This window comes from Myxocyprinus asiaticus, chromosome 32 (assembly GCF_019703515.2).
Source record: "Myxocyprinus asiaticus isolate MX2 ecotype Aquarium Trade chromosome 32, UBuf_Myxa_2, whole genome shotgun sequence".
NCBI lineage: Eukaryota > Metazoa > Chordata > Actinopteri > Cypriniformes > Catostomidae > Myxocyprinus > Myxocyprinus asiaticus.
This window is the reverse complement of record NC_059375.1, coordinates 7,348,895-7,491,595: the sequence shown is the minus strand read 5'-3', so window position 1 is coordinate 7,491,595 and position 142,701 is coordinate 7,348,895. Positions and strand designations below refer to the sequence as shown.

At 39.4% G+C, this 142,701-nt stretch overlaps 1 protein-coding gene and 1 pseudogene across 1 annotated transcript; both read left to right on the top strand.

The window, feature by feature from the left end:
- The first annotated feature begins 30,393 nt into the window (after nt 1-30,393).
- LOC127422906 (gamma-tubulin complex component 2-like) lies at nt 30,394-66,461 on the top strand. Its single transcript, XM_051666744.1, has 18 exons — nt 30,394-30,511; nt 30,846-31,012; nt 31,090-31,218; nt 33,130-33,306; nt 33,431-33,590; nt 44,706-44,913; nt 47,435-47,634; nt 47,939-48,128; nt 49,670-49,815; nt 54,130-54,310; nt 54,537-54,717; nt 56,642-56,814; nt 59,106-59,234; nt 59,318-59,438; nt 60,132-60,275; nt 64,830-64,958; nt 65,118-65,281; nt 66,213-66,461. The coding sequence occupies exons 2-18, from the start codon at nt 30,863-30,865 to the stop codon at nt 66,286-66,288; spliced, it is 2,658 nt and encodes an 885-aa protein (XP_051522704.1). The 5' UTR covers nt 30,394-30,511; nt 30,846-30,862; the 3' UTR covers nt 66,289-66,461.
- Nucleotides 66,462-66,610: 149 nt separating this feature from the next.
- Nucleotides 66,611-140,961, top strand: LOC127422862 (myoferlin-like; annotated as a pseudogene).
- Nucleotides 140,962-142,701: the final 1,740 nt, after the last annotated feature.

Below are 142,701 nucleotides of genomic sequence, written 5' to 3'. Positions count from 1 at the left end.
CCAAGCCAATGATACCATTAGTTCCTGTCATTTATGTGATTAAAATGTTTTACATTTATACATTTATAATGTTAAAGTTTATATAAGCTTTATATATTGTTACATAACCATTACTCAGATTAATGATATAAGACACACGTGTTGAGTTCAATAATAATTGTCAATAATCATACACAACCTTTGCCAACCAGACCCAGTATGGGTTGGTTGGCACAAATGTATAACATAACTTTAATCATTAATTAAAAACAAAGTCAATAAATATTTGGTGACATTGAACATGTTTATTTTTTACCTAAGAATTTAAGCTTTCATTTGCACATAGTTTGGGTTTCTTAATTTGTTTCATCAGAGTTCTTCAACAAAGAATGAAAAGTGTGCCAACCAACCCCGTCTCCATTACATCATTTTCATGCTCTATTGATGGAGCTTCTGTGTTTTTGAAAGAAACTACTAAGCTACCCTCACATTCTTAATTAACTAGACTATAAAAAGCTTTTTTATGGGGGCCTGGGTAGCTCAACAAGTAAAGACACTGACAGCTACACCTGGAGTCACAAGTTCGAATTCCAGGGCATTCTGAGTGACTCCAGCCAGGTCTCCTAAGCAACCAATTGGCCTGGTTGCTAGGGAGGGTAGAGTCACATGGGGTATCCTCCTCGTGGTCACAATAATATGGTTCGCCTTTGGTGGGGTGCGTGGTGAGTTGTGCATGGATGCCACGGAGAATAGCGTGAAGCCTCCACATGCCCTATGTCTCCACAGTAACACGCTCAACAAGCCACATGATAAGATGTGCGGATTGACGGTAACAGACGCGGAGGCAACTGAGATTTGTCCTCCGCCACCCAGATTGAGGCAAGTCACTACGCCACCACGAGGACTTAGAGCGAATTGGGAATTGGGCATTCCAAATTGGGGAGAAAAAGGGGAGAAAATAATAAATAAAATAAAAAAAAAACGCTTTTTTATGACCCAGCATTATAATGTAAATGCTGTTCATATTCTTGTTGTCACAAGATCCTCTGAGGGTGTGTGTGTGTGGATCCGCCCAAGGAGAGGATTGTTACCAATTGGCCAACCCCAGATTCCCACAAGCCCCTGCAGAGGTTCCTGGGGTTCGCCAATTTCTACCACTTATTTATTATAGTCTGATGCCCATCCCTTTCACGATTCTGACCTCCACCCAATTCAAATTTACCTGGTCAGACCAGGCCCAGAGTGCGTTTAAAGCACTCAAATTCCATTTCTCCTCTGCACCCATACTTATTATTCCTGACCCCACCCTTCAATTCGTGGTGGAGGTTGACGCGTCAGATGTGAGTTTGGTCCTGTCCCCATGCTCACCCAAGGACGGCAAGTTACACCCATGCGTGTATTTTTCGCATCGCCTTACATCTGCTGAACAGAATTATGACGTTGGTGATCGTGAGTTGCTTGCCATCAGGCTTGCATTGGAGGAATGGAGCCACTGGCTGGAAGGGACTGAGGTACTGTTTTTGGTTTGGACTGATCACAAAAACTTAGAATACATCAAGACAGCCAAGAGACTCAATTCCAGACAGGCCTGATGGGCTGTTTTCTTCGGTAGATTCAATTTTACCATCTCCTACCAACCAGGGTCTAAAAACGTCAAACCTGACATGCTCTCTCATCTGTTTGAAAGTCCCCATTACCCAGGACCAGGTTGTCGCTGCTGTGCCTTTGGAGTTCGAGCCAAGGGAACAGAGAGAGCAGCGGGGAGTGACAGCCCTGGAGGAAGTACAAGCGAGTCTACTCTTTATGCCCCGATCAGTCCGACCCACCGTCCTCCAGTGGGGCCACTCATCCAATGTGGTTTGTCAGCCAGGAGTGAGACACATGTTGGCAGTGGTTCAGCAAAGGTTCTGGTGGCCTGCTATGGGGCAGGACGTGCAACAATTTGTCTTGGCTTGTTCTGTCTGTGCTCATGGCAAGATGTCTAACGGTCCTCTGGCTAAGCTTCTCAGACTTCTGCCTATGCCTTCGAGACCCTGGTCACACATCGCTTTTGATTTTCTCATGGGCTTCCCCTGTTCCTTGTCAATTCTGTTATTATGATGGTGGTGGACAGGTTCTTGAAGGCAGCCCATTTTATCCCGCTCCCAAAGCTCCTTTCAGCCCGTGAAATGGCGGCTGCTGTTGTAGACCATGTCTTCCGGATTCATGGTATTCCGCTGGATGTGGTCTCCGACAGGGGCTGCAATTTATTTCCAAATTCTGGAGGGAGTTTTGCAGGCAGCTGGGGGCTACGGTTAGTCTGTCATCTGGTTTCCATCCCCATACCACTGGTCAGACAGAGAGAGCTAACCAAAGTCTAGAGGGGATGCTTCGTTGCGTGGCTACTCAGAATCCCTCCTCCTGGAGCGAGTGACTTATGTGGGTGGAGTATGTGTACAACTTCCAACCAGCGTCATCTATGGGTCACTCCCCATTCCAGTGCTGTTTTGGGTATCAACCACCATTGTTTCCTGATCGTGAACCCAATGTGGTAGTCCCCTCAGCCCAAGCATTTATTTCTTGTTGTCATCTGACCTGGAGACAGGCTAAACAGGCTTTGCTCAGGGCTGGGAAGTGCATTAAAGCTTGGGCAGATCAGCATCAGACTGGGTCACCCAGGTATGTGGTTGGTCAGAAAGTCTGGTTCTCTGAATATTCTGGATCGCTCTCTTATAGACAATTTCAATCTACATCTAAGGTCAGTTAATTCTGGAGCATCTAATGATGCTCCTTTGGGGGGAAACTATCCACATGAGGCTAAATGTTTGTTAAATGATTATGAATGGTTCATAAATGGTTCATGTTAAAAGTATTACAGTGGTTAATATAAACAGGGGACACTGGGTTCTTGTCACATGGGGAAGTCACAAAGGTGTCTCAGTAACAATAAGGTTTTGAGTCAAAGGTCCAATGTGTGTTTTCTCTAGCAGTACTTTTGTATGTTAGATTCAAAAACCTAGTGCAATACTGTCATAAATTATAATTATTCTGTTGAATTTGTTCTGTCCTCCATATTTTTGCTACAGCTGTTAACTAAACAAGTGAAAACAATAAAAACATCCCATGGGCACTCCCAGACCTACACAAAGCCCCCATCTCACTGCGAGGATGCCAGATTCCTCTTTGTTTTGGACACTTTCCCCCATAATATGTGTATTATGATTTCAAATAAATGCCTTTCAGAGGCCTGGCACCACACCCACTGTGTCTGTCTCTTGCTCACCCCAGCACAGTGGTGGAGAATGTGGGCACAGATGTGAGCGAAGACAGCGCAGTTAGGGAGGGCGGGGGAGGGGTTTCTGGGGTGTGACATAACAACAGCCAATCCTTCTCATCATCGTCACCCTGCCTCTGAGGGCAGTCCTTCAGCCAGGCATACAGCGTAATGAGGCAGGAGAGAGGAGAGATGCAATTTGATAAGTCTTGTTTGGGCAGTGCATCTGATGTGAATGTAGCCTCATCACTGTTGTCATTAAAACATAGAGCATGCCTCTCCTTGGGGAGCCGTGTCTCCATGTGTGCACACCAGAGCATGTGTGCGATGCAGAGTGAGATAATTTCACCTGAGTGTAGAGCGCTTTTTTGAAGATTCCACTCCACTCCCTCAGGCTGCTCAGTGCCGCTCGCTCAACCCAGAATGTGCTTCGTGAAAGACCATCAGTGAAATAAGAAATAGGTCTGAGGTTATGGAGTTCAAACATTGTTGCAAATCTTACACATAAATACAAAGTAAAAATCAAAGCTAAGAACGAGGAAGGAGAAGAAATCTAAAGGGAGTGGAGAGACTGTGAGAGTCAGCAAAGATTCCCTTTGGAATCTTAAGCATCACATTGCCAGAAAGCACGAGGATGTTTTATGCGTACACAGTAGCGCAGCAAAAGGTGAGCTAGTAGGCTACACTACCATTCGATAATAAATTAAGAGATAAGTAGTAAGATATCTTATTGTTTTGCAATCATGACAGTGCCGATGCCAGCTAGATGCAAGCCCGGTTCTGCGCAGCATTCTGCTTTCATGCCTCCATTGTATAATTGAGCATTTGATTGGTAAAGATTTCCGCTCTCGCACAGAGAATTTCATAGCGGAATTATCTCACTTAATCGACTGCCCGTTGCTTTCGATTTCTGCTCTGGGATAAAGTGGCACATAACTGCTGGTCAGTTTCCCAAAGCCAAATCCACACCTTAATGATTAGTGAAACGTAAAAAAAAAACAAAAAAAACACTGACACTAGATTAGTGGTTGCGGATAACATCTTCCGACATTGCTTGCTGCATTCATGGAAAAAAAAAAGCATAAATGATTATACCCTACATTAGAAAAAAAAACTTTTCTTAAATTAACAGTGTCATTTGTGGATTAAATATTTTTTGTTATATAATATACACACTGAAAAAATAAAATAAAAATTCACTGCTCTTTTCTGGATAACTTCTGGATGAGAAATTGCTCATTTTAATTTACGGACCCAAAGTCTGATAGCGTTAAATCAGTATGCATCAAACCTACAGTATAATCATTCTATGGAGACAACTGAAAAACAATTATGAATTTCACTTTTACCTGTAATATTTACCTGTAATAATGAAAACATGTACCAGTCCATATTTTCATTGTTGCCATAAACGACTCGAAAAAACGTTAAAGTTGAAAAGATTGCGTTTTTCTGGGTTTGTTGTGCCAATCAGATCCACTTTAACTGAAAAGCGTGAATTTGCGCATATGCGAGTTTCCGTGCCACCGCACATATGCTTCACATATAGAGGCATGTTTGATGACTTGTTTAAAGTAAATAAAGGTAATTAGAACTGAAAAAAAAAAAAAAAAAAAATTATGGCATTATTTTAAGATGTTCAATGGCATATGTGCTAACAAAAATATTTGACTGATTACAAATTATAAGGAATCTAACAGTCAAGTGAAGTCATTATTATTTGTATAGACCTTTTCACAATACACATAGTTTCAAAGCAGCTTTACAGAAAATCATGCTTTAACAGAAAATGAAACTGTAATATCTATAAAGTCTTAGAGTCATCATTGTGTAATTGTAAATTGTGTATAAAAAAATAAATAATTAAACAGTTAAATAATAATTGTATTTAGAACCCGAGTGAGCAAGCCGAAGGCAACCGAGGCAAGGAACACAAAACTCCATAAGATGTTGGTTAATGGAGAAAAATCACCTTGGGAGAAACCAGGCTCACTGTGGGGGCCAGTTCCCCTCTGGCTAAACAGCATTAATATAAAGCCAATATTAGTTATTTGTGTGCAGTGCAAGTCATGGTTTAAAATTTGTAATGACTAATGTCTTTGAAGTCCATCTTGGATTAACTGCAGAAGTTCACATAGATACATTGTCCTTTGTTAGTTGGCTGATGAAGGCTTTTGTTGGCAATTAATTAATAGTCTATGTATTCCATTTGAAGAGTATAGTCCATTAATAAACAAAGGTGATGCTGGCAGAGATCAATGAGGTGCATTTTGGTGAGGTTCGGTGGGGTCCATTCTATGTCCAAGGTTCAAGCAGTGGCATATGAATTATCTGATGTCTTACAGTTGGAGTTGGCATCAGTTCATCCTCTGAAGTCCATCGTAAAAGACTGAAGTGATGTCTGGCTAGCACTGGCTATAGTTTGTCGTCATCACTCAGCAACATGTAGCAGTGGAGTCTGACACCAAGCAGGAACGGAGCTGGATCTGGCCGGCTCTGGTGGGATTTGAATCCCGAAGATGAGACAGGGAAATGTATAGAATAATATTAGCGTAGATGCCATTCAATTTATTGCAGAGTTATAGATTATGAGAAATGTTTCTGAGAAATGTTTCTGGTTCCGGCAGACCTAACTAAAGCATCCTAATTGTGAGTTGATGGATAAATTAGGTGTATGCCTGGCTAAATAGATTAGTCTTTAGTCTAGACTTAAACTGAGTTAGTGTGTCTGCATCCCGAACAGTGTTAGGGAGACTATTCCATAGTTTTGGAGCCAAATAGGAAAAGGATCTACCTCCTTTTGTGGATTTTGATATTCTAGGAACTATTAACAGGCCAGAATTTTGTGATAGTAATGAACGTGATGGAATATAGTGTGGTAGAAGGCCACTTAAGCACTGTGGAGCTAGACCATTCAAAGCTTTGTATGTAGTTAACAGAATTTTAAAATTAATAACAATGATAAAATTTGGCTAATATGATCATATTTCTTAGTTCTAGTCAGCACTCTGGCAGCTGCATTTTGAATCAATTGAAGTTTATTTATTGAACTTGCAGTAATATCCTCACAGTAATGCATTAACAATAATCTAGTCTTGTGGTCATGAATGCATAAATTAGTTTTTCGGCATCAGCAACAGAGAGCATGTGTCGTAACTTAGCAATATTTCTGAGGTGGAAGAATGCTGTTCTACAAACTTTGGAAATGTGATTTTCAAAGGACAGACTGGTATCAAATATAACACCTAAGTTATTCGCTGTAGAAGACGACTTAACAGTACATCCATCGAGAGTCAAATTATATTTTAGTGGCTTATTTTTAGAGGTTTTTAGTCCAATAATTAGTACCTCTATTTTGTCGGAATTGAGTAGAGGGAAATTTCTGGCCATCCAATCTTTTTTTTTCAATTAACATTTTTTATTGATTCGTAGATATATATAACAAAGAAAAACACAGCATATATACATTGAATCAACATTTAACATTTAACCCCCACTATTACCCCTCCCTCTTCCCAATCACTAACCCCACCCTGACCCCCAACGAACACCCCTGTGGTCACATATAAGAATACACACACAAAAACAAAAACAAAAAGAAAATATAATAATCATACATAATTAAAACTAAACTTCTCTATCCACAGCCCCTCCCTGAGAGTCCCCCAAAAATGCTAAATAATTGCCCCATTTCCTATCAAACAAATCCCAAAACCCCAGCCTTCTACTTGACACTTCCTCGAAAGCTGCCACAACTCCGCACACCACTCCGGAAATTAAGGCGCTCCATCCGACTTCCATCCCCTTAAAATAACCTGCCTACCAATCATTACACTGGTCAGAACCTAATTTTTCATGTGTTTATCCCCCATATTGATGACCGCCCCATCGCCCAAAATACAGAGTCTGGGACAAAATGAAATTTGAGTGCCCAATACGTCACATATAAAACTCTGAATCTTTAACCAAAATTCTTGGATCTTAACACACCACCAAAAAACATGGGTTGTGTCTCCATCTTCTGATTGGCATCGCCAGCAGGTGGGTGTGTCTTTAAGACCAAGCCTATACAATCTAGAGGGGTCCAATAGAATCTATGTAAAATCTTGAATTGCATAAGGCACACCCTTGCATCTCTAGATGCAGACTTGACGTTTTTTAGAATCCTAGCCCACACTCCCTCCTCCAATACCAAGTTTAAATCTTTCTCCCATAATCTCTTGATATAATTTAAAGCTTCATCCCCCAGACTCTGAATTAGCAGGGAGTAATACACTGATGCCTCATGACCTTTTCCAAAAGCAGTAATCACCTCTTCCATTGTATCTGCCACTTTAGGGGGCTGTGTGCTACTGTGGCGCAGCTGTAAATACCTATAGAACTGAGATCTGGGAATCCCAAAATATTGAAACAAATTTTCAAAGGATCTCAACACTCCACTCTCATATAGGTCACAGAGTGTAGTAACCCCCCTCGTCAGCAACACGTAGCAGTGGAGTCTGACACCAAGCAGGAACGGAGCTGGATCTGGCAGGCTCTGGTGAGATATGAATCCCGAGGATGAGACAGGGAAATGTATAGAATAATATTAGCGTAGATGCCATTCAATTTATTGCAGAGTTATAGATTATGAGAAATGTTTCTGAAAAATGTTTCTGGTTCCGGCAGACCTAACTAAAGCATCCTAATTGTGAGTTGATGGATAAATTAGGTGTATGTCTGGCTAAATAGATTAGTCTTTAGTCTAGACTTAAACTAGATCTCAACACTCCACTCTCATATAGGTCACAGAGTGTAGTAACCCCCCTCACAATCCACTCTGACCATGCTCAAGGCAACATTTAAATAAATGTCTGAATTAAACACTCTGGACACTTTTGTCCATACCGAGTTCAAATGCGAGATAACAGTGTGTAACTTAACTTCTCTGATTAGTTTGATAGAAAGGCTTTGCAATGGCGAAATGGGGCAAGAACTTCCTGTTCAATACAAAACCAGGGAAGGGCTCTCTCAGGTGGAAGTGACCAATGAGCCAAATGTCTGAGACTGAATGCATAATAATAAAACAAAATCTTGGGTAGGCCTAGCCCACCTTTGTCAATCGGCCTATGTAATTTATTAAAACGTAAATCTAGGATGCTTACCATTCCAAATGAAGGACTTCGCTATGCTATCAAATTGCTTGAAATAAGAGAGGGGGGACATCTATAGGGAGAGACTGTAGCAGGTAGTTAAATTTTGTAATACAATTCATTTTAATAACATTAACCTTCCCAATCATAGATAAATGTAAAGAAGCCCACCTGCCCACATCGCTCTAAAACCTTTTTATTAAGGGGTAAAATTTAACTCTAACTAAATCAGACAAATTTGCTGGGAATAAAATGCCCAAATACTTAATGCCCTGTTTGGGCCACTGGAAGGCGCCCGGCTGAAAAGCCGTTACTGGGCAGTATGCTGTCAGAGCCAAAGCTTCAAATTTAGACCAATTTACTCTGTATCCTGAGAATTTAGAAAAGGAATTAATAAATCTGTGGAGGCAAGGCATAGATCTAATGGGGTCGGAGAAGAAGAATAAAATATCATCAACGTAAAGCAAAAGCTTATGTGCCATAACTCCCGCCACCACCCCTGGAAAATTAATCCATTTGTTTGTACCACCGCTACCGGGTGTCCATAAAGTAACTTAATCCATCCAATAAAAGTATTCCCGAATGTGTATATTTCCAAAATCTTAAAAAGATAATCCCATTCTACCATATCAAATGCCTTTTCGGCATCAAGTGAGATGGCAGTGACCGGAGACTGTTCATTCGCCACAGACCACATGATATTGATGAAATGCCTAATGTTATCAGAAGAGCTGCGGCCCTGAATAAACCCCACCTGATCTATATGTATAAGAGATGTCATTACTTTACTTAATCGGTTAGCCAGAATTTTTGACAATATTTTTACGTCTAGCTGGATCATGGAAATTGGACGGTAACTCTTACACTCACTTGGATCTTTGTCCTTTTTAAGAATCAGACTGATCTGGGCTTGCGTCATGGTTGGAGGAAGCTTTCCGTTCTTTAATGATTCCGTATAAACCTCTAACAAAAGTGGAGCCAGTTCTGTAGCATAGGATCTAAAAAACTCAGAGGAAAAGCCGTCAGGCCCCAGAGCCTTGCCTGTAGGCAAGGCCTTAATTACCTCATCAAGCTCCTCCAAGGTTATCTCAGAATCAAGAGAATTTTTTTGCTCAGTCGTCAGTTTAGGGAGATCTAATGGTTCCACAAAGTTCCTAATATCTTCATTAGTGGATGAAGACCTGGAACTATAGAGATCAAAATAGAATTCTTTAAAAGCATTATTAATATCAATGGCCGAGGTAAATATTTCACCACCAGCAAATTTCACAGAGGGAATGGTAGAGAAAGACTCTCTCTGCTTTATATATCTAGCCAAAAGTTTTCTGAGCCCTAAGAACTGCCTTAAGTGCCTCCCAAGCCATGCCCACAGAGGATACTGAGGACCAGTTGGTCTCCATATAAACATTGATTTCAGTCTTTAACATTTGTTGGAAATCAGGATTTTGCAAAAGGGACACATTAAGGCATATTTATGGAAACACCTCTAAACTCACCAGATCGTGATCTGAGACTAAGATATTTCCAATTGAGCAATCAACAACAGATGAAATGAGGGACTTGGATACCAAAAAAAATCTATTCTAGAATAAATCTTATGGACTGATGAAAAAAATGTATAGTCCCTACCGGATGGGTTCAAAAGTCTCCAAATATCTGTAAGACCAAGATTTGTACACATCCTGTGAAGCATCAATGTTGCTCTAGGGGGCTTACACACTTTTGCTTCACTATGATCAAGGACTGAGTCCATCAAAAGATTAAAGTCTCCTCCCGATATTATGTCATGAGGGGAGCCAGCAGCTTGTAACATCCCTTCAAGATCTATAAAAAAGCCCTGATCATCAACGTTAGGTGCTTAAATATTAACCAAAATAAGACTTTGCCCCTGAATTTCTGCTAAAACATTAATGACTCTTCCTAATTTATCTTTAATCTGTTTGAGACATTTGAATTGTAGATGCTTATTTATCAGTGTAATGACTCCCCTGCTCTTACTTGAGCCAGCACTAAAGAAAAATTGCCCACCCCATATCTTCCCACATTTTTCAGCTTCCTGCGGGGAAAGATGCATTTCTTGAAGAAACAGTACATCATATTTCTTACACTTAAAAAGAAAAATAACCTTCCTTCTTTTTATGGGGTGCCCCAACCCATTCACATTCCATGTGAAGAGAGACAATCCACTCATATTAACATCTGACATTTTGACATAATAGAAAAAAAGATTGTGTGTCAAAAACAAAATTATAAAGACCACATTCCAACATTAGTGCAACAATCAAACCCCAAACTTCCCCCCGAACCAAACAAACAGAAAAAATAAAAATGTGCGCATGAACCCCACACATGACAGCGCCAACTGCTGTCCATCCCTCTAAACTCAAACAGTCCATGTACGCCTACAAGAGCCCCTGCAACCACTTTGCTGTCGGCAGTGTTGGGGAGTAACGGAATACATGTAATGGGATTACGTATTTATATACAAAATAAGTAACTGTATTTCACTACAGTTACAATTTAAAACACTGGTAATTAGAATACAGTTATATTCAAAAAGTATTTTGATTACTGAAGAGATTACTTTGCATTTTATTGTCATTTGTTTCATTTAATATTTAGTCCTTTCAGATGGAAAAAATGTATGCATATAAATGATGCGATCCAAAGTGCATTTGAACAGCGGTGAAACACTTTTTTATGATGTATTACATTCATACGAGCAGACAGAGAAGTACGTTTGAAGTAAGTTGGAGCAGAAGAAATAGAAATAAATCTTGTGTAAATTGTCAGCTTTACACTAAGCTAAAATACTATTTCTAGCCATTTTACATGCACGTTACCAGGCACGATCATATTTTTTTTATCAAGAAAATTCACGTTGGATCATATTTTCTTTTTTTCTAGTAAGACCTTTGATATTAGGGCAAAAATCATATTCTTGATAATAATCTTTGTATTGTTTTCCTGTAAAAATATCTAAAAATCCTTAAAACAAGATCAATTTGATTGATCTTGTTTTAGAAACAACACTGCATAAGATATTTAGGTTTTTCAGAGAATGTATTTTAAACATGTGTATTTTGTCTTACTGTACTGGCAGAGTTTTTATAGTCAAAACAATTTAAAAAATTGCAGTGCTGAAGAAGTAATCCAAAGTATTCAGAATATGTTACTGACCTTGAGTAATCTAACAGAATACATTACAAATTACATTTTACAGCATGTATTCTGTAATCTGTAGTGGAATACATTTCAAAAGTAACCCTCCCAACCCTGGCTGTCAGATTGCTCAAGTTTGGTGTTTCTATACAAATTTTGTGAGACAGAATTACACCACAAAAGATAATCTCTAAAACAAACTCCAGCCAATAGGAGGAATAAGCACAAAGAACGTGTAGATTCATCCACATGACTGTCCCGAAGGTGTGTTTCTCCACAAAACAAACTCCAGCCGCTAGGCGGAACCAGCACAAAAAAAAAAAAAAAGTCAAACAAATGTTCAGTAAGTAGGCCCATTCGGCTGCTACATGAGTGCAACAAATGACCAAATCACTCCAATGACTTGCAAGAAGTACTCCTCAAAACAAACTCCAGCTAATAGGAGGCATAAGCACCAAGAACATGCAGATTCATCTACAAACTGTCCCAAAGTAGTGTTACTTAACAAAACAAACTCCAGCACAAAAAGAAACAAAAAAGGTGCTCAGTTTCCTCGGACAGTCAAGTGAATGTCCAGTGAGTAAGTCCACTCGGCTGCAATGTGAGTACCACAAAATAACTTACTCCATTGACTTTATGAAGGACATTGCTTGCTGAGGACTGTGAATGTTTTACAGCCATCATTAGCATCTGTTCTCAATTTGGCAGGGAACATCAGTGCAAAAGCGACCTTCCATTGATGAAAGAGTTTCTTGCATTTCTTGAATCGATCACGTTTCTCTCTTGTCAAATTCACAAAGTCTGGGAACAAGAAAATACTGTGGTTCTTCCAAGAAAGCCTTCCTTAATTCCTCACCTCGCGTAACACGAGATCTTTATCGGATGATCTCAGAAATTTGGCCAGAATTGATTGGGGCCTGTCTCCCTCAGCGGATCGCCGAGTCGGAACCCTGTGAGCTTGCTTGATTTCCAGCTTATGGCCTGTTATGTCGAGCAGACTCGGAAAGAGCCCGTCCAGGAATTTCACCATATCCTGTCCTTCTTCGGCCTGAGGAATTCCAACAATATGGACGTTATTCTGCTGGCTACGGTTCTCCAAGTCCTCCAACTTCTCAGAGACATGCTTCAAATCCACCTTGCTTGCTAGCAGATTAGCAGATAATTCCCTCTCCGATGACTCCAGATAATCGATCAGTTTCTCCACATCCCCCACTCTTGTAACCACCTCAGTGAATTTCATCTCCATGGCAGTGATCGATCGACGTATTACAGCAAGATCCTCCAAGTCAGCAATGACCTTCATCAGCCTTGCCAAAATTCCCTCATTTCTCTGACCAAATTGACTCCCTGGCTCGAGGCCTCTGGAGGGGTGTCAGCTTGAGCAAGTAAGTGTCTTTTAATGTCTCCAGAGCCCGAGGATATTGAATTCTTTGATATATTGTCCAGTGTATCGGATCTCACCGGTTTATGACATTAATAGTGTTAAATCTAGCAAAGTGCGCAGAGCTCGCCGTTCACACATCCGAACCTCGCATGGCATCATGTGACTCCACATTTTATGTTTATTATGATTTCAAATAAATGCCTCTCCGATGCCTGACACCACACCCACTGTGTCTGTCTCTTGCTCACCCCACCACACAAGGGACCGCATAGAAATTCTATTAGTTCTGACTAACAAACCATCAGCTGATAACTATTAACAAAATCACAGTGTTTTTTTTTTTGTTTTTGTTTTTGTAGTGTATTTTAGACCATATTCAATTCTGAATTAATGGTTTGTATTGGTTTCTATTGCAAATATGTATTATTGGAAATATCATGCCACAAATAGAGCCAACACATTACCAGCAGAAACCAGGGGCACCGGAACCAGGGGGTTCATTAGCCCACACCACAATTGAACTTCGGCTGACATTAAAATACGTGCTTCTTGCGGCTTGCATTAAAAGTATATTCCTGGTAAGGAAGTATATATTCCTGAGAAGAGGCTCAAGGCGGCAGCAATCCCCTCATGTTACTGTCCTCGCTAGATATTGGGACGAGAGGGGATCGGAGTCAGCTTCCCCAGAAGCAAGCCGAGAGCGAAGTGCTTTGAGTCTCAAGCACTCTTCGTGAACACAATTGAGCTTAACGTGCGTTGTGTGCCTGGCAGGTATAATCGTCATCGATATACTGTAGCACCCTCCTCACCATAATCTCTGTCAAACATGATTGTATCATGAGTGCCAGCATGCAGAACATCATGGCCATACTGGACAGGCAAAATCACTTTAGATGGAGAAGAGGAGAGATGCTGAGCCAATGACAAATCATCCTCAAATCTTGGTGCTCTATGTCCCGTCCTCAAGCGCCTCCCTGGTGGGGTTAATATGAAGTCAACAAATATGTCACAAGTTTTTTATACCGCTATAAAAATGTGTTATGATAAACATATTCTTGTTAACAATTTCTCTCTTACTGTAGTGTAAGTATGGTGAGATAACACTATTGTTAATGTCTGTTATATAAAATAAACATGTTGAAAAGACTGTTTGAGCACATCAACATTCGAACTGTGTAAGGAGACTGTTTTGACTAATATTGATGTAGATAAATAAGTAGTCATTTACTGTGATTTTGACAATGTTGGAAGCTGGTCTGGTATAATTTGGGTATACAACACAATCTGCATATTGACTATGGAATGTTGTTGTGATGATTTCACAACCAGTCAGTTTCCAGCCCCTCTACTTCATAACTGGTACCGGCGCCGATGGCAGAGGCTCACAGAGGCAATTAGAGTTTCCATTAAAACCAAAACAATTCCCATTATAACCATTAAAACCATTAGAATTTTTGTGAGAATTTCAGGTTTCTATTGTTTTTGTTCAGTAGGAATATATAATAAAGGTTTTAACCGAATGGTTGAACAAGGTTCTCATGAGGACAAGTGTATTTTTTATAAACAAGGTTTGGGAGGAGAAAGGTGATTTAATCCAACCAATCACATCGCCTGAGTGAGCGTATATAAACAGCCGCTTACCTCTACATGGCATCAAGTCTTCCGGCATTACGCCCCACCCATACTTGAAGATGACTCAGGAATTCGACCTGTTCCCCTCCGACGACGAATTCTCCATCTCTCCGGACCCACAACAGCTCATCGAACCTAGGATAATTTCTACTTCCCCCAATGCCATTCCTCAACCTCCAGCAGTGAATTGAGGCCACCAAACCTCACGCTCGGAGACCTCTTCTCCCAGGTGCCACCGCAGGATTATCACTTCTCCCCCTCCCTCAAGAACTTCACATTCCTCCTCATTGCATGCCTTTTCCATGCCAGATCGCCATTCCATCCCCAGCATAGCTAAATGGACAGTTAATGGATTATGACTCGCTCTAGCCACCGCAGATATCATGTACCCTAGGTGCACAAACAAAGCCCAGCTCTTCGAGCTGCTCGTCGCCTCTAAATGCGGTCATTCAGCCATTTCTCCTACCCCATCTCCACCCGCTATATGCCCAAAATTGGCAGCCTCTAACCCCAAGTCTGCGGGAATCCTTCCTCAGCCATTCAGCTCCAGTGGCAACATACATCAGGTAAACACGGAAGTTTGGCGCTTGTGCAGAGCTTCCAGTCACGCAGCACATGTCACTATCCCCTCCTCTGCCGAATTGCCTCCACCCCCCTCTCTCCCTCTTCAAGCTTCCACTGCAAATCTCCACCCAAAAATGGATTTTTCTACAATCCCATCTCCCTTCATGCAGCAAGCCAATCATCAGTCCTCTGAATTTCCCACTGCAATACAGGCTATCGCCCGCATCCCTCAACATCAGCCCTTCCAAACACCTCCACCTTTTCCACACAAACCATTCATCCCGCCTCCAGCTTCCCTTCTACTCCTTTCTATCCATGGGCCACTGGAGCGGATTCCCGCATGAGGCTGCCTCCGCCGGTCAATCTTGCTTCAGACCCATTCCCTTCTTTACTTTATCCCCCTTCTATTCATCATTCTAACCCCATCCACAACAGAACAATTCCTTGCACAAGGCTGCCTCAGCAAGTGAGTCTAGTCCCAAATCCTTTTCCGGATTTTCCTGACTACCCAGATGGCTTGCCTTCATTTACACTGCAGACAGCAATACCTCTCACTATTCTTCCAAACGCTGCAGTTTCAGAACCCCTGCCAGTCTCCAACCATCTAGCACATTGGAACCAATGTCAGTACTGGGGATCGCTAGATTTAGACTTACATTAGACTCTCATGCACTATCTGTAGGTCAGCCGAACACCAAACCACATCTTGCCCTTCAATTACATCCCCTCAACCCGCCACCATGGATTAAACCCACTAACTACATTCCCCAACCCAGCAGCATCCTGTCAAATTCTTCCATCAAAGACTACCACTGCAGATCAGTAAGATATTCAGCAGGTAAACAAATATGCAATAATTTCAACGACTTCAGATGCCACAAATCACTATGCCGCTTCCTGCACATCTACAGCTTCTACAGAGGAGCTCACGCTTGCTTCATTTGCCCTGTCAAAAAATAATCAATAAACAAAAAACTCATCAGTACTCATCATAGTCATCATTCCTGCATTAGTCAAAGAACTGGCTAATTATATGAGTCGTTCACAAAATTTTTATTGTCTGGTTTAAAGCACGGCTTCAAACCCAGGCTGGAGAGCATGCCAACCTCAAACCTCATCAACCACAATTTGCAATCAGCCCTCACTGAACAACAAGTAGCAGACGACCTCAGTAAAGAAATTAAATCTGGCTTCATGATAGACCCCTTTGAAAACCCCCTGTGGCAGCAGGGGCGTGGTTGAGCGCCCGTCCGGTGAGAGAGCGAGCGGTAAGGGCGCTTACACCTGAGCTAAATTATGTCTAACACCTGTCTCTAATTCCAGTGAGCTTGGGAAGAGCGGCATATAAACAGCCACACCACTGCCAAAAAGAGAGAGAGAGTCTGACACGAGAGAGCCTACAGTGATCGTGGAGGCTGATTTGTTTATGTTTATGAAGCTAATGTGTTTACCTACGTGAAGCTAATGAGCTAAGTGCCTACGTGCCTCTGAGACTGAGTTTGTGAAGCTGTAAAGCATTGAAGTGGCCGATTAAAAGTCTTACCTGAGTCTGGAAAAACCCACTTTCCTGTGTCCTGCTTGTGGAGTCTTTAAACCCCCCATTCAAGAATTTCCATATCAACCCCATTGGAGTAGTTACTAGAAAAGTTTCAGGGAAAAAGCGTCTCGATCTCTCAGCCCCCCACAAAGGACCTCATCCGAGCATCAACAGTCTCATCTCTATTAAAGAATACTCCCTCTGCTATCACGATGTCGATCAAGCAATTCGATTGATCAAAAAATTAGGTAGGGAGGCATGGCTTGCTAAAGTCGACATAACACCGGCATTAAAATTTTTACTTTGCTGTCCGCCTCACTTTCAGTTGCAAAAGCAGCCCCAAGATTTTCGATATGCTATCTGAAGTGATCTGCTGGATTCTGTCTAATAACTACTCTGTGCCTTACCTCATCCACCTGCTCAATGACTTCCTCACCATCTCGCCTCATGACTCCCCCCCAGCTCTCCATCTCACCAGAATTACAAAGGTGCTCTCCGAACTAGGAATTCCCATAGCACATGAAAAAAATGCTGGTCCATCTACTTCCATCAAATTTTTAGGCATCCAACTCGATACAGCAAATTTCTTGCATCTCTCCCCAAAGAAAAGATCGATAGGATAGATTCAATTATCTCAAACATCCTGCTAAACCCAAGCTGCACAAAACACGATCTCCTCTCCCTCCTCGGCCATCTAAACTTTGCTATGCGTATCGTTCCCCAAGGCTGCCACATCTTTCATCTCACACCTCCTCTCTCTAGCCTCTTCAGTCCCCACACAAAATGACACTGTGGTCCTGGACCAAGCATGCCAGGCTGACTTACTACTATTGTCAACCGTCCTCAGTCACTGGAATGGCATTTCCTTCTTTTACGATGATTTCATTTCCTCCCCCGACAATATACAATTGTACACCGACGCAGTGCCATCCGTCAGATTCGGAGGCTACTACCAAGGCCAGTGGTTTGCATCCACCTGGCCCCCCAACATGACAAAAAAAAACCCTCGGGGGGTCACATGACACCATGCAAGAAGCAGACGTGTGAGCGAAGAGCTCTGCGCACTTTGCCAAATTTTTATTCGGATTTATGTTATAATTATGTTATAATCTGGTGAAATTTGATACACCCAGTTACACATTTGCTCTTTGAGGCAAAACATGGCAAAGAAGTCAAAATCCTCAGGCTCTGGAGACATTAAAAAACACTTATGTGTTCAGGATGAAAGCCCCGACAGGCCTATAGACCGGGGACTCGATTTGGATGGTGCGGTGGGAGAGGAGATCCAGCGTCAGTTGTCCAACATGTCGGTGATGTTGACGAAGGTTCTTGCTGACTTGGAGGATCTCGCTGTAATACGTCGATCATTTACGGCGATGGAAATAAAATTCTCTGATTTAGTTACAAGGGTGACTGATGTTGAGAGACGAATTGATTTTCTGGAATCTTCGGAGAGGGAATTAACCGCTAAACCGCCCGCGACCAAAGTTGATTTGGAACATCTCCTTGAAAAGCTTGAAGATCTTGAGAATAGAAGCCGCAGGAATAACGTTTGAATTGTTGGAATTCCTGAGCATGAAGAGGTCAGAGATATGGTGAAATTCCTAGACGAGCTTTTCCCGAGTCTGCTCAACATAACAGGCCACAAGCTGGAAATTGAGCGAGCTCACAGAGTCCCAGCTCACAGATTTGCTGAGGGAGATAGGCCCTGATCGATTCTGGCCACATTTCTGAGATCATCCGATAAAGATCTTGTGTTGCACCAGGCGAGGAGCAAAGGGAAGCTTTCTTGGAAGAACCATAATATTTTCTTGTTCCCGGACTTTGCGAGTTCGAAAAGAGAGAAACGCGATCGGTTAAAGGAATGTAAGAAACTCTTACATCAGCGAAAGATCACTTTTGCTCTAATGTTTCCGGCCAGCCTGAGAATAGAAACGAAGGACGGTCGCAAAGTATTTACATGTCCCAATCAGGCAATGTCTTTTATAGAATCAGTGGGTGAGTAAACCGTTGGGTGTTTCTCATGTGAGTGAGTCGACTTGCTGTACTTACTCTGGCTTTTGAGGAAGCTGGGCGTCATTTTGGTTTCTTTTTGCTTTTTGCGTTGGCTCCACCGAGCGGCTGGAATTTGTTTTGTGAATAACACTTTTCCTTAAAGAAACTTTTGCATTGATGGAAGATTACATTTGCATTGAAATTCCCAGCCAGTTTGAGAGTGGACAATACGGATGACCGCAAAATATCTACATGCTCACACAAAGGATGTCTTTTATAAAGTTGATGGATTGTGTAAGTCATGGTATATACTTTTATGTGGCCTCAGAGTGAATTGACTTGACCATCCGGGGAACCGGGATGCCGGTTTTGTTTCTTTTGTATTGATTCTGCCTAGCGGCTGGAGCTTATTCTGTTTAATAACACTGCTTTGGAACAGCTGTGGATTAATCTGTTCGTTCTTCATGCTTATTCCTCCTGCTGGCTGGAGTTTGTTTTGTTGAGTATTTTTACGGGATGATTACGTCATCCACTGAACTCTTAACAGCTGGCTCACGGAACATTCGTTTGTCTGTCCGAGGAATCTGAACGGTTTTATATCAGCTGGAATTTGGTTTGTGGAAGATCACACCTTTGAGACAGTTCTGTGAATGAATCTACATGTTCTTTGTGTTCATTCTTCCTATTGGCTGGGGTTTATTTTAGTAAGTATTTATTTTTGGTAAGTATTTTCTGTTATGTAATTAAATTGAGCAATCCGATGGCAAAGTTGTCGTGGGGGCTCATGGGCGTTCATGGACCTTTTGAGTTTAAAGGTATTGACGGCGTTTGCCGTTGTCATGTGCGGGGTTAATGCGCACGTTTTTCTTTTTTCTGTTTGTTTTGTTCGGGGGAAGTTCTGGGCTTGATTGTTTCACTAATGGGGAATGTGGTCTGTATAATTTTGTTTTTGACACACAATTTATTTTTTCTACTATATCAAAATGTCAAATGTTAATATGAGTGTGGCTTTTTTTGTGCACCTAGGGTACGTGATATCTGCGGTGGCTAGAGCGAGTCGTAATCCATTAATGGTCCATTTAGCTATGCTGGGGATGGAATGGCGATCTGGCATGAAAAAGGCATGCAATGAGGAGGAATGTGAATGGGTTGGGGGCACCCCATAAAAAGGAAGTTTTTTACTTTTTTAAACGTTTTTTTTCAAGAAACACATCTCTCCCTGCAGGAAGCTGAAAAATTTGGGAAGATATGGGGTGGACATGTTTTTTTTAGTGCTGGCTCAAGTAAGAGTAAGGGTGTCATTATATTGGTAAATAAACATTTACAATTCAAATGTCTAAAACAGATTAAGATAAATTAGGAAGAGTCATTATAGTGTTTGCTGAAATTCAGGGGCAAAGGTTGATTTTGGCTAATATTTACGCACCTAACGCTGATGATCAGGGCTTTTTTATAGATCTTGAAGGGATGTTGCAAACTGCTGGCACCTCTCATGATATAATATTGGGAGGAGACTTTAATCTTTTGATGGACATAGTCCTTGATCACAATGAAGCAAAAGTGTGTAAACCCCCTAGAGCAACATTGACGCTTCACAGGATGTGTACAAATCTTGGTCTTACGGATATTTGGAGACTTTTGAACCCATCTGGTAGGGACTATAAATTTTTTTCATCAGTCCATAAGATTTATTCTAGAAGAGATTTTTTTATATATATCCAAATCCCTCATTTCATCTGTTGTTGATTGCTCAATTGGAAATATCTTAGTCTCAGATCATGCCCTGGTGAGTTTAGAGGTGTTGCCATATACAGAGAAAATAAATCATATAGTTGGCGCCTTAATGTGTCCCTTTTGCAAAATCCTGATTTCCAACAAATGTTAAAGACTGAAATCAATGTTTATATGGAGATCAACTGGTCCTCAGTATCCTCTGTGGGCGTGGCTTGGGAGGCACTTAAGGCGGTTCTTAGGGGTCGGATCATACAGTATGCCTCATTCACCAAAAAATCCAAAGAACAAGAATTTGTGGTGTTGGAAGAAAATATTAAAAGTGCAGAGGCAGAGCTGAAGTGCTGTATGTCATCTGATGGCCTCATAAAATTGACCTGATTGAAATATAGATAAAATACTATTTTGTCACGGAAAGTGGAGTTTTGGTTATTCAGGGCAAGACAGTCATACTTTGAGTTGGGGGACAAAGCAGGAAAACTTCTGGCTAGATATATAAAGCAGAGAGAGTCTTTTTCTACCATTCCCTCATTGAAATCTGCTGGTGGTGAAATATTTACCTCAGCCATTGATATTAATAATGATTTTAAAGAATTCTACTTTGATCTCTATAGTTCCACGTCTTCGTCTACTGATGAAGATATTAGGAACTTTGTGGAACAAGTAGATCTCCCTAAATTGACGACTGAGCAAAAAAATTCTCTTGATTCTGAGATAACCTTGGAGGAGTTTGATGAGGTAATTAAGGCCTTGCTTACAGGCAAGTCTCAGGGGCCTGATGGCTTTTCCTCTGAGTTTTTCAAATCTTATGCTACAGAACTGGCTCCACTTTTGTTAGAAGTTTATATGGAATCATTAAAGAACAGAAAGCTTCCTCAAACCATGACGCAAGCCCGGATCAGTCTGATTCTTAAAAAGGACAAAGATTCAAGCGAGTGTAAAAGTTACCGCCCAATTTCCCTGATCCAGTTAGATGTAAAAATGTTGTCCAAAATTCTGGCTAATCGATTAAGTAAAGTTATGACATCACTTATACATATAGATCAGGTGGGGTTTATTCGAGGCCGTAGCTCTTATGATAATATTAGGCATCTCATCAATATCATGTGGTTAGTAGCGAATGATCAATCTTCGGTCGCTGCCATCTCACTTGACACCAAAAAGGCGTTTGATATGGTAGAATGGGATTATCTTTTTACGAATTTGGAAATGTATGAGTTCTAGAGTACATTTATTGGTTGGATTAAGTTATTTTATAGACACCCTGTAGCAGCGGTGCAAACAAATGGGTTAATTTCAGATTATTTTACTCTGGATAGGGACACCCGGCAGGGTTGCCCTCTTTCCCCATTATTGTTCTGTCTTGCCCTGGAACCATTAGCAGCCACGATAAGAAAGGAGGATGATTTACCAGGGGTGGTGGCGGGAGGTATGGCCCATAAATTCTTGCTTTACGCAGATGATATTTTATTATTTGTCTCTGACCCCAGTAGATCTATGCCTTGCCTCCACAGAATTATTAATTCCTTTTCTAAGTTTTCAGGATATAGAGTCAATTGGTCTAAATCCTAAGCTTTGGCTCTGACAGCGTACTGCCCAGAAATGGCTTTCCAGTCAGGTGCTTTGCAGTGGCCCAAACAGGGCATTAAGTATTTGGGTATTTTATTTCCAGTAAATTTGTGTGATTTAGTTAGTTAATTTTGACCCCTTAATAAAATGGTTTTCGAGCGATGTGGGCAGGTGGGCTTCATTACATTTATCTATGATTGGGAAGGTTAATGTTATTAAAATGAATTGTATTCCAAAATTAAATTACTTACTGCAGTCTCTCCCCGTTGATGTCCCCCTCTCTTATTTCAAGCAATTTGATAGCATAGCAAAGTCTTTCATTTGGAAAGGTAAGCATCCCAAATTACATTTCAATAAGTTACATAGGCCGATTGACAAAGGTGGGCTAGGCCTACCCCAAGATTTTATTTTATTATTATGCATTCGGTCTCAGACATTTGGCTCAGGAAGTTATAGAACAGGAAGTTCTTGCCCCTATTTCGCCACTGCAGAGCCTTTCTATCACATTAATCGGAGAAGCTAAGTTACATCCCGTTATCTCGCACTTGAACTCGGTATGCACAAGGGTGTCCTGACTGTTTAATTCTGACATTTTTTTAAATGTTGCCTCGAGCATATGGCTGAACCCCAAACTATGCATCAACAAGTCCCCTTTTTGCTGGTCAGAGTGAATTGGGAGGTGGGTTACTACACTTGGTGACCTATATGAGAATGGAGTGTTGAGATCCTTTCAAAATTTGGTTCAGCTTTTTGGGATTCCTAGATCTCAGTTCTATAAGTATTTACAGCTGCACCACCTGCTCTGTACTGTTTTTGGGAGTGGTTTACACCCTCCTAAAGCGGCAGATACTCTGGAAGTGGTGATTACTGCTTTTGGAAAAGGTCATGAGGCATCAGTGTATTACTCCCTACTAATTCAGAGTCTGGGATACGGAACTTCAACTTCTCTTAAGAGATTATGGGAGAAAGATCTAAATTTGGTATTGGAGGAGGGAGAGTGGGCTGGGATTCTAAAAAATGTCAAATCTGCATCCAGAGACACAAGGGTTCGCCTCATGCAATTTAAGATTTTACATAGAGTCTATTGGACCCCCTCTAGATTGCATTAGCTTGGTCTTAAAGACACACCCACCTGCTGGTGAAGCCAATCAGAAGATGGAGACACAACCCATGTCATTTGGGGATGTGTTAAGATGCAAGAATTTTGGATGAGGATTCAGTTTTATGTGCGAGGTTTTGGCCTCTCAAATTTTATTTTGCCCCAGACTCTGTATCTTGGGAGATGGGGCAGTCATTAATTTGGAGAATAAGCACATGAAAGACTGGGACCTCACTAGTGTTATGATTGCCAGACAGATCACTTTGAGGAGTTGGAAGTCGGCTGGAGTGCCCCCGTTTCAGGAGTGGTGTTCAGAGATGGCCAGAGTGGCAGCTCTTGAGGAGGGGGTGTCCAGAAGACTGGGGAGTCTGGACATGTTTGTGAATAAGTGGGGCAGATATCTGTCTTTTTTGGAGGGCTCTCGGGGAGGGACAGTGGAGAGAGAGATGTAGGGGTTTTATGTGTGTGATTGTTTTATTTATTTATTTATTTTTAATTAATTAATTAATTAATTAATTAATTAATTAATTTTTGTTGTGTGACCACTGGGGTGTTGTTGGGGGTCGGGGGGGGGGGGGGGGTATGGGGTGATAGTGGGGGTTGTATATTGATTCTGTATATGTGTGTTCTGCTATTTATATTTAATGTCTGAATCAATAAAAATATTAATCGCAAAAAAAACAACAAAACAAAACAAAACAAAAAAAACACTTGAAACCACATAATAAGATTTATCCTCCATATCTTAATCTCCATATCATTATGTTGGCTTGACAAAACCAACATAATGATATTCTATTTAAGCCTATTATTCTTCTGAGGACCTATGTTTCTGACTCCTCTCTTAGGGCTTTCAAGCTACACAGACTTGACACAGACATTCAACCTGTTGTGGGTTGTCTGTCTGTCTGTCTATCTGTCATACCCTAACAACCTACAACAATCTAGAAACCAACCACTTAGAACATGTTAGCAATTGTTAACTAGCAAGACCTGGCAAACTGCCAAACTATTTAAAGTAAACAAGGCTTATATAATATAATTTATCCAAAAGTGTCTGCTAAGTGACAAAATGCAAATAATTTTTAAACTTCAAGCCAATATTCAAAATGTCTTGACAAATTTCCTTTTTTGGACAGTGTTTGCACTACTGTATAGTACAAAGCCATATGTTAGAATGGCTTTGTGATCCAAGGGGGGGTGTTACTTAGAGTGGGCGTATCCTGTAGTCTGTGTTCCATGTCGTATTGTGGGACGCAGACAGTTTGGAATGGCATACTACCATAATTCTCTTACTATTTCCGCCATAGACAGAAACTGTAGAAGTGGTAGGAATAGTATGGGTAGTATGTCTTTCCAAACTCACCCATACACTTGGGCATATGGGCACGTGTGAGCTCTATTTTCCCGAGTATAATGTCCACGGAGGGGCGCCCAGGCGAGTTGTGAAGTAAGTTAATACACCACACACACACATTTTTGATGCATGGAACTACAATCCCAAAAATATAGATTTTGTTTAAACCTTAAAATATATTGTAAAATGTAGTTGGATTGGGCAAGAATATATACTATACAGTATATAACATATGGGATAGGATCAGCTTTGCATTAAACCAGCACAGTCCAGTAATCAACAAATGGGGCATGTAATATAAAATGGCATACGCTGTTTTTACCACAATGTCCTATTTTATAAGCATTTTTCCTTCCATCTCAAAATATTGACCTTGAGTGATCAGGTTTCTTCTCTGCAGATGGCCTCATTCCCCAACATCAGACTCATGACCTCTGTTCTTATGTGCATCCACTGATGGTTTCAACATTATTTGTGGCTTTTGAATGTCATCATCTCTATATTTCTTTCACACAATATTCTTCAAAGCTTTCATTTGAGAATGCCACAACAGATTTGTATCAGACTGGTGAGCTGGCACTTTTTTCCAACAAAGTTATACATTTGCTGATGAGTCATTAGCTTTGCAAGCTGTGCTCTGCACTGGGCTATTACAAATGCTGAATTACAAGAGTCACTGTCATGAGTAATCATCCGATCTAAAGCATTGATATTCTGGCATAACATATTTGAAGGAAATATAGACCAGAAATGGAAAATTTTCCAAAAAAAATCGAACTACGGATCTTTGATGTGTATCTGTTTTTATTTATAGAATTGAGAGAATTAAACAAGCCAACTAAAAGATAACTGTGCCATCTCGACTCGGGTGTGCTAATGATCAGCTATAGGGTTCTATTCACAGCTCTAATTGTCCAGATATGAGACTGGCTCTAGAATCAATACTGTGATTGATAGAGCTGTCACCTTTCAGGCACAGGTGCTTGTGGTACAACTGGATGTTCAAACTGAACAATGGTGTAGAGCCGAGGAGGGCGGGGCTGGGCTGGAATGAGACACACCCGGTCCCCAATCAGCCTGATGGGGCGCGCGAGGGATAAAGGCGGCCGGGGACTACAGTTCGAGAGAGAGAATTACAGACAGCTGTACTGTGTGTTTTTGGTTGTGTGTTTTGTTTAAATTGTTTATTAAATTATTAGTTAAGTTGTCAAGCCGGTTCTCGCCTCCTCCTTTCCACTGAACCCCCTTACAAATGGTAATAGGAGTTTTAGAGTTTCATTTCATGGTTATACTTCTCCTTTCTTCAATTAATTGCAGTACAGGACTGTATTATTATTCTTCAAACATTCTGGTAATAAAACCTAACGTAAGGTTACGTATGTAACCCCGGTTCTCTGATAACAGTGAGGTATCTCACTATGGGAAAACACCTTGTGCGTGAAATCATGCAAGCAATTTATAACATCATGTCTGTCCAATGACAAACAAGTCACAGCAGTGACCAGGAAGCCTCGCCTTCACCTGCCTTTACATCATTCTCAGCATATCTCTTCCCTGTGCTGCTGCAAGGAGGGAAGTTCGTTGAAATACCGAACAAATGTTTGAACGAGAACGTAAGGTTACGTATGTAACACCGGTTCTCTGATAACAGGAGTGAGGTACTCTCTCACTATGCAATGTGGACAACTCCTAGATTGCAGATATGCTGTCCAAAGCAGACTGGCTCAGAATATTCTATGAAAACATCTCCAAACTATATTGCCACCAGGAAATAGTTATGGAATGAGATACTTTGAAACTCTAGTAAGACTGAACCTGTATGTGTGTGCATATACATCAGTATCAGACCTATTCACATTAAGGAACATAATGTGGCCATACCTCTTGTGGATTGAGCACTCAATCACTCCGGAGGCTGCATACCGGTGCTATTGTAACTTAATATAATAGCCTCCACCACCCAATTAGACAAATGCTGGCGTGACATAGGTTTACCCTTATGAGAGTCAGCCAAGGATATAAAGAGCTGTTTACTCTTTCTCAGTATCCTCGTCCTTTCTACATACAAACGGAGGGTGCAAATTGGGCACAAATAATGAAACCTTTCTTCCTCTGACAAAAAAAATGGCGGCAGGTGAAAAGTCAGCAAGTCCACTGATTGGCCATTAAACGGTGAATCGCTCACCTTCAGTACAAATGCGGGTTTTATCTTGGGGATCACCCTTGAAAACGCTTGAACGAAACGCATACATGATTGATGAAACAACAAAGCATGTATTTCACTCACACGCTTTGCAGTAGAGAGAGCTAACAATAAAGCAGTTTTTTAGTGAAAGATGCTTCGTACTAATACTCTCTATTGGTTCAAATGGGGACTGAGAGAGTGCGTTCAGAACCACGGAAATATCCCACAGTAGAATCAGTTGTTTTGAGACCTGATGTAACCTCCGCACACCCTTCAGGAGCTTACACTCCAGTGGGTGCTGACCCATTGTTCCGGAGTCAAACCCAACTTGGCATGCCGATATCGCTGCATGATATACCTTAACAGTAGAGAATGCTCTACCATTATCCAAAAGGTCTTGCAAAAAGCACGTCCGCTACAGAACATAAAAAAGGGAATGATATATCTCTGTGCACACCACTGTTCAAACACACCCCACTTTAAATCAAATAGCGATCATGTTGAGGCCTCTCTCGCGCTCTGAACTGTTTCAGTCACCCTAGGAGGCAACCCAGTTGCTGGTAGTAAAGGAGCTGAATAGGTGCATCTTCGCTCACCAGAGAGAAGAACAGAGGACAATGTGCTTTCACGTGATGCGAAGAGATCTACGGCAGCCTGTCCGAATCTCTCCCACAGTTGATTTACTCTTTGTGGGTGGAGTTTATGATCCCTGTACAGGGTATTCCCTCTGGACAACAAACCCCCACTGTTCATTACACCATGGACGTGAGTTGCTCGTAAGAAAGTGCGCACTACTCCACATGATCAGCTTCTGTGCCAGGCTGTGCAGCTGCTGTAAGTGTGTGCCCCCTTGTCTGTTTATGTATGCCACTGTTGTCATGTTGTCTGATCTGACTAGGACATGGTGGCCTTAAAGGAACTGTACAAAGTGCTTCAATGCTAGAAACACTGTCAGTAGCTCCAGAAAGTTTATGTGCATGTCGTGACATGGGCCAAACACCATTCCCTATTCTGGGAACATCTGCGAAACAATCTGATGCATTCCTCCGAATGGAGTGCCAGATACAGATCGGAGTTCAGTTTGAGACCCAGATCATTTATTTGAGATGTGAGTAATAACCATGAAAATATTCTACTCTGGTTTTGTTAAACAAGCGCCATTTAAGCACAAGGAACAACTTGCTTGGTATATTCTTTAAAATCCAGCATTTTGAAAGTGACGTCTCCTCAGCTCCCAAGGGATTATGGGATTGTAAAGTGTCCGCTTTCAGAATCTCGTTGGAAATAGTAGGTCACCTGGGTATTTCTCACTTACTCTTTTATGAATGTGGATTCGGACAAACTATATAGTAGGGAAGTATGGATATTTGGAAGCAGCGACAAACTATGCATTTTTTCCCATGGTCCATGACAAAATTAAGAAATCACTGTCTGATTCATATACAAGATTAATTCAAAACAGCAAATCATTCATGAATGACCCATTACTAACTTACACGGAGTGTAGGGGCATGGATGTAGCATCATTCAAATGCAATATTTTCAGTTAATGATGCCATGTAGAAATGCTATTCAGAGTCAGTCATTTAATCCATGAGTGAAAGTATCCAATAACAAGGTGGCTACTGAGATTAAGTGAGCAGTATTTGGCTAGTCATGTGATCTTAAAATGGCAGCCCCCATGAGGCGACCTTCTCCAGCTTTAATCCACCTTTTTTTGCAACGCGGAAGCAGAAGCTGCATTTCCAGCAAGTCTGACAAGTCTTGACCTTAATGTAAATAACTAGAAGGATAATAATACCAGTATTTTGTGATATGGGCTTATAAACTATCACACAACCACAGGATGTACAGCAAAATAATATCCTAATGTCGGATAATTTTCTAACATCAGTATTTATAGTAAAAGAGTAAGTAAATCATTCACTTGTTACTATTTGTTGTATTGAAGTGACGATAATATAATCTCCTTCTTATTTTTCCGAGAGCATGATGATGCAGTGTTTCTTTGGACATTCCAGAACTGGAGGACAATTAAGGCATCAATACTCTTCAGAATTTGACCTATTTAGTTCACATTGTTTGTTATGTATTTTAAGAAAAGAGGTAATAAACTGTAAGAAAACTGTATTTGTCCAGCTTAGGCATGAAATATAAATTTGAAACCTTTTGAGAAAACTGTTGAGGGTGCAACCCTGTTACTCAAAAAATGGTAAAAGGGTTGCACTCTCACGCTAATATTAACAATTTCTCAAGGAAAGATGCAAATTTGGGAATGAAATGTCAATGTTAAGATCATTACAGTCATATTTATGAAATAAACAAAGAAAACTTTTAAATAAGTACTGTTTTATACTGATAATGTTAGTAACAGGATTGTTGTTGTTTAGATCGACGAAGGCAACCAATGCTGAAAAGATGCAATATTGAAAATGGAAGAATTAAATTACTTCTTCTTGCCATGCTGTTAGCAAATTTCTTGAGGATGTAATTCCCTGTTTGCCATGTGACCTATTGTTTTTCCATTTCCTTGATCAGGCTAGATTGGTATCGATAACAGGGTTTAGCACAAGATGTTATATGCAATATTTCTAATATTTAAAATATATTATTACAATAAAATGTTTTTACACCATTAAAATACACTTATATCAACCACATCAAAAAAAAAAAAAAAAATGTAACTTATGTTTGACATGCAATTTGGTCTTTAACAAGATGGGACATGGAAAAAAACTTTTTTTTTAATTACTTTTTTAATTTATATTAGTACTTTGTTTTGAGATGGCTGCATTGTAGATAGCAAGTAAATTTTTTTTTTTTTTCAGTATTCTGAGCATTCTGAGCATATATTCTTTGAAAATGTATGGCTGGGACAGAAAATGTCCTCCAGTTCTGGATTGTCTCCATGTAAACCTACATTCATATGTACCTGCATAGCCTCTGATGATGTCTTTATTTATTTATTTCCAAAGGCGATATTTCATAAGCCATGCTGAAATATGTGTACTATACACAGCTAAGAAAGAGAGAATGCTCTCTGACAAGAACTGCCTTTGCAACTGCATGTGATAAAACTATGGCAAAATGCGATAAAAAGTAAAACTATATGTGCTCCAAACTAATGTGTTTATGAAAACATTAATAAAATAATAATACAATCACATGTGATGGCAGCCTGCAATATAAAGCTATATAAATTTGTATTTTTGAATAGCTGAAATGGCTTGAGGTGGCTCATACTGGAAGAGGTCCACATTCAATGTTGATAATAGTGTCGCCCTGGTTTCGCTGAACAATAAGGTGGATAAGGTGAATTATATGACTGGAGTCTTCATCTCATGTGAGTGCTCGTGGTTTTAAAAATTACTATTCATTTCTTTAGGAGTAAAAACTTTTAAATGAGGAAATAATTAGTGCAAAGATGCAGCTGGGGCTGTGAGGAAAATGACCCTTGTACAATAAAATAAAGAATGTAAAATTAGACTTTGAGGCACACAGGGTTATGCAACATTATACAAAAAGTATTTATTCTCTTTAAAATTGCAGATTTTTTGTATTAAAATATCAAATGGTTTATTATAAATGCCATAATGTGTGCTAGGGACTGAAAGGGCCCCAACTGTGCTCAGTGCTGTCAAAATATTACACACAATTGCCAAATAAAGGAATAATTTTAAAAACGACATTTCAACCAATTAAAAGACTTGTTTTTTAAAATGTATTTATCATATATATATATATATATATATAGCTTCAGTTGTTCATATTTAGTTCTATTTTGCAGAAGATGACCACGGACAAAAGGAAATGACTTTTATTTTGAAAACTAACTGTTTTGGCGGACATATACAAATACGTTTCCACAATTTCTAACTTCCTATGACTGTATCGTTGTTGTTATTTACCCTAGTGCTCTATCAACAAACGTGGTACGTGTTATTCAGACTGTATCATACTTTTACCTGATTAACTGTCAAATGTTATTTTTTATAGGTAGACAAAACGGTTTGTTGTAAGCGAGCTACAGAGTCGTTCAGCTCTCTGGCGTTGATGTCAATGGGCCGCTGATCGGATGTAAATAAATAATAATAAGTCTTATTTTTATTTACGTTTATTTATTGTCATCTGCGCATATAACATGTTTATCCTTAGATGTTAAACTGTAAACAAATTCCGTTATCTATATCTAGTGCCGTTTGTGTAAGTGATTCATTCATTTATTTAACTTGCTTGACTCATTAGTGAATTTTTGTTATATTTGAGCTGGTGGATTTGGAGTCATGAGTGAATTCAGGATTCATCATGATGTTAATGAGCTGCTCGGCCTCTTGAATGTTCGAGGAGAAGATGGTGCCGAGGTTTACATCGATTTACTGCAGAAGAACAGGACACCATATGTCACCACTACAGTATCTGCACACAGTGCAAAGGTAAGCATGAATAATGGGTTTGTTTCTTACATTAAACATGTTATGAATGCAGTAGATTAAGTTACATTGTCTTACAGGTTAAAATCGCAGAGCACTCCAAAACACCTGAAGACTTCTTGAGGAAATATGATGAATTGAAGTCAAAGAATGCACGTAACCTAGATCCATTAGTGTATCTCCTCTCCAAACTCACAGAGGATAAAGAGGTATGTTTACTGAAGACTCATTGTTTATTTGTAAACAATAAATATGCATGGATGCATCTCATGAAACCTGTCAAAAACATGTCCAGGATTTCACCCTACAAACCAAAAGAAGAGAATGAGAACTTATATTTTGCATAATGAAAATGGAACCTATTTCAGGACTAGATGATTTTTTTTTTGCATTGTTACATTATTTTCATGAGCATTAAGCACATTTCCCCATTATCATTACTGAAATGAAAAAAACAAATCACATTCTCTTTACTGTAATGTGAAAACTACTATTTTTAATGGAAAGTAATTTTATTATACACCTACTTGATTCTGATCAATCGCTGCATTCAGTGGTCAAATATTTCCGTAATAATGGGCCTCATTCATGAAACAAGAGCAGAATGATTGTTTGTGTAAATCTTTCATAAAGCCGTTCTGACGTAAATGTTCGGATTCGTGAAAGCTTTCTTATTTTCAAAATTTTAATTGGTACAAACAAAATTTGCTCCCGACCATGTGTAAATCGTGTGTTCTTTCAGACAAACTGCTATGACATTTTGACAGAAGTGAAATCAAATAATGAAAAAAATTACCTAAGAATTAAATAAGTAAAATGTATCTTTAAAAAAAAAAAAAACTTAGTAAATTCGGTTTAATAAACTTATTAAAAATGTTTCTTTGATATTCTGGCATTTGTTTTTTTAAAGTTGGTTCCCAAATCTGCTTCATAAATGTTATATAATTTTTTTCCAGCAGAACTGCTTGGCATAAGGCAAAAAAGTTTGTGGAAAGACTTAGTTTTTGTTTGATTTTCACAAAATGAATGCCGTTAACATAACTGGTTGGACAGTTTCTACATTTGGTATGAACTCTATAATTAAGTTTTCATAATTCATTGATAAATCAATAAATCGCATTTAGATATTAACGTATGGTCAGTGTTAATGCTGTTAACCTATAAATAAACACATCGTGGGTGGTGTGTACACAGTACAACGAAAAAATAGGAAAAAAAGCCTTGCACACACTCATAGCTTGCAAATCTTAATTTTGATTTACCCAACTAGTTTCACCAATGATGCTGGCGATGTGATCGACTGAACCAGCTAGACTAATGTTAATGGTGGTGGACATTCTCTTGCCTGCATGAACTGAACATTTTTTACCCTAAAGCTTCATGTAAACCATTTTTATTGTCCTCTTGGACTGTTTGATTCACAAAAGAACCTCCAGCAGCCAAAACATGTGATGACAGTAAGTTCCACATTTTCTTTGTGTCCATGCACTTTATTTTAAAACCCTTTCATTACTGTACCGCATATCCCTATTCTCATTTACTAGCAAGTCTGGTGCCTTCCTTATATGGCCATTATAATTGCGAATGAACGTGCACATGCCCCCTATTTACGAATGTTTAGAATTCACTTACATAAACACGTTTTACTAACAAATCTGGGGGGTACAAAGCATTCATTTTACACTCAAATTACTCTGAATTTACTCATATTTACGAAAGTTTCATGAATGAGGCCCTATGATTGCTAAACTGTGTTTATCCATAGCAATGAGCCACTTCATGTTATGGTCCTGATCACCCTGTTGGTTTATTTTGTGATATAGACAGGCTGACTGTTTGTTATCCTTAATATACATTATGGTAGTATTTTTTTGTAGATCATGCTGATTTAAATAAGAAATTTTTTTTTTTATATTGCAATATTAATTTAATGAGGATCACAATCGAGAATAGTGAGAATTATTATGAAAATAATGCAAAAACTCTTAATGACCCTAATATAGGCTTCATTCTCTTTATGTAAAATAAAATTACTAATTTCTTTTTTTGGGGGTTTGGGGTGAAATGTGACAGACATGTTTTCTTGAGATTCAGCTAATTCACTGACTTCTGCTCTCCAGACTTTGAAGTTCTTGCAGCAAAATGCCAAGGAGAGATCAGAGATTTCTGCCAATGCCTCATCAAGCACCACCATGTCTTACAGTATTCCTGCAACCAGCAGCAAGATGTCCATGCATGAACTGGAGGAGTTACGTAAAAAGCTGGGCAATGTCACAGCCAGCTCCAATGTGCCTCAGGTACCTGTTCAGTGAGCAGCATGAAGAACAACAAAGATGATTTGTTTAAGGAGAGATGATTTATCACTACATTTGGCCTTTTCATTGCATCTGAATTTTCATGATGGGTTTGTTTCCCTCACAGTCTTCTGAGGTCATCCGTAAAATGCTGAGAGACAGACATAACAAGAAGAACCCCACTCAACCAAACCCTGTGTTTCCAAACTGGGTGTACGACCGTCCTGCACTGATTGGAGATTTCATCACTAGTCCCACCCCTGTTGGAGATCCCGTCGTGGCTATTGGTATGGGACAGAACCTTCAATATTGTTATTTTACAATGAAATTTAATGTGATAGTTTAAAGGCAACATAATATGGCTTTTGCAACCCTTTTTTCTTCCATAATGTTAATGTAATTTCTGCTACACTAATTCCACTGAATGGAATTGCAAAAATAAACAAAGCTTTCAAAGCGACTTTCTAAATACACCCCTCATCTGCAGTTGTTCAAACAGTCAGATAGTCCTGCCCCCAACTCAAGCCATTAGTTTAGTAACATTGTTGGGGTGGGTCTAGGTGGGTCACTCAAAACAAACAGAGTAAAGGCCGTGCTATATACTTTCAGAGAAGTTCTTTTTCGTTCTTTTTTCAGGGGTAAAAAGAAGCTCAAAACAGCCAAGCAGTGGTATACTGCTCAGGCATGTACAGTGGCAAATGAATGTGAACATTCAGACACCTGCCACACAAATTGAATTTATTATTTAGTTAAAATCATCACCAATCATTGTTCTCCTGTACACGTTCACGAGAGTGCTCGCGAGATGGGGTGTTCAACCGAGAACTCGCTTTGTTTTGCTTCAGCCGGATCACCACAGTGATATTAACAACACAGAACACAACACAGCTGCACACAAACCAGAGAACCAATCTTACAAAACATGCCTGAAAAGTTTGAAGTCAAAGAGGAGATGCATTATGAATCGAACTGAGAGACATGATAACATACAGTTGTGTTCAAAAGTTTGCATACCCTGGCAGAAATTGTGAAATTTTGGCATTGATTTTGAAAATATGACTGATCATGCCAAAAAACTGTCTTTTATTTAAAGATAGTGATGATATGAAGCCATTTATTATCACATAGTTGTTTGGCTCCTTTTTAAATCATAATGATAACAGAAATCACCCAAATGGCCCTGATCAAAAGTTTACATACTTGAATGTTTGGCCTTGTTACAGACACACAAGGTGACACACACACAGGTTTAAATGGCAATTAAAGATTAATTTCCCACACCTGTGGCTTTTAAAATTGCAATTAGTGTCTGTGTATAAATAGTCAATGAGTTTGTTAGCTCTCACGTGGATGCACTGAGCAGGCTAGATACTGAGCCATGGGGAGCAGAAAAGAACTGTCAAGAGACCTGCGTAACAAGGTAATGTAACTTTATAAAGATGGAAAAGGATATAAAAAGATATCCAAAGCCTTGAAAATGCCAGTCAGAACTGTTCAATCACTTATTAAGAAGTGAAAAATTCGGGGATCTCTTGATACCAAGCCAGAAGAATTGTTCGGGATACAAAGAAAAACCCACAGGTAACCTCAGGAGAATTACAGGCTGCTCTGGAAAAAGACGGTGTGGTTGTTTCAAGGAGCACAATATGATGATACTTGAACAAAAATGAGCTGCATGGTCGAGTTGCCAGAAAGAAGCATTTACTGCACCAATGCCACAAAAAAGCCTGGTTACAATATGCCCGACAACACCATGACACGTCTCGCAGCTTCTGGCACACTGTAATTTGGAGTGATGAGACCAAAATAGAGCTTTATGGTCACAACCATAAGCACTATGTTTGGAGAGGGGTCAACAAGGCCTATAATGAAAAGAATACCATCCCCACTGTGAAGCGTGGTGGCGACTCACTGATGTTTTGGGGGTGTGTGAGCTCTAAAGGCACATGGAATCTTTGAAAATTGATGGCAAGATGAATGCAGCATGTTATCAGAAAATACTGGTAGACAATTTGCATTCTTCTGCACGAAAGCTGTGCATGGGACACTCTTGGACTTTCCAGCATGACAATGACCCTAAGCACAAGGCCAAGTTGACCCTCCAGTGGTTACAGCAGAAAAAGGTTAAGGTTCTGGAGTGGCCATCACAGTCACTCTGGGGAGATCTCAGACGTGCGGTTCATGCAAGACGACCAAAGACTTTGCATGACCTGGAGGCATTTTGCGAAGACGAAAGGGCAGCTATACCACCTGCAAGAATTTGCAAACGTACACTTTAGACATAACTGACTGTGTTTACAGGAATACCTTGCCAAAAACGGTTGATTAGACCATTCAGGTGTGAATCCGCTAGCGCAAATGCTCTCAGAGTTCACACACACATAAAGCATGCTACAGAATTGAGGAAATAAAAAGTAAAAAACATTTTTAAATTTTTTTTTTTACACATTTTCCTGATATGTTTATTTATAAGAGACAGTTTGAAAAATGAATGAGATTGATTTTACAATATACCCTTTAGGGACCTAACATAGCAGAATTGACGTGTGTTTACAGCAAAAAAGAAAAATACACAATAGTGTATTTGACACTCTGCTGACACTCTCTTAACCTTATCACAACAACTGTTTTCGTGGGGAAAAAATGCATATTGAATATCACTGCTTGCTAAAGTCACACTAAATTCACCCAAAAAAATAAATATGCATTTTTTTTTAAATTCTTTTTTTAGATAAAATTTTTTATTGATTCATATATTAACAAATAAAAACAAAAACATTTACAAACAGAATCAATACTTAACCCCCTCTATTACTACCCCCAACCCCACCCACAAGAACACCCCAGTGGTCCCACATGATTATAGAAACACAAAAACAAATATTAAAAAATAAAGGAAATAAATAAAATGTAATAATCACACACATAACATCTATACCTCTCTCTCCACTGTCCCTCCCCGAGAGCCCTCCAAAAATGCCAGATATTTGCCCCACTTTCCCACAAACAAGTCCAAATTACCCAATCCTCTAGATACCCCTTCTTCAAAAGCTGCCACTCTCCCCACTTCCGCACACCACTCCGGAAATGATGGTGCTCCGTCCGACTTCCAACCCCTTAAAATAACTTGTCTGCCAATCATAACACTTGTCAGAACACAATTTTTTATAAATTTGTCCACCAAATATATGACCGCCCCATCGCCCAAAATACAAAGTCTGGGGCAAAGTAAAACTTGAGTGCCCAAAACGTCACACAAATAACTCTGAACCCTCAACCAAAAATCTTGAATCTTAACACACCCCAAAAGACTTGAGTTGTGTCTCCAACTTCTGATTGGCATCGCCAGTAGGTGGTTGTGTCTTTAAGACCAAGCCTATATAATCTAGAGGGGGTCCAATAAAATCTGTCAAATTTTAAATTGCATAAGGCGAACCCTTGCATCTCTAGATGCAGACTTGACATTTTTTAGAATCCTAGTCCACACTCCTTCCTCCAATACCAATTTCAAATCTTTCTCCCATAATCTCTTGATAGAAGTTAAAGCTCCATCCCCCAGTCTCTGAATTAGCAGGGAGTAATACACTGATGCCTCATGACCTTTTCCAAAAGCAGCAATCACCTCTTCCAAAGCACCTGCTGCCTTTGGGGGTGTGGTACTCCCAAAAACAGAACAGAGCATGTGGTGCAGCTGTAAATACCTATAAAACTGAGATCTGGGAATTCGAAAATGATGACCCAAATTCTCAAAAGATCTCAACACTCCACTCTCATACAGAACACCAAGTGTAGTAACCCCACTCACAATCCACTCTGACCAACAGAAAGGGGACTTGTTGATGCATAATTTGGGGTTCAGCCGTATGCTTGAGGCAACATTTAAATTAATGTCCGAATTAAATACTCTGGCCACTCTTGTCCAAATCACGTGCAAATGTGAAATAACGGGGTGTGACTTAACTTCTCCAGTTAGTTTGATAGAAAGGCTTTGCAATGGCAAAATAGGGGCAAGGACTTCCTGTTCAATAGAAAACCAGGGAGAGGCTCTTTCAGGTGGAAGCAACCAATGAGCCAAATGCCTGAGACCGAACGCATAATAATAAAACAAAATCTTGGGTAGGCCTAGCCCACCTTTGTCAATAGGCCTATATAATTAGTTGAAATGTAGTCTGGGACGTTTACCATTCCAAATAAAGGACTTTGCTATGCTATCAAATTGCTTGAAATAAGAGAGGGGGACATATATAGGGAGTGACTGTAGCAGGTAGTTGAATTTTGGAATACAGTTAATTTTAATAACATTAAACTTCCCAATCATCGATAAATGTAATGAAGCCCACCTGTCCACATCGCTCGAAAACCTTTTTATTAAAGGGTCAAAATTAACTAACTAAATCAGACAAATTTGCTGGGAATAAAATACCCAAATACTTAATGTCCTGTTTGGGCCACTGGAAGGCACGCGGCTGGAAGACCGTTACTGGACAGTACGCTGTCAGAGCCAAAGCTTCGGATTTAGACCAATTGACTTTGTATCCTGAGGAATTAATAATTCTGTGGAGGCAAGACATAGATCTAGTAGGGTCAGAGACAAATAATAAAATATCATCTGTGTAAAGCAGAAGCTTATGGGCCACACCTCCCGCCATCACCCCTGGAAAATCCTCCTCCTTTCTTATCGCAGCTGCTAATGGTTCCAGGGCAAGACAGAACAATAATGGGGAAAGAGGGCAACCCTGCCGAGTGCCCCTATTCAGAGTAAAATAATCTGAAATTAATCCATTTGTTTGTACCGCTGCTACAGGGTGTCTATAAAGTAACTTAATCCAACCAATAAATGTACTCCCGAACCCATACATTTCCAAAATCATAAAAAGATAATCCCATTTTACCATATCAAAGCCTTTTTGGCGTCAAGTGAGATGGCAGCTACCAGAAACTGATAATTCGCTTCTGACCACATGATATTGATGAAACGCCTAATGTTATCAGAAGAGCTACGGCCCTGAATAAACCCCACCTGATCTATATGTATAAGAGATGTCATAACTTTACCTAATCAGTTAGCCAAAATTTTGGACAACATCTAACTGGATCAGGGAAATTGGACGGTAACTTTTACACTCGCTTGAATCTTTTTCCTTTTTAAGTATCAGAATGATCCGGGCTTGTGTCATGGTTGGGGGAAGCTTTCCATTCTTTAATGATTCTGTATAAACTTCTAACAAAAGTGGAGCCAATTCTGTAGCATAAGATCTAAAAAATTCAGCAGTAAAACCATCTGGCCCCGGAGCTTTGCATGTAGGTAAGGCCTTCATTACCTCGTCAAGCTCCTCCAAGGTTATCTCAGAATCAAGACAATTTTTCTCAGTTGTCAATTTAGGGAGTTCTAATGGTTCCACAAATTTCTAATATCTTCATCAGTAGACGAAGACGTGGAACTATAAAGATCAGGATAGAACTCTTTAAAGGCATTAATATCAATGGCCGAGGTAAAAATTAATGGTAGAAAAAGACTCTCTCTGCTTTATATACAGTTGTGCTCAAAATAGGGATGTGCGCTACGACTAATTTGACTGTCGTTAAACGGAAGTTTTGTAACCGACTAGTCGACTAGTCTAAAGAGAAACCAACCTTCAGAAAACAGTAAAAAAAAAAAAGTGTGTTTATGCGACCCATTTAAAATACTTAATCTATTCCAAATCCGATGCTAAATTCCACTGAAAAGGGGCATTCATCTACGACATCCTCGCCTTGAATTATGATCATTGTACATTAAATATAGAACATGACACGCATTCACTGAATCAACATTAGCGAATATTTAACAGACATATTTATTGAAAACAATTGAATGAATACTGCAGGATCAATGGAACAACCATTAAAAGTCTGTTCTAAACGGAAATCACCAAGTAAAAGTTACTTAACATATTAAAACAGTCAGGACATTGTTGAAAATAATTAACAGGTAAGCCAAATCTATGAGAGAGAAAAAAATGCTCTGAAAAGTTGCGCGTATTTCACGAGGTGCAGTCGTGCATTAACCATTGATCTAATATGACAGCTGTTCGGTAAAGAACGTTAACCAATAACAGTTACGATGTAAAAAATAAATACAAATAGCTATAGGATAGAAAAAAATAGGCCTGTGATGTAGCCTACAATAAACCTAATGTATTCTAAACATGACTTGTGCACAGAATAAAATATAGTTTAACCCATTCAGCAGTCGGCACCTTGTTGAAAATAGCCTTCTTAATCAGCAGATTAAAAAAATGGCATACCTAGCCTAAAACAGTTATTTTCTAGGCTACTTACTCAAAAGCATAATTTTTTGGATGAGCAAAATTAACCCGTCGACATGGTAAGACAGGACTAGACTCACCTGAGGCGCCTGTCCTGCGCTTGAAAAAGCCCGCTCAGTGGAAAAATAACATACAAGCATGCACAGATTTAAAGAAGACTCCCGCACCACCGAAGTGATTTCATTACTACTTTGCTGAGTTTGCTTGTCTAGTGAGAGGACATTTTCCTGTGCACGCCACGAGTGAGAGAGGGAAGAAGCACGCGCAGCCTAAGGTATAATTAAACTCTGTATCTGCTCCAGATATCCTCTTTTTAAATAATATTTGTATTATTAATTCTATTTAAAATATGTAATATTAATATGCAGCCTCTGTAAAAATATAAAGCCAAATGTAAATGTGTAAAAATTATGTAGGGCTTTACTGGTTGTTTAGCATCAGAAACTTTAGTCGACTAGTCTCTCACATCCCTTGCTCAAAAGTTTGCATACCCTTGAAGAATTGGTAATATATGTACCATTTTTAAAGAAAACATGAGTGAGCAGGCAAAACACATTTCTTTTATTTCTTTTGGGATTCATATTCAACTGTAGGTTATAACAGAATGGCACAATCATAAAACAAAACATGGAAACAAAGAAAAAAATGAAATGACCCCTGTTCAAAAGTCTGCATACCCTTAGTTCTTAATACTCCGTATTGCCCCATTTAGCATCAATTACAGCGTGCAGTCTTTTGTAATAGTTGTCTATGAGGCCCCAAATTCTTGCAGGTGGTATAGCTGCCCATTCATCTTGGCGAATTGCCTCCAAGTCATGCAAAGTCTTAGGTCGTCTTGCATGAACCGCACGTTTGAGATCTCCCCAGAGTGGCTCGATGATATTAAGGTCAGGAGACTGTGATGGCCATTCCAGAACCTTCACCTTTTTCTGCTGTAACCACTGGAGGGTCAACTTGGCCTTGTGCTTAGGGTCATTGTCGTGCTGGAATGTCCAAGAGCGTCCCATGCACAGCTTTCGTGCAGAAGAATGCAAATTGTCTGCCAATATTTTCTGATAACATGCTGCATTCATCTTGCCATCAGTTGTCACAAGATTCCCCGTGCCTTTAGACCTGTTGACCCCTCTCCATACAAAGCTCTATTTTGGTCTCGTCACTCCAAATTACAGTGTGCCAGAAGCTGTGAGGTGTGTCAAGGTGTTGTCGGGCATATTGTAACCGGGCTTTTTTGTGGCATTGGTGCAGTAAAGGCTTCTTTCTTGCAACTCGACCATGCAGCTCGTTTTGTTCAAGTATCGTCGTATTGTGCTCCTTGAAACAACCACATCATCTTTTTCCAGAGCAGTCTGTATTTCTCCTGAGGTTACCTGTGGGTTTTTCTTTGTATCCCGAACAATTCTTCTGGCAGTAGTGGCTGAAATCTTTCTTGGTCTGCCGGACCTTGGCTTGGTATCAAGAGATCCCTGAATTTTCCACTTATTAATAAGTGATAGAACAGTAGTGACTGGAATTTTCAAGGCTTTGAATATCTTTTTATATCCTTTTCCATCTTCATAAAGTTCCATTACCTTGTTACGCAGGTCTTTTGACAGTTCTTTTCTGCTCCCCATGTCTCGGTATCTAGCCTGCTCAGTGCATCCACATGAGAGCTAACAAACTCATTGACTATATATACACAGGCACTAATTGCAATTTAAAAAGCCACAGGTGTGGGAAATTAACCTTTAATTGCCATTTAAACCTGTGTGTGTCACCTTGTGTCTGTAACAAGGCCAAACATTCAAGGGTATGTAAAATTTTGATCAGGGCTATTTGGGTGATTTCTGTTATCATTATGATTTAAAAAGGAGCCAAACAACTATGTGATGATAAATGGCTTCATATGATCACTGTCCTTAAATAAAAGACAGTTTTTTGCATGATCAGTGATATTTCTGCCAGGGTATGCAAACTTTTGAGCACAACTGTATCTAGCCAAAAGCTTCCCTGCTTTGTCTCCCGACTCAAAATATGACTGTCTTGCCCTGAATAACCAAAACTCCATTTTCCGTAACAAAATAGTATTATATCTGCATTTCAATTGGGTCAATTCTCTGAGGCCATCAGATGACATTCTTCGCTTCAGCTCTGCACTTTTAATATTCCCTTCCAACTCCACGAGCTCTCGTGCTTTGGATTTTTTGGTAAATGAGGCATACTGTATGATCCGACCCCTAAGAACCACCTTAAGTGCTTCCCAAGCCACGCCCACAGAAGACACTGAGGACCAATTGGTCTCCATATAAACATTGATTTCAGTCTTTAACATTTGTTGGAAATCAGTATTTTGCAAAAGGGATACATTAAAGTGCCAACTATATGATTTCTTTTTCTCCGTATGTGGCAACATCTCTAAACTCACCAGGGCGTGATCTGAGACTAAGATGTTTCCAATTGAGCAATCCACAACAGATGAAATGAGGGACTTAGATATATATATAAAAAAACATCTCTTCTAGAATAAATCTTATGGACTGATGAAAAAAATGTATAGTCCCTACCAGATGGGTTCAAAAGTCTCCAAATATCTGTAAGACCAAGATTTTTACACATCCTGTGAAGTGTCAGTGTTGCTCTAGGGGGCTTGCACACTTTTGCTTCACTGTGATCAAGGACTGAGTCCATCAAAAGATTAAAGTCTCCTCCCAATATTATATCATGAGGGGTGCCGGCGGCTTGCAACATCCCTTCAAGATCAATAAAAAAGCCCTGATCTTCAACGTTAGGCATGTAAATATTAGCCAAAACCAACCTTTGCCCCTGAATTTCTGTTCAAACAATAATGATTCTCCTTAATTTATCTTTAATCTGTTTGAGAGATTTGAATTGTAGATGTTTATTTATCAATATAATGACTCCCCTGCTCTTACTTGAGCCAGCACTAAAGGAAACATGTCCACCCCATATCTTCCCATATTTTTCAGCTTCCTGCGAGGAAAGATGTATTTCTTGAAGAAACACTATATCACATTTCTTACACTTAAGAAAATAAATAACCTTCCTTCTTTTTATGGGGTGCCCCAAACCATTCACATTCCACGTGGAGAAAGATAACCCACTCATATTAACATTTGACATTTTGATATAATAGAAAAAATAGATTGTGTGTCAAAAACAAGATTATACAGACCACGTTCCAACATTAATGAAACAATCAAACCCATGTAAGCCTTGAGAGCCCCCTGCGACAACTTTGCTATCGGATTGCTCAAGTCCGGTGCTTCTGCACACATTGTATGAGGCAAAATTACATAACAGAAAATACTTTGGACAAACAAACCCCAGCCAATAGGCAGAATAAACACAAAGAACATGTAGATTCATTCACAGAACTGTCTTGAAGGTGTGTTCCTCCACAAAACAAATTCCAGCTGATATAAAGCCGCTCAGTTTCCTCGGACAGACAAACAAGTGTTCAGTGAGCCGGCTGTTTATGAGTGCAGCAGATGATGTAATCATTCCAATGTCCCGCAGAAATACTCCACAAAACAATCTCCAGCCAACAGGAGGCATAAGCACAAAGAACGAACGGATTCATCCACAAGTGTCCCGAAGCAGTGTTATTCCACAAAACAAACTCCAGCCGCTAGGTGGAACCAGCACAAAAAAAAAAAAAAAAAAAAACAGGCAAACCCGGTTCCTCGGATGGTCCAGAGTATATTGAGCGAGTCAAATTCCCTCTGAGGCCGCATAAAAAAATACACCGTGATTCAGTCAACTTTATGAAAGACATCTTTTTTGTTGGCATGTAGATATTTTGCGGCCATCCTTAGTATCCATTCTCAATCTGGCCGGGAACTTCAGTGTAAAAGTGATCTTCCGTCCATGCAAAAGTTTCTTGAAGGAGTGTTATTCCACAAAACAAACTCCAGCCGCTAGGCGGAACCAACACAAACGGAAACAAAAATGGTGCACAGCTTCCTCAGACAGCCAAAGTACAGTGAGTTAATCCACTCTGGAGCTACACGAGAACCACCAAATGGCTTTCACCCATTGTTTCTATGAAGGACAGTGCTTGCTTGGGACACATAAATACTTTGCGGCCATCAGTAGTATCTATTCTCAGTTTGGCCAGAAACATCAGTGCAAAAGCGATTTTCCGTTGATGTAAGAGTTTCTTACATTCCTTGAATCGATCGCGTTTCTCTTGTCGAATTCGCAAAGTCCGGGAACAAGAAAATATTGTGATTCTTCCAAGAAAGCTTTCCTTTGCTCCTCGCCTCGTGCAACACAAGATCTTTATCGGATGATCTCAGAAATTTGGCCAGAATTGATCGGGGTCTGTCCCCCTCAGTAGATCTGCGAGCCAAGACTCTGTGAGCTCGCTCGATTTCCAACTTATGGCCTGTTATGTCGAGCAGACTCGGGAAGAGCTCATCTAGGAATTTCTCCATATCTCTGCCTTCTTCATGCTCAAGAATTCCAACAATCCGTACATTATTTAGTTGGCTCATATTTTCCAAATCTTCCAGTTTTTCCAAAATGTTTTCCACGTCTATTTTGGTTGCGAGCGACCAGATTCCCTTTCTGATGACTTCAGATAATCGATCCGTTTCTCAACATCTGCCACTTTTGTATCCAATTCAGAGAATTTTCTTTCCATCGCCGTAATCGATCGACGTATTACAGCGAGATCTTCCAAGTCAGCAACAGCCTTCATCAGCGTCACGGACATGTTGGACAGTTGACGCTGGATTTCTCCCACTGCACCGTTCAAATTGAGTTCCTGGTCCGCAGACCCGTCAGAGATTTCAGCTTGAGCACGAAAGTGTCTTTTAATGTCTCCAGAGCCCGATGATTTTGACTTCTTTGCCATGTTTACCTCAAAGAACAAATATGTAGCTGGGTGTATCGAATCTCACCGGATTATAACATGAAAATAATTTATAAACTAGCAAAGTGCACAGAGCTCGCCGTTTACACGTCTGCTCCTCGCATGGCGTCCATAAAAAGTAAATCTTTAAGATTCTAGTCATTTGTGTGGTTTCTCTCTCTACTCTCTTTCCCTTTTGACCTGTTATCGAGATAGACGTAATGAGTACCCCTGAATTACAGGTACGATGCCACTGGCTGCACAGGAGCAAGCTCTGGTTGAAGACCTGCTGTATGTGCTGATTGGTGTGGATGGGAGAGACATCACTGCTCAGCCTGTGCTGGGTAGACAGAGCCGCTCCTTCATAGTAGATCCTTCCCTGGACATGTCCATCAAAGAGCTCGTCAACCGGATATTACCTGTCGCGTCTTGTTACTCCACTATCACACGGTTAGTAAATTATATGACCATTCTTGATTGTAATAGGGCTGTCAACAGGGCTGAGATACTAAATTAGATTTTTTACCTTAAATATGATCAAAATTCAAATTAAATTAGTCAGCAGATTTTTAAATTGACGCTGTTTCCTTGGTCCACAAGAGTAGGACTATGTATTTCTATGTATTCATCTATGTAATGAATACATAGAAACCATACAGCACCGTGTTATATTATTGCAAAGAACATTTATTGCTTTTAAGAACAGCAATACCTTCAGGCATTTGGAAATTGCTCCCAAGGATACATTTATTTTCTGAAGTCTTGGCTGATTTCTTTTGATTTTTCCATGATGTCAAGCAAAGAGGGACTGAGTTTGAAGGTAGGCCTTAAAATACATCCACAGGTACACCTGTTTTGATTTTGGATTTTGGTTTTGATTGGTCGGTTTGTCACAGAAAGAAAAAACTTCACAGGAAGTGGCGAAGTCACGCAGTCAGTGACGGACAGACATGATTGTTTACACGGCTGGTCCATGCGGTAATTAATTATTCACGTTCAAACAGACAAACACCGGTATCACCGCTGGTTGGACGCTAGGTACTATGGGGTAATTTTCGTTAAGCAGGGTTAGGGTTAAGCCTACACAATAAAGCAAGACACCTTTATTTTTTTATTTATTTTAACAAAAAATTCAAATGAAACTGGAAAACAATTAAGTGCAATTAAAATGTGTGGTGTTCAACTTTTTGAAAGAGGGCTTTACAACTGTTGTGAAGGGCAGCATCTCTCTGGCAAAGAACCTTCTTCATCTGTGCATTCTCTACCAGTCGTGTATTTCATTGTCCGGGAAAATACATCATGTGTGTGAATACATTTGTTTTGTTCCCTCCTTCACAATATATATCGTGTGTGTGTGTGTGTGTGTGTGTGTGTATGTATATATATATATATATATATATATATTTATCCAATTACATCGGCAACCACCGGGCTGAGGGATCAGTGAATATTCTTGCTTTAGTAATTTTGCATTGAAAATTAAATACATTTATTTAAAAAAGGAAAACTTAAATCAAATACATTTCTAATTTCAAATTGCACTCCAAACGAAACGAAAAAGCAATTAAAATAATATATATAAGTAACCACGTTTCCACTTACTGTCAGGCAAGTATCCGTCTAAACATGCAGGCAAAAAATGACTTACACAAATGAATACATAATAATTATAAATGTAAAAGTAATAATTATTATAATGATTATAATCACTAAAATATAAATCATGGTTTGAGGTGAATGTGTTTTGTATAGGCTGCAGAGTTGTGGTCACAATGAACTGCTCTGTGGAAATAAAGCGAACTGAATTCAAAGCACCTCCTGAGCTGAGATGTCTGAGGTAATTTACAGCACTCATAGACGATACTGTTCTTGCAAAAAAAAAAAAACAGAAAATGTTGCGTGTTCCACGAGACTGCACGCCTCCATACAAACAGCGTGTCATACATGTGCATAGATGGCTTTTCTGTCATCTGTTCTTAATAATATAATAAGTGTGTTTCTTCAAGCGTGTGTCTGTGTGTCTATGGGCAAATTATTTGTAATATTAATTTGATAATATTAATAGCCTAATAATAATAATAATTTAATACATTAATGGGAAAACTGCACGCCTCCATACAAACAGCGTGTCATACATGTGCATAGATGGCTTTTCTGTCATCTGTTCTTAATAATATAATAAGTGTGTTTCTTCAAGCGTGTGTCTGTGTGTCTACGGGCAAATTATTTGTAATATTAATTTGATAATATTAATAGCCTAATAATAATAATAATTTAATACATTAATGGGAAAACGAGTCAAATGTCGACTTGACATCGTCAAAGGCTATTGGCGATCACTCTGACCATTGTCGATCCCCGAGCTCATCTTCTGTCAGCACAACCCTAATGTGCATTTCTCTCTATAAATCAGAAAAATTTTCAGATAGTCTCCTTGCTGGTTTTTCCGACACATTCAGAATCATTACCGCTTTTGCTGCAGCTCGGTTCGTGCGTGCGCTTGTAAAATTTATATTTTAAAGGCTCATTATTATGGTTTAGTATTTCTCTGTAATGTAGAACATTGTTAGCAATGTTACTTATAATATTCTTTCTTAGCCCTGGAACTCAAACCATGTTCTGATGCCCCCCCCCCCCCCCCCCCAAAAAAATATATTTAAGTAACTAAATTAATATCATAAACGTACGACAACTAGTCGACTAATGGCTTAAACTAACGACTACTAGTAGACTAGGAAAATCTTTGGTTGGGGGCAGCCCTAGTATCTAGCAATCCCAAATGACTTTAAAGATCATGGAAAAGTCATGGAATTTCATTGGGTAAAAAGGGTATGTTCTGAAATCATTCTCTGAAAAGTAATGATGTAATCAGATTTAACATGGCTTGGTCACACACTTTGTCAGAAGCTCATTTTAAACATCATGTAAAATACTTGTAGTGCATCATTTAAGCTGTGTATTCTGTGTGTAGCTTCACTGAAGAGAAGTCATCGTTTGAGTATGGTCAAGTAAATCACGCCCTGACTGCAGCCATGAGGACTCTGATGAAGGAATATCTCATCCTGGTAACACAGCTGGAGCATCTTCACAGACAGGGCACGCTCTCCCTGCAGAAGCTCTGGTTCTACATACAGCCCACCATGCGCACCATGGAAATCTTGGCCTCCATCGGTAAACATGTCTACATGCAATTACTGCTGAAAAAGCAGCAATGAGCATTTTGAAAGGAGTTACGAGTTATTTATTTTTTTGTTTACTTTTTAATGAGCTTGTTCTTGCTCTTATAACAAGAGGCATTATATATATTTTTCATGTTATTGACTGCTGGTCTTTCTCTTTTATATATATTTGTTTATTGCAACAGCCTTCTAGTCAATAAAGCAGCAACACACAGCTTGTCTTGTTGAGATTTATGTGATGATATACCCTGTAGCCTGCTAATGAGCTTTCTCCCTGCTCTCTCTCTTTCATTTAGCCACCTCTGTTGATAAAGGTGAGTGTATGGGTGGGTCAACATTGAGTCTGCTTCATGATCGTACGTTCAATTACACCGGAGACAGCCAGGCTCAAGAGCTCTGCCTCTATCTAACCAAAGCAGCAAGCGTCCCGTACTTTGAAATACTTGAGAAGTGGATCTATAGGGGCATCATTAAAGATCCCTACAGGTAAGATCTGACCGCTGACCAACAGGGTTGTGTGCCATTCAGAACTAAATTGAGAATGCTTTTTATTCCAGTTCAATACTGGAATTTGAATTGAGTTGCAAACAGGATGCAGAATTGTAATTTGAATTTATGGAAGTAAATTTGAAAAGGAATGAAATGGTAATTATATTTTTACTTTTTCAGTAAGAATTACCCATAAACATGTTATTTTACACACAACATATGGGATATTTCCAGAAACATTAGATGGTGTTATTAATAGTCAATGCTTGAAATGCCACTGAAATGAAATTCATTTATATAAATTTCATTATATTTAAGAAATTCACATTCATTTTTTTGACCATAGTGGTAGAACACTTAAACTTTGTACACTGTATAATCACCAGATTCATATTTAGTTGTCAGTATTTATTTTTATAACAGTTGAGAAAATATATTCCATATATCAAGGAATATAAAGGCATAATTTGTAAATAAATAAATAATAAAAAAATGCTTTTACTCAAAAGAGTGTTGATGTTGTGTTGTTTTGTTTTGTTTTTTAAAATTGCAATTCAGTAAACTGCTTTTCCTGTCATTCCAATTCAAAATCCAATTCAATTAATTTTCCAACTCATAAATTGAAAGTGAGCCAATTCTTATATTCTCAATTTTGGCCAACCCTGCTGACCAATTTTGCTGATCATATGTCACAAAAGCTCTGTTTTCATCCACATATTTTTATGTGCATTTTGGGTTATCGCATAAAAACTGCTGGATGGATACACCAAGATGCAAATAAAAAAATCTCCAAAATGCAGATAAAAAACATATATGCTCGCTTGAGGTGGATACATTTTTTATTGGATAAGAAGAAATTCACACAAACTATGATGGAAATACATTTACCTAATAAACTCCTGTTGAATTTATAAGGAAGACAAGATGTGCATAAAAAAACCTCATGTGAATGAATAAATCCTTCATAACTGGACAAACCAGTGGACCAATCATCGCATCTGAAATATTGCTCTGGTCATCCTGAAATAACAATGTCTAGAAAATCCAAAAGAGTTTGCAGAGCAAATAAGTTGAATACAAACTTGTATTGTAAACAAAGAGCAGGTTTATTGACAGTTTGAAAAGTATTATTATTGATCCACATGGCAAAGACATAAGGAAGGAGGAACACACACATAGTGCTCCCAGAACTGTGTGACGTGCTGTCGCTCCCATACATGAGACAAGTTCTTTACAGGATTTTGTCTGTGTGCTCTAATGCAAGTATTTTATTAATAAAAGAGTCACAGTAGCTACAGTTTCTTTCGTCAAAGAAATGACGATTTGGTTCTTTTGAACACATGGGATGGAAACGCGGCTTTATTCGTACATTGTTTTTGCAATATTATATTTTTATACGCATAAATTAAATTCACAATGTGCATAGAAACAAGATGTGCTCATAATCAAATCTGAATAATTTTTAGTCCACAATTATTATGATACAAGTTTAATTAGAAGTAACCTTCTTGATCACATACAGTGTGTTTTTTTTATAGTGAATTCATGGTTGAGGAACATGAGCTGCAAAAAGAGAAGATTCAGGAGGATTATAATGATAAATACTGGGATCAGAGATACACTATCATCCAGCACAGGATTCCTGCCTTTCTTCAGAAGATGGCAGATAAGATATTAAACACAGGTGAGGCATTTACATATGTGACACATTATCTCTGTGTGTCTCTCTCTCTCTCTCTCTCTCTCTCTCTCTCTGTATGTATGTATGTATGTGTGTGTGTGTGTGTATGTATATATATATATATATATATATACACTGGTGGCCAAAAGTTTACAGATTTAATATACAGATTTTGCTCTTATGGAAAGAAATTGGTACTTTTATTCACCAAAGTGGCATTCAACTTATCACAATGTATAGTCAGGACTTTAATAACATGAAAAATTACTATTACAATTTGAAAAACAAATTCAGAACTTTTTAAACTACTTCAAAGAGTTCTCATAAAAAATCCTCCATGTGCAGCAATGACAGATTTGCAGATCTTTGGCATTCTAGCTGACAGTTTGTCCAGATACTCAGGTGACATTTCACCCACGCTTCCTGTAGCACTTGTCTAGTCTTGTCGGGCACTTCTCACGCACCTTACAGTCTAGCTGATCCCACAAAAGCTCAATGGGGTTAAGATCCATAACATTCTTTTCCAATTATCTGTTGTCCAATGTCTGTGTTTCTTTGCCCACTCTAACCTTTTCTTTTTGTTTTTCTGTTTCAAAAGTGTCTTTTTCTTTGCAGTACTTCCCATAAGGCCTGCACCCCTGAGTCTTCTCTTTACTGTTGTGCATGAAACTGGTGTTGAGCGGGTAGAATTCAATGAAGCTGTCAGCTGAGGACATGTGAGGCGTCTATTTCTCAAACTAGAGACTCTGATGTACTTATCCTCTTGTTTAGTTGTACATCTTGGCCTTCCACATCTCTTTCTGTCCTTGTTAGAGCCAGTTGTCCTTTGCCTTTGAAGACTTTAGTGTACACCTTTGTATGAAATCTTCAGTTTTTTGGCAATTTCAAGCATTATATAGCCTTCATTCCTCAAAACAATGATTGACTGACCAGTTTCTAGAAAAAGCTGTCTTTTTTTTTGTTGTTGCCATTTTTACCTAATATTGACCTTAAGACATGCCAGTCTATTGCATACTGTGGCAACTCAAAAACAAACACAAAGACAATGTTAAGCTTCATTTAACAAACCAAATAGCTTTCAGCATTGTTTGATATAATGGCAAGTGATTTTCTAGAACCAAATTAGCAATTTAGCATGATTATTCAAGGATAAGGTGTTGGAATGATGCCTGCTGGAAATGGGGCCTGTCTAGATTTGATCAAAAATGACTTTTTTCAAATAGTGATGGTGCTGTTTCTTACATAGTAATGTCCTGACTATACTTTGTGATCAATTGAATGCCACTTTGGTGAAATAAAGTACCAGTTTCCTTCTGAAACAGCAAAATCTGTACATTATTCCAAACTTTTGGCCGCCTTTGTGTGTGTGTATGTGTGTGTGTGTGTGTGTATATATATATATATATATATATATATACTGTATATATTAGGCATGTAACGATACTCAGATTTCACTATACGATGCATAGCCTTACGATATGAAACAATATGATACGAGCACCTACAAATGTTTCGCTCAGACTTATTCAAGGATGTCTTGTAAATCATAAATGCCACAAAAGTGTCTGACATTGGCAACAAAAAGCAGAAGTTCAAGTAACTTAAACAACAGCACTGCATTTATTTAGTTTGATTATTAAGAAAAACTAATATGAACTCAAAATGTTCATGTTTTTCTTGAGAAAAATAGTTTGTCTACACTCTAGTCATTTATATTTGAATAGCACTTTTCACAATACACATCGTTTCAAAGCAGCTTTATAGAAAATCATGCCTTGTCTGAAAGCCCCCTGTGAACAAGCTGAAGTGACTGTAACAAGGAAAAAACTCGTTTCAATGTTATTTGGTGGTGAAAAAAACTTAAGAACCTTAACTCTGGTTTTACGATATATGTACATAATCCCATATTATTTAGTGGTTTAAGCAAAAATCGATCAGAACACGCATTTGTTTTGCCCTCTTCTGCCGTTATTACCAGCTTATAACGTGCACAAGTGTTGTTCTCAAAGTTGTTTACATTTAGAAGTCAGAAGCAGATAATTATAAGTCTCATGTAATCACGGGTTTCTTACATTGTCGGTTTTTTGAATGAGCTGTTTTTGATAGTTATGACTCATAATTTATGAGCGTCTTACTGTGCATGTCACGCTCAGTGTCGGCTGGGAGAGGCGGCTGTTAAACTTACTGCTGCTGTTTCTTCCTCACAAATCCACCAATTTGCACAGTGATGTCAGCATAAATAAAACATCATATTTGATGTACTGTAGCACCAGGACATAACACCGTTGTTTGGCAGATTCGACAAGCTGTACCGCTACAGTATAATCTGCTTGGCGTTTGCCATCGATCTTCGATGTGTTGCTCTGTTTTCCTGTGCTCGCTCAATGCCGCCACTCCTGGGAGGAGACTGTTTCGCAGCTCTCAGTATTGTGCTGATTGGTTTTAATTATGATCTACTATTTCAGCTTATTATGTTGCGGAGCAAAGCATCACTATTGTAATCTCACATACTTATTATTCTTCTTCTTATTCCATACAAAATTTCAGCACCTAACTTGTCCCACATCGTTTGTAGTAGACCCATGAATTAGGTGTCAAATCAACCGGCCTGTTGATGACAGCTGTGCTATGACTTTACTAAGGGACTGGGGGTACGGTGCACCCCTGGGGGGCAAAAAACGTCCCAAAAAGGGTCTCGCCCATGAAAACATTTTTTTTCCCTATTATGGCAGTCAATGCAAGAAAGTTGTCAAATCATATCTCCCAATCAGAATGAGATAGAGACATGGGAGCAGGCTCATTTCAATCAGGCTACCAATCAGTCTTTAAGGATCATCTTGGAAATGGTGTAGCCATGCCCTAGCAACATTTTACGGGACCCTAGCAACCACCCCCCATTAACTTCCATTCAAAATGTCTCAGAAGGATATCTTCAGAACAGAATGTCCTGAACACTTGGGGATTGGCTCTTATGAGTCAGGTTTGTAAGCGGCCAATAAGAATCTCTCTGTTCACTGGCTAGCCACGCTCTGGCAACCATTTAGAGCACCTTAGCAACCAACACTATTGCTTTCACTTAGAGTGTGATATCTTCGGATCAGAATGTCCTAGAGACATGAGAGTTGGCTTGTTTTAATTGGGTGAGCAATCAGTCTACAACTATCATCATGGGAACTACTTAGCCACGCCCTAACAACCATTTAGTGCACCCTTGCAACCAAACCCCTTTGATTTCCATTCAGAAAGGCTGAGTGTGATATCTGCTGATCAGAATGTCCTAGAGACATGACAGTTGGCTTGTTTTAATTGGGTGAGCAATCAGTCTACAACTATCATCATAGGAACTACTTAGCCATGCCCTAGCAACCATTTAGTGCACCCTAGCAACCAAACACCTTTGACTTTCATTCAAAATCACTAAGATGGGTATCTCAGGATCAGAATGCCGTAGAGACTTCTGGGTTGACTTATTTCACTCAGGATAGCAAAAAGCCATGTTAAGTATCACCTTGGTAACTGCCTAGCAACCACATGGGCTTACCCTAGCAACCAAGTAACAAAACACATATCTCTGCACCAGAATATCGTAGACACTTCCGGGTTGACTTATTTCACTCAGGATGGCAAGGAGCCATGTTTAGTATCACCTCAGTAACTGCCTATCAACCAGATGGGGTTACCCTAGCAACCAAGTAACAAATCAAATATCTCTGCACCAGAAAATCATAGAGACTTCCGGGTTGACTTATTTCACTCAGGATGGGAAGTAGCCTTGATAAGTATCACCCTGGTAACTGCCTAGCAACCAGATGGGGTTACCTTAGCAACCAAGTAACAAAACACATATCTCTGCACCAGAGCATCATAGAGACTTCTGCTTTCATTCTCATGGTAGCAAGGAGCCTTTTCAGTATCACCTGGTAACTGCCTAGCAACCAAATGGGGTTACCCTAGCAACAAATTTGCCATTCAGAAAACAAGCAAAGGGTAGGGTTGCATAGGACTTCTTGCAGCTGGCTGTCTATCTGTATGATGTTCCTTCTGTCTTTCTGACTGTAAGACCTTCAAACTTCCAACTCTTCAAACTATTTTAAACTTTCAGACAAGGCTTTGTCAAGCCAACATAAATTTGTCTTCAAACTTTTACTGTCTAGTTACACTATAATGTGTTTATGTATCGTACGATACATATGGTATTGTATAGTGAGTGTTGTATCATATGATACGATGCAATATTTTTCTACACCCCTAATATATATATTTATATATTAGCTTAAAAGTTTTTTTCTAAATTAATTTGGTTCTTTCTCATCTCAGGGAAATATCTGAATGTAGTGCGAGAGTGCGGCCGTGATGTCACCTGTCCAGAAGCCAAAGAAGTTCTTTACACTCTTAAAGAGAGAGCGTATGTGGAGCAGATTGAGAAAGCATATTATTACGCCAGTAAAGTTTTGCTCGACTTCCTGATGGAGGAGAAGGAGCTTGTTTCACGCCTGAGGTAAACCTTCAATTTCTGAAATACTTTCTAATATGACTATGTGATTGCTTTTTTACATCATCTTATAAATTTGATGTGATGTAGGGCTATTATAATTTGACTTTTAAATCTTCTGTTCAACAAAAATATCTACATAAACCTTCAACTTCTGAAATATGTTCAGAGTATGTGATTGCTTTTAAAATCAAAATATATTTTTGATGTAAACCTACATTTTGTGGTGCAGGTCGATCAAGCATTACTTCTTAATGGATAAAGGAGACTTCTTTGTGCATTTTATGGATCTGACGGAGGAGGAGTTGAAGAAGCCAGTTGATGACATCATCCCTCCACGGTTGGAGGCCCTGCTGGAGCTGGCTCTGAGGATGAGCACTGCCAACACAGATCCCTTCAAAGATGATTTAAAGGTGATATGCTTAACTGTTTTCCAACCAGTTAGTTCTTAGTAACCTCAAAATTGGTATTTGATGTACACTTACCAGTCAAGAGTTTGGACACACTTGACTGAATTTGTTTCTCATGATCTTTAAAACCTGTTGACCTTATGCTTAAATGCCTTAGATAAAAATAAACTGTGCCTACCAGAGTTTCCGCTAAGAAATTTTGGTGCCAGCCAATGTGTCTGGGAATGATAAATTTTGCCGGACAATTTGGAAAAAATCTGGTCATCTTATTTTTTTTGTTTATTCTGCGCTGTAACGCAATGGACTATGCATAATAATGCGATTATAATAATGACACAATCGAGTCAAATGAACGATAAACGTTTGTTCATTATAGCTGCTTTTCCATAAAAAATAAAAAAAACGTCAGTTTAGATGACACTTAATATTTTTAAAAAAAATTCAACAGGGTGCTGTTGTAATGTGATTCTAAAGTGAGAAGCTTCTTACGGAAACACAAAATGGGAATAACGCAGGTTGCTTTTGCCAGTGTGCGGCATACAATGTGCTGTAGTCACGGATTAGGACTCCGCAAGCTTCGGCAAAAGTTTAAACCTCCATGGCAGCGAAGCGCTGTTATCATTGGCATGATTGGCTCTTTTACAGGTAAAAGAGTCAATTGCCTTTTAGATACAGACATCGCCTGCCAATCATCTTGAGAACGAGCATGTGCATTAGTCAAGTCATTTTTATTTGTATAGCGCTTTTCACAACACACATCGTTTCAAAGCAGCTTTATAGGAAATCATGTATCAACAAAAAATGAAACTGTAATATCTGTAAAGTCTTAGAATGATCATTGTGTAGTTTGATTAAATATGATTGTAAATTGTGTATAGAAATTAAATAATAATTGTATTTAGAAACCCTGTGAGCAAGCTGAAGGCGACTATGGCAAGGAACACAAAACTCCATAAGATGTTGGTTAATGGAGAAAAATAACCTTGGGAGAAAAAAGGCTCACTGTGGGAGCCAGTTCCCCAATATTAGTTATTTATGTGCAATGCAAGACATGGTTTTAAATGTGTAAATTAAGTAAGCATTAAGGTCCATTGTTTTGTTTTTTGTTTTGTTTTTTTTTAAAAAGAAAATATTTTTTTTTTAACTAAGATTCATGACTAATGTCTTTGAAGTCCATTCTAGATTAACTACAGAAGTTCACATTGATGCATTGTCCTTTGAGTTAGCTGTACAAGCTGGAAAAATTGAATTTTTTTTTGTGTAGTCTGAGGTAAAGAAGCACAATTTATGATACCAGTGTTGGCAGTTTTACTGCTGATTTGAAATATATACTTTGATTGTAATCTTGACCAACTGTTTTGGAGATTTCGGTCTTTCCCCATTCAAGTAGATAGGAGCTGCACTGTCATGACTGGAAATAGCTTCCCAGGAGCATTCCAAAGATGGCCGACAGTGGACTGACTTGCTAGAAAGACTTTGGCTGCGCTTTGACGACAAAAAACAAAAAAATAATTAAAGACTCCAACAAAATATGATAATGCAGTTATAAAAACTGCTGCCTTGGAATTAAGATCGCGCTGATTTTGTTTCTCTATTTTCATCTATCTAATGTTTACTTCACAGCAGCCATTTGCGCATCGTTGGTTGCTTGGTAACAGACATGAGAGTTGATTGTTGAACTCGATGGAGTGGTTTAGGATTTCCTAACTTAGAGATAAGATAAGATTTTCTAAGATAAGATAAGAATCCTAAATCAAGTTAAGATGATGCATTTTGGAAATGTTATTCTGTAATAGCTTTTGTCCTAAATGAAATTGCCACGGTTACCAAACAGATAAGATAGAATTCCAAAGTTAGGATCTTTCTGTAATATGCCCCCTAGGGGCTATCATGGGAAATGCTAACCTTCTTTTTTTTTCTCATCCAGATTGACCTGATGCCCCATGATGTCATCACCCAGCTGTTGCGTGTTCTCGCCATAGATACCAAGCAAGAGAAAGCCATAATTAATGCAGAGCCCACAGAGGTGTCACTCAGTGGCTTAGAGGCTTTCTCCTTTGACTACATCGTCAAGTGGCCCCTTTCACTTATAATTAACCGGTATTCAGCTTTTCTATATGGCAGGATTCTTTTCAATTCAAAAAATTAATTTAGGCGGTAATCATGGCCCTATACAGTGTGTATAGAAAGTCATCATACCTTGTCAAAATCCTTATCATTTGTCACATTACACCCTGGAAATGTAAATAAATACAATCGAACCTTTTCCCGCTGTATTTACACATTATAACCTTCAACATCAAAATGAAAATAACATGTAAAAAAATTCTGAACAATTAGTAAAAATTAATTAGTAAAATACTAATTAGATAAGTGATCAGCCCCCTAAGAGTTTGTCTGTTCAGTGAGGATTCCATTACTAAGTAGTGCATGGTAATGAATTCAAGAATTCATCATGGTTGGAAAGGTGCTTTCAAAAGGGCTCCAAGATAAAATTGTGGAAATGCACAGGTTAGGAGAAAGGTACAAAAAGATTTCAAAGGCTTTAACTATCCCTCTGAGTACCGTTCAGAGCATTATTAAGAAGTGGAAAGTGTATGGCACCACCAAAACCTTGCCTGGATTGTACCATCCCTCCAAACTGGATGACCATGCCAAGAGGATAATAGCCATATTTCCACTATCAGGCCAATGCATGACAAGGCCAGTTGCATTCCCACTGTCATTTCCGGGGCTTTCTCAGGGACAATGAACAATGGCATTTGGCCCAGCGATTACCGCTGTTAGTGGAGAGACCACTCGGAACACCATGGCACAGTCACAGTCGGTGAGTTGTCAACGCTAACTTATCTTGCTGTTTACATAAACTCGATATTCTAGATAACTAGATAACACGATACCTCAGCTTGAGCTTTTCTCTTGCTTCTGAAATGGGCGGGGTGTGTGACGTTGGCACCCCAACGGCGTATTAAGGGCAGGTTTTTGGGAAACGCTATTGTTATTGGCCCGATGGTGGGAACGCAGTTCAATTTTGGTCTTGTTGCTCAAGGTCCGAGGCTATTGGCCCCTGCTGGCCAGTTGATAGGCCCGATAGTGGAAAGTGGCTATTGATCAGGGAAGCTATCAAGAGGCCAAAGTCAACTCTGAAGGATTTACAAGCCCTTATGGCTGAGATTGATTGGTCTGTGCATGTGACAACAATCTCCAAAGTTTTACATAAAGCTGGCCTATATGGCAGGGTGGAAAGAAAGAAGCCTCTTCTGAAACACTGACACACTAAGTCTTTTTGGAGGATTCTGATGCCATGGGGCAAAAGGTTTTATGGTCAGATGAGAAAAAAATTGAACTTTTTGAACTGAACTCCAAGTGTTATGTTTGGAGAAAACCAAACACAGGACACCACCCAGAACATACCATACCTACTGTGAAGCATAGTGGTGGAAAATGGATGCTGCCATGTACACCCAAATTCTTGAGGAAAATCTGTGGCCCTCTGCTCGACACCTGAAGATGGGCAGGTGGTTCGCCTTTCAGCACGGCATTGGCCCTAAATAAACCGGCAAAAAAACAATGCAGTTGCTTAAAGGGATAGTTCATCCAAAAATGAAAATTTTCTCATCATTTACCCATCCTCATCCCATCCCAGATGTATATAACATTCTTTCTTCAGCAGAACACATTTGAAGAAAAATAGAAAAAAAATACCTTATCTCAGAAGGTCCTTAAAATACAAGTGGATGGTGATACGACCTTTGGAGCTCCAAAAAGAACAGACAGTCAGCATAAATGTCATCCATACTCCACTGGTTAAATTAATGTCTTCTTAAGTGAAACAAACGCTTTTGGTGCGAAAAAGATCAATATTTAAGTACTTTTTAACTATAAATCATTGCTTCCGGTCAGCAGCAGTACGCGTGTGTGACATAATTGCGTTGGCACGTTCACGCGAGAACAGACACACGTGCGACACACCCGGAAGAGGGGCGCTGTTTACAACTGAGTAGGTGGATCTCTGTGCAGAAGCTTCTTTGGTTTTGGTTTAGATCTGTATTTGTATCTGTATGTTTTGATTTCAGGCTGTAAGACAAAAAAAAAAAGTGACAGTTCCAAAGGGGTATGATGATTTTCTATAGGCACTGTACTTAAAGGAATGGATCACCCAAAATTGAAAATTCTGTCATTATTTAGTCACACTTATGTTGTTCCACACTTATGTTGTGAACACAAAATGTGCATTTTTTAAGTGTATCCTGGCCGATCTTTTCAATGAAAGTGAACGGAAGAAAGAAAATTATATGGGTTTGGAACAATATGAAGGTGAGTAAATAATGACAGTTTTTTTTTTTTTTTTTTTGAGTGAACGTCCTTTAACATGATTTTCTGTCCTATAGGAAAGCCCTTACAAGATACCAGATGCTGTTTAGGCACATGTTTTACTGCAAGCATGTGGAGAGGCTGCTGTGTAATGTGTGGATCAGCAATAAAGCAGCTAAACAATATTCACTACACTCTGCTAAATGGTGAGATTTGAAGATTTATTCATTTAACAATGATTGAACATCTTCAAGTGGGCATCTTACCGAGTAGCTCTTGTTTATTGCAGGTTTGCTGCAGCGTTCGCATTAAGACAGCGAATGCTGAACTTCGTTCAGAACATCCAGTACTACATGATGTTTGAGGTTATGGAGCCCACATGGCACATCATGGAGAACAACCTCAAGTCTGTGAGTCAAATGTGCTTGTGAGCTGCCTTGCTTTCTACTGCCTACATACAGTAGGCAGCTGCCTTCAAGGCAGCATTGTAACTGAAAAGGAACCTCATAAGTAACTGATTTGGAACACTCTATATAGGCAGCAACTCCACAAATAGTGCTCCTCATGGGAGATGGGCATGGGAGACTTGACTCACAATTGATTTCAATAGAGCTTAAAACTATTAGCACACAAACATTGGATAAAATAGTCTTTTTTTTTTTTTTTTTTTTATTAGATTGAACAAATGTTTTTTTTTAATGAGTTACAAATAAGTTTATAATCAATATTTTTTTTTTACTAAGCTTGTCGCAAAACTCATTGCTACCTTAGAATTTGGCCAAACAAGTTACCTTAGAAAGCAGCATAATTATGCTGCATGACTTTTGAAGTAGCCTTCACATCGGGAGTGACGCCTTAAAATTCTGCCTGCGTAGGCTGCCCACAATATTTTGGAACAGAAAGATTATTTATTGGATTTAATGCTATTAGGGTTGGGGGTCAGTTTCACCTTGTTTATTTAATTGCGGGTTATTGAGCTGTTATGGATACAATATTTTCATGTATATCCATTGATTAACTGTATCTGCCAGCTGAATGTAATGAATGAGTATGAATGGAGTTTAAATTAGACCATTCATGTTTATTTTACTTATCTGTTTTAGGCGTCCAACATTGATGATGTGCTGTGTCATCACACCAGTTTTCTGGATAACTGTCTGAAGGACTGTATGCTCACCAACCCTGAGCTGCTCAGGATCTTCTCCAAACTCATGTCTGTCTGTGTCATGTTCACCAACTGCATGCAGGTAAAAATATAGACGTAATGGAGAAAATTGTAGTGTAGTGAAGAGTTGAAGTCCTGTTGTCAAATGCATAATGACTGTACATTTTTTTAAATATAATTTTAAATATTTCAGATTTATTTCATTTTCATTTTAGTTTTATTTTATAGTTTAACTGTTGCCTTTGGTTGTCACTTTAGAGCGCAGCAGCGACTGCCCACTTTTTCAGAAACCTTGGAAGTATTTTCTCATTCTTTTTACCATAGGGATTTTTTTTAATTATTCAATAAAGAGTTCTAAGCCATGAACCAGACCAACCAGCTCAGAGGTGAATCACAACATGACAAACTTTTTGAAGCAAACAATGTTTGAAAATCTGAAAAAAGACAAAGATACATATCTGTATTTTATGAGGCTATAAACTACTCATCCCATGAAGCATTTCAGATAATGTAATGAAGTCATAAATGATGGTACAATATAAACTATTCAGGTATGTTTTAGGATTATTGTTAAATATTCATATATATATATATATATATATATACCGATCAGCCACAACATTAAAACCACCTGCCTAATCTTGTGTAGGTCCCCCTCGTGCCGCCAAAACAGCACCAACCCGCATCTCAGAATAGCATTCCAAGATGGTATTCTTCTCACCACAATTGTACAGAGCTGTTATTTGAGTTACCGGAGACTTTGTCATTCTCTGTTAACCTCTCTCATCAACAAGGCGTTTCCTTCCACAGAACTGCCGCTCACTGGATGTTTTTGTTTTTGGCACCATTTGGAGTAAATTCTATAGACTGTTGTGGGGAAAAAAATATGATCTCAGTGATTTGGACCATGGCATGATTGTTGGTGCCAGATGGGCTGGTTTGAGTATTTCTGTAACTGCTGATCTCCTGGGATTTTCACACACAACAATCTCTAGAATTTACTCTGAAAACAAAAAACATCCAGTGAGTGGCAGTTCTGTGGATGGAAACGCCTTGTTGATGAGAGAGGGCAACAGAGAATGGCCAGACTGGTTCGAACTGACAAAGTCTACGGTAATTCAGATAACCGCTCTGTGCAGTTGTGGTGAGAAGAATATCATCTCAGAATGCTACCTTCACAATATTCAGCAGGTGGTTTTAATGTTGTGGCTGATCGTTGTATATACTGTGTGTATGTGTGTGTGTGTGTGTGTGTATTAATATATATATATATATATATATATTCAGTTGTGCTCAAAAGTTTGCATATCCTTGGAGAATTGGTAATATATGTACCATTTTTAAAGAAAACATGAGTGAGCATGCAAAACATTTCTTTTATTTCTTATGGGATTCATATTCAACTGTAGATTATAACAGAATGGCAGTAAAGGCCTCTTTCTGGCAACTCGACCATGCAGCTCATTTTTGTTCAAGTATCGTCATATTGTGCTCCTTGAAACAACCACACTGTCTTTTTCCAGAGCAGCCTGTATTTCTCCTGAGGTTACCTGTGGGTTTTTCTTTGTATCCTGAACAATTCTTCTGGCAGTTGTGGCTGAAATCTTTCTTGGTCTACCTGACCTTGGCTTGGTATCAAGAGATCCCTGAATTTTCCACTTCTTAATAAGTGATTGAACAGTACTGACTGGCATTTTCAAGGCTTTGGATATCTTTTTATATCCGTTCCCATCTTTATAAATTTCCATTACCTTGTTACGCAGGTCTTTTGACAGTTCTTTTCTGCTCCCCATGGCTCAGTATCTAGCCTTCTCAGTGCATCCACGTGAGAGCCAACAAACTCATTGACTATTAATACACAGACACTAATTGCAATTTAAAAAGCCACAGGTGTGGGAAATTAACCTTTAATTGCCATTTAAACCTGTGTGTGTTACCTTGTGTGTCTGTAACAAGGCCAAACATTCAAGGGTATGTACATTTTGATCAGGGCCATTTGGGTGATTTCTGTTATCATTATGATTTAAAAAGGAGCCAAACAACTATGTGATAATAAATGGCTTCATATGATCACTATCCTTAAATAAAAGACAGTTTTTTTTTGTTGCATGATCAGTCATATTTTCAAAATCAATGCCAAAATTTCACAATTTCTGCCAGGGTATGCAAACTTTTGAACACAACTGTTTATATACATACATATACAGTTGAAGTCAGAAGTTTACATAAACCTTAGCAAAATACATTTAAACTCAGTTTTTCACAATTCCTGACATTTAATTGTAGAAAACATTCCCTGTCTTCGGTCAGTTTGAATCACTACTGTATTTTAAGAATGTGAAATATCAGAATAATAGTAGAGAGAATGATTTCAGCTTTTATTTAGTTCATCACATTCCCAGAGGGTCAGAGTTTACATACAATTTGCATTGCTTTTATATTGTTTAACTTGGGTCAAACATTTTGGGTAGCCTTCCACAAGCTTCTCACAATAAGTTGCTGGCATTTTGGCCAAATTGGCCCGGTTGCTAGGGAGGATAGAGTCACATGGGGTAACCTCCTTGTGGTTGCTGTAATGTGTGGTTCTTGCTCTCGGTGCGGCGTGTGGTGAGTTGTGCATGGATGCCGCGGAGAATAGCTTGAAGCCTCCACACGCTACGTCTACGTGGTAACGCACTCAACATGCCACGTGATAAGATGCGCGGATTGACGGTCTCAGATGCGGAGGCAACTGAGATTCATCCTCCTCCACCCGGATTGAGGCAAGTCATTACGCCACCACAAGGACTTAGAGCGCATTGGGAATTGGGCATTCTAAATTGGGGAGAAAAGGGGAGAAAAAAATAAATATAAATAAATAAAGAGTTTTAATGACTTCAATATATATATATATATATATATATATATATATATATATATATATATATAGTGTATTGACTATATATGCATACACTATATATATATATATATATATATATATATATATATATATATATATATATATATATATATATATATATGTATCATTTGATACTGTATTGCCATTTGCAATGCTTTATGTCAGGGATGTGCACAAGTAATCGAGTAATCGTTCTACACCAGCTAGTCTACTATTAAAAAAACTACTCAAATAGAATTTGATTTTTAGTTTGCCTACAGTGAGTATTGCTGAATTATTCTGTACTTTCCCTCTAAATCGCTTACCAAATCTCAGTTACAATCAAGGTTACTGTGGGGGGCTGTGGATGTGTGTTGTCGAAGTATTGCAAGAGAGCTGGAGATATCATGGCGTCTGTGCTTTTAATCAAAGCCAAGTATGTCAGTATTTGTAATATTTTGATTCTTATTGAATCCTAATCTACTCTGTTGGTATTTGGTTCTTGTTGAAGTCAAGTCATGCAACCCAGTGGGCGAGGATCTGCTTTTATGGTGGAAAGAAAATGTGAAGCGGTTTGAGAAACTCTGAAACTTATCAGACCAGTATATGCATTAATTATCTGAACACTAAAAGAGTGCATTTTATAAAAAGCCAAATTTCACCATTTATTTTTCTGAATAATAACATGAAATTATAAAAATCTCATAGCCCTAATTTAGTCTCAGTTTCTATGTAAGCTCTGTGTGAGTTTTCTTACTATTATTTATTTAAAAATTATTAATGCATATTGTTCATTACATTTTTTTCCCAAAAGAGAAGCATAGTTTGTTGAAGTTATCTTACTTTGAAACCATTCTTGATAACGTTTGAAAATAAAACAAAATGAAATAAATTTCACTTACTTGTCATAATTGTTATTTTTAACTTACATTTTTACAATTAAACAATTACTAATTAGTTGTATTTTTTTGGTGGGGCCTGGGTAGCTCAGTGGTAAAGACGCTGGCTACCACCCCTGGAGTTTGCTAGTTCAAATCCCAGGGTGTGCTGAGTGACTCCAGCCAGGTCTCCTAAGCAACCAAATTGGCCCGGTTGCTAGGGAGGGTAGAGTCACATGGGGTAACCTCCTCGTGATCGCTATAATATGGTTCGTTCTCGGTGGGGCGCGTGGTGAGTTGAGCGTGGTTGCTATGTCTCTGTGGCAACGAGCTCAACAAGCCACGTGATAAGATGCGCGGGTTGACAGTCTTAGACGCGGAGGCAACTGGGATTCATCCTCCGCCACCTGGACTGAGGCAAATCACTATGCGACCACGAGGACTTAAAAAAAGCACATTGGTAATTGGACATTCCAAATTGGGAGAAAAAGGGGAGAAAATCCCTGGTTTATGGGAGTAGGCAATTGCTGCTGAGCTCTCTTGCTGCAGTTTTCATTTCAGTGATAGCAGTGACTTTTCTGATTGGTTGGTCTCTCTCCAGGATTATGGGTAGTGTAGTTCTTCACATAGAATTCGGCTATTAAACAGTTTTTTAATTGAAGTTGAAATTGCACTGACCATCTTGGAGCTCATCGTACCATATGTCTGTCTAGAAAGATTTGTATGTTATTGTTTAAACTAAAGGAGAAAATGAATGGGATTTTTACTTCCAGAACCCTATTGTTGCGCAATATGAAATAAATTTGCTTTGACTTTCATAATGATGGGTTCCTTTTAGGACAGGGTGCATGATGGAGTGTTTATGTTAATTGTTTTGCAGCGGTTCACTCAGAGCATGAGGATAGACAGTGAGATGAAACGTCTAACTCTCGAGCACGGCACCATGAAGGGTTCTCTAGCCCCGAGCGAACGAACTGAAGATGTAGAGAAAAAAAGACTGGCCTCTAAAGTGAGTGACTCTCAGTGAACCAGTTATTCAATAATACTGGAAACAAGGAGGCAGTAATCATACTCTTGGATAAATCTGGCATTACTGATGCCATAATGGTAATACACCTCTAATATATTATTATACTTTATCAAGACTATCTATATTTCCATTTCTCAGTTTCTGGCTGAGCACATAGATGCCCTGCAGTCTGACTCAGGGTTTGAGGGGACCATCAGTAAGTTTGACAGTAACTTTAGCACCTTATTGCTGGATCTTTTGGATAAGGTCAGCATTTATAGCACCAACGACTGCGAACACAGCATGATCAACATCATCTACAGGTGGGTGGAGCCTTTCAGCAAAACTCTGAACACATTCACATGTGGACATGCTATAAAAATCCTCCCTCAATGCATGTAATAGTGCTAAAAAAAAAAAAAAAAAAGAAAAAAAATCCTATTTAATTCACTTTTTCACCTTAGTAGTGACAATAGAAACTATTTTTGTCCAGATATATTAACAGGGCTCCCATGGTTTAAAAGTCATTAAACAAAAAAAATACAACAAAAATGAATACAAAGATTAATTCTTTTTAGAACTTGGAATATCTCGGACATCCTTATTTGTCATTGACCCAATACCATTTTAACATGACCTTATGCTGCCTTCACGTGCTATTGGAATTATCTTAAATACGAGTTTCCCACATGAACGACCCATCAAGTCATAATTACTATTGAGAAACTCTGTGATAATTTTGATGCCCGAGTTTCCGAGATGGGAGGAGTCCTAAACTTTCAACATGGTGGAGGAGAATGCGCTTTCTGTAGTGAATGACAGGTTTTATTCATTTTTCTAAATACAGCTAATTGTTAGCGCTTACCATTTTGGTCATATTCATTTATGTATATCCGCAACTATTTGATGCATGTTGTACATTTTTACACCATAAAAATAGCTTGTATTTGACCAAAATTCCATTATCATCAGCAAGCTAAGTAATGTTTTTTATGGTGTCACAATAAAAGTTCATCAAATTTTCATTCATATATACTTCTTTTTCTGACAACAAAGCACTTGAACATAACATACTCGTCATTACCACTTCAGAAGTGAGAAGTAGGATAATTCCGATAGCACATGAAGGCAGCATTAGTAGTGACAAAAGAAAAGTGTATCATGTACACAATTTTTTTCCTTTCTCAATCCTTATTGTAATTCAGTCTCTTCGACAGAAAAATGGTACTATGATAATACAACTTCTTTTTATAGGCTGGACTTTAATGGGTTCTACACAGAGAGACTGGAGCGAATGGCCATTGAGAGGAGCCAGAAGTCTGCTGCATAGCATTATCAAGCATAAAGAATATCAAGGACATCAGCAATAAAGAAATGGTGTTTTTGAAGTGTACAGTGTGGTTGCCTTTTCCTATGATATACTGTTATGTGCTGCTGTAACATAAAGCCTATAAGGATTTATCGCTTCGTAACTAAATAAAACCTTGTCTTGTTTGAACAGTTTCTCCTACCCATTGATATTTATTTAATGGTCTTGTTAAACTGTAATTCGAATAAAATATAAAAGGGAAAATTTAGTTTTGTCTCTTGTTCTCTATTTCCCTTTCTCTGCTTCTTACTCTAAACACAATTGTGTTACTTTCATAAACTTTTTTTCAGTAAGGAGAGATGGAGCCTTAATGTGATAATAGTTGAGTAGATGAAGCTTTTATCCAGTGACTTACAGGACACTTATTACATGGATGTGGCAGCGGGGGCGTGGTCAAGTGTCCGTCCGGAGAGAGAGAAAGCGGTAAGGGCACTTGCACCTGAGCTAAATTATGTCTGACACCTGTCTCTAATTACAGTGAGCACGGGGAGAGCGGCATAAAAGAGCCACACTGCCAGCAGACCGGAGAGATAGTCTGGGTCGTGAAGGTTTTCGTAAAGCTAAAGAGTGTTGTGATGCTAAAAATTATTGTGGAGCTAAAGAGTATTGTGAAGTTAAAGAGTATTGTGAAGTTAGAGAATACTGTGAAAGTGTGAAGCTGACATGTTGTGGCAACCCTGTAAAAACCCCAAGTTACGTTATTAAAAATCCCTCCTACCTGAGGTGAAGAAACCTGGTTCCCCGTGTCCTCCTTGAGTAAATCTTCTACACTGGTGCCGAAACCCGGGAACTTGGTTGAAGATGGATGGAAGTCACCCCGTAGAGTCCTCCCAGTTGGTGGAGATCCTCCAATCCCTCGCTGGCCTACATCAGAACCACCAGCAAACCCTGCTTGAGCAATGGTAAGACAAAGATTGCCGGTTTTTGGAACTCCTACGGGCTCAAGCAGAGGACTGGCATGCGATCCAGAGCCTCCTCAGCCAGGAGGCCGCCCCAGCCATGACCCCGGACACCCGCACGCCGTTGCCCAAGCCCGCGTTACAGAAGATGGGGACGGCGGACGACCCAGAAGCGTTCCTCTATCTTTTTGAGTGCACCACCGAGAACTGGGGCTGGCCGCTCGGCCAGTTGACGGCCCGACTTATTCCGCTGTTGTCCGGGAAGCCCAGCTCACGGCTCAAAAACTGCCGGCACCGAGCCACCTGGTGACCTAAAAAAAAAAAGCCATCTTGCCACGGGTTGATCGGAGTCCGGAAGAGAATCGTCAATTCTTCCGGAGCCTGAAGCTGGAGAAGTCCGACCGCCCATTTGTCTTAGCCCAACGGCTCCGCGACGCCTGCCGGAGATGGCTGCTAGCGAGGGACCATGGCATCGAGGGGATCATCGACCAGGCGGTACTAGAACAGCTGATACATCGACTGCCAAAAGGGACGGCGCAGTGGGTCCAGTGCCACCACCCAGCGTCACTGGAGGAAGCCGTCCGGCTTGCGGAGGACCACATGGCGGCGATCCAGAGGGCGGAAGAGCCCTCCTACTCTCTCCCCCCTCCCCCTCTGCTTTCCCCTGTCTCAACCCCCTCCCCTCTCTCCCCTCGTTCTGCTCTCTCCCCAGGGCCCGTTCCTGCCCTGCGCAGGCGAGGAGGACTTCCGCCACCGAGACCAGTTCCCCGGGCGTGGAAGGTGACACTTTCCCCTACCCCGATGCCCTGCCGATCTCCCTCTCAGGTGGGGGTGCCCGCCGATGCAAGTGCGGGCATAGCGCCTGGGCCAGCATGATGGAGGTGCAGAGACCCGGGCCACTTCCGGGATCAGTGCCCTCTGATGGAGCTGGGGACAGTGGTATGGGTCTCCGACATCCCACAGGCTGCCCCCGACCGGGCCGGAGCGTACCGGATACCGGTAAGTGTCAAGGGGGTACTCACCAGGTGTTGGTGGACACCGGTTGTAATCAAACCACTATCCACCAATGCTTGGTTCAACCCGAGGCTTTCGGCACAGCTAAAACGGTGAGGGTGAAGTGTGTGCACGGGGATATTCACAAGTATCCTGTGGTGACACTTACGATTAAATTCCAGGGGAAAAAGCATAGAGTGGAGGCCGCGGTTATTTCCCGCCTCACCCATCTGCTGATTTTGGGGACGGATGGCCTGATTTTAGAAATTTATTGAAGGGAATTTATGCGAATGGGTCCTGCACTAAATTAAGTACATGTGAAATATGCGATGCTCTGGCAGGGGAGGCGGAACCGGGGCCGTCCTCGACAGCTCCATGTCATGATGACGAGAGAGGGGGAGAGGCTGTAGCCCCTCCCCTTCCCAGGGAACTCCCTGAGGGGGATTTCCCTTTGGAGCAGTCATGAGACGAAACCCTCAAACACGCCTTCGACCAAGTGAGAGTGATCGGTGGTCAACAACTCCAGTCGGACATTGCCCTTTCATACCCCTATTTTGCAATTATAAATGAGCGGTTGTATAGAGTGACGCAGGATGCTCAGACAAAAGAAGATACAACCCAGCTTTTGATACCACGGAGCCGTCGGGAAGTGGTATTCCAGGTGGCTCATTATAATCCCATGGCGGATCACTTAGGAGAAAGGAAAACACTGAACTGTCTAATAGCCCGTTTTTATTGGCCGGGCATTGGCGGAGATGTCCGCAGTTTGTGTGCGGCATGCCGCAAATGTCAGCTGGTTAACCCACCTGCCACCCCAAAAGCGCCATTGTGCCCCCTTCTGTCGATTGAGTTCCCCTTTGAAAGAATTGGAATGGACCTCGTCGGGCCATTAGAGTGGTCAGCACACAGACATCGCTTTGTATTGGTCCTAGTGGACTATGCAATGCGATATCCGGAAGCAGTGCCTCTTCACAACATCTCAGCATGCAGTGTTGCGGAGGCACTCTTCAAAATAATCTCCTGGGTGGGGATTCCGAAAGAAATAGGCACAACGTTTATGTCACGGACACTACGCGAGCTGTATGAATTATTAGGCATTAAATCAATTCGCACCAGCGTGTACCATCCACAAATAGATGGCCTGGTGGAACGATTTAATAAAACCCTCAAAAACATGATTCGTAAGTTCGTGCACGACGATGCTAGAAATTGGGATAAATGGCTCGACTCCCTGTTATTCGCAGTACGAGAGGTCCCACAAGCCTCCATTGGCTTCTCCCCATTTGAGCTGCTGTATGGGCGGCGCCCACGTGGTGTGCTTGATGTCTTGCGAGAAGCCTGGGAGGAGGGACCTTCAAATAGTAAGAATGAAATTCAATACGTTCTTGATCTTGGAGCAAAACTCCACACTTTGGGGCAACTAACACAGGAGAATTTGCTCCAAGCTCAAGAACGACAGCGCCGACTGTATGACAGGGGAACTCAGCTAAGGGAATTTGCACCGGGAGGTAAAGTGCTTGTATTGCTTCCCACATCGAGCTCTAAATTACTCGCCAATTCGCAAGGACCCTTTGAGGTCACATGACGGTGGGGATCTCGATTATGAGGTTAAACGAACCGATAGAGGGGGCGCACGTCAAATATATCACCTCAGCCTCCTGAAATTGTGGAGGGAGGCGGTCCCTGTGACGCTGGCTACGGTAGTTCCAGAGAGGGCGGAGCTCGGGCCTGAGGTGAGTTCAAAACACAATCAGTTCACCCCGGTCACTTGTGGAGACCACCTCTCACCGAGTCAACTCGCGGAGGTTGCCAGGTTGCAACAGGAGTTTGCGGATGTGTTCTCCCCTCTACCTGGTTGTACGAACCTCATTCAGCACCACATCGAGACCGAGCCAGGGGTCGTGGTACGTAGCGCCCCTACCGATTACCTGAGCACAAAAAGAAAGTTGTTCGGGAAGAATTGGATGCAATGCTTGATATGGGGGTAATAGAAGAATCCCACAGCGACTGGTCCAGCCCAGTTGTTCTAGTGCCTAAGAGCGACGGGCCTGTACGGTTCTGTGTGGATTATAGAAAAGTCAACGCGGTGTCTAAATTTGACGCGTTCCCAATGCCTCGCATTGATGAGTTGCTTGATCGGTTGGGCACTGCTCGATTTTATTCGACATTGGATTTGACGAAGGGTTATTGGCAGATCCCCTTGACACCAATTTCCCGTGATAAAAACAGCCTTCTCCACACCATTTGGATTACACCAGTTTGTGACACTTCCGTTCGGTTTGTTTGGGGTCCCGGCTATTTTTCAGCGTCTCATGGACCGAATCCTCAGACCGCATTCAGCTTACGCCGCTGCCTATTTAGATGACATAATTTATAGCAATGATTGGCAGCGGCACATGCAGCATCTGAGGGCGGTTCTGAGATTGCTGCGTCGAGCGAGACTCACAGCAAACCCTAAGAAGTGCGCGATTGGGCGGGTGGAGGTACGGTATCTGGGGTTCCACTTGGGCCATGGGCAGGTGCGTCCCCAAATTGCCCGATGCCTCCCCGGCCTGAGTCGGATGGTGGGGATATGTGGCAGCGGGGGCGTGGTCAAGCGTCCGTCCGGAGAGAGAGAAAGCAGTAAGGGCGCTTGCACCTGAGCTAAATTATGTCTAACACCTGTCTCTAATTACAGTGAGCACGGGGAGAGCGGCATAAAAGAGCCACACCGCCAGCAGACCGAAGAGAGAGTCTGGGTCGTGAAGGTCTTCGTAAAGCTAAAGAGTATTGTGGAGCTAAAGAGTATTGTGAAGTTAGAGAATACTGTGAAAGTGTGAAGCTGACATGTTGTGGCAACCCTGTAAAAACCCCAAGTTACATTATTAAAAAACCCTCCTACCTGAGGTTAAGAAACCTGGTTCCCCCTGTCCTAATTGAGTAAATCTTCTACAATGTATAATTATTGTTTTTGTATATTTATATATTATAGTGTGTCTTTTTACAGAAGTTTCTTTGTCCTGTCTGTAATTGGTACCCCAGAACTGGTGTAATGATATTTTGATCCATAGTATACTGGAATATGGCTGGGATGACAATAAACTAAATTAAGCCTCAAGGGCAATTATGAACATAAAACCTTTCAGCTCCCACCATCCCAGATCTTTAACCACTACACTTCCACTTCAGCCAGGAATTCTTTTGTAATATGCCATTGAAAATATGCAATGTGGCCTGGATTATATCATGGGTATGATCTGTAAACGTAGTTTAATTAAGGGCCTAGGACGCAATATCCCTGAAAAAGGCGGGTCCTGTTATTTTATTTTATTATATATATATATAATATAAGAATGACCCTCTACAGGTAGTATCTCACCCCTTTCACCATATGATTGTTGGATTGAAGAGCATGTTCAGCAGGACATTCAACCATAGGCCACATTTACGAATGGGGGTGGGACATGTCCATACCACTTTTTACCTTTGCTAATTTTGTCCCCACCACTTTTTGAAATATAAACTATTGTCAGGTAAGTGTCTAATGCAGAAGAAACATCTCCAGTTCACGAGCAGGAGTTTCCATTTCGTTCTTGTGCGTTATATCGTATGTGTTAAATGACAGCGGGCGCTGATGTTCTCTCGTGCATCCAGACACGCGCTCTACTAACTCTGACGTTGCGTAGCTCGCGCTCATTTTCAGGTAAATCGCAAAGCAAATGCAAACAGATGTGGCCCCTGCTCATGATTTACATCCACTGACGTACAGATGCAATCTTCATTTATTAAATTAAGCAGTTATATTATTGCACAATACCGGAACTCCTTGTGCTAGAGCAAAAACTTTACCATGAAATCAATCAGTCATTATTTATCAATGGGTACTGATCCATGCATTTATCAACTGCCTAACAAATTCATTCAGTGCTGACAGTGTTAGATATTTATTCAAGTGCTTGAATTGGTGATCAAGAATGACTATTTATCAAAACAGTAAAAGATTATTTGACATTATCTGCACATCACCTAATTAATATTCAACCGTCCCCACCACTTTTTAAAACAAAGTGACGCCCCTGCATCCAACCATGGTTCAACAAAGCTATCCACAAGATCATTCTTGCAAAGCCTACTCTACATGCTGTACATCTAAATGGAAGATTAAAATATTTAGTATTCATGGTAATTTTAATATTCATGGTAGCCATATACAATTTATTTATTTTTGCAATCAGAGCAATATTGATCTTGCACAAAAACAATGAGTATTTTGATTGAGTAAAAGCATTTTAACAGAATAAACATTACTTATAAAAACTAGAAAACGCCATAATTTATAAGTTAATCATATTGATAAACAGCAGCATTTGACTAAATATTATATGGTATTCTTAATTTGTAGCAATAAATATTAAAATATAATTTGATATTGCTACAAAAAAGGTTTAAAATGTTTAAATATTTTTGTTAATCATTTTTTAAAACCCCATTCACAAACCAATGCTTTAAAGGAATAGTTCACCCAAAAATGAAAATTCTTTAATCATTTACTCACCCTCATACAATCCCAGATGTGTATGACTTTCTTCTGCAGAACACAAATGAGGATTCTTAGAAGAATATCTCAGCTCTGTAGGTCCATACAATGCAAGCTAATGGTGATCAGAACTTCGAAGGACCAAAACGCACATAAAGGCAGCATAAAAGCAATCCATATATTCAGAAGCAATATGATTGGTTTGGGTGAAAAACAGATCAATACTTAAGTCTGTTTTTACTATAAATTCTACTCCCAGCCCAGTAGACCTGTGGCGAGATGCACAAAGAATGCAGATCATTTATTATACATCATGATGGCGCCGCGGATGGCCGCCTCGGTGTGGAGTGCTCCTATTGTTTTGTAGTTTTTTGTTTGTTTGTCCTGTGTTTAGTCATCTTTTTCCAGTCAGTTTTACCAGAGACGAACTGCTGAACATTCGACAGCTTATACCAGACAGTCTTTTCCCAGTTTTTGAATATTCAGACGTTTTGCTAGACATTTTAGTTTGAGGCGTGGCTTTGTTGTTCAGGAGACGCAGGTGAGGAAGACGAGTCAGTGCGCTGGTCAAACTCCGTCGGCGGGGCTTTCGAACAACGCTGCTGAGTATTCGTCTTGCGAATCTCCACTCTCTTCCTAACAAAACGGATGAACTACATCTCACCTGCACAGACAAGGACTTTTCAACCTCTGCTGCCTTGTGCTTCACAGAAACCTGGCGGAGTGAAGCCATTCCGGACAGCGCGTTACATCTGCCAAGCTTCCAGCTGTTCAGAGTGGATCGCATCGCGGAGTTAACGGGGAAAACGAGAGGCGGTGGAACATGCTTTTACATCAGTGAAAGTTGGTGTACAGATGTAACAACGTTAAAGAGGATGTGCTGTCCTAATTTGGAAGCGCTCTTTATTAACTGTAAGCCTCTCTACTGGCCGCTTTCTACTTCTGGTGAGTGTGTATATCGCGCCAAACGCGTGTTTGAATGCGGCGCTGCAACAGCTGGCTGATCAAATCACAGACATGGAACAATAATATCCGGACTCAGTTATTATTATTCTTGGGGATTTTAACAAAGCAAATCTTACACGTGAACTGCCCAAATACAAACAGCACATTACATGCCCCACCAGAGACAGGAACATACTGGATCATTGCTACACAACAATAAAGGATGCATATCGCTCTGTCCCTACAGCAGCTTTGGGACTCTCTGATCACTGTCTGGTTCATCTTCTTCCAACCTACAGGCAGAAATTAAAATCAACCAAGCCAGTAGCAAAGACTGTAAAGAGATGGACCAATGAAGCAGAGCGGGAACTACAAACCTGCTTCGATTGCACGGATTTGAGTGTTTTTGAGGCTGCAGTCACAGACCCGGACGAGCTCACAGATACTGTTACATCATATATCAGTTTCTGTGAGGATATGTGCATTCCTACTAGGACTTATTTAAAGTTCAACAATGACAAACCGTGGTTTACAGCAGAGCTCAGGCAGTTTCTTCAGGCCAAAGAGGATGCTTACAGGGGTGGGGATATACTCTTGTACAATCAGGCCAGGAACAAACACACTGAACAAGGAAATCAGAGTGGCTAAAAGAAGATACTCTGAGAAGCTGAAAAACAAGTTTTCAGCTAACGACCCTGCATCAGTGTGGAGTGGCATGAAACAACTCACAAATTACAGGACTCCTACCCCCAACCCTGTGGTGGACCAACAATTGGCTGATGACCTGAATGTGTTCTACTGCAGATTTGAAAGGCCCAATCTCACACCCCACACCCACTCTGACCTTCACTTCACACAAACACCAACACCTCCTGCAACCCCTCTCCTCCCCACTCCTGCTACTCAACCTGCACTTAAGATCTGTGAAGATGATGTGAGCCGGTCTTTCGGAAACAAAAGACGAGGAAATCTTCAGGCCCAGATGGCATCTCACCAGCGTGTCTTTGATCCTGTACTAACCAGCTGGCCCCCATCTTCATACAGATCTTCAATAGATCACTGGATCTGTGTGAAGTCCCATGCTGCTTCAAACTCTCAATCATTATTCCTGTCCCAAAGAAACCAAAAATCACAGGACTTAATGACTACAGACCTGTCGCCCTGACGTCTGTGGTCATGAAATAATTTGAGAGACTGGAGTTGGCCCACCTGAAGAACATCACTGGACCCTTTCTAGATCCCCTTCAATTTGCTTATCGAGCAAACAGGTCTGTGGATGATGCAGTCAACATGGGATTGCATCATATCCTGTAACATCTGGACAGACCAGGGACATATGCAAGGATCCTTTTTGTGGACTTCAGTTCGGCTTTCAACACTATCGTCCCAGCTATACTCCAGACTAAACTACACCAGCTCCCTGTTCACATGTCTATCTGTCAGTGGATTACCAGCTTTCTGACGGACAGGCAGCAGCTTGTGAGACAAAGGAAACTCACTTCCAGCACCTGTACAATCAGCACTGGTGTCCCCCAGGGTTGTGTGCTCTCCCCACTACTCTTCTCCCTCTACACCAATGACTGCATCGCCAAGAACCCCTCTGTCAAGCTCCTTAAGTTTGCAGATGACACCACTGTCATTGGCCTCATCCGAGATGACGATGAGTCTTCAAACAGAAGGGAGGTTGAACAGCTGGCTGGCTGGTGCAGTCAAAACAACCTTGAGCTGAACACTCTCAAAACGGTGGAGATGATTTTGGACTTTAGGAGGAACACCCCAACACTGACCCCCTTCACCATTCTAAACAGCACTGTGGCAGCAGTGGAGTCATTCAGGTTCCTGGGCACTACCATCTCACAGGACCTGAAGTGGGAGACACACATTGACTCCATTGTGAAAAAGGCCCAGCAGAGGTTGTACTTCCTTGACCAGCTGAGGAAGTTCAACCTGCCACAGGCGCTGCTGATACAGTTCTACTCAGCGGTCATTGAGTCTGTCCTCTGCACTTCAATAACTGTCTGGTTTGGTTTAGCTATGAAATCAGACATCAGAAGACTACAAAGGACAATACGAACTGCTGAGAGGATTATTGGTTGCCCCCCCCTTCAAGATCTATACACTTCCAGAGTGAGGAAAAAGGCTGGAAAAATCACTCTGGACACCACTCACCCTGCCCACTAACTTTTTGAACTGTTGCCTTCCGGCCGACACTTAAGAGCTCTGAGCACCAGAACCATCAGGCACAGGAACCGTTTGTGCAACATGTGCAATACACAGTTTAGTCTTTTTTTATATTTATCCAACACATCCAACCTCTTCTGCCATTTCATTACTCTGACGAAAAAAACAAAAAACATTTGCACTGTACATAACAGATTTGTATTAGATTGCACTACGTGTGTGTGTGTGTGTATGTACGTATGTGTATAACTATTTTTTATTTTTTATTATTATCTTATATGTCTTGCTGATGTTTTTGTATTGTTGTATACTGGAAGCTCCTGTCAAATTCCTTGTATGTGTAAGCATACTTGGCAATAAAGCTGATTCTGATTCTGAAATCACCAAAAACAAGAAGATTGTTGTAGTGAAAGTGTAGATTTATGGTAAATTATGATTTAAATATTGATCTGTTTTTCACCCACATCTATCATATTGCTTATGAAGATATGGATTTAACCACTGGAGCCATATTGATTACTTTTATGCTGCCTTTATATGCTTTTTGGATCTTCAAAGTTCTGGCCACCATTCACTTGCATTGTATGGACTTACAGAGCTGAGATATTTTTCTAAAAATCTTCGTTTGTATTCTGCAGGAGAAAGAAAGCCATACACATCTGGGATGGCATGAGGGTGAGTAAATAATGAAATAATTTTCATATATACACTATATTGCCTAAAGTATTCGCTCACCCATCCAAATAATTGAATTCAGGTGTTCCAATCACTTCCATGGCCACAGGTGTATAAAATGAAGCACCTAGGCATGCAGACTGCTTCTACAAACATTTGTGAAAGAATGGGCCGCTCTCAGGAGCTCAGTGAATTCCAGCGTGGTACTGTGATAGGATGCCATCTGTGCAACAAGTCCAGTCGTGAAATTTCCTCGATACTAAATATTCCACAGTCAACTCTCAGTGGTATTATAACAAAGTGGAAGCGATTGGGAATGACAGCAACTCAGCCACGAAGTGGTAGGCCACGTAAAATGACAGAGAGGGGTCAGCGGATGCTGAGGCGCATAGTGCGCAGAGGTCGCCAACTTTCTGCAGAGTCAATCGCTACAGACCTCCAAAGTTCATGTGGCCTTCAGATTAGCTCAAGAACAGTGCGTAGAGAGCTTCATGGAATGGGTTTCCATGGCCGAGCAGCTGCATCCAAGCCATACATCACCAAGTGCAATGCAAAGTGTCGGATGCAGTGGTGTAAAGCACGCCGCCACTGGACTCTAGAGCAGTGGAGACGCGTTCTCTGGAGTGACGAATCACGCTTCTCCATCTGGCAATCTGATGGACGAGTCTGGGTTTGGTGGTTGCCAGGAGAACGGTACTTGTTTGACTGCATTGTGCCAACTGTGAAGTTTGGTGGAGGGGGGATTATGGTGGGGTTGTTTTTCAGGAGCTGGGCTTGGCCCCTTAGTTTCAGTGAAAGGAACTCTGAATGCTTCAGCATACCCAGAGATTTTGGACAATTCCATGCTCCCAACTTTGTGGGAACAGTTTGGGGATGGCCCCTTCCTGTTCCAACATGACTGCACACCAGTGCACAAAGCAAGGTCCATAAAGACATGGATGAGCGAGTTTGGTGTGGAAGAACTTTACTGGCCTGCACAGAGTCCTGACCTCAACCCGATAGAGCACCTTTGGGATGAATTTGAGCGAAGACTGTGAGCCAGGCCTTCTCGTCCAACGACGATTTGACCATTCTTCTCGGAAGAATGGTCAAAAATTCCCATAAACACACTCCTAAACCTTGTGGAAAGCCTTCCCAGAAGAGTTGAAGCTGTTATAGCTGCAAAGGGTGGGCCGACGTCATATTAAACCCTATGGATTAAGAATGGGATGTCACTTAAGTTCATATGCGTCTAAAGGCAGGTGAGCGAATACTTTTGGCAATATAGTGTATATATATATATTTCATTATACTTTTATAAAATTGTAAGCTTCACATTTCTGTGTTCAAACCCTCCAAAAATTTGCCACGTTCACTTCCATTGTGTCTCACTGAAACTGCTTCTTTTTTTTTTTTTTTTTTTTAAGAAAAGGAGGTACGAGTCGAAATTCATTTTTGAGGTAATCAACATTATGCCACAAATGCTGTCGATTGAGCTTAACTTGTATTGAACCTGGAATATTCTTTTAACCCTCAGAAACCCAAGTATGTATTAATGATATATTAGTTCCAGAAATGTACCATGCTTAAACTGGGTATGTTTTTTTTTTCTTATTTCCCACAGGTGTATTATTCCTCTTCTTTCAGAGCAGACAGTCTAATGGGTGAATTCAAGGTATATGCAAATTCAATCTTCTGTCCTATCAGAACCTTCATGTATTAAAGATGATCTTTTGAATAAATCTTTCTATTTCTAGCCTGATATTGGCTACATCTACGATGAACCAGGTAATTTTCAGACAATCACAACATATTCAACACATTTTACTTTGTTTTTATATTGATCATTGATATTTTTTTCTGAACTCAGGTCACTGTATCATGAAGAAATGGGTTCTGCTGAGTGATCCTGATGACTCCAGCTCAGGAGCGAATGTTTATCTCAAAGTCAGCATGTTTGTAGTGGGAACAGGAGATGGGCCGCCGGTACAGCCTCTTACACTAATTTGTACGAGTTCCTGAAGTGTTTGACAAATGTTACGCTCTGTTTCACACCCTAGTGAGCTGCCTTGCTGTCTTCTCATGACATAGGAAGCTGCTGTTTATGGCAGCATCTAACTAAAATGGAACGCACTACATAGGCAGCAACTCTTTGCATCATACAAATAGTACTCCTCACATGAAGCACACGGGAGACTCGACTCATAATTGATTTCAATAGATTGGCATGTTGTTAGCATTTTGCAGAGCTAATGATGTGATACTCGAATAAGCATAAAACACACAGCACACTCAAATATTGGATAATATAATCACATTTTAATACACTGAGCTGTTTTTATGGATACTTTTAGTATTGAAAGAAACAAGTGCATTTTTTCACTTTTATTGCAATGGATATATGCAAAGCTGCTTTTGAATTTAGCCAATTGTGAAGTCTACCTTTTGGAACAGGCTTCACGCCTATGATGCCTTATAATCTGCTTATGTAGGCAGCTCACTAGGTTTTGTACCAGAGCTAAAGTTTAGTCTATATATGTTTTAGCTTTGTTTTTCCATTTAATTGACTGATATGACTTCTGAAAAGGCTAAATACGGCAGTATCTGTAAATGTCTGGATTGTGTAAAAACTAACCAAGATAATTTAAAAAAGCTTATATGAGTTCTTTCTATAACCCCAATTCCAAAAAATGTGGGACGGTATGAAAAATGCTAATAAAAACAAAAAGGAGTGATTTGTAAATTATATTCACCCTTTGCTATATTAAAAGCACTACAACTAAACATTATATGATGTTTCTCCTTGTGAATTGCATTGTTTTTTTGAAAATGTACAGTAATTTCAAATCAGTTGATTGCAACACGCTCCAAAAAAGTTGAGACGGGCAATTTAAGACTAATAACAATTTGACGTGTTGAAATGAGGCGATGTGAAGCATAGTATATAAGGAGCCTCCAAAAACAGCCTAGTCCTTCAAGAGCAAGGATCATTCAAGACTTGTCAATTTGCCAACAGATGCTTCAGCAAATAATCCAGCACTTTGAGAACAATGTTCCCCAAAGACAAACTGGAAGGATTTTGGGCATTTCACCCTCTACAGTGCACAATATAGTTAAAAGATGAGAGGAATCTGGTCAAATCTCGGCGTGTAAAGGGCAAGACGAAAACCACTTCTGAATGCGTGTGAGCTCCGATCCCTCAGACATCACCGTCTTAAAAAAATGTAATTTCATCTCGCCGCTGCATCCACAGATGCAAGTTAAGACTTTACTATGCAAATTAGAAGCCATACATCAACACTTTCCAGAAGCACTGCCGACTTCACTGGGCTCGGTCTTATCTTATATGGAAAGTAGAACAGTTGAACTGTGTTTTTTGGTCCAACAAGTCCACATTTCAAATAGTTTTTGAGAAACACAGCCATCGTGTTCTCCAGGCCAAAGAGGAAAAGGACCATCCACACTGTTATTAGCGTCAGGTCCAAAAGCCAGTGTCTGTATGGGCCAGGGGTGTGTCAGTGCCCATGGCATGGGTAACTCGCACATCTGTGAGGGCACCATTAATGCAGACAGATATGTAAAAATTTTGGAGCAACATATACTGCCATCCAGCACCATCTTTTCCAGGGACATCCTGGCATTTTCAACAGGAAAACTTTAAACCACATACTGACCAAATAAGCAGAGAGTGTGTGTGCTACATTGGCCTGCCTGCAGTCCTGACCTGTCTCCAGTTGAGAATGTGTGGTGCATAATGAAGCGCAAAATACAGCAACAAAGACCCCGTACAATTGTGCAGCTGAAGACCTGCATAATGGATGTATGGGGGAAAATTCCACTTTTTAAACTTAAACTTGTGTCTTCAGTGCCTAAATGCTTAAGTGTTATTAGAGAAATGGTGATGTTTCACAGTGGTAAACACTCAACTGTCCCAACTTTTTTGGAGTGTGGTGCAATCATCTGAAATTACATTTTCTAAAACAATGAAATTCACAAGGTAAAACATCATATAATGTGTAGTTGTAGTGCTTTCAATATAGCAAAGAGTGAATATAATTTACAAATCACTCCTTTTAGTTTTTATTTTTATTTAATTTTTTGGATTTTTCCCCCAATTTGGAATGCCCAATTCCCAGTGTGCTTTTAAGTCCTCGTGGTTGCGTGGTGATTCGCCTCAATCCGGGTGGCGGAGGATGAATCCCAGTTGCCTCCGTGTCTGAGACCATCAACCCGCGCATCTTATCACGTGGCTTGTTGAGCACGTTGCCACGGAGACATAGCGCGTGTGGAGGCTTCACGCCATCTACCGCGGCATCCGCGCTCAACTCACCACGCGCCCCACCGAGAACGAACCACATTATAGCGACAACGAGGAGGTTACCCCATGTGACTCTACCCTCCCTAGCAACCGGGCCAATTTGGTTGCTTTGGAGACATGGCTGGAGTCACTCAGAATGCCTGGGATTCGAACTAGCAAACTCCAGGGGTGGTAGCCAGCGTCATTTACAATTGAGCTACCCAGGCCCCCTCCTTTTTGTTTTTATTAGCATTTTTCATACTTTCCCAACTTTTTCAGAATTGGGGTTGTATTTGAAACTGTGTTATAGATGCATTGTGAGTATTGTATGTGTGTGTTTGTCAGGTGGAGAAGAGGGATCAGGACAATGATAAAGAAGATGTGGAGAGTAACCTGCTGCTGCCCGCTGGTGTCACTCTGTGATGGGTTACACTCCAACTCAAAGTGTTTCGAGCAGAGGACGTCCCCCAGAGTATGACAGTTATTCCATCAGTTATCAAGCAGTGGTCTTGCGCTCACAGTGGCAGAGCTCTGAATCACTAATTTTCATGATAACTCTGAATAACCAGTGATTTGGTTTCTGTGGCATTTAGTCCAGAAAATGGACACAATGGTGATGCTGTATTTGTTAAACTGACTCAATCCCTGAAGTAGAAGCTAAAAAGCTTTTACAGAGTTAACTATAAATAAGCCATTGGTAGGTTGATTTCCCTGAAAAGTGTGGTGCTCCGTTTGTTTGAGCATCACGATCAGCCCATAACAGCAACTTTGGGGCAGGACTAACTCTTTGGCCGACCAGTGGAAGACAGGAGGAGTATTTAGGGAAACCTGTGATTTATTTTGCAATTCTATTTAGTTATGCTAATGGAACAGAAATTACACATTTCACCTTTAAATAGTATCAAATATTATTCAAAAGCATCCTGTAAGCAGTCATGCAAAATGTTTGCAGTCATACACCAGTTTTTGGTCTTCATTCAGTCTGTGAAAAAAATAAATTAACCCTCTTTAAAAAATACAACAGTTTTAACATGGAAATGCTGTTTGATTTCAGTGGATGACTCCTTCACCCAGACTTTAAAAGAGGCATTTGGGGGGCATGAAAATAAGAAAAATCTGGTAGATCCATTTGTCGAGGCTGGGTTTGCCGGCAAAAAGTTACTGTCCTCCCACAACACACATACAGTGGTGATGATTTGGACACTTAAGCCAGACTTAAAGAAATGAATGACTTAATATAACAATGCCATTAATGTTTAAGAAATCTACTGAAAACACTCTTTTTCTAGCAAAACCTTTCATACCCCCAAACCCATATGACTTTCTTCTGTGGAACACAAAACGAAGTCTTCACATGGTTTATTTTCCATACAATGTAAGTAAATAGTGACTCCGGTCTGTCAAGTTTGAGAAAGGACAAAAAATTAACAACAAAAAACAGTGAAAGTATACATTGTGACATGTGCACGATAATTTTATAAGTCTTCTGAAGGCAAGCAGGCAGTTTGTGTGATGATGAACAGAATTAAATTTAGGTCGTTATTCACTGTTAAATCAAATTATTAATAGAGCTGTTAAAGTGTAGTCCAAAAACCTGGAATAGAATTTGCATTATTGAGCCATGGGTTCCCTCAGGGTTTTATAATAGCAGTTTTGGATTTATGAGTAAAATATTGTCTGTGGTAAACATTACAGTTGTTCAAAATACTTGAACGTTTTGTTCTACAGTCATACCCAAAAATTACACTTTGAAGTCACCGTGTTTTTTTTGTTTTATTTTGTTTGTTTTTTAAATAGTATGTTGTTAACAAGTTGCTAGATAAGAACTACTGCGGTTTTCCGTTTCATCAGCCAGGTTCACTTGCATGCTTGTGGTATTTGCAGTCCAGTGGTGGACAAAGTACTCAACTTTTATTACTTAAGTAAAAGTCATTGTGGCGAGCAGGGCATGGCCGAGCGATAAGGATGGACTGCTGGAGGAGAATTATCGCAATCAGCCGGGAGAGAGATAAGGCAGCAGCCAGAGTTGCAGCAGGAGAGAGAGAGAGAGAGCGATACGCGAAGCTGTCTGTGTTGAATGTTCGACTGAAATCCTTTTGTGTTTGAGTGTATTTATGTAGATGCTGAAAAGCATACCGTAGTGTGTGTAAAAAAAATGCCTTACGTTTGGATGTTTACACGGCTCACGCTTCCTCCTTCAGTTGAGAGCAAGAGATCTGCCACAGTCATCCATTAAAATACTACTTAAGAAAGTACTTAGTTTTAAAAATACTTCAGTATCAAAAAGTATCCTTTATCTTATAAAATGCGACCCATTTATGTTGTTACTTTTAAAGCCATATAATTGAGTCTCATATAGGTAATATTGGATACAAAAATTAAACAAAATACAAAAGTAAAGCTGAGTCGCAGGTGTATAAGGACAGGGCATTTCACTCAGAAAATAAGCTATAGTTAATGGAAATGAACATGAACAGAATATAATTAATTCAAACAATAATATCAATAATTTTATTATGTAAATGTTCAACATATTTACTTATTCTGTCTTTGAGCAGTTTTGAGTTGAAGCTACCCTTTTAAAAATAGTAAGCTACACTACAAACTATTAACAGTTGGGCCTAACTACACTAAATTATTATCTTTATTTTAAATTATTATTATTTTTTTAATTTTTTATTTTTTTTTATCCCCTTTCCTCCCAATTTGGAATGCCCAATTCCCACTACTTAGTAGGTCCTCGTGGTGGTGCGGTTACTCACCTCAATCCGGGTGGCAGAGGACAAGTCTCAGTTGCATCCGCTTCTGAGACAGTCAATCTGCGCATCTTATCACGTGGCTCGTTGTGCATGACACCACGGAGACTCTCAGCATGTGGAGGCTCATGCTACTCTCTGCGATCCACACACAACTTACCATGCGCCACATTGACCACGAGGAGGTTACCCCATGTGACTCTACCCTCCCTAGCAACCGGGCCAATTTGGTTCCTTAGGAAACCTGGCTGGAGTCACTCAGCAAACCCTGGATTCGAACTCGCGACTCCAGGGGTGGTAGTCAGCATCAATACTCGCTGAGCTACACAGGCCCCAGGTGTTATCTTTATTTAAAAAATATAACTATCAGTATTGAACAGCATTTGAACAGATACACCAGAGTTTAAATAAATGTAAACACATTCAGGAGAATAAATGAATCGAAACAGCATCATTTAACTAAATATTCAGCAACAAATAAGAAGACATGAAATAATGTGTAGGGTATTCTGTATAGAACTCAGATGAATCTATCTTTAATATGGCTCATGTACAGTACTGTCCAAAAGTTTTAGGAACTTGTGAAAGATTTTGCATAAATAGTTTTCATTTATCACTTAATGTCATACAAAGTCCAGTAAACACAAAAAAGCTAAATCAATATTCGGTGTGATCACCTTTGTCTTTAAAAGAGCACCAATTCTCCCAGGTACACCTGGACACAGTTTTTCTTGGTTGTTGGCAGATAGGATGTTCCAAGCTTCTTGGAGAATTTGTCACAGTTCTCAATTGCTTCTGTCTCTATGTAATCTCAGACTGACACGATGTTCAGTGGGGGGTGCTCAGGTGCATCCTGTTTCCACTGATCATCCTTGAGATGTTTCTACAACTTGATTGGAGTCAAGTTGATTGGACATGATTTGGAAAAGCACACACCTGTCTATATAAGGTCCCACAGTTAACAGTGCATGTCAGAACACAAACCAAGCCATGAAGTCCAAGGAATTGTCTGTAGACCTCCGAGACAGGATTGTACCGAGGCACAGATATGGGGAAGGGTACAGAAAAATGTCTGCAGCATCGAAGGTCCCAGTGAGCACAGTGGCCTCCATCATCCGTAAATGGAAGAAGTTTGGAACCACCAGGTCTCTTCCTAGAGCTGGCCACCTGGCCAAACTGAGCGATCGGGGGAGAAGGGCCTTAGTCAGGGAGGTGACCAAGAACCCGATGGTCACTCTGACAGAGCTCCAGCATTTCTCTGTGGAGAGAGGAGAACCTTCCAGAAGAACAACCATCTCTGCAGCACTCCACCAATCAGGCCTGTATGGTAGAGTGGCCAGACGGAAGCCACTCCTCAGTAAAAGGCACATGACAGCCCACCTGGAGTTTGCCAAAAGGCACCTGAAGGACTCTCAGACCATGAGAAACAAAGACTGAACTCTTTGGCCTGAATGGCAAGCGTCACGTCTGGAGGAAACCAGGCACTGCTCATCACCTGGCCAATACCATCCCTACAGTGAAGCATGGTTGTGGCAGCATCATGCTGTGGGGATGTTTTTCAGCGGCAGGAACTGGGAGACTAGTCAGGATCGAGGGAAAGATGAATGTAGCAATGTACAGAGACATCCTTGATGAAAACCTGCTCCAGAGCGCTCTGGACCACAGACTGGGGCGAAGGTTCATCTTCCAACAGGACAACGACCCTAAGCACACAGCCAAGATAACAAAGGAGTGCCTCCGGGACAGCTCTGAATGTCCTTGAGTGGTCCAGCCAGAGCCCAGACTTGAACCCGATTGAACATCTCTGGAGAGATCTGAAAATGGCTGTGCACCAACGCTCCCCATCCAACCTGATGGAGCTTGAGAGGTCCTGCAAAGAAGAATGGGAGAAACTGCCCAAAAATAGGTGTGCCAAGCTTGTAGCATCATACTCAAAAAGACTTGAGGCTGTAGTTGGTGCCAAAGGTGCTTCAACAAAGTATTGAGCAAAGGCTGTGAATACTTATGTACATGTGATTTTTTTTTTTTTTTTTTTTCGTTTTTTATTTTTAATACATTTGCAAAGATTTCAAACAAACTTCTTTCACGTTGTCATTATGGGGTAATGTTTGTAGAATTTTGAGGGAAATAATGAATTTAATCCTTTTTGGAATAAGGCTGTATAACATAACAAAATGTGGAAAAAGTGAAGCGCTGTGAATATTTTCCGGATGCACTGTATTTCCTATTGACACACTAAAGCTGAAGATATAATTAACCATCTTAAGACAAATGCTTTTGTGAAACATCTTATGTGCCTAAGACTTTTGTACAGTACTGTATATGAACAATGAACAAATCGATTCACTAAAGTGAATCAAACTTCTCAATGCTTCATATGAGAGGGAGAGGACAGTTTAGAAAAGCTTCATATACATGAATTGTCCATCATATACATGAAACAGCACACGGGTACCAAATTGAGTCAATATTCTATGCTGCCGGTCCCGTAGAATTAACCAAAAGCATGCGACACCCCGTTTTCCATTCATCATCATTCAACATTAATGAATGAAGCAAAATCATATGGTAAAAGCACCTACTGTCATTATTCCACAACATCTTAGAAGTGTCCTCCATGGGTTCTGTGTTCCTTGTATTCTGTGGCTTAAATACAGTGAATACATTTAGACTTTCAGGTTTGTACATAGCTGGGGTAAATAGAAACGTATCTGTGCATTTGGAAGCGTTTTTAGGCTTTTTAAGATCATAACTTCTCAATTCTTCATAAAAGCACACCTCGCTGGTCTTATGCAGACTCCATGAGAGCATGCGCTGAGTGTCTGTGTTCATGCTGCTGTCAATCAAACACACTGTGCTCTGTTTATAAGCTGCTCTGTGCTTTTTTTGTAATAAAACAAACTTTTTTAAATCAGTGTAATGAGTAAAGAGAGTAAAAAGTATTTATCTGGCTAAACAGTTTAGCAAAGTAAAAGTTGCAGAAAAATTAAATACTCAACGTCCAAATTTTGTAAGTACAATAACAAAGTATTTGTACTTTGTTACTTTACACTAATGTTGCTGTCCTTATCTAGAAACTCGTTGGCATATGCATTTTATTAAAACATGGCGGCTTTAAAATTCATGTTTGAAGTATGACTGTGTGTAATTTGTGTATTTTTGTAGAACACAATGTCAGAGTGTCTTCAAGTAATGTTTACAAAGACCTTATTTTACTCATAAATTGAAAGACCCCATTATAAAAACCCATAGGAAATTCCAGAGGGAACCCATGGCAAATATGCCTTCTGGTTTCGACTACAAATTGACGTCATGGCTGAACAGCTCTGTAAAGAACTTGGTTGAAAATGGGGGCATGTTGATAACATCAAACCTAATTTCTTCTCATCGCTTCTCAAGACCAAACGTCATAACGTCATGCCTTAGAACCAATGAGGTTTGATGTTATGTAGCCGCCATATTTGATTTTCATACGGGTTTGGAGCAACATGGGGATGAGCAAATAATGACAGAATTTAAATTTTTGGGTGAACTATTCCTTCAAGTGCCCAGATACTTTTCTGACTTCTGTCTAAAGTATAGTTCCATGTCTGTGCTTACTGCTTACAACTCTGTACAAACATAATAGAGAAGATTGCAAACCCAGAGTGGAGCCAACAGCTTAATCTACAGGTTAAGGTAATAGTGCTTTTTTTGTTGTTGTTTTTTTTTTTGTTGTTGTTGTTTTCAATGCTGGATTGGAACAGATTTGTTTATGCCATGTGTTAATTGTCTAATTTTCTGCTCCCTTGAAATTTCCAAGTGAAAAACCTTTGACTTGTTTTACAGTTCCCGTCCATGTGTGAAAGAATCAAGCTGACTGTATTTGACTGGTGAGCATCTTAGCTGTGGCATGGTTGCATAGCTGACAAAGGTGTGAACGTATGGATACTGAGTGAAAATCTTCCTCAATTAAAAGTCCATGTATCTAGCCAAAACATGCTTGAGTTAAAGTAAAAAAGTATTCACGTTAAATTGTTCTAGCTAGAATGAAATCAAGAAAGGAGATTGTGTGAGAGAGGATGTTGATTAGATTGGTTTGTCGCCTTTTTACTGTCACTGAAGAATGTCATATTTCTCACCCAGTGGCATTCACAACCTGGTCATAGAATCATCTTACAATAACTATATTTTCAGTGCTGGCAACTATTTCTCATGGGAATTCGCCAAAGGCTCGCTGAAATGTCGCTAAAAGAAGCTAAATCACGGGGGGCCTGGGAAGCTTAGCGAGTATTGATGCTGACTACCACCCCTGGAGTCGTGAGTTCGAATCCAGGGTGTGCTGAGTGACTCTAGCCAGGTCTCCTAAGCAACCAAATTGGCCCGGTTGCTAGGGAGGGTAGAGTCACATGGGGTAACCTCCTCGTGGTCGCGATTAGTGGTTCTCACTCTCAATGGAGCGCATGGTAAATTGTGCGTGGATTGCGGAGAGTAGCATGAGCCTCCACATGCGGAGTCTCCGCGGTGTCATGCACAACGAGCCACGTGATAAAATGCGTGGAATGACGGTCTCAGAAGCGGAGGCAACTGAGACTTGTCCTCTGCCACCTGGATTGAGGTTAGTAACCGCGCCACCACGAGGACCTACTAAGTAGTGGGAATTGGGCATTCCAAATTGGGAGAAAAAGGGGATAAAAAAATAAAAAGTAGCTAAATCACTTGATGATGTCATTTATTACACAAGACATCAAATTTACATATGTAAATGAATTGGCGTAAAGAGCTATTGCAATTTTTTAAAGGTGTAGAACCATGTTTTTAAAAAAAAAAAATTTATTGAACTAATGATTTATCAATTAGTATTTTACTACTAATCATTTAGCTATCAATAATTGAACTTGTCAAACATTCAGACAGTGGGGGATTTCTATTTATTTATTTATTTTGTTTTGTAATTAAACTGCATTATTGAACAATGTCAAAGTCCAAAATTATCCTAGCAATAGCAACCATGTGTAGGCAGCGGTGTAGTGTTGGGGATGTTTTTTATTTATTTATTTTTAAACATGGATCTATATGCCTTATAATGCCTCACATGGAGCTGGTTTGGAGATCATATGTAATATATCTTATATTTTTTAACGTATCTGTTGTGTGATGCTGAACCATCAGTGTGTAGTACTTGTGCCAGTGTTACTGTGTCACATGACTTTTTGACAGTGACACCTCATCTGTTCATATCATTTATCTCTACACTTTATTATAGCTCAGGGGTTTATATCCATTCTATCTCTCTTTCTCACTCTCACCCTGCTAGATAATTTCTCAATGCTCTTCTATCGCTGTAGGCTGACTTTTCTTTTCTAAACTGAAAGCATGCATGTGAATTGAGGTTGAGATTGTCCCAACAAATACCAACAACATGTCAGCTCATCAGTCATTCGATTTATAGAACATCGGTATGCACATAAATTGAACTCCTGATGGCATGTAGGTCAGTCATATTACTTGAAACACAGGGGGGCGCTAGAACACAGAGATGTGTTTTATGTCACCAGATGTGGAAGAATGTCGCTAAAGCAGATTACAAAAGTTGCTAAAATTGTCACTAGTTGCAAGATGGCTCTTTTACTCGCAAAGGGTTTCAAAAAGTCGCAAAATCTAGCGACAAAGTCGCAAAGTTGGCAACACTACATTTTTGCAAAATGATTTTTATGTTGCCTGTTGTATGTAACATGGCAATTTCCTGGTGGAATGAACACTAGAGGCGTTAAAACAACAATGACTTTTATCCCCTTTCACTCAAATCACGAGTAAAACGGCAGATTATCAGTTCATAAACACTTACTTTTCGATCTGTTCCTCACACAATGCTACCTTATGACAAATAAACACTTTTACTATGGCTCATGACTCATTTTAACATTTGCATTACATAACCAACTACATTTACAAGCTTGTTTAAGTGTGAACAAATTGCACGGTAGCTCAGATAGAGCATTGCATACACAATACAAATGACTGGGGAACTAGTCCTGAAGAGCATGCAAGTTGACACGTGAGCCGAAAGGGTCATAGAAGAAATGTTCACAAGTCTTTCATCTGAAGTCCGAGTCATGTCTGAGGTCTTTAACACTGGAGTCCGAGTCAAGTCACTAAACGTTTTATCTTTTTTGTTATTAAATTTTTTTATTGATTCCAGTCACAGATTAAAGGTGCAGTATGTAAGATTCAGAAACCCTTGTTATTAATGACACCTGTGGCCGTTAAGTGAACTGCAGCCTGTTGCTCGTGATCGTGTGCACACACTCTATAGGGAAGCGAGCCAGCATTAACCAAAACAAAGAGACTGAACGTGATTCACCAGCATCATTAAGACAGATGATTAAAATTACACAGTTATGATTGTTTTACTGCAAACTTTGAGACTGCATATTATATTTGACTCTCCAGTGCTGGAACTGGGCTAAAACAAAGTGTGGATATAGGTCTGACTATGCGAGACTGTAGTTTGATCTCTTTTCTTTGCATGATACATTGATTGCATTTATACGATAGCCTATGTTGGCGTTAGCTAGCTAGCCAGCTTTATCAATAGCTGTTAGTTAAATTTGGTGGATGATGACAGTAGCTGTTTACAAAATAGACTGCATATGTTGACACAATTCAGTATTGATGTGATTCCATCATAACTGTCATTTTGATATATCGATGTGCTATTGTTTTATAATAATAGAATGTATATATTTTCTGTATAACCAACTTACGTTACACTAATGAATGGAGCTTTTTGCATTATCTTGAACATTGATTTGTGTTATTGTAGTTTACCTTGCTGAATAATTACAGATTAACATTGACATTAACCTGACTTTTAGTATAAAGAGATGATCATTGAAATTATTTGAAAGTTACGAAACAAGTTAGCTTGCAATTCGTCAGCGTTAGCAGGCAAGATCAAGTTATCTAAAATTAAACAAATCAATCCTTATGGCACTATATTTCACAAGTTTTCGCACGACCACGATCACGTTTCCGCTTAGCCAGACAGGATTCATTAAAAAAAAAAATTTTTTTTTTTTTTTTTTTTTTTTGGCTTACTCTGAGTTTGTGTAGGAGTCTGTGTTGTATTTGGAGCCAGCCATTTGCTGGATTCCATCTCTAAGATAATGTTACCTAGTGTTGCAGACTGTCTGTTGACACTGTTAAATAGTGGAAGCACTGAGGCAAGGCTCTCGGGAGTGAGCAAAACGTCACACCCTTTGGATTTTCCTGGCAAAAGCGACCCGCTCCTTTCGCATGAAAATCAGTCTACAGGCTTTAATAGGCAACCTAGGAAGTCCGGGAAGGGCTAATTTTTTTAAGTTGCGTTACAAGCCGTTCACACATTGGCAAACGAATATTACATGAAAAATGTTACATATTGCACCTTTAAATAAACATGACAGAAAATACAGAATAAAATGTTATGAACTTAAAACCCTTCCCTCTGAACATCCCCCCCACCAACCTGACACAAACACGCACCTCAGTGGTCTGATAATAAATTAATAATGACACATAAATAAACAATAAATCAACAAAGTATTTAAAAAAAAAAAAACAAGAGTGCACACACTCATTTAATATTGTCTATCTCCTTCCACTGTCTCCCCCCAAGAGCCCTCCAAAAATTCCAAATAACTGCTCCATATTTTATTAAATAAACCCATGTTGCCCCACCTTCTATATATTCATCCCCTCAAATGCCGCCACCCTGCCCAACTCCATGCACCACTCCCCGAAACGAGGGCGCACCAGCTGACTTCCATTCCCTAAGGATGACCTGTTTTCCGATCATGACACCAGCCATGACCCGATTCTTTATGTACCCATCCCCTATATTAATAACCGTCCCAATGCCTAGAATACAGAGTCTGGGGCAAAATAAAATTTGAGTACCCAATACATCACACATAAAACTCTGAACCCTCAACCAAAATTCTTGGATCTTATCACACCACCAAAAACATTGGTTGTGTCCCCGTCTTCTGATTGGCATTGCCAGCAGGTGGGTGTGTCTTTGAGACCAATTCTATACAATCTAGAGGGGGTCCAATAGAATCGATGTAAAATATTAAATTGCATCAGACACACCCTTGCATCTCTAGATGTAGACTTGACATTTTTTAGAATCCTAGCCCACACTCCCTCCTCTAATACCAAGTTTAAATCTTTCTCCCATAATCTCTTGAGAGATGTTGAAGCTCCTTCCCCCAGACTCTGAATTAAAAGGGAGTAATACACTGATGCCTCATGACCTTTTCCACAAGCAGTAATCACCACTCCCAGAGTATCTGCCACTTTAGGGGGGGTGTATGCTACTCCCCAAAATAGTACAGAGCAGGTGGCGCAGCTGTAAATATCTAAAGAACTGAAATCTGGGAATCCTAAAATGTTGAACCATATTTTCATATTTTTAACACTCCACTCTCATATATGTCACCGAGCGTATTAACCTCCCTCACAATCCATTCTGACCAGCAGAAAGGGACTTATTAATACATAATTTTGGGTTCAGCCATATGCTCGAGGTAACATTTAAATAAATGTCAGAATTAAACACTCTGGACACTTTTGTCTATACCACATGCAAATGCGAGATAACAGGGTGTAACTTAACTTCTCCGGTTAGTTTAATAGAAAGGCTTTGCAGTGGCGGAATAGGGGCAAGAACTTTCTGTTCAATACAAAACCAGGGAGGGGCTCACTCAAATGCATAATAATATAACAAAATCTTGGGTAGGCCTAGCCCACCTTTGTCAGTTGGCCTATGTAACTTATTGAAATGTAATCTGGGACGTTTACCATTCCAAATGAAGGACTTCACTATGCTATCAAATTGCTTGAAATAAGAGAGGGGGACATCTACAGGGAGAGATTGTAGCAGGTAGATGAATTTTTGAATGCAATTCATTTTAATAACATTAACCTTCCCAATCATAGCTAAATGTAATGAAGCCCACCTGCCCACATCGCTCGAAAACCTTTTTATTAAGGGGTCAAAATTAAGTAACTAAATCACACAAATTTGCTGGGAATAAAATGTCCAAATACTTAATGCCCTGTTTGGGCCACTGGAAGACGCCTGGCTGAAAAGCCATTGCTGGGCAGTACGCTGTCAGGGCCAAAGCTTTGGATATAGACCAATTGGCTCTGTATCCTGAGAATTTAGGAATTAATAATTCTGTGGAGGCAAGGCATAGATCTAGTGGGGTCAGAGACGAATAATAAAATTTAATCTGCGTAAAGCAAAAGCTTATGTGCCATACCACCAGCCACCACCCCTGTAAAATCATCTTCCTTTCTTATCGCAGCTGCTAATGGTTCCAGGGCAAGACAGAACAATAATGGGGAAAGAGGGCAACCTTGCTGGGTGCCCCATCCAGAGTAAAATATTCTGAAATTAATCCATTTGTTTGTACCGCCGCTACCGGGTTTCTATAAACTAACTTAATCCATCCAAATAAAGTATTCCCGAACCTGTATATTTTAAAAATCTTAAAAAGATAATCCCATTCTACCATATCAAATGCCTTTTTGGCATCAAGTGAGATGGTAGCGACTGGAGTCTGATCATTCGCCACTGACCACATGATATTGATGAAACGCCTTATGTTATCAGAAGAGCTGCAGCCCCGAATAAACCCCACCTGATCTATATATATTAGAGATGTCATAACTTAATCAGTTAGCCAAAATTTTTTACAATATTTTTACATCTAGCTGGATCAGGGAAATTGTATGGTAACTCTTTCACTCACTTGGATCTTTGTCCTTTTTAAGAATCAGACTGATCCGGGCTTGTGTCATGGTTGGCGGAAGCTTTCCATTCTTTAATGATTCCATATAAACTTCTAACAAAAGTGGAGCCATTTTTAGATCTTATGCTACAGAACTGGCTCCACTGGATCAGTCTGATTCTTAAAAAGGACAAAGATCCAAGTGAGTGAAAGAGTTACCATACAATTTCCCTGATCCAGCTAGATGTAAAAATATTGTAAAAAATTTTGGCTAACTGATTAAGTTATGACATCTCTTATACATATAGATCAGGTGGGGTTTATTCGGGGCTGCAGCTCTTCTGATAACATAAGGCGTTTCATCAATATCATGTGGTCAGTGGCAAATGATCAGACTCCAGTCGCTACCATCTCACTTGATGCCATCTGGCCCTGGAGCCTTGCCTGTAGGCAAGGCCTTAATTACCTCGCCAAGCTCCTCCAAGTTTATCTCAGAATCAAGGGAATTTTTTTGCTCGGCCGTCAGTTTAGGAAGTTCTAATGATTCCACAAAATTTCTAATATTTTCATCAGTAGACGAAGACGTGGAGCTATAGAGATCAAGATAGAACTCTTTAAAAGCATTATTAATATCAATGGCTGAGGTAAATATTTCACTACCAGCAGATTTCACTGAGGGAATGGTAGAAAAAGACTCTCTGCTTTATATTTCTAGCCAGAAGTGTTCCTGCTTTGTCCCCTGACTCAAAGTATGACTGTCTTGCCCTGAATAGCCAAAACTACACCTTCCGTGACAAAATAGTATTATATCTGTATTTCAATCGGGTCAGTTCTCTGAGGCCATCAGACAACATTCGGCGCTTCAGCTCTGCCTTGGCACTTTTAATATTCCCTTCCAACTCCACGAGTTCTCGTGCTTTGGATTTTTTGATGAATGAGGCATACTGTATGATCCGACCCTTAAGGACCGCTTTAAGTGCTTCCCAAGCCACGCCCACAGAGGATACTGAGGACCAGTTTATCTCCATATAAACGTTGATTTCAGCCTTTAACATTTGTTGGAATTCAGGATTTTGCAAAAGGGATACATTAAAGGGCCAACTATATGATTCTCCGTATGTGGCAACACCTCTAAACTCACCATGGCATGATCTGAGACTAAGATGTTTCCAATTGAGCAATCCACAACAGATTAAATGTGAGGGGTGCCAGCGGCTTGCAACATCCCTTCAAGATCTATAAAAAAGCCCTGATCATCAGCGTTAGGTGCGTAAATATTAGCCAAAATCAACCTTTTCCCCTGAATTTCTGCTAAAACAATAACGACTCTTCCTAATTTATCTTTAATCTGTTTGAAACATTTGAATTGTAGATATTTACTTATCAATGTAATGGCTCCCCTGCTCTTACTTGAGCCAGCACTAAAGAAAACATGTCCACATCATATCTTCCCAAATTTTTCAGCTTCCTGCAGGGAAAGATGCATTTGTTGAAGAAACACTATATCATATTTCTTACGTTTTAGAAAAGAAATAACCTTCCTTCTTTTTATGGGGTGCCCCAACCCATTCACATTCCATGTGGAGAGAGACAATCTGCTCATATTAACATGTGACATTTTGACAATAGATTGTGTGTCAAAAATAAAATTATAAAGACCACATTCCAACATTGGTACAACAATCAAACCCCGAACATCCCCCAGAAAGAAAAAAAAAAACAGAAAAACGTATGCACGGCAGCACCAACATATTTTGTGGCCATCCTTAGTATCTATTCTCAATTTGGCCGGGAACATCAGTGCAAAAGCGAACTTCCGTTGATGTAAGAGTTTCTTGCATTCCTTGAATCGATCACATTCTCTCTTGTCGAATTCACAAAGTCTGAGAACAAGAAAATGCTGTGGTTCTTCCAAGAAAGCCTTCCTTTACTCCTCGCTTCGTATAACACGAGATCTTTATTGGATGATCTCAGAGATTTGGCCAGAATTGATCGGGGACTGTCTCCCTCTGCAGATCTCCGAGCCGGAACCCTGTGAGCTCGCTCGATTTCCAGCTTATGGCCTGTTATGTCGAGCAGACTTGGAAAGAGCTCATCTAGGAATTTCGCCATATCTGGGCCTTCTTCATGCTCAGGAATTCCAACAGTTCATACGTTGTTTTGCCGGTTATGATTCTCAAGGTCTTCCAACTTTTCCCAGAAGTGCTCCAAGTCCACCTTGGTCGCTAGCGGGTTAGCAGCTAATTCCCTCTCCGATGACTCCGATGATTTCTCAACATCTGCCACTCTTGTAACCAATTCAGTGAATTTGTCTCCATGGCAGTGATCAATTGATGTATTACAGCAATACCCTCCAAGTCAGCAACGACCTTCGTCAGCATTGCCGACATGTTCAACAGTTGACGCCGAATCTCTTTCACCTCACTGGCCAAACTGAGTCCCGGGCTTTCGGCCTGCTGCTCAGGGGCTTCAGCTTGAGCACGTAAGTGTCTTTTAATATCTCCAGAGCTGAGGATTTTGAATTCTTTGACATATTGTCTTCATAGAACAGTTATGGAACAGAGTGTATCGAATCTCACTGTTGACACAAAAAGTATTAAAACTAGCAAAGTGCGCAGAGCTCGCCATTCATGCGTCCGAATCTCGCATGGCGCCACGCGACTTTAAATTTTTAAATACTCTACTTAAAAATTATAAATGTATGATCTTTGAAAAAACGGGGATACTAATAGGATTCTACCTAAACTTACCTAAAATTATTTTATTTATTTTATTTTATGATTTCACCGACTTGATTTGTAATAAAGGTGCCGCAGTTTTTCTCATGGTCAGTTCAACAATGCTCAGAACATGCACACAAGCAAGGCAATATGACATATGCAATTTAATGCAATATCATTAGGTAGGGCTGGGTGATTTGGGCCAAAAAAATTATCAAAAGGTTTTTTTCATATCGTTCAATATCGATATTTATCACGATATATGCTGTACATTTCATATCATTAATGGGGGCTGAACTGCATTCCTGCAAGTTCATTAGACTTCAAGAATGAATTAAAAATAACTTGTTTGTTTACAAGTAAATTCCATAGGGTAAACTATATTTAAAGTATACTCAGTTTAAGATTTAATCCTACATGAGGTGTGACCTCTTTTTGATTAAATTTTTGATGTTTGATTCCACTGGAAGACTTTATTGTGATGTTTCACTGTTTAGCTCAGTAGGTGGCGGTAATGCACCATAAACTGGATTGCCAATGCCAACTGGCAATAAACATCACCAGAAGAAAAGGTCCTTGCCTGTGACAGTGCAATGGATCATGAAAAAACGTTTAACTAATAGTACATAAATGAACTAGGGTGACCATATTCTGGTTTTCCAAAAAGAGGACACCTATTTTCACAGATGGTGTTCAAAACAGTGTTACTATGAATACAAACTTTAATACAGTGAAAGACACTCTATTAGCATAACATAAATATATATAAATAAATAAAAATGTCCAACATTCTTTTGAATGATTATGTACTAAAATAAAATGTTTGATGCCATGAGTGTACCTTTATGTACTATTAATATTATTTTGAATGGCCATGGAAAATGAAACAATGTGATAACAATTTTACCTGGTCGCAAAAAGTAGTCCGTTAATTTACCTGATGAGCTTTCACCTTTTGCTGACCCTTTATGCTTTGCAGAGCTAATGTGTGCTTCTAAATCACTTGCACCTTTATTAGTAACTGACACATAAATGCCAGCTTTACATGTCATACATTCCGCTTCCCACAGATCTCGACCTGGACAGATGCATGGGAATTTTTTGTGTAAATCTCACACAACAAACACACCAGCGCTTCGCGCATTTGCGGAGAGATTGACAGGCAGGAATTTGGCCAATAGTTGCTGCAAGCCTCTTATAATCGACCAATTGGTGTGCGAGAAGGCGGGACTTACAAAGAGGGGTTAAAGCAATGCAAATATGCGTGCACACACAATGAAGTATTAGACCAGATGCACATCATAATGCAACTAAAGCCGAATCCCAGACATTTTCGCAAATTTAGAAATCCCGGACGGACACTTTTTTAAGATCCAAAAAAGAGGACATGTCCGGGAAAAAGAGGACGTATGGTCACCCTAAATAAACTGCAATGGTGATGTCGGAGTTGTTGTTGTGTTCAGTTGACAGCTGTTGTATTGCATTGTCAGTGCTGTCTTGTTCAGTACACAACAATATTAAAGTAGCTGATAGCTAGCTGATGGCTAGCGGCTACTGAGCCTGATTGGTTTCCATGACAGCAGGGTTGCCTGCTAATACTTCCTAACAGGCTGATTTCATGTCTGTGATTCAGTTAGCTAGTTGTGTGTTTTGCTTTACCTAACTACTTGCGTTTTTAGCAACACATACCTGTTTCTAAATATCGAAAATTACTCAAAAGTGAAAAAAAAAAAAACGAATTCTATGATAAGGGTCCGATCGATCATGACAAATGGGGAAATGTGAAGCAGATGTAGTAAAACACAAATTCTTCCTTTAAGATATTAAAAGTTAAGATTAAAAGACTCGAGTAAATTTTGAAACATTTATGAGTCCTTTGTGTCGAGTCGAGTCTGGGGTCAAGTCTGAAGTCTATTAAAATGCGACTCGAGTCCGAGTCTTTAACTCGAGTCCCCATCTCTGATAGAAGCACCACAAAATGACGTGGTGTCTTCAGAAATGGTGTTTTTCATCTCACATTCTGACACTATCGGTTAGGTTTAGTTTTAAAGGAATGTTCCGGGTTCACCACAAGTTAAGCTCAATCGAAAGCATTTGTGACAGTGTTGATTACCACAAAAATTTATTTAGACTCGTTCCTCCTTTTCTTTAAAACAAAAAGCAAAAATCGAGTTTCCAGTGAAGCACTTACAATGGAAGTAAATGGGAGCCAATATTTTAACATTAAAATACTCATTTTTTCAAAAGTATAACAACAAGACATAAAGGATATGTGTGTAAAAATTATTTTAGTGATAAAATCACTTATTCGCCTTTTCTGTGTAAAGTTATAGGCAATTTTACAACTTCATTACCATGACGATGTAATGTCAACAAACCCTAACACAACTGTAAAAATGTCAATTTAAACAATTTTACAGCTCAAATAATACATGAGTTTTAACAGGAGAATTAATGCAAGTGCTTTTATAAAATTATAAGCACAAATGCTGTCAATTAAGCTTAACTTGTATTGAAGCCGGAACATTCCTTTTAAGGTTTAGGGTAGGGAGGTCGGTTTTCTTGATTTAAATCTTGATAGAACATTAACCTTAAAAACCTCATCTGTTCAGGAGAACATTTCACTTGCTTTTAGTGCCACAACATGGATATTTCACTTCGGACGTTTAATGAACCACATAATTTTATTTTGCAAAAATGTTGCCACAGTCACGCAATGTTCGTTGAATGGGAGAAGGCACTCACGAATTGCGATGTCAGAGCACCCAGCCCCTTGAAACATAAAGATAAAAAATACAAATGAAGCTTTGAAGAAAGTTAGTAATGTTGTTTGTTTTGTGATTTTTTTTGTATTTATTTTTTGCTAACAAACAAAGCTTGCTGTTGAGCAGATGGATGAATTCAATAAAATTCATAATTAATATTTACTCCGATTCCATTATTATTATTATTATTATCATTATCATTGCTGGTTTTATAGTTATTATTTATAATTAATAGTTGCCTAACAACAACAACAATAAAAATTCTGCAAATAGGGAGTAGAAATTCATAGATATGATTTAAATATGAAGACAAGTGTAGAAATAAATGACTTGTATACATTTAATTACAAAAGCCTTTTGTTTATATAATATATATTTGCAACATGAATGGTAATTTTTTACTTCATAACTGTCCAATCTGTAAAAAGTTGTTTAGAATAAAGTTTGGGACAAAAACCGTCAGTGTTTTTTTTTACTTTGTGCTCATAGTTTTGAATGAATATATCATATGTGACTTTTGACTGAATGTGGTCTAGTCGCACAAGTATTTCAACGTATCAAAAGCTCAAATCAGATCTAAAATTCTGCCTCTGCAGGTGATCGGAACTCCACACAGCCGCTGTGTAACACTTCATTTGAAATGACTGACCTCTAGTCTGTCATCTGTCGTTTGTTGGATAAAGTGAAAAGGCGGCTTCAATATAGTAAGACGAAAGAAAATGATCTGCAAAAATGTAATGAGTACTTTTCACGTTTAAATAAAATTGTAAGGAGTAACAAGTACTATTTTTTTCTTTGAAAATGTAATTCAGTAAATGTACAAGTATTCAGTTTAAATTGCACTTGAGCAGAGACGTAGATTCCGAGGGGGATGGAGGGGAGGTAACCCAATATTTATACTATGATCAATGGAAACATGTAGATGCTGCTCTCCTGATCTGGAATTTCTCATGCTTCTGTGTCGGCCATTCTGGCTACTGAGGGAATTCACAGCGGTCATTATCACAGCTGTGCACACCCAACCCCCCCACAAGCAGACTCAGACCGGGCACTCAAGGAATTGTATGGGAGTATAAGTGAGCAGGAAACCGCGCACCCTGAGGCTGTGCTCATTGTGACCGGGGACTTTAACAAAGCCAACTTCAAGTCAATAGCACCGAAATACTACCAACACATCAGTTTCAACACACAAGGGGACTTGGTTTTGGACCATTGCTATTCTCCCTTCCGGGATGGCTACTAATCCCTCCCCCGCCCACCATTTGGCAAATCAGACAACTCTTCTGTTCTGCTTCTGCCCGCTTACAGGCAGAAACTAAACAAGAAGCACCCGCCCTCAGAACGATCCAGTGCTGGTCGGACCAATTAGATTATATGCTACAAGACTGTTTTGATCATGCAGACTGGGAGATGTTCTGGTCCACCTCTGATGATGACATTGAGGTCTACGCTGATACCGTAACGTGTTTCATCAGGAAGTGAATAGATGATGTAGTACCAACCAAAACAATACGGATCTACCCTAACTAAAAACTGTGGATTAATAGCAATGTTCGTGCGGCACTTAATGCATAGACCTCCACTTTTAATTCCTGGGATGCGGAGGAGCATAAACAAGCCAGTTATGCCCTCCGCAAAACTATCAGAGCAGCCAAACGCCAGTACAGGGACAAGATTGAAGGACAGTTCAACACCACCGACTCTAGAAGCATGTGGCAGGGAATTAATATCATCACGGATTTCAAAGGGAATAAAAACTCTGCCGTGAACACCGCTGCTTCTCTCCCGGATGAGCTTAATATTTTTATGCTCGTTTCGAGGGAAATAACACTGCCCTCGCGGAGAGAGCTCTTGCAGCCGAAGCTACAGAGGTTAGTTCACTCTACGTCTCTGTAGTGGATGTAACTCGATCCTTCCAACGGGTGAATATTCGTAAAGCCGTGGGTCCAGACTGTATTCCGGGCCGCGTCATTAGAGCATGCGCGAACCAACTGGCTGTTGTTTTTACGGACATTTTCAACCTTTCCCTCTCCTTGTCTGTGGTCCCCACATGCTTTAAAATGTCCACCATTGTGCCTGTACCAAAGCAATCCAAAATCATTTGCTTAAATTGCTGGCGTCCTGTTGCTCTGACCCCCATCATCAGTCTCTCAAATGCTGATGATACGACTGTGGTTGGTCTGATCACTGACAATGATGAAAAAGCCTACAGAGAGGAGGTGCACACTCTGACATGCTGGTGTCAGGAGCACAATCTCTCCCTCAACGTCAGCAAGACCAAGGAGCTTGTGGTGGACTTCAGGAGAAAAGATAGAGAACACAGCCCCATCACCATCAATGGAGCACTGGTGGAGAGAGTCAGCAGCTTCAAGTTCACATCACTGAGGAACTCGCATGGTCCATCCACACTGAGGCCGTTGTGAAGAAAATTCACCAGCGCCTCTTCTTCCTGAGATGGCTGAGGAAGTTTGAAATGAACCACCACATCCTCACATGGTTCTACACCACCACTGTAGAGAGCATCCTGACTGGCTGCATCAACGCCTGGTATGGCAACAGCACCGCCCTCAACCGCAAAGTCCTGCAAAGGGTGGTGCGAACTGCCAGACACTTCATCAGAGGTGAGCTTCCCTCCCTCCAGGACATCTATACCAGGAGGTGTGTGAAAAAAAAGCTCCGACTCCAGCCACCCGAGCCATGGGCTGCTCTCACTGCTACCATCAGGCAGGTGGTATCGCAGCATCAGGACCCGCACCAGCCGACTTCATGACAGCTTCTTCCTCCAAGCAATCAGACTTTTGAACTCTTGATCTCTCACGATCAATATACATCAGCAATGCACTTTAATCTCACACTGGACTGTCATAAATTACATTCTCTCTTAACTACACACTGGCAACTGACTATCAACCGACAGCCTGAATGTCAATACAGCACAATACAACCTACTGTATATTTTATATATACTATTTTTTTTTTTTTTTGTATACTGTGTATTCTATATTGTGTGTATGTGTATTCTATACTGTGTGTATTGTATACTGAACATTGTATATTATTATTTGTATATTGTGTTGTGAGTAATTATGTGAATATTAGATATGTAAATTGTGTTGTGTAAATCTGATGTTTATTGTAAATTGGTATATGTCTCATCATTGTCATGACTGCTATGTTGCTCGGAACTGCACCCAAGACTTTCACCCACTGTTGCACTTGTATATATGGTTTTGAGACTGGTCCAAGCTGACAGGAAGGTGACAGTAACCCAAATAAACACGTGCTACAACAGTGCTATGCAGAAAAGCATTTCTGAACGTACAACACGTCGAACGTTTAGGGCTACAGAAGCAGAAGACCCCTCCGGGTACCACTCATGTCAGCTTAGAACAGGAAACTGAGGCTGAAGTGGGCACAGGCTCACCTAAACTCGACAGTAGACGACTGGAAAAACAACGCCTGGTCTGACAAATCTGGATTTCTGCTGAGGTACACAAATGGTAGGCCCACTGCAGCCTCGGTTTTCTGTTATTGGCTGACAGAAGCAGAACCCAATGTGGTCTTCTGCTGTTGTAGCCCGTCCTCCTCAAAGTTATGCATTCTGAGATGCTATTCTGCTCACTACAATTGTACAGAGGGGTTATCTGAGTTACCGTAGCCTTTCTGTCAGCTCGAACCAGTCTGGCCATTCTCCGTTGTCCTCTCTCATCAACAAGGGGTTTTCGTCCACAGAAGTGCCACTTACTGGATGTTTTTTGCACCATTCTTTATATACTTTAGAGACTGTTGTGCATGAAAATCCCAGGAGATCAGCAGTTACAGAAATACTCAAACCAGCTCGTCTGGCACCAACAATCATGCCACAATCTAAATCACTAAGATCAAATTTTTTCTCCATTCTGATTGTTGATGTGAACATTAATTGAAGCTCCTGACCCATATCTGAATGATTTTATACATTATACTGCTGCCACATGATTGGCTGATTAGATAATCGCATGAATAAGAAGATTTACAGGTGTTCCTGTTAAAGTGGCCGGTGAATGTACGTTATACATAAAATTGCATGAGGCATTGTACATTCAAAATGTCTGAAATGTTAACTATTAATTTTTTTATTTTTTTATGCTAGAGGTCCATCCAGCATATGAATTTTCATACAGTAAAGGTTTAATATGTGTACTAATTCCATCCCTGCAATCCCTTGTGTCTAAACACGTATTTTAATCTTGTTAGAATAAAATGATATTCTTAAGTAAGCTTCACTATTACTACAGGTTTCATACTATATCAGACCAAATGCTTTTTATCAAAGGGAAAGTTCACCCAAAAATCTAAATTCTGTCACAGTTACAGTAACTCGCACTGCTTTTGTTCTAAATTCATGACTTTCTTTCACAAAGGATTTTTTGAAGAATCTTTACGCAGCTCTTTTCTATGTCTGTCAAACCACCAAAAAAAGTGTACATTTTGAGCTTGAAAGAACATTCTTCCAAATTTCTCCTTTTGTGTTCCAAAGAAAACAGTCAAACAGGTTTGGAATGACACGATGGTGAGTAACTGATGATATAATTATTTTTTTTTTGGTTGAACTAACCCTTTTATATTGTTCTGAAAGGAATATCTTAACCAAAGGGTTGCAGTTACGTTCTTTTTATCTTACAAATGCATGCCTGCACACACTCTTTGAATTAGCATAAGCATGTTAAGCTTTCGTGCAACAAAATCATTGCATAGTGCAGTACAGTAACCCTTATAATAACATTCAGTCTCCCCAGAATAAACTGACATGGCATAATTATGCATTTCTCTATTGTGTCATTTTGGAAAATCAATTTCACCATTTTTATTTTTATTTGATTTATATATATATATATATATATATATATATATATATATATATATATATATATATATATATATATTATTATTATTATTATTATTATTTTTTTTTTTTTTTATCAAAGTGTATATAATTAAATTGTATATGGATATCTGATCTTCATAATAACCCTGCTCTATCCATTTAACATTTATAACCTATCAATTGAATGAAGCATGTTTTTCTGACACTAACATTGTAGGAAGCTCTGCCTCTGGAATGCTTTAACAGATCTCATTCCATCTAATGTCATTATAAACATTTTTAACAAAATCTCATGTTGTTCTAGAGGAGAGACTGGAAAATCTGAAATGGGCTTCCTGCCTGCATTTGAGCCTTGCTATATTAATCTGTATGGCAGCCCGAGAGAGTTCACAGGTTTACCTGACCCGTACGAAGACCTTAATTTAGGCCAGGCAAGTGCCAATTATGTATTTGATCTGATTCCATGCCTAAGTATTGGGAATTAATGAATGGGGGAATGGGTAATCTAGTTTGGGTCCTGGGCTTCAGTTGCAGTCATAAGGTTACTTAGATGGTAGTCTCGCATAGACTTTTTGACTATTGACCAATTCTGATCAATAGTCAATAATAGACTGGTGTGAAAACAACAACAAAAACAATTCAAGTAATGACCTGGCAGTTGCCACAAACAGTTTACAGAAACACACTGAAAAACAGCAGAAACCATCTATAGAATCTAATCTCAAATTCTGCCCATTCAGAAGCTGAAAGTGGGAAACTGACAAATTCAGAAAACTAAGCAGAATATACAGTTGTACTTGAATATTAAGTTTACTTGTTACCAAGTGCCTCAAACAAAATTCTGAGTATCTTTAAAAGATTTGATGCCACTATCCTGGAAAACTTTGACAAATCCATTGATTAGTTCCACCTCAGAAGTGCTCAGTGTATCTGGCAGATACCTTACAAACACAGCTTAGTTTCCAGGCAGACTGATAAAAATACTTAGTGTGCCCTTACTCATGGAAGCTGTGTAAAGCCAGCCAATCAGATTAGAGCTTGCCAGACTGAAATGGGCTTGCCAGTTTTGTGTGTAATATTCAGCCAGTGAAAAACAATTTTGCTGATCAACATAACACCCTTTACTCTCAGGTCAATATTGAATGACTGTCCTTGATATTGGTATGCTGTAGGTGTCTTTAGATAACCATTCTGCCTTTCAAATTGATGGCAACATTTGTGAATCATTGCAGGGTGAAGGAGCAGCCTACAGAGGGAGAATTCTTGTTGAACTCTCTACTAAACTTGATGGAAAGGCTGACAAGACAGTGGAAGAAATATCTAATGATGATGTCTTAGTTGTTCAGGTGAACTTCGTTTAGTTTCATACAAAGTTGTTTTTCACTTGAAGCCTTTATTTACAGCTATTGTATTTTCTTTTTCTAAACAGAAGTATCAGCGCAGAAGGAAGTACTGTCTATGTGCAGTTTTCTATAGTGCAACTATGATCCAGGAACCAGGAGAGCCCATTCAGTTTGAAGTGAGCATTGGCAACTACGGCAACAAGATGGACTTTTCTTTTTCTTTTTCAAGTCGTTGTGAAGAAGTCCACACTGAAGTCGTTGTGAAGAAGGCTCATCAGCGCCTCTTCTTCCTGAGAGCATCAGGACCCGCACCAGCCGACTCCATGATAGCTTCTTCCCCCAAGCAATCAGACTTCTGAACTCTTGATCTCCCACGATCAAAATACATCAGCACTGCACTTTATTACCCTTACTCTTATATCTCACACCGGACTGTCATAAATTATATTATTATTATATTATATTCTCTCTTAACAACTGACTATCAACCGACAGCCTGGATGTCAATACAGTACAATACTGTACATTCTATATATACTATATATACTTTTTTATATATTTTTATTTTTTATTTTTATTGAATAATGTGTATCTATATAGTGCGTATTGTATACTGTACAGTGTATGTTATTATTTGTATATTGTTGAGTGTAATTATGTGTATATCAGATGTTTAAATTGTGCTGTGTTAATTGATGTTATTGTAAATTGGTACTGTCTCATCACTGTCACGACTGCTATGTTGATCGGAACTGCACCCAAGAATTTCACACACCATTGCACTTGTGTATATGGCTGTGTGACAATAAAGTGATTTGATTTTTTTTTTGATTGATTTTTACATGCAAACCGCTGGCTTCAACCACACAGTACAGCTGTGCTGTGTTTGATGGTGAGGATCTGGGATGCACATTTACAAGGTGTCATTAGGGATACTATTTTCCTCAGTGTTTTGAGATATTGAAAAAGAGCAACTTTCAGAACTCAAAACATCCTAGTCCAAAAAAAAAAAAAACAATTTATTGAATCTAAACTTAAAAAACGGTTCATTCTGAGCATCTGTGTATACATCTACACATGACCATCCACATTTACATCTTGTGAATGACGCCTATTGGGTGATCAGAAATAAACCACCTGCAACTCAGCATATCCTTCTGAAGAATCCAAACATTTGTAAGGAGTGACTGAAGTTTATTTTTCCTGATGTTTTGAGTCTGATCTTAACAGTTTGAGTGGCACATTTCAGCGCATACAGTTGTGCTCAAAAGTTTGCATACCCTGGCAGAAATTGTGAGATTTTGTCATTGATTTTGAAAATATGACTGATCATGAAGCCATTTATTTTCACATAGTTGTTTGGCTCCTTATTAAATCATAATGATAACAGAAATCACCCAAATGGCCCTGATCAAAAGTATACATACCCTTGAATGTTTGGCCTTGTTACAGACACACAAGGTGACACACACACAGGTTAAAATTAAAGGTTAATTTCCCACAACTGTGGCTTTTTAAATTGCAATTAGTGTCTGTGTATAAATAGTCAATGAGTTTGTTAGCTCTCACGTGGATGCACTGAGCAGGTTAGATACTAAGCCATGGGGAGCAGAAAAGAACTGTCAAAAGACCTGCGTAACAAGGTAATGGAACTTTATAAAGATGGAAAAGGATATAAAAAGATATCCAAAGTCTTGAAAATGCCAGTCAGTACTGTTCAATCACTTATTAAGAAGTGGAAAATTCGGGGATCTCTTGATACCAAGCCAAGGTCAGGTAGACCAAGAAAGATTTCAGCCACAACTCCCAGAAGAATTGTTCAAGATACAAAGAAAAACCCACAGGTAACCTCAGGAGAAATACAGGCTGCTCTGGAAAAAGACGGTGTGGTTGTTTCAAGGGGCACAATATGACGATACTTGAACAAAAATGAGCTGCATGGTCGAGTTGCCAGAGAGAAGCCTTTACTGCGCCAATGCCACAAAAAAGCCCGGTTACAATATGCCCGACAACACTTTGACACGCCTCACAGCTTCTGGCACAATGTAATTTGGAGTGACGAGACCAAAATAGAGCTTTATGGTCACAACCATAAGCGCTATGTTTGGAGAGGGGTCAACAAGGCCTATAGTGAAAAGAATACCATCCCCACTGTGAAGCATGGTGGTGGCTCACTGATGTTTTGGGGGGGGGTGTGAGCTCTAAAGGCACGGGGAATCTTGTGAAAATTGATGGCAAGATGAATGCAGCATGATATCAGAAAATACTGGCAGACAATTTGCATTCTTCTGCATGAAAGCTGTGCATGGGATGTTCTTGGACTTTCCAGCATGACAATGACCCTAAGCACAAGGCAAGTTGACCCTTCAGTGGTTACAGCAGAAAAAGGTTAAGGTTCTGGAGTGGCCATCACAGTCTCCTGACCTTAATATCATCGAGCCACTCTGGGGAGATCTCAAACGTGCGGTTCATGCAAGACGACCAAAGACTTTGCATGACCTGGAGGCATTTTGCCAAGACGAATGGGCAGCTATACCACCTGCAAGAATTTGGGGCCCCATAGACAACTATTACAAAAGACTGCACGCTGTTATTGATGCTAAAGGGGGCAACACACAGTATTAAGAACTAAGGGTATGCAGACTTTTGAACAGGGGTCATTTAATTTTTTTTCTTTGTTGCTATGTTTTGTTTTATGATTGTGCCATTCTGTTGTAACCTACAGTTGAATATGAATCCTGTAATAAATAAAAGAAATGTGTTTTGCCTGCTCACTCATGTTTTCTTTAAAAATGGTACATATATTACCAATTCTCCAAGGGTAGGCAAACTTTTGCGCACAACTGTATTGTTTTATTAATTTTTTACAATGAACTGCAGGCTTTGCAAAAAAACTGTTATTGAGGTCGCATGGCGCCATGCAGGGGTTGGACGTGTGGGCAGCGAGCTCTGTGCACTTTGCTAGTTTTTAATTATTTTATGTCATAAACCGGTGAGATTCGATACACCCTGAAACATAACTGTTCTACGAAGTCAACATGGCAAAGAATTCAAAATCATCTGGCTCTGGAGATATTAAAAGACACTTAATGTGCACAAGCTGATACCTCTGACAGGCCCGCAGACCAGGGACTCAGTTTGGATGGTGCGGCGGGAAAAATTCAAAGCCAACTGTCGAGCATGTCTGTAATGCTGATGAAGGTTGTAGCGGGCCAGGAGGATCTTGCTGTAATACGTCGATCAATTATGGTGATGGAGGTGAAATTCTGTGACTTCGTTAAAAGATTGTCGGACATCGAGAGGTGGATCGATTATCTGGAGTCATCGGAGAGGGAATTAGCTGCTAATCCGCTAGCAACCAAGACAGATTTGGAACGCATCTGGGAAAAGTTGGAAGATTTAGAGAATCATAGTCAGCGAAAAAACATCCGAATTGTTGGAATTCCTGAGCGTGAAGAAGGTCGAGATATGGTGAAATTCCTAGACGAGCTCTTCCCGAGTCTGCTCGACATAAAAGGCCATTAGCTGGAAATCGAGCAAGCTCACAGAGTCCCAGCTCGGAGATCCACGGAAGGAGACAGGCCCCGGTCAAATTTCTGAGATCATCCGATAAAGATCTTGTGTTACGCAAGGCAAGGAGCAAAGGAGAACCACAAAATTTTCTTGTTCCCAGACTTTGTGAATTTGACGAGAGAAACGTGATCGATTCAAGGAATGCCAGAAACTCTTACATCAATGTAAGATCGCTTCTGCACTGATATTCCTGGCCAAATTGAGAAGTCATGGTGTGTTTTTCACGTTGCCTCCAAGTGAGCTTGTCTCGCTGAACATACAGCAGCTGGAGTTTGTTTTGTGGAATAACACTCCTTCGGACAGTTGTGGATGAATCTGCCCGTTCTTTGTGTTTATGCCTCCTATTGGCTGGAGTTTGTTATGTGGAGTATTTTGTGCAGGTCGTTGGAAGGATTAGGACATCTGCTGCACTTATGAAACAGCCGGCTCACTGAAGATTCGTTTGACTGTCCGCAGTTGTCGCAGGGACTCTCGCAGGCGTACATGGACTGTTTGAGTTTAGAGCAATGGAAGCCGGTTGGCACTGTTTTTCTTTTTTCTGTTTGTTTGGTTCAGGGGGAAGTTTGGGGTTTGATTGTTGCACTAATGGGGAATGTGGTCTTTATAATTTTATTTTTGACACACAATCTATTTTTTCTAATATGTCAAAATGTCAAATGTTAATGAGTGGATTGTCTCTCTCCACATGGAATGTGAATGGGTTGGGGCACCCCATAAAAAGAAGGAAGGTTATTTGTAAGGGTAAGAAGTATGATATAATGTTTCTTCAAGAAACGCATCTTTCCCCGCAGGAAGCTGAAAAATTTGTGAAGATATGGGGTGGGCATGTTTCCTTTAGTGCTGGCTCAAGTAAGAGCAGGGGAGTCATTACATTGATAAGTAAACATCTACAATTCAAATGTCTCAAACAGATTAAAGATAAATTAGGAAGAGTCATTATTGTTTTAGCAGAAATTCAGGGGCAAAGGTTGATTTTGGCTAATATTTATGCACCTAACACTGATGTTCAGGGCTTTTTTATAGGTCTTGAAGGAATGTTGCAAGCCCCTAGCACCCCTCATGATATAATATTGGGAGGAGACTTTAATCTTTTTATGGACTCAGTCCTCGATCATAGTGAAGCAGAAGTGTGTAAGCCCCTTAGAGCAACATTGACATTTCATTGGATGTGTAAAAATCTTGGTCTTACAGATATTTGGAGACTTTTAAACCCATCTGGGACTATACATTTTTTTCATCAGTCCATAAGATTTATTCTAGAATAGATTTAAGATCTAAGTCCCTCATTTCATCTGTTGTTGATTGCTCAATTGGAAACATTTTAGTCTTAGATCATGCCCTAGTGTGTTTAGAGGTGTTGCCACATATGGAGAAAAGGAAATCATATAGTTGGTGCTTTTTAATGTATGCCTTTTGCAAAATCCTGAATTCCAACAAATGTTAAAGGCTGAAATCAGTGTTTATATGGAGACCAACTGGTCCTCAGTATCCTCTGTGGACGTGGTTTGGGAGGCAATTAAGGCAGTTCTTAGAAGGCGGATCATAGAGTATGACTCATTCACCAAAAAATCCAAAGCACGAGAACTCGTGGAGTTGGAAGGGAATATTAAAAGTGCTGAGGCAGAGCTTAAGTGCCGAATGTTGTCTGATGACCGATTGAAATACAGATATAATACTATTTTGTCATAGAAGGTGGAGTTTTGGCTATTCAGGGCAAGACAGTCATACTTTGAGTCAGGGGACAAAGCAGGGAAACTTTTGGCTAGATATATAAATCAGAGAGAATCTTTTTCTACCATTCCCTCAGTGAAATCTGCTGGTGGTGAAATATTTACCTCAGCCAATGATATTAATAATGCTTTTAAAGAATTGTATCTTGATCTTTATAGTTCCACATCTTCGTCCACCGATGAAGATATTAGAAACTTTGTGGAACCATTAGAACTCCCTAAACTGACGAAAAAAATCTCTTGGTTCTGAGATAATCTTGGAGGAGCTTTCGGGGCCGCAGCTCTTCTGATAACATCAGGTGTCTAATCAATATCATGTGGTCAGTGGCGAATGATCAGACTCCGGTCGCTGCCATCTCACTTGACGCTGAAAAGGCATGAATGGGATATGGTAGAATGAGATTATCTTTTTAAGATTTTGGAAATATACAGGTTCGGGAAGACTTTTATTGGATGGATTAAGTTACTTTATAGAAACCCGGTAGCGGCGGTACAAACAAATGGATTAATTTCAGATTATTTTACTCTGAACAGGGGCATCCGGCACGGTTGCCCTCTTTCCCCATTATTGTTCTGTCTTGCCCTGGAACCATTAGCAGCTGCGATAAGACGGGAAGATGATTTTCTTGGGGTGATGGCGGGAGGTATGGCACATAAGCTTTTGCTTTACCCAGATGATATTTTATTATTCATCTCTGACCCCACTAGATCAATGCCTTGCCTCCACAGAATTATTAATTCCTTTTCTAAATTCTCAGGATACAGAGTCAATTGGTCTAAATCCGAAGCTTTGGCTCTGACAGCGTAGTGCCCAGTAACGGCTTTTCAGCCGGGGCGCTTTCCAGTGGCCCAAACACGGCATTAAATATTTGGCCATTTTATTCCCAGCAAATTTGCCTGATTTAGTTAGAGTTCATTTTGACCCCTTAATAAAAATGTTTTCGAGCTATGTGGGTAGGTGGGCTCCATTACATTTATCTATGATTGGGAAGGTTAATGTTATTAAAATGAATTGTATTCCAAAATTCAACTACCTGCTATCACTCCCTGTAGATGTCCCCCTCTCTTATTTCAAGCAATTTGATAGCATAGCAAAGTCCTTCATTTGGAATGGTAAGTGTCCCAGATTACATTTCAATAAGTTATATAGGCTGGTTGAAAAAGTTGGGCTAGGCCTACCCAAGGTTTTTTTTTTATTATTATGCATTCGGTCTCAGACATTTGGCTCATTGGTCGCTTCCACCTGAGAGAGCCCTTCCCTGGTTTGGTATTGAACAGGAAGTTATTGCCCCTATTTTGCCATTGCAAAGCCTTCCTATTAAACTAACCGGAGAAGTTAAGTCACACCCCGTTATCTTGCATTTGCACGCGATATGGACAAAAGTGTCCAGAGTGTTTAATTCGGACATTTATTTAAATGTTGCCTCGAGCATATGACTAAACCCAAAATTATGTATTAATAAGTCCCCATTCTGCTGGTCAGAATGGATTGTGAGGGAGGTTATACGCTCGGTGACCTATCTGAGAGTGGAGTGTTGAGATCATTTGAAAATATGTTCCAACATTTCAGGATTCCTAGATCTCAGTTCTTTAGGTATTTACAGCTGCGCCACCTGCTCTGTACTATTTTTGGGAGTAGCATACACCCCTCTAAAAGGGCAGATACTCTAGAAGTGGAAATTACTGCTTTTGGAAAAGGTCATGAGGCATCAGTGTATTACTCCCTGTTAATTCAGAGTCTGGGGGACGGAGCTTCTAATTCTCTCAAGAGATAATGGGAGACAGATTTAAACTTTGTATTGGAGGAGGGAGTGTGGGCTAGGATTGTAAAAAACATCAAGTCTACATCTAGAGATTCAAGGGTGCCTCTGATGCAATTTAAGATTTTGCATCGATTATATTGGACACCCTCTAGATTGTATAGACTTGGTCTTAAAGACACACCCACCTGATGGCAATGCAGTTCAGAAGACGGGGACACAACCCGTGTTTTTTGGGGATGTGTTAAGATACAAGAATTTTGGTTGAGGGTTCAGAGATTTATGTGTGATGTATTGGACACACAATTTTCATTTTGCCCCAGACTCTGCATCTTAGGTGATGGGGCGGTCATTAATTTTGGGGATAGCCACTAAAAAATTTGGGTCCTAGCCAGAGTAATGGTTGACAGACAAATTATTCTTAGGGGGTGGAAGACGGCTGGGGTACCCTCGTTTCGGGAGTGGTGCGGGGAGATGGGCGGGGTGGCAGCATTTGAGGAGGTGATTTTTAGAAGGTTGGGAAAATGGGATTTGTTTAATGGGAAGTGGGGTGTATATCTGCCGTTTTTGGAGGGTTCTCGGAGAGGGGCAGTGGAGAGGGATTTGTAATTTTTAGTTTGTGTATGTGCATTCTTGTTTTTTGAAAGTATTTTTTTTTTGTTTTGTTTTTTATGTTATAATTGTAAGTGACCACTGTGGTGCGTGTTTGTGTTGGGGGAGGGGTTTAATTTATATAACTGATTCCGCATTTTATGTTGTTTATCTGTCTTGTGAATGGAATCAATAAAAAAAAATTAATAGAAAAGAAGCTGTTATTGAAGGAAGGGGCATTTAAAAAACTATATTAGACCTTACAGCAAAAACGAAAAGCACACAGTGCTGTTGTTCATTTCACATGCCAAGGGGGTGTTTCTTAAACACACTGCAGCAAAATGTAACCATTTAAAAGGATAGTTCACCCCAAAATGCAAATTCTCTCATCATTTACTCAACCTCATGCCTTCTCAGATGTGTATGACTTTCTTTCTTCTGCTGAACACAACGTTTTTTAGACAAATATCTCTGCTCTGTAAGTCCACACAATGCAAGTGAATGGTAGCCAGAACTTTGTAGGTTCAAAAAGCATATAGAGTCAGCAGAAAGTAATCCATAAGACTCCAGTGGTTAAATCCACATCTTCAGAAGCGATATCATAGGTGTGGGTGGGAAACCAATCAATATTTAAGTCCTTTTTTTTACAATAAATCTCCACATTCACTTTCACATTTTTCTTTTGTTTTTGGCGAATCACATTCTTTGTGCATATCATCACCTACTGGGGAGGGAGGAGAATTTATAGTAAAAAAGGACTTCTCACCCACACCTATCATATCGCTTCTGAAGATATGAATTTAACCACTGAAGTCGTGTGGATTACTTTTATGTGGCTTTCATGTGCTTTTTGGACCTTCAAAGTTCTGGCCACCATTCACTTGCATTGTATCGACCTACAGAGCCGACATAATCTTCTTAAAATCTTTGTTTGTGTTCTGCAGAAGAAAGTCATACAGATCTGGGGCCTATACCATGAAGCTAGTTGAACAAACTCAGGGTTACAGGATTGGGTTTGAGTTGACAAAACAAACCAATCCAATCAGGCTTAATTGGTACAGTGATGCTGCTCATCAACTTTGTCAACTTGGGCATTGATCCAGAGTTTAAGGTTAGTTCATGTGCGTGTTCACGTGAATAAGTGACGTTTGCAGCGTACAGCCTATCGCATGAAACGGAGAGTCAGTGGGATTTACTTCTCCGCTGAAAGCTGATCATTTTGAAAATATGAAGAATTTAAATACATTTACACAGCACAAGAGATTGTTAAAAAAATATGAAAAATTAAAACGCATTTACACTGCACAAGAGATCATCATGAAATCATTAAGAATTAAAACATAATTTGTGTGAACAAAGGAATTATTTTATATGATCAGAGGTATTCATTTACATTGGGTGCAACTCCTGCTTCTTCCATTTCATCACAAAATGCATGTATTTGCCTTGTCTAGCACTTATTATGTGTCAACACTATCATATAAAATAATAATCTGTAGCCTACTGTCATGTCACATATTTATTGTAAATAATATAACAAATCTAGCTTTCACATTGATAAATTAAAGTGATTTTTAAATCCATCTATTTAATTGTCACCACCATCACATAGAAAATCTGACAGAGTTAACAGCTGACAGTTTTAACAAAAGAACCATATTTTTCATATCACCATGTGTGTGATAGTAGAAGCAGTAGCCATTTGTTTTGCTGGTGTGGCTAGCTAGTAATTATGCGGAAAATTATCTAAAAGTCCTAAACATTTTCTTGTTGACATATCTGGTTGTGATACAGAAAATACATGATATTTCCAGCTGCAACAGTAGTCTCGGGGTGGGAGTGAGGGTGGAGCTATAACATGCTATTTACAAGTTCATATTTTATTCGATTGAAAACACATTTCACGGGGATATTGCATGCTTTGTTTATCATAATCCCTTTTATTTATATCTTTTAACACGATTATTCAAGTGTTTTATCTACCACACATTAATGTTAAAAAACTGTCTCTGGACAGGTTGTTCCAATAAAATAGCCTAAACTGAAGAGGTGAGACACGTGATATGACTGATATGAGTTTAATGGAAGACCGTTAATTATTTTTATGACATTTTTTTAGCCTCATTGTTCAATGCAAGTAAACTTTGGTCAAATTAAAATATCAGGCTACAATAAAACTCTAATGTAAAAACACAAAGAATGAGGATTCAATAACAATGGGGATGAAATGTGTTTTATTAAACACGAAAACATATGCAGTGGTAACAAAAATCACTATAATCCAAGTTGTTTCTTCTTAAAAAATTGTGTTTGTTTGGCAGTAAAGACATCATTGAGAGATGTCCAAAAACTAAATTTACATTTCAATAACTTGCTAAACAAGTAAGTCTTTATATTAGTGAAATACTGTGCAACGAATATAAATCGGTAGTTACAAAACAACTTCAGATGAGCATACATCCATGGGGAACCTTTTTAATATGTCCAGTATCATTTAAACACACTATCTGATAAAAATGTGTGCATTGCTGTGACTGGGTCATTGAAGGGTCATTCTGAATCGTTATATCTAGGGTATTTTAAAAATAAATACTAAGAACTCATTGTGAACTTATTACAGTTTTACTGGCAAACCTCTCTACTTAACACTTCCGAATGGTAAACACAATATCCCTGGGGAATGGTAGATTTATTAAAGCATGACAACAAATATACTGTATGCATCCACAACAGTAACAGAAAACATATCCAAGCAGTTAGCGAGTAAACTTCACCAAACAAACAGATAACTTCAGCCATGTAAACATCCGGCCTCGACTGCTGGTTGTAAACTTACTGAGGTGACGGAAGACTTTTGACTCTAACTTCCGCCCAGAGATTGCAGCCCTGACGCTTCTACTTTTAAACTTCTGATGCTGCTGTGCTGCAGCTGGATACTCTTAAGTGTTACGAAATGAGGGAGATGACGAGAGCAGGATCTAAGAGCAGCTACTTTAATGAAGATAAAACAAAATACAAAACAGGATGCAAAACAAAAGTAAATAAATGGGACGGAAACTGGAGCATGAACAGGCGACAAACACTTAACAACTGACAAAGGTAAAACAGACATCAGGGCAATATATACACAAGGATAACAAGGTCAATGAAACACAGGTGAGAAACAATGGGGAACAGCTGGAAGTGATCAGAGCAAGGTATTATGGGAAGTGTAGTCCAGTGGGAACAGATGACAGAGGCAAAACACAGGGCAGACAACAGTGAATCGTAACATAACCCCCCCCCCGCCCCCCCAACGGGCCGCTCCTGATGCCCAAGGAGGGCAGGAAGGGGAGGCAGGGCCAAGATGAAGCCGGAGAACAAAGAGTCCAGAGCAGAACAAGTTGGTGGTCAAAGGACCCAGGACACCAGATAGGATCAGGCAGACGACCATGGGACCAAGGAAACCAGGGCAGATCAGGCAGTCAACCATGGGGCCAAGGAAACCAGGGCAGATCAGGTGGGCGACCAGGGGACCAAGGAAACCAGGGCAGATCAGGCGGGCGACCAGGGGACCAAGGAAACCAGGGCAGACCAGGTAGATGACAAGGGGACCAAGGAAGCCAGGGCAGATTAGGCGGTCGACCATGGGGTCAGGGAAACCAGGGCAGATCAGGCAGGTGACCAGGGGACCAAGGAAACAAGGGCAGATCAGGCGGGCAACCAGGGGACCAAGGAAACCAGGGCAGATCAGGCAGGGGACCAAGGGAACTAGGGCAGATCAGATGGACGAGGCTGGCAATGTGGGCACTGACAATTTGTGAGGACGGGTCTTCGTGGCCTTACGCACAGACATCATGGTGGATAATTCAACTTGGTGACCGGGGCCGTGAAGGGCTTTGAGACAGGGGCCACGGAAGGCTTGGAGCAAGGAGTCGTGGAACGCTTGGCTGTGACATGGCGTGGAGCAGACTCAGATGTGGCTGTGACTTGCCGTGGAGCAGACTCAGATGTGGCTGTGATTTGGCGTGGAGTAGACTCAGACGTGGCTGTGACTTGGCGTGGAGTAGACTCAGACGTGGCTGTGACTTGGCGTGGAGCAGACTCAGACGTGGCTGTGACTTGGCGTGGAGCAGACTCAGATGTGGCTATGATATGGCATGGAGCAGACTCAGGCGTGGCTGTGACATGGCATGGAGCAGACTCAGGTGTGGCTGTGACATGGTGTGGAGCAGATTCAGGCGTGGCTGTGACATGGCGTGGAGCAAATTCAGGCGTGGCTGTGACATGGTGTGGAGCAGACTCAGGCATGGCTGTGACATGATGTGGAGTAGACTCAGGTGTGGGAGGCTTGGAAACCAGGTTCAGGGTAGGGAGAGGAGGATCCTCTAAATCAAGAGTTTCTAGAGTTAAATTCACATATTCCTCACATGTATAGTCTCCTGTCGCCGGCAACTCCCTCCAATGGTGTGCGATGAGTCCGATTTGATACAGGGATTTCAAGTGGGAATCAGCAAATCCCATGTATCTGGCAGCAGTGCTAAAAAGATGTGAGTATTCTCTGATGGGTAAATTCACTCGACTCAACTAAATAAAGTAAGCCGCTAGATCCATATCAGTCGTGGTCAGTTGTTCTATTACGAAATGAGGGAGATGATGAGAGCAGGATCTAAGAGCAGCTACTTTAATGTGAAACAAAACAAAAGTAAAAAAACGGGACGGAAACCAGAGCATGAACAGGCGACATCAGGGCAATATATACACAAGGATAAAGAGGTAAATGAAACACAGGTGAAAAACAATGGGGAACAGCTGGAAGTGATCAGAGCAGGGGATTATGGGAAGTGTAGTCCGGGGGGAACAGATGACAGAGGCAAAACACAGGGCAGACAACAGTGAATCGTAACACTAAGAAAATACAAGAACAATTACTTTATGTAAAATTATAAAAAGCTATAAAACTCATCAGAGCCTCTGTGACATTGTTGAACTCATAGCAGGTGAAATATGAAAAGAGGACTTTCAGATTGTTGATCGCTGACTGTAATATTACCTGATTTTATAATTTTTTTCTGAAATATCTGACGGTGTTGACAAAAAGGAGGCATACCTTTTCCTTTTGTCAGGACTCAAGATTAATATTTCTTTTAAAGGAATAATTCAACCAAAAATTTAAATTCTCTCATCATTTACTCACTTTCATGCCATCCCAGATTTGTATGACTTTCTTAGATTTTTAGAAGAATATTTCAGCTCTTTAGATCCATACAGTGCAAGTGAATGGTGGCCATATCTTTGAAGCTTTAACAATCACATAAAGGCATCATATAAGTAGTCAAGTCAAGTCATTTTTATTTGTATAGCACTTTTCACAACACATATTTTCAAAGCTGCTTTACAGAAAATCATGCTTTACAGAAAACGAAACTGTAATATCTATAAAGTCTTAGAGTCATCATTGTGTAATTGTAAATTGTGTCTAAATATAAATAATTAAATAGTTAAATAATAATAACTGTATTTAGAACCCCAGTGAGCAAGCTGAAGGCAACTGTGGCATGGAACACAAAACTCCATAAGATGTTGGTTTATGGAGCAAAATAACCTTGGGAAAAACCAGGCTCACTGTGGGGGCCAGTTCCCCTCTAGCTAAACAACATGAATATAATGCCAATATTAGATATTTGTGTGCAGTGTAAGTCATGGTTTAAATTTGTAAATTAAATAAGTGTTAAGGATCAGTGTTTAAACAAAGATTTTGTATGAACTAAGATTAATGACTAATGTCTTTGAAGTCCATCCTGGGTTAACTGCAGAAGTTCACATAGATGCATTGTCCTTTGTTAGTTGGCTGATGAAGGCTTATGTTGGCAATTAATTGATAGTCTATGTATTCCATTTCAAGAGTGTAGTCCATCAATAGACAAAGGTGATGCAGGCAGAGATCACTGAGGTGCATCGCAGTACAACCTGCAGGTCATTTCGGTGAGATTCGGTGGGGTCCATCCAAAGTCCAAGGTTCAGGCAGTGGCATATGATGTATCCGATGTCTTACAGTGGAGTTGGCATCAGTTCATCCTCTAAAGTCCGTCGTAAAAGACCGAAGTGATGTCTGGCTAGCACCGGCTGTAGTTTGTCGTCATCATTCAGCGACACGTAGCAGTGGAGTCTGACACCAAGCTGGAATGGAGCTGGATCTGGCCGGCTCTGGTAACCTCGGGATATGAATAATATTAGCGTAGATGCCATTCAATTTATTGCAGTGTTATAGATTATGAGAAATGTTTCTGAGAAATGTTTCTGGTTCCAGTAGACCTAACTAAAGCAGACTAATTGTGAGTTGACGGATAAATTAGGTGTATGCCTGGCTAAATAGATTAGTCTTTAGTCTAGACTTAAACTGAGTGTGTGTGTCTGCGTCCTGAACGGTGTTAGAGAGAATATTCCATAGTTTTGGAGCCAAACAGGAAAAAGATCTACCTCCTTTTGTGGATTTTGATATTCTAGGTACTATTAACAGGCCAGAATTTTGTGATCGTAATGAACGTGATGGAATATAGTGTGGTAGAAGGTCACTTAAGTACTGTGGAACTAGACCATTCAAAGCTTTGTATGTAGTTAACAGAATTCTAAAATCAGTATGAAATTTAACAGGTAGCCAATGTAACAATGATAAAATTGGGCTAATATGATCATATTTCCTGGTTCTAGTCAGCACTCTGGCAGCTGCATTTTGAACCAGTTGAAATTTATTTATTGAACTTGCTGGACATCCTCCCAGTAATGCATTACAATAATCTAGTCTTGAGGTCATGAACACATGAATTAGTTTTTCGGCATCAGCAACAGAGAGCATGTATCTTAGCTTAGCAATATTTCTGAGGTGGAAGAATGCTGTTCTACATCCATAAGACTCCAATGGTTTTATATACACTCACTTAGTACTTTATTTAGTATGTACACCTACTTATTCATGTGATTATCTAATCAGCCAATCGTGTGCCTGCAGTGCATAAAATCAGGCAGATACGGGTCAGGAGCTTCAGTTAATGTTCACATCAACCATCAGAATGGGGAAAAATGTGATCTCAGTGATTTTGACCATGGCATGATTGTTGGTGCCAGACAGGCTGGTTTGAGTATTTCTGTAACAGCTGATCTCCTGGTATTTTTATGCACAACAGTCTCTAGAATTTACTCCGAATGGTGCCAAAAACTAATAACATCCAGTAAGCGGCAGTTCTGCGGACAGAAATGCATTGTCGATGTGAGATGTCAACAGAGAATGGCCATGGTTTGAGCTGACAAAAGCTACGGTAACTCAGATAACCAATTTGTACAACTGTAGTGAGCAGAATAGCATCTCAGAATGCATAACACGTCAAACAATGAAGCGGATGGGCTACAACAGCAGAAGACCACGTCGAGCACTTTATTAGGTCAGTGTGTGTATGGTTGCAAAATTCCTGAAATTTTCAAAGTTGGAAACTTTCCATGGGAATTAACGGGAATATATGGGAATTAATAGGAATTAATGGGAATGGAAATTTGCTAAATTGCAAGTCAGCCTATAACAGGGAAATTAAATGTAGTTGAAAAAAACATCTTGCAGCATAATCTTGGTTAAAACAACCAGATTTAATGCAAATTCAGTTGAATTTCTACCCTACGTATTCCTCAATCACAAGCACACAGCACACTACTTACTGCAGGCTACTTACTACAGCAGGACTATTGAAGCCACACTACTGCATTGAGCCCAAGGACTACATCCAGTCAAGTAAGTTTTGATGATATTACTAGGGTAAATATATTTGATCTATGTATTAAAATTTAACTTGCAAATACTAAATCAAAATGTGTTTATACAGTAGCTAACTAGCCAGTAAATCAGATATGCTAAATGTAAGCTAGCTAACACCATTTCATTGACAATTTAAGAGGCTAGCTATCATGGTTCTAGCTAGCTCAACTGTGACGCTGTTTCTTCTGCCTTCTGCTAGCCAGTTTTCTGTTATCATACAAGAATGTAGGTTATAGTTTGATTTAGCATGCTGATTGAGGAGTGTTCATCTATTCATCTAGCCTATTTCTATTCATTTGTCCAGCATAAATTGTAAAATATTTTTACCATTCCAGAATATTCCAATTGTTTAGCTAACTATTTATATATCTGTGCATGGCATTGCATTAGTGTTTTTTACAAGCTTTTTTCTAATCTTATTCTACAGAACAATGCAACGTGTGCCATCTGATGTGTGGATACATTTCACCTCAGCCAATGTAGAAGGAAAGACTGTGTTCATTTGCAAATACTGTGCAAATACCAATGTTAAGAATGCCACAAAGATGCAGCAGCATATAGCCAAGTGCCCGAAGTTTTTTCCAATATTTCCAAAATTCCCCAGCTTCCCATGGAAAGTTTCTGGAAATTTACCGGAAATGTTCCGACCCTTTGCAACCCTAAGTGGGTGTATGTCTTCTGAAGCGTTGCAATCACTTTGGTGAAAAAACAGATCGATATTTCAATCCTTTTTTACTGTAAATCTCCACTTTCACATACTGAAAGATTAATAGTTAAAAAAGACTTAAATACTGATCTGTTTCTCAACCACACCTATTAAATCGCTTCTGAATATATAGATTTATATTGGATTACTTTTATGCTGCCTTTATGTGATTTTAGGAGCTTGAAAGTTCTGGTCAGCATTCACTTGCATTGTGTGGACCTAAAGAGCTGAAATATTCTTCTAAAAATCTTTGTATTCTGTAGATGAAAGAAAGTCATACACATCTGGTATGGTGAGTAAATGATGAGAGAATGTTCATTTTTGGATGAGCTATCCCTTTAATATATAGTTTAATTTATGTAAAGAGTTTGGTCTAAGAACAGGTGGTTTTAAAGGGGTAGTGATTGATAATGTCATGATTTTGATCAGATAAAGTCAAAATCAAATGAAATGGTACGTTTGTGTTAAGAACATTCTAATGATAATCTCTGATTCATTTGTGGAAGTGGAAGTGTTAGTATTTTCAAAATTAATGGTAGAAAGAATTTTGGGACATGTTTTGTCCCATATGTCTCAAGAATCAGTGAATTGCTATGGATATGTAAGCATAAGTCAGCCATTGTGCATTAAACATTTATCAAAACTCTCCCTATTTGTGCAGCAAACAAACCTTACTGCAAACAAACCTTACTATGTTAAAGACTGCAATACAGTCCAAAACCCCAGACACAATACTTGTAGAAATCTGGTTCAAACAGTTAATGGAGGATCTCAGCAGGTAAAGACACACAAACCCTGTGTTATTTTTTATTTTGTGAATAACTTTAGATCAGCTTTGATAATGTCACTACATGTATTGCTAAACAATGTCTGTTATTATAAATATGGGAGATTGTATTTATTTTTTGCACACAGGGCAAGTTTACAGTTAATTTAGTAATTAATATGCTTTATTAATATTCATTCCATTCCATTGCATATGGAAAATAATGTATAAATGGTTGTATAATTCAAAAGATAATTGTAGAGGAAAAGACAAGGTATATAGTAAGATATAGTAAAATGCGGTATAGTAAAATGTGCAAAAATAATATATATATATATATATATATATATATATATATATATATATATATATATATATATATATTTACACATTTAAACACTACATATAAATATTGCTAAATTTAACACATTTAAATTAAGTACAAATATTCTATGTAGTGTCTCGATTAATTAATGCTGTTTAAATTAGTTGTGCAGTAGATGTAGAATAGCATGTCACACTGCAGGATGTCAACTTCCCATAAGTATTTTATGTCACCACTAATGCTTGCTCACATCATGTCCTCAGTTTGAAAATGTATGATCTGGAGGGGGATGCCAACCTCACAATGCTGGATCTTCAGATTAAGAATTTGCGGGCAGCGCTCTGAAAAGCATCATGGAGGGGGCCAAACGTTTGCTTGAATTGGCTGAAAATGTTAATTAGAGTTTAGGCATCACTGAAGGCTGATTGGACAAGCTCAAGCATCTGGCTAAGGAGGTGTATTCTGTTGTTTGACTTTTGTTTAGAGATTGAGCTGCAGTACTTAGTTGAATTGTCTGTTTTTCTTTCCTTAGACCAATGATTCTCAACTGGTTTTTTCTCCCTGACCTAGATTTTATAGATTATTGGAGATCGTGTTGACCCGAAATTTAATTTAGACTGAAGAATATCGTACAGTTTTGTAAATGCATTAACAAGCTTATCACACGGAACAAACACTATGCCAAATCTTGCCGCGGATTCTTATGGATTTAAAAACCTAAGATGTTCTGCATGATCGTGCGATTGATTAATTAAACAGGAAAGGAGACTGATTTTCACTTCAAGCAAATTGGTAAGTGTTTTTACATTGTTATAGCAATATCAGGAGTTTTCTAAGTGTAAATTAGGCTGCTTGAGCATTCAGTATCGGATCAAGTTTTGAAAAGTAACCGTATACCCTGATGAAACAAGATTTATTGCAAGCACAATTTTAATCGCAAATATTATTAGAGATCTTTTTCTTGGCATTAGACCTTGGTTCTGGCTTTCGTTCGTGGATGTGTTTTTAAAATGTCAGTTGGTATTATTAGTTGACTGCCACGTAATGTATGATGGGCATATGGCATCTTATTCATTGTGAAACTGTGTTTTCTTAATGGCATGAATCACACTGAAGGCCTAGACTTAAAATGCATGGGCCAGGACTACATTTGAGTGAGGTAATTAACCCATTCTAAAGTGGTTCATTCTGCCAGTGTTCAGCGCGTTTAAAGCTGGCTCTACATTAGCTGAGTTTTCCTATGATTTTCAGGCGTTAGCTTCATTAACATAATCACTGGCCAGGTAGAGTGATGCAGAGCACCCATTAGCACCTCTCAGCGGGAGGTGTTAATCACTTGACCGTCGAGACTCCCTGCTGAGTTAATGGCTTCAAGCACTGAAAAGACACAGATGTTTTGTTTGAAAAAATCATTCTGTCACTGAGAAGAACTGACAAAATGACAAGCTGATCGGAACTTTTTTTTTATCACACTCGGCTGCATATCATCACAAACGCTGATTAAAATCCATAGTGATTCTGTCATTCTGCAGAAATAATAATAAAGCAATTAATGATGGATTAAAAATAACTTTGATAGACCTTTTACAGTTTTGGTGCATTTTAAAATATATCCTTGTGAAAGCCAACCAAACTCCTAACCCTTATCTGCATGATTTTATGCATTACACTGCTGCCACACGATTGACTAATTAGATAATCGCAAGAAAAAGGTGTACAGGTGTTCCTAATAAAGTGCTCAGTGTGTGTTCATATATATATATCACACACACACACACACACACACACACACAGATGGCCAAAAGTTTGGAATAATGTACAAATTTTGCTGTTTCGGAAGGAAATTGGTACTTTAATTCACCAAAGTGCCATTCAACTGATCACAAAGTATAGTCAGGACATTACTGATGTAAAAAACAGCACCATCACTATTTGAAAAAAGTCATTTTTGATAAAATCTAGACAGGCCCCATTTCCAGCAGCCATCATTCCAACACCTTATCCTTGAGTAATCATGCTAAATTGCTAATTTGGTACTAGAAAATCACTTGCCATTATATCAAACAATGCTGAAAGCTATTTGGTTCATTAAATGAAGCAAATGTGTTTGTTTTTGAGTTGCCACAGTATGCAATAGACTTACAGGTCAATATTAGGTCAAAAATGGCAAAAAAGAAACAGATTTCTCTAGAAACTCGTCAGTCAATCATTGTTTTGAGGAATGAAGGCTGTACAATGCTTGAAAATGCCAAAAAGATTTCAGACAAAGGTGTACTCTACAGTCTTCAAAGGCAAAGGACAACTGGCTCTAACAAGGACATAAACAGTAAAGAGAAGACTCAAGGGTGCAGGCCTTATGGGAAGAATTGCAAAGAAAAAGCCACTTTTGAAACAGAAAAACAAAAAGAAAAGGTTAGAGTGGGCAAAAAAAAAAAAAAAAAAAAAAACACAGACATTGGACAACTGATAATTGGAAAAGAGTGTTATGGATCTTAACCCCATTGAGCTTTTGTGGGATCAGCTAGACTGTAAGGTGCGTGAGAAGTGCCCGACAATACAGCCACATCTATGGCAAGTGCTACAGGAAGCGTGGGGTGAAATGTCACCTGAGTATGTGGACAAACTGACAGCTAGAATGCCAAGGATCTGCAAAGCTGTCATTGCTGCACGTGGAGGATTTTTTGATGAGAACACTTTGAAGTAGTTTAAGAAGTTCTGAACATTTTTTTTTCAAACTGTAATAGATATTTTTTAAGTTATTAATGTCCTGACTATACATTGTGATCAGCTGAATGCCACTTTGGTGAATAAAAGTACCAATTTCTTTCCATAAGAACAAAATCTATACATTATTCCAAACTTTTGGCCGTGTGTGTGTGTGTGTGTGTGTGTGTTTGTATACATACATACATACATACTGTGTCACTCACCGACCACTTTATTAGGTACACCTGTACACCATGTTAGGAGATGATCAACATTATTCGCTTCACCTGTGAGTGGTCATAATGTTTTGGCTCAACGGTGTGTACAGTATATATACAGTGTGTGTGTGTGTGTGTGTATATATATATATATATATATATATATATATATATACACACTACCAGTCAAAAGTTTTGAAATACTTATTCTTTTATAAAAAAAAAAAATTCTCCACATTTTAGAATAATAGTTAAGTCATCAAAACTATGGAATAAAATAAATGGAACTATGGGAATTATGTTGTGACTAAACAAAATCCAAAATAAATCAAAACTATGTAATATTTTAGCATCTTCAAAGTAGTCAACCTTTGTCTAGAATTTGCAGACATGTACTCTTGACATTTTCTCAACCAACTTCTTGAGGTATCACCGTGGGATCCTTTTTAAACAGTATTGAAGGAGTTCCCATCTATGTTGGGCTGCTTTTCTTTATTATTTGGTCCAAGTCATCAATTTCAAAACCTTTTTTTTTTATTACATTTTAGTTTTATAATGAAATAAAATTAATATGGTGGTATTATATTTTTGTCTACAAAACTAATTTCAAACATTTAAGCATACGCCTTCAGATCAAAAGATTTTTAAGATCATGAGAAACATTTCAGTCAAGTGTTTCAAAACTTTTGACTGGTAGTGTGTATGTGTGTGTATATGTGTATGTGTGTATGTGTGTGTATGTGTGTGTATATATATATATATATATATATATATATATATATATATATATATATATATATATATATATATACACACACACATACTGGCAGCCAAAAGTTTGGAATAATGTACAGATTTTGGTACAGCAGGGTGCGATGCACTGTGTGTTGTGACACATTCCTCCCGTAACTATCATTCAAATTTTCTGTGATTTGTGCCACAGTAGACCTTCTGTCGGTTTTGACCATTGCCCTTGCGCATCGATAAATTTTGGGTGCCCAACACCCTGTTTCCGGTTTGTGGTTTCTTCCTCCTCGGACCACTGTCAGTAGGTACTCACCAATGCTGACTGGGAGCACACCACATGCCTTACCATTTCAGAGATGCTCTGGCCCAGTCGTCTGGCCATAACAATTTGTCCCTTGTCAGTCGCTCAGGTTTTTACTCCTGCCCATTTCTCCTGAATTCAACACGTTGACTACGAGAGCTGATTGTTCGCTTACCATCTAGTCTACCCAGACCTTGACATGTGGCCTTGTTAGGAGATGATCAATGTTATTTGCTTCACCTGTGAGTGGTCATAATGTTTTGGCTCATCAGCGTGTATACACCAGTCGCCACAACATTAAAACAACCTGCCTAATATTGTGTAGGTCCCTCTTGTGCCACCAAAACAATGCCAACCTATTCTGAGATGCTATTCTTCTCACCACAATTGTACAGAACGGTTATCTCAGTTACTATAGACTTTGTCAGTTTGAACTAGTCTGGCCATTCTCTGTTGACCTCTCTCATCAACAAGGCATTTCTGTCCACAGAACTGCTGCTCACTTGATGTTTTTTGTGTTTTTGGCACCATTCTGAGCAAATTCTAGAGACTGTTGTGTGTGAAAATCCCAGGAGATCAGCAGTTACAGAAATACTCAAACCATCCCGTCTGGCACCAGCTATCATCCATGTGATTTTCTAATCAGCCTATCGTGTGGCAGCAGGCTGTGCATAAAATCACGTAGATATGGGTCAGGAGCTGTTCACATCAACCATCAGAATGGAGAAAAATGTGATCTCAGTGATTTGGAGTGTGGCATGATTGTTGGTGCCAGATGGGACCTTTTTGGGTGCCTTTTTTTTTTTATTTTTTTTTTTTTCAGAGAATCATTAGTGGTGTTTGTTAACACCAGTCTGACTGTTGCTTACATTTACGGTTAGGGATTCCAACAAACTTCTAACCCTGGGCATGAAACTTGAGGAGTGACCATACTGTTTATACTACAGACATGAATGATGCATCAAATCAAGTTCCTTCATAGCTCAAGTGTGTAATTTCTGCACCACCAAACAGAACTGCAAAACTAAACATTCAGTCTATGTTGCTGTGTCCAGCAGTCGGGATGCTCAAACAGAGCAATACACTAGGTATCGAATCAGAGTAGGCTTTTTACCGCCGCAATCACCACGTGAATGGGTCATTACCAGATCTAAACCGCTAAGGGGTGCTATAACAATACAATTTCAACAGGCCTGAGCTGAATGCCTCAAAGCTCTGTCTCTGAACGTCACGACCATTCAGTTGGAGGAGGTAATGCATGTTAAGCTAATTTTGCCAACCGCCATAAAATAGAAGAAAAACAAATGCAAAAACACCACAACATTGAATTGCTGGAAGGACACTGCAATCAAGCGTTCACAAGGACTCCCATGCATCGGAGAGTTATTTTTGCATTTTATTAATTCACATTTCAATAAAGAGAGTTATAATTTATGAGTATTTTTATTAGAGCTGTCAGAATTAATGCTTTAACGCATGCGTTTTGTTTTTTTGTTTTTGTTTTTTGTGATTAACATTTTTTATTGATTCATATATAAAACAAATAAAAGCAAAAACATATACAAACAGAATCAATACTTAACCCCCTCTATTACATTTTTTAGAATCCTAGTCCACACTCCTTCCTCCAATACCAAGTTCAAATCTTTCTCCCATAATCTCTTGATAGAAATTAAAGCTCCATCCCCCAGACTCTGAATTAGCAGGGAGTAATACACTGATGCCTCATGATCTTTTCCAAAAGTAGTAATCACCTCTGGCAAAGTATCTGCCGGGTGGGGGTGGGGGGGACTCCCAAAAATAATACAGAGCAGGTGGCGCAGCTGTAAATACCTATAAAACTGAGAACGGGGAATCCCAAAATTATGAACCAAATTCTCAAAAGATCTCAACACTCCACTCTCATATAGGTGTATGTAACCCGAGTGTAGTAACCCCTCTCACAATCCACTCTGACCAACAGAAAGTTGACTTTATTAATATGTAATTTAGGGTTCAGCCATATGCTTGAGGCAACATGGAGGCGACACTTTTGTCCAAACCACGTGCAAATGTGAGATAACAGGGTGTGACTTCTTTGGTTAGTTTGATAGAAAGGCTTTGCAATGGCGAAATAGGGGCAAGAACTTCCTGTTCAATACGAAACCAGGAGAGGGGCTCTCTCAGGTGGGAGCGACCAATGAGCCAGATGTCTGAGACCGAATGCATAATAATAAAACAAAATCTTGGGTAGGTCTAGCCCACCTTTGTCAATCGGCCTATGTAACTTGTTGAAATGTAATCTGGGATGTTTACCATTCCAAATAAAGGACTGCTACAGGAGAGGGGGACATCTACAGGGAGAGATTGTAGCAGGTAGTTGAATTTTGGAATACAATTCATTTTAATAACATTAACCTTCCCAATCATAGATAAATGTAATGAAGCCCACCTACTCACATCACTCGAAAAACTTTTTTTTTATAGGGTCTAAATTAACTCTAACTAAATCACACAAATTAGCTGGGAATAAAATGCCCAAATACTTAATGCCCTGTTTGGGCCACTGGAAGGTGCCCGGCTGAAAATCCGCTACTGGACAGTACGCTGTCAGAGCTAAAGCTTCGGATTTAGACCAAGTGACTTTTTGTAACCTGAGAATTTAGAAAAGGATTTAATAATTCTGTGGAGAAAAGGCATAGATCTAATGGGGTCAGAGACGAATAATAAAATATCATCCGCGTAAAGTAAAAGCTTATGCGCCACACCTCCCGCCATCACCGCTGGAAAATCATCCTCCTTTCTTATCTTGGCTGCTAATGGTTCCAGGGCAAGACAGAACAATAATGGGGAAAGAGAGCAACTCTGCCGGGTGCCCCTATCCAGAGTAAAATAATCTGAAATGAATCCATTTGTTTGTACCGCCGCTACTGGGTGTCTATAAAGTAACTTAATCCATTCAATAAAAGTATTACCGAACCCGTACCGTTTTCAAAATCTAAAAAAGATAATTCCATTCTACCATATCAAACACTTTTTCAGCATCAAGTGAGATGGCAGCGACCAGAGTCTGATCATTTGCCACTGACCACATGATATTGATGAAACGCCTGATGTTATCAGAAGAGCTATGGCCCTGAATAAACCCCACCTGATCTATATGTATAAGAGATGTCATAACTTAATCGGTTAGCCAGAATTTTTGACAATGTTGACGTCTAGCTGGATCAGGGAAATTGGACGGTAGCTCTTACACTCACTTGGATCTTTGTCCTTTTTAAGAATCGGACTGATCCGGGCTTGTGTCATGGTTGGCGGAAGCTTTCCATCCTTTAATGATTCCATATAAACTTCTAAGAAAAGTGGAGCCAGTCCTGTAGCATAAGATCTAAAAAATTCAGCGGCAAAACCATCTGGCCCCCGAACCTTGCCTGTAGGCAGGGCCTCAATTACCTCTTCAAGCTCCTCCAAGGTTATCTCAGAATCAAGAGAATTATTTTTGCTTAGTCGTCAGTTTAGGGATATGTAATGGTTCCACAAAGTTTCTAAAATCTTCATCAATAGACGAAGACGTGGAACTATAGAGATCAAGCTAGAATTCTTTAAAAGTATTATTAATATCAGTGGCCATGGTAAAAATTTCACCACCAGCAGATTTCACTGAGGGAATGGTTGAAAAAGATTCTGCTTTATATATCTAGACAAAAGCTTCCCTGCTTTGTCCTCCGACTCAAAATATGACTGTCTTGCCCTAAATAACCAAAACTCCACCTTCCGTGACAAAATAGTATAATATCTGTATTTCAATCAGGTCAATTCTCTGAGGCCATCAGATGACATTCGGCGCTTCACTTCTGTCTCTGTACTTTTAATATTCTCTTCCAACTTCGAGTTCTCGTGCTTTGGATTTTTTGATGAATGAGGCATACTGTATGATCCGGCCCCTAAGAACCGCCTTAGGTGCCTCCCAAGCCACGCCCACAGGTGATACTGAGGACCAGTTGGTCTCCATATAAACATTGATTTCAGCCTTTAACATTTGTTGGAAATCAGGATTTTGCAAAAGGGATACATTAAAGCACCAACTAAACGATTTCTTTTTCTCCATATGTGGCAACACCTCTAAATTCACCAGGGCATGATCTGAGACTAAGATGTTTCCAATTGAGCAATCCACAACATATGAGATGAGGGACTTAGATATTAAAAGAAAATCAATTCTAGAAAAAATCTTATGGACTGATGAAAAAAATGTATAGTCCCAACAGATGGGTTCAGAAGTCACCAAATATCTGTAAGACCAAGTTTATTTCCATCCTGTGAAGTGTCAGTGTTGCTCTAGGGGACTTGCACACTTTTGCTTCACTATGATCAAGGACTGAGTCCATCAAAAGATTAAAGTCTCCTCCCAATATTATATCATGAGGGGTACCAGCGGCTTGCAACATCCCTTCAAGATCTGTAAAAAAAAAAGCCCTGATCATCAACATTAGGTTCGTAAATATTAGCCAAAATCAACCTTTGCCCCTGAATTTCAGCTAAAACAATAACGACTCTTCCTAATTTATCTTTAATCTGTTTTAGACATTTGAATTGTAGATGTTTACTTATCAATGTATTGACCCCCCTGCTCTTACTTGAGCATGCACTAAAAAAACATGTCCACCCCATATCTTCCCAAATTTTTCAGCTTCCTGCAGGGAAAGATGTGTTTCTTGAAGAAACACAATATCATAATTCTTACATTTAAGAAAAGAAATAACCTTCCTCCTTTTTATGGGGTGCCCCAACCCATTCACATCCCACGTGGAGAGAGACAATCCACTCATATTAACATTTGACATTTTGACATATTAGAAAACATAGATTGTGTGTCAAAAACAAGATTATAAAGACCACATTCCCCATTAGTGCAACAATCAAACCCCGAACTTCCCCCAGAACCAAACAAACAGAAAAAAGAAAAATGTGCGCATTAACTCCGCGCATGACAGCACCAACTGGCGTCCATACTTCTAAACTCAAAGTCTATGTACGCCTACTAGAGCCCCCACGACAACTTTGCCGTCGGATTGCTCAAGTCCGGTGCTTCTATACAAATTGTGTGAGACAAAATTACATAACAGAAAATGCTCTGTAAAGCACACTCCAGACAGTAGGCAGAATAAACACAAAGAACGTGTAGATTCATTCACAGAACTGTCTCAAAGGTGTGTTCCTCTACAAAACAAACTCCAGCCCTATGTGACTGTACCGCCTATTGTTTTAATTCACAATTGTGGTGACAAATATAAGATTAAATGTATAAATTCTATTCAGTATAAAACCAAATGACCAACAGTAGTCTTATAGGACACAGAGTCCGTACCAACCACAGTGCAAAATGGAATAAAATGCAAATAAAACCATGCAATGCTGAAATAATGTCTGCATTTGTTTTGAATGTTGAAATTCACTTCAGCAATATCAAATGTTATTATATATGGTCAAATGTGTATTTATTACAAACAAGCAAGTTATGAAAAGGTCCGGCGACCTTTTGCACAGTACTCCTGAGTTATCAGTCCAAATGTGTTTATTCAAAGAATGCAAGCTTTACTCTACTCCACACCATCCTCTGTAACTTTAAAGGCATATCACATATAATTACAACAAAATAAGTACATATATATTTCATTACGCCTATGAGCGGTTTTTCGATTGAACCACTCTATTTTAGTCTATCACTACCGACTAGCGGGGTCAATTATAACATGGGTTAACGCTGTTAATTAAATGCGTAGTAGGGCTAACAAATAAAATTATGAATATTCAGTGTATTTTCATTTTGATTTTCAGAAAGTTAATTAAATAACTAATATATATGAAGCAACAGTTTTCATGTATTGAAAAAGACTGACATTCTAGCATTTTTTCTATATACCATTTCATGACATAACTAAGCTATAATTTTAATGCTGCCAATAATTTTGCATTGTTAGATCACCTTCTGCACATCAAAATTAAAAAAATACGACACAAATAATATTTACAATGTTAATCATAATAACACACTTATGGTGCCAAAAACATGATGGTGCTAAAAGTATCCCTTTGCACCTCTAGTTTCATGTGTGAGAATTTAAAGGTTTAACGCTGCGGTAATCCCTGCGATAGTAAGGGTCATTCTGGTTGGATACCCACTGTATTTTTATAGAGCCACAGAAGACATAGTGTTTACAGAGGAAATAAGCATACAAATGGCTTACTTCTAATTCTGTCATGGAGGAGGAAGTGGGCAGGAGGAATGTTTCAGAGAGAAAACGTGCATAGCACGCTGTAGTGAGACCGGCTTGTCTGCAAACAATTGAGGCAATTTAAATGTTAGACAGAGAGAGCGGACAAGATGATTGGCTAACAGATTGCATGTCATAGGACCTTTCAGTTTGCAGCATGTAGAGTTTTATGACTGAACTTAAAATGATTTGTCTTTGCACATTAAGCTGGGATAGGAGCAAATATTTTAACATCAAAAAAGTTACACACTTCAGTTTGAAGGCAAGTCAGTTCACTCAACTGGAAATGCTTCCTGAAAGCTATTTTTTATGTAGTCAAAATAGGCATGCAAGTACAGCTTGTATCTACTTGGATAGGGAAAGTCTGAAATATCAAACTGTTTGTCAAAATTACGTTTAAATAAAATTTCGATTCAGCAGTACAATCTCACAACAAATATAAATGTTCTAGAGTAAACAGACAAAAAGATTGGCTTGACTGGGACTTTCATTCCTTCAGCCTTTATGTTGAGTTGCTGTTAGTCTTAGCCTCAGTCCGTTCACTAGCAGTCTGACGCATACATCCTATTATTTTATTAACACAAATCCTATTATGTTTCAGTCTGCTGACTGATGCTGATGCTGGACACACAGAGTTCCTGGATGAGGTTTATGAGAATGAGACTCGATTCCCAGGAGGAGAATGGAAGCTTGCGGCTGAACCTTACACTGATGTGGTAAAAGCAATCCTCATACTTCAGCCTTATTTGAGATGTCATAGAAAGCCATTCATTCATTTTGCATTTTTAGATTATTGAAACACTTAAATTATTAAAGAGATAACATAATTAATTTTTTCCCTGATGTCCACTTACAATGTTCGTAAACATTTTGTGCTATAATTTCATTTTTTCATGACCCTCTTCCTCCCTGTCTCAGAATAAAAGGCTACTGTACCTTTAAGAAACGGCACCTTTGTATATAAAATGAGGAATAGCGTTTTGCTGCGCTCACACACTTACTGCATGTTTAATGTTGAGTCTAAAGCCATCTTTACATTGCAAAGGTGGCACAGAAGCTGCATCTGAAGTGGCATTTAGGTGTATTTACACAGACTGTTTAATGCTGCTCAGAGCAGGCATAAATGCATTAACACAGCAATTACAGTTGCATAAGTAATGTTATGATATTAATGTTTTATATATAAAATTATGAATATAGAAATATGAAGGGTTAGGAATATGAAGGTATACTTTTAAATATGGAACTATATTATTAAATATATGCTCTATCATGATAACAACAAAGTTTAAGGCTGCTCTGATGCTGCATTTAATTTACACAGAACCAAAGCAGCATCAGAAATGCATTCGATACTCGGGGCTGAGTTGGGTCAGAGCAAGTATAGTTTAGTATGGCTTTTATGAGGCATTGCGTCTTTACACAGAATTTTAAGCAGGCACAGAGCAGGCTTAACTCGGCTGTGTAAAGACACCTTAATTTAGCTCTCCCATTCTTCAATAACATATGCAGATTGGAAGGTGCTACACACAGCCAGGAACGGCACATGGTTTGATGAAGTTCCTATCATTTTACACTTATTGTTAGTTTTTCTGGTGTTTAGGAATAATTGTGTCCTGCTTCCTCATTATCTCACCCTGACTTGGCGATCAAAAAAAGTTTGATCCTTCATTATTGCAGTCTTTATATCAGAATACTGTATATCACTGAAGCTGTAAGAAAAGTCCTATTTTGTGTTTGCAGAATGGAGAAAAAGCCCAACAGAAATTGAATGTCCACCTGGCTGGCAGTGGAAGGATAACTGGTCTTTTGATGCCAACAGGGCAGTCGATGAAAAAGTTTAGCCTGTGTTTCTGTTGAGGAAATTGTCGCTTGATATCTGCCTTTTGAGCTGCATATCATTGTCGCTCTATACAGAGTGCCTAAACAGTTTGGATTGGGCAGTTATATGATGTAAATTTGTGAATTTAGGTTGGGAATATGGAGTCACCATTCCACCTGATAAGCCCAAATCCTGGGTAGCAACTGAGAAGATGTACCATGTCCATCGTCGTAGAAGAATGATCCGGCCTCGCAAACGTATGAATGGCACCAAAACTTCTGCTGATGCAAGTGTAGATTGTTCTATATTAAATGAGTATAACAGCGGTTTGATCTTCTACAAGTTGAAACAGTATTGCAAAAAATATGTTTCTTACTCTGGATATTTGTGTTGTTTTCCAGTAAAACATTTACTTAAATAAGATAATAATAATAAAAAAAATAACATCCTTAAAGCAAGATACATTTACTTGAGAAGCAAAATTGCATTTGTTTTCAGAGAAATCTAACTAAATTTAGTGAGGTATATGCTTAAAGCAAGAAAAATTGACTTGCTAATGTGGTAAGAACTGGTTTTCCATTAAATTACATTTATATTTGTTTCTCCATTGGCAAATAGTTTTTTTTTGTTGTTGTTGTTGTTGTTGTTTTAAGCATTAAAAAAAAAAAAAAAAAAAAAGTTCATATGTGATTGTGTTCTTGTTATACATTCTGTTTTACTCAGAAATATGTAATGACAGAAGTATAATGGGTGGTGAATGCAGTTTCATGTTGATTTAAATAAAGAACACTTCAAATGTTAAGCACACTTTTAGATTTTGCTTCTTATTGTTTGATTTCCAGAAGGAGACAGGAGATCCAGAGGGCTGGGAATACTCCTCACTGATTGGCTGGAAGTTCCACAGGCAGCAGCGTTCCACGGACACATTCCGCCGGCGCCGCTGGAGAAGAAGATGGCACCTGCTGGTCCAGTCGGCACTTCAGCCATTTTCAAACTGGTGGGGGCGCTGGTTAGCAACAAGACTTAGACTTTTCTTTCCTAATGCTTATTGTAGCACAAAGTGACTGATAAATCTTACTGTTGATTGGCTTAACAGAGAGTTGATATGGAATCTAAAGGCGAAGACAAAGGCTCCAAAGCAGAATCTTCTATTAAGCAGTTTGGAGACAGCACACCCACTGTGTCATGCATATTTGACCGTGAGTAATTTGGTGACAGGGGCTACTGTATCAAGTGGATTACTAATACTGTGCAGTATACACTATACTACTGACTATTTTTTAAACAGTAAGTGAATCAGTATGCATTATTTCACAATAAACCATTTAAACAGATGAATGCTACATTGTTTGCACATGACGTCATCACATTGCATGTCAGTAAAATCTAGTTACCATCTTGGAAATAAAGCTATTTTCCATTTCTATTTCAATTTTCTGTTAAAACTTTTACCAGTCTGATTAAATAATGAGTCAAAAAAAAAGATCTTGGCAGATATTAATTCCAGTTCATTCATCACACTAGGATGTAAGTCTAAGTTTAAGGTCTAGTTTAGAGCATTGCATTGTGGTATACAGTATTCTGCTTAATGTGCTCTGTTGTAAGCTGCACATTTGAGCAAATTTTTAGCAAAAACAAAATCAGAAATAGTAAGTAGTGTGTTTGTATGCTATTCCAAATATAGCCAACAATTACAGAAAGACAATTTTTTTTCTCAGAATCCATTGTACTTAAAGCCTCATTTTCTTGCAGGATCGTACACGTACCACTTGAGAGTCTATGTTTATCTGGCCAGAAACCTTATTGCTCTGGACAAAGACAGCTTCTCAGGTTATAAAACAGTTTTGATTTTGCTGATCTGTCCTTGGAAGCCCACTTACATTCTAATGGACTAAAATCCTGTTGGTTTGAGTTGCAGATCCATATATCCATGTGTCATTTTTGCATCAGAGCCAAACAACAGAGCCGATTAAAAGCACCTTGAACCCGACATGGGATCAGACTATTACGTTTAAAAATGTGGAAATCTATGGTGACCCCCAGTTTCTTGCCCAAATCCCACCCAGGGTGGTGCTGGAAATCTTTGACAGCGATCAAGTGGTTAGTCCGATTTATTTATTCAGCTTGATTTCAGGATGTCTTTTAAAGTCAACTTAAAACAGTGTTCGCAGCCCATTTTACTTCCATTATATGACACATAATGTGATTCCATAATGTGTTTTCCATTGGGAATTGATAGGATCATGAAAAATGGTCTCCGATGAGTGACGCACAATAAGACCTGTATTGAGTATTAAAGCTTACTCGAAATTAACACATTAATGCATGCAATTAATTTAAAATGTTTAACGTGTTAACTTTTTTCTTGTGTGGAAAACAAAGGGAAATTTTTACTCAATATCCCAGTCCTTCTTTTCAATTCAATGGCAGTGGATAGTAACTCACTTTATAGCTCAAAAAGGACCCAAAAGTGTCAAACTCTTCTAGTTTTTATCAATAGGTGCCTGGAATCAGGAATTGTACCTGACATGCTACTGTTAAACCCCTTTTAAAAAATCAGAATCTGGATCCTACAATATTATCTAATTTTAGGCCCATCTCTAATAATTAATTTATAACCAAAGTTATGGAGACAGTGGTTCTTCACCAATTGCAGAGCTTTTTGGTTGATAACAAGGTCTTTGATATATTTCAATCAGGTTTTTAGAAAACTTCATTCGACAGAGACGGCACTTGTAAAAGTTTTAAATTATGTCTTAATAGCCACTGATTCTGGTGACTCGGCTGTCCTGGTTCTTTTAGATTGAAGTGCTGCATTCGATACAGTTGACCATGATATCCTTCTTTCTCGGTTAGAGCATGTTGTGGGCATTAGAGGAACTGCCCTAAATTGGTTCCAATCATATCTTAAAAATAGAAGTTTCTCTGTAAACATAGGAAAATTACACTCAAGTGTTGCTCCCCTGACTTGTGGGGTCCCCCAAGGCTCTATTTTGGCCCCCATATTGTTTTTCTTTATATGCTTCACTTAGGCTCTATTTTTGAAAAACATGGCTTGTATTATCACTGCTATGCGGATGATACACACATTTATCTGCCCATGAAGCATAAAAATGGCTTAGACTCTCTCGTTGCCTGTCTTTCTGATGTTAAGACCTGGATGTCTTTAAGTTTCTTACATTTAAATGCGCGTAAAACTGATCATCGTGATCATCGTGTTTGGCTCTTCAGAAGCCCCTAAAACTTCTCATTTAAATTTTGGTGTTTTATCCTCTTCGGTTAAAACTTGTGTGAAAATTTGGGGGTCTTTTTTGATAGTGCCCTTAAATTTGACAAGCAAATTAACTTGGTTGTAAAATCCAGTTTTTATCAACTAGGAGTACTGGCTAAAGTGAAGTCCTTTCTGTCCATCAAGCACTTCGAAACAGCGATACATGCTTTTATCACCTCTAGACTGGACTATTGTAATTCCCTATATTTGGAAATAAACAATTCTTCCATATCTAGATTACAGATGGTTCAAAATGCAGCTGCGAGACTTTTAACGGGTGTCCGTAAACATGAACATATTACTCCTGTTTTAGTGTCTTTACATTGGCTTCCTGTCCGTTCTAGAATTGATTTTAAAGTGCTCTTGCTTGTATTTAAATCCTTGTGTGAACACTGTCCAGGAAGAGCTCTTAAATCCACCAGCCAGAGTTTATTAACTGTTCCTAAGTCGAAGCTAAAATCTAGGGGTGATCGAGCGTTCGCCATAGCCGCACCTAAACTTTGGAACAGCTTACCGACCTCTATCAGAACTGCTCCAACGCTACATATTTTTAAATCTAAGTTAAAAACACATCTTTTCTCTCTAGCCTACAACTTGTGATGTTCTCTGTTGTTTGTTATTTTTTGTCTTTGGGTCTATAGTATTATGTTTTGTGGGTTTTATTGTATTTAAAAAGATCTTGCGAGCACATTGGTCAAATGTTGTTGTTTTTAAATTGTGCTTTATAAATAAAATTGATGATGATGATGATGATGATGATAAAAGTAGTCCATGTGACTCATACATAATAATCTGAGTCTTCTAAAGTTAAAGCAAATATACAGTACCGGTCACTATACTAAAGTTTTGAAACATCTGACCGAAATGTTTCCCAAGATCTTAAAAATCTTTTGATCTGAAGGCATATGCTTAATTAGTTTTGTAGACAAAAATATAATTGTGCCACCATATTAATTTATTTCATTATAAATCTAAAATTTAATTTAAAATAAGTTTTTGAAATTGATGACTTGGACCAAATAATAAAGAAAAGCAACCAATAAGTGCCCAGCATATAGATGGGAACTCCTTCAATGCTGTTTAAAAAGCATCCCAGGGTGATACCTCAAGAAGCTGGTTGAGAAAATGTCAAGAGTACATTTCTGAAAATTCTAGGCAAAGGGTGACTACTTTGAAGATGCTAAAATATAACAGTTTTGATTTATTTTGGATTTTGTTTAGTCACAACATAATTCCCATAGTTCCATTTATGTTATTCCATAGTTTTAATGACTTTACTATTATTCTAAAATGTGAAAAAAAATTATAATAAAGAATAAGTGTTTCAAAACTTTTGACCGGTAGTGTACATCATATTCCAAGTTAGGTTGTGTTGCAAGGAAAATCTTGATATCCATTGCACATTCATGATCTTTTTTTAGAGAAACCCATTTACAGTAGCATGTTTGTTCACAGAAGAACTTGCATTGTTTTTAGCACTAAAACGGATGTTAGTGTTTTTATTTTTTTATTTATTTATTTATTTTTTTTATTTTAAATTTTTTTTTTTTTTACAAAAATTTTATGGTTTTGTGTGATGTAGATTCTGGCTTGGGGTTTGCAAAACATGAAGACCTATCAGCTTGCTCCAGTCACCTCACCCAGTCTGGTGGTAGAGTGTAGAGTGTGGAGGAGAGAGAATTCAGACAGCTGTAATCAAAAACATGAAGAAGAACCAGAATTTCCCAGGACCACCTATCACTTTCTGAGGAAAAAAAAAAAAACATGAGAACTAATACACCTTGTTAAAACAGTAGCCCCAAAAATATTTAGAGACTCAAACCACACTTAAAAAATGTGGAATTTCATTGTAATAGATAAAGGAAGAGGTATAAAAGCAAGAGGCATCTGCAAACAATTGATGCTAGACCTCAAAAATAACTTTTTCTTTCAAAAAGGCAATTTTTAGTAAATGTATGAAGTCAGTTCCACTTAGGTGTCAAGAGAAATAGTTCATCACATTAACTATGGACATGTTCCACTACTGTTTAACAGATAGTGTCCAAATATTGTGGTCTTAATTTTGGACACTATAGGAATTGACAAAAATGGTTCAGTCTAATTAAAAATGATGTACTTTATCCAGAATCTGTGTGTACTGTACATTTTGCACTTACTTTTTGCACCAGCTCGGAGGATCATCAGAGACTCCAGCCACCCGAGCCATGGGCTGTTCTCACTGCTACCATCAGGTAGGCGGTATCGCAGCATCAGGACCCGCACCAGCCGACTCCATGACAGCTTCTTCCCCCAAGCAATCAGACTTCTGAACTCTTTGTATATTGTTGAGTGTAATTATGTGTATAACAGATGTTTAAATTGTGTTGTGTTAATTTGATGTTTTAAGTTGTGTAATTATGTGTATAACAGATGCTTAAATTGTGTTGTGCTAATGTGATGTTTTAAGTTGAGTGTAATTATGTATAACAGATGTTTAAATTGTGTTGTGTTTGATGTTATTGTAAATTGGTATATGTCTCATCACTGTCACGACTGCTATGTTGATCGGAACTGCACCCAAGAATTTCACACACCATTACACTTGTGTATATGGCTGTGTGACAATAAAGTGATTTGATTTTGATGTTGTTGTTTTTTTTTATTGAACTAGCGCTAAAGTGAATAAAAAAAATAAATTATATTGAGAAAAAGTGTTCATGCTAATTAAGAATTAACTACTTTATTCAATATTTGTGTGTGCTGTTCATTTTGCGCTGGGATTAGAGTATCAAATTGTTAGCTTAGGAACATCATAACACCGAACACCACTGAAATCAATTGTGAGTCAAGTCTCCCATACGCTTCACATGATAAGTGCTATTTGTATTGCACACAGAGTTGTTACCCATGTAGATTCCTTAGAATCCAGCTGCCTATGTAGGCAGTAAACAGCAAGGCAGCTCATTATGTTTTGTAACAGAGACAAGTGTCTATTGTTTTATCATTTAAAAAAATCTTTATTTTAGCTTAATTTGTCTACATCAGTGGTTCCCAAACCTGTTCCTGGAGGACCCCCAACACTACACATTTTGCATACCTCCCTAATAAATCACACCTGATTCAACTCACCAGCTTGTTAGTGGAGACTCCAAGACCTCAACTGGGTGTGTCAGAAAAGGGAGATATACAAAATGTGCAGTGTTGGTGGTCCTCCAAGAACAGGGTTGGGGACCACTGGTCTACATTAATTTTTAAGAATAGCTGAAGTGTCCAAATACTTTTTATGGGCCACAGTATTGTATGTCTCTTCAGCATCTTATTTCATGTCTCTAGCTGCTACCCAAAGAGGAGATTTATTCTCCCTCTATAGTGCTGAAAGTCATTGACCACAGACCATTTGGATGAAAACCTGTGGTGGGCCAGTGTACAATCAATTTTCTGGAGGAATTTCAATGTGACCCTTATGTCATAGTTCCTGAAAATGCTGTGTCTTCAAAAAGTACATCCCCTCTTTCACATTTGAGTTCATTAATTGTACTTTAATTTGTTAGAGACATAATTTTAAAGAATGAGGTGTTGTCATCATTCTCCTGGAGCTGCACGTCTTTTCCTGCAGTGGCGTTAATGGCGGCTGGTCCTAGAGACCTTCATGTTAACATTGAGGACAGCAGAGCATCTCATAGAAGCTCGGGTACTTAAAAAAACCTTATAAATGACAGTCACTTAGTTTTAGGTGATTTAATCTCTTCTTGTGATATCTCTTTTGGTAAAACACTGTTCAGAATGGAATAACATAATTTACTGAATACTGTGCAGTACACACTGTATACTGCCTACTGTGTGTGTGTGTGTTTTTAAAGGCATCATTCCACAATAAACAATACAAACAATAGTATGCTACATTGTTGTTAAATGATGACATGATGAAGTCCAGCCATGGAAATCATGGTGCATGCTGATAGGTCCTTTGACATGTAATCTGTTAGCCAATCAGTTTGTGTACTCCCCTCTTTGGCTAGCATTTAAAATATGTCTAGGATGTAAAGGGGACATGACATAGTATTTTTTTTTTTAATTTTCTTATTTTCTATTTTTTGCACCGAAACAGTCATCATTTAGTAATATATGTTCATTTTCTACACAGTCTCTAACCTCTGTCTGAAATGCTCTATTTTGGCCCCAGCTTTTCCTTAAAACTTCAATGTTTTGAACATTCAATCATCAATCATAACCACTGTTATGACTGGCTAACATCATGCAGCCCCTCAAATACACTCATATAAAGTATTTTTGAAACTCAATCATAAGGGAATGAACCAGCTCCACAACAACCCAACACATTACATCCAAATGTATCAAACTGTTCACCCAAGCATGGCAGCACCATAAACAATCAATATTAAACAATCATGACGTATGAGACATTCATGAGTGGAACTGGTTACCTATGGTTTTGCAGTTGAGTCCAATAGTGTTTTTAACTGCTCCATCTTTCAATAACAGTTCCTTTGCAAAGCTTGAATCATATTGTGACTGGTTCACAAGCAACACATACAGTCCACACTGAAATATGCTGAACACGCATTATACAATCCATGGTGAAACATGACGCACACACATATCCTGCACTGATGGAACTTTATTAAACTTGTCACTGTTTCCTGATGTTGGGATGCTTCAACAGAGGCCAAAGCAGGTCTTCACAGTTGCAACATCTCACATTTTACATCATCTGTTTACTCTGGATGAGATCTGGTTCTCCCAGCCAGTGGCAGTAATGGAATGGAGCAGAACAGACTCGTCTTTAAAAGCTGAGATTGTACCGCTCTTAAAATGCGGCACACTTTGCTGGAAATGCATCAGAACGGTCAAAAACGTCCATCTAGTGCATGTTTACATAAACCACCTGTGTAATTTCCCCTTTGTAGTTCAGGAATACTTTCTGTCATCTTCATTTGCTACACTATGAACCAGGGCTGTTTATGGATGGAGTCCCCATTAAAGTTGTTAAAGAGAACAGGTTTCTTGGTATCACTTTTGACAACAAACTGTCTTTTATTCCTCACATTAAATCACTAAAAAAGAAAAGTTTTAAAGCTATGAATGTTTTAAAGGTTTTATCCAAAACCAAATGGGGAGCAGACA

Bases quoted from the DNA above. Each gene is read 5' to 3' on its own strand.
- LOC127422906 (XM_051666744.1), top strand. From the start codon at position 30,863: ATGAGTGAATTCAGGATTCATCATGATGTTAATGAGCTGCTCGGCCTC. The intron at 47,635-47,938 runs GTAAACATGTCT...TCTTTCATTTAG, and splicing joins GGAAATCTTGGCCTCCATCG to CCACCTCTGTTGATAAAGGT. The intron at 65,282-66,212 runs GTGGGTGGAGCC...TTCTTTTTATAG, and splicing joins ATGATCAACATCATCTACAG to GCTGGACTTTAATGGGTTCT.